The sequence below is a fragment of the Ranitomeya variabilis genome, chromosome 5, assembly GCF_051348905.1.
Source record: "Ranitomeya variabilis isolate aRanVar5 chromosome 5, aRanVar5.hap1, whole genome shotgun sequence".
Classification (NCBI taxonomy): Eukaryota; Metazoa; Chordata; class Amphibia; order Anura; family Dendrobatidae; genus Ranitomeya; species Ranitomeya variabilis.
The window spans coordinates 133,902,894-134,029,477 of NC_135236.1; the positions used below are offsets into that span (position 1 = coordinate 133,902,894).

The 126,584-nt window shown below is 45.7% G+C and overlaps 2 protein-coding genes across 5 annotated transcripts; one reads left to right on the forward strand and one right to left on the reverse strand.

The window, feature by feature from the left end:
* Positions 1-29,124: 29,124 nt before the first annotated feature.
* On the reverse strand, positions 29,125-86,541 carry LOC143775338 (uncharacterized). Of its 4 annotated transcripts, XM_077263349.1 has the most exons (10): positions 86,402-86,541; positions 63,018-63,150; positions 62,198-62,371; positions 61,734-61,815; positions 60,967-61,575; positions 47,432-47,514; positions 47,216-47,330; positions 45,061-45,591; positions 34,200-34,349; positions 29,125-29,307 (listed from the first exon to the last, which is right to left on the reverse strand). In XM_077263349.1, the coding sequence occupies exons 2-10, from the start codon at positions 63,093-63,095 to the stop codon at positions 29,288-29,290; spliced, it is 1,842 nt and encodes a 613-aa protein (XP_077119464.1). In that variant the 5' UTR covers positions 63,096-63,150; positions 86,402-86,541; the 3' UTR covers positions 29,125-29,287. The 4 variants fall into 4 exon arrangements, with proteins under 4 accessions (XP_077119464.1, XP_077119463.1, XP_077119461.1 ...); XM_077263348.1 differs by lacking the exon at positions 29,125-29,307 and having other exon boundaries at positions 29,955-34,346; XM_077263346.1 differs by lacking the exon at positions 29,125-29,307 and having other exon boundaries at positions 29,955-34,349.
* A 73-nt stretch (positions 86,542-86,614) lies between these two features.
* SELENOS (selenoprotein S) lies at positions 86,615-119,070 on the forward strand. The gene is made up of 6 exons (XM_077263350.1): positions 86,615-86,818; positions 90,366-90,491; positions 94,041-94,147; positions 104,401-104,490; positions 111,116-111,197; positions 118,419-119,070. Exons 1-6 carry the CDS (start codon positions 86,740-86,742, stop codon positions 118,496-118,498), a joined length of 564 nt encoding a protein of 187 aa, XP_077119465.1. The 5' UTR covers positions 86,615-86,739; the 3' UTR covers positions 118,499-119,070.
* Positions 119,071-126,584: the final 7,514 nt, after the last annotated feature.

Genomic DNA, 126,584 nt, shown 5'->3' on the forward strand with positions numbered 1-126,584 from the left:
AGGGACAGTCTCTTGGTTAAGGATCCACGTATTCCTACCCTATACTTACTGCCTAAGGTGCACAAAAACCAGAAAAATCCTCCAGGTAGACCCATTATCTCCGGGGTGGGGGGACTTACGGAGGGCATCGGGAGATATATAGACATGTTCCTCAAGCCATTGGTAGAAGCAATCCCTTCATTTACCCGGGATACTTCGGATTTTCTGAAGAAAATAGATTCGGTGTATATAGATGAGGATATGCTGTTGGTGACGTGCGACGTTGAGTCGCTATATACAAATATTCGTCACCAAGATGGCTTGAGGGCGGTTTCTGCTTTTCTTAACATGACCAATTTTTCAGGGGAGGAGATCTAGTTCTTGGTTTGCTTGTTACAGTTCCTTTTGACTCATAATTTTTTCATTTTTAATGGGTCCCTCTACCTGCAGCTCCAGGGCACTGCGATGGGGGCGGCTTGTACGCCCTCGTATGCAAATGTGTTCCTGGGGCTGTGGGAGAGGGATCTATTCACGTCAGATCAAGGTACGTCGATGGAGCGGGTCATATTTTGGACCCGCTACATCGATGACATATTTTTGATCTGGCGTGGCACACAGTCTGAGTTAGATTCTTTTTTCAGAATTTGAACAAGAATGAGTACAATATTCATTTAACATACAAGCATAGCTTTGAGCAGGTCGAATTCCTTGATGTTTTGGTCAAAAGGGACTTCAATGGTCTGTTGGTCTCCGATGCTTTCCGTAAGGATACTGCTGTGAATTCAGTCCTACATGCCAGCTCCTCTCATCCGTCTCATGTAATTAATGCAGTGCCATACGGCCAGTTTCTTTGGATTAGAAGAATTTGTTCTACTATGGAGGATTTCGAAAATCGTGCACTGGAAATGAAGGAAAGATTCCTGGAGAGGGGTTATAGTCGAAGAAGTATAAAAAGAGCATACAATCGTGCTAGAAATACGGAACGCGAACATCTTCTGTACTCCTCGGTTAAAAAAGCTGCAACCAATCAGGTAAGACTTGTGACAACTTATAACTCCTAATGGGACAAATTGTTTGAAAGTGTGGCCAAACATTGGTCTGTCTTGCTGGCGGATCCGGTGCTTAAACAATATCTGTCGCAGAAACCCTCACTCACTGCACGAAGATCTAAGAATTTGAGGGATATTTTGGTTAGGAGTCTGTATGTCCCAAAAGAACGCCCACTTTTTGGGTCACAAAGGCAACAGCTGAGGTCACCATGGGGTTGTAAACCCTGTGGGAAGTGTGTGGCGTGCCCTAATATGGATACAGCAACTGAATTTATGTCCTCTGATGGACGTAACTTCAAAATTACACACACAATAACGTGCACTACCACTGCGGTGGTGTACTATGCGTACTGTACATGTATGAAAATCTATGTGGGACTGACCACAAGGGCTTTAAAAATACGTATTAGAGAGCATGTGAGGGATATCCTTGCTGGGAAGGAAGAGAAAAATTTGGATGTTTTGAAAAGTATCCCTAGACACTTCAAACAATTTCATACTAGTGATCCTTCTTTCCTGCGGGTTAAGGGCATCGATTGTATCCCTCTTGATCCGCGGGGTGGGAATGTGAGTAAAATCTTGGCCCAAGGGGGGCGTGTCCAGCGGCTGGAGAAGAAGGTCGCATGGTGGAGAGCTCCTCCAGCAAAGAGGAGATAAAAGGTCTTCCCCCGGACCTAAATCAAGTGCGGACCACCAGATATTCTCTGGTAACTCTGATACCAGAGGGTCCCTCGATCTGTGACCCTCACAAGGTGAAGAGCCGACATACCGGTCCCTCGGGCACAGAGCGGCCGTGCAGTACAACTGCACAGGAAACAGACCGGCGCAGCGAGGATCTCTCAGGCTCCGCAGACGATACAGGGAAGTTCAGCAGGCGGCACGAAGCAGGGAGTACGGCGGTGACAAGAAGCCTGTGAATCCCCCACAGGGCCAGAGGGGTGGCAAAGGAGAGGTTCTCCTGCTCTTAGATCCCCCGCGGCTCTCATGGTGAGAGCATTGTGGGCACGTTCAGCCGGATCCCCTGCAGAGAAGACCCTGAAGTGAGCGCGGACCGCACTACACCGAGGAGGAGGGCGAGCAAGGTAACACAGGGGCTGGGGGGACAGGAGACTCCCCGGGACGTCCGTCATAGTGCCCCCAGCGCTGAGCGTTTTCCCGCTGGCGGGAAGGCAGACGCCATCTTGGGGACGGATCCCCTCATAGAGAAACCCCATCTTAAGGCGGGCATACATAAAATACCTGGCACTCCTGCTTGTTGTCCTGCCCATCATCCTCGCTACAGAAGCGGCGCAGCCATCCTGCTATCACCCTTTGTTGGGCTGATATTGTGCCTTATAATCAGCATTATTAGAAAACTCCAGCATATCACCTGACTGGTCTACCTTCCACAATTCTAGTCCTCTGGTGCCACCTAATGTTGAGATCGTTTATAGCACCTGGAGATTCCACTGTTCTGGCTTAAGACATAATTTATGCCCCACTGACTTTAAGATTATAACCATATGCACCTTGGAAGGGGCTTGCTGATGGAGGGCTGTGCTTCATGCAGTGACTGCTGCACCCCCCATGTCTCCCTGAACACTTTCATGGGCAACTAATAGCAGCAAACATATAGCAGCAAACATATATGGGTAAAACTAAGAAGACTTCTGGACAATCCGCAAGCTTACATAAAGAGCCTCCTACAGAGGATATGGAGCGGTTCTTAAACCAACCACCCCAAACAAGAAACACCAGATCCACAATGTCGCAAACCCCGCATAAAATTAATTCCTCATCAAAAGAACCACAGACCGCTCATATCTCTCCTAAAAAATCAACAGATTACGGTGGTGGAAGCGGGGACCTGCCTGAGGACATGAATATAGCTGAACTGAGTAGATACATTAAAGCTCTTCCAACTAAATCAGACCTAGAAAGTTTTGCGTGCAGGTTTGAGAACTCGTACAAATAGGAGATACATAAGAATTTACGTCACGTATAGAGGATGTGGAAAAATCACAAGAAGATATCTCTCAGGAACTTCAGGCGCATAGAGAAATCTTAATGGACCATACCATGAAACTGGAGGAAATGTCATCCGGCCTAGAAGATCTGGAAAACCGTAACAGGCGTAACAATATTCGTATCCGTGGTCTCCCAGAGTCTGTCAGTCCCCAGGATCTAGATCGCACGGTTCAGAGAATTTTCCTGGATATTCTCGGTGATAGTGAAGACAACACCATTGAGTTCGACAGAATTCATAGATCACTTGGTCCTAAACCCACGTCTGAAACGCGCCCTAGAGACGTCATTTGCAGGGTGCATTACTTCAGGATAAAGGAGGCCATCATGACGGCCTCTAGGAAAAAAGGATCCCTCCAATTTGAAGGTCACCCAATTCTCCTCCTATCAGATCTATCCAGGCGCACCCTATTCTTACGCAAGGCTTTGAAACCCTTATTGGCAGCTCTCAAGGAAAGAGATATCCCCTACAGGTGGGGGTTCCCATTTCAACTTACAGCTTTCAAAGGCGGCAAAAGCGCATACTTTCGCCGGATCGGAGACCTTGCCAACTTCCTGGGCACTTTTGAACTCCCGCTAATAGATCTCCCGGACTGGCCTCTGACTCCATCACTCCCAGATGCTCCTCCAAAGTGGCTCAAGATTCCTCGTTCTAAGAACCGTCACACCAATGAAGGCTCCTCTGATCCTCCTTGATTTTCTTCTTGGTTTTAATTAACTTCTACCAGTTGCTGCAACATATCCGGTTGCTCTGCCACAGTTGAGTGGCCCCATGGACACCTATAGTTAATTGGTCGGTCCTCTTGGCGGGACGGCCGGTCTCGCTGTGGGTTCGTCTTGGAGACCTGATACTAGTTTTTAAACACTCGAGCTTGTGGTGTCTTGCTTGCCATCGGTATTTTTGTTCTTTCTTTCCCCGTCCTTCCCCCCGCCTCCCCCCCCTCTTTTTTTTTTTTTTTCTTTCTCTCTCTCTCCTCCTCTCTACCCCTCTTTCCTTTTATTCTCTGATGGCGTGTGGGACATCTCGCTTGTATAAGGGCTATCGTTCTGTTTAACTAGACTTTATATGTTGACAGGTTCTTGTTCATGGGACCTACCAAGTTTTCGGGGAGGTGGGGGGACCAGTGTTTCCCTCGGCTTCCCTTTTTCACTCAAGGTGCACGGGCAGGGGGAGGGGAGGAAATTTTTCCTTCTTCATTCTTCTGCCCTAACCACATAGATGCTAAGTCAGACTTGGTGCGTAAAACCTAACGCACCTTCTTCTATGTTTTCCATGTTCTATTACCTTTGTATTACCCTATCTTTTTCCCTTCCCTCCTACTGGTTTTCCCACACTGCCCTTGGCTGTCGTGTGTTCTGGCGGGTGGGGCGTATGATGTCCCGGGATCGCGTAAATGTATTTGATAATGAATGAAATTAAATTTTGCTCCTTTAACGTAAAGGGGCTAAATATCCCAGAGAAAAGACGGCGGGTCCTATTTGATAGCCACAAGCAACGGGTCTCTGTGCTACTGCTACAAGAGACACATTTCAAAACTGGTGTGGTGCCACATTGTATCACGAAAAACTACCCCAAATGGTATCATAGCTCAAACCCATTCTCAAAGTCAAAAGGCGTCTCGATAGCTTTCCATAAATCCTTTGTGCCCGAGATCCTTGACTCACTAATTGACAAAAATGGTAGATTTATCTTCCTACTTATCTCATGGGCAGCTCATAAACTTGTAATAGCTAACATGTATTTCCCAAACCAAGGACAGCAGAAGTTTGGAGCCGACTGCAAAAGACGCCTCGAGGAGTTTGCTGGCTCTTCTCCTGTGATACTTGGGGGCGACTTTAACATCCCAATGAACCCTGCAGTGGATGTCTCTTCGGGTAAGTCTTCGTATTCTTCATCTTCTATTAACAATATAAAATCCCAGCTGCGCAGCTTGAGACTGATAGATGTCTGGAGGGTTCTTAACCCAACAACTAAGGACTATAGCTTCTTCTCAAAAATACATAATACTTACAGTAGAATAGACTATTTTTTCATTTCACATAAGCTGCTTGATATGCAGGTAAAGGCGGACGTGGGGTCGATATTGTGGTCAGATCACGCTCCTATTTACCTAACAATCTCACTTTGTTATGCCTCGAGACCAGGTTTCTCATGGCGTCTGAATGAAAATCTGCTCCAGGACCCATTATGTAAATCCAAGATTGAACAAACAATCACAGATTTCCTGGCTGACCACGAAGTAGACACCACGTCCCCCACTGTGAAATGGGAGGCTTTGAAGAGTGTAATAAGGGGAGTTCTCATCTCTCATGGCGCTAGGTTGAAAAAAGAAAGGGCGGTGGAAATTTTCAACCTAACAGAGCAAATCCACCAACTAGAAAACAAACACAAGCGTGACCTTGAGGCCAGCACATTTGCTCGGCTCTCATCGGCCAGGCAGAAACTGCTAACTATTATAGACCAAAAATCCAAATGCCTCAGAGAGAGACTCAAAAGCCGATTCTACCAACTCGGCAATAAAAGTGGCAGGCTCTTAGCTAGAGCTCTTAAACAACGCAATCCCAATACTTACATTCCTTTTATCAAAAACAATCAGGGGAAAAAAGTGTTTAACACCAGAGACATTCTTTCCAACTTTAGCAATTATTACAAATCTTTATACAACATAGCAGGGACACTACAGGTCCTTCTCAAAAAATTAGCATATAGTGTTAAATTTCATTATTTACCATAATGTAATGATTACAATTAAACTTTCATATATTATAGATTCATTATCCACCAACTGAAATTTGTCAGGTCTTTTATTGTTTTAATACTGATGATTTTGGCATACAACTCCTGAAAACCCAAAAAACCTGTCTCAATAAATTAGCATATTTCACCCGTCCAATCAAATAAAAGTGTTTTTTAATAACAAACAAAAAAACCATCAAATAATAATGTTCAGTTATGCACTCAATACTTGGTCGGGAATCCTTTGGCAGAAATGACTGCTTCAATGCGGCGTGGCATGGAGGCAATCAGCCTGTGACACTGCTGAGATGTTATGGAGGCCCAGGATGCTTCAAAAGCGGCCTTAAGCTCATCCAGAGTGTTGGGTCTTGCGTCTCTCAACTTTCTCTTCACAATATCCCACAGATTCTCTATGGGGTTCAGGTCAAGAGAGAGTTGGCAGGCCAATTGAGCACAGTAATACCATGGTCAGTAAACCATTTACCAGTGGTTTTGGCACTGTGAGCAGGTGCCAGGTCGTGCTGGAAAATGAAATCTTCATCTCCATAAAGCATTTCAGCCGATGGAAGCATGAAGTGCTCCAAAATCTCCTGATAGCTAGCTGCATTGACCCTGCCCTTGATGAAACACAGTGGACCAACACCAGCAGCTGACATGGCACCCCACACCATCACTGACTGTGGGTACTTGACACTGGACTTCAGGCATTTTGGCATTTCCTTCTCCCCAGTCTTCCTCCAGACTCTGGCACCTTGATTTCCGAATGACATGCAAAATTTGCTTTCATCAGAAAAAAGTACTTGGGACCACTTAGCAACAGTCCAGTGCTGCTTCTCTGTAGCCCAGGTCAGGCGCTTCTGCCGCTGTTTATGGTTCAAAAGTGGCTTTACCTGGGGAATGCGGCACCTGTAGCCCATTTCCTGCACACGCCTGTGCACGGTGGCTCTGGATGTTTCCACACCAGACTCAGTCCACAATCTTCCTCAGGGTCCGGTCACCTCTTCTCGTTGTACAGCGTTTTCTGCCACATTGTTTCCTTCCAACAGACTTACCATTGAGGTGCCTTGATACAGCACTCTGGGAACAGCCTATTTGTTGAGAAATTTCTTTCTGGGTCTTACCCTCTTGCTTGAGGGTGTCAATGATGGCCTTCTTGACATCTGTCAGGTCGCTAGTCTTACCCATGATGGGGGTTTTGAGTAATGAACCAGGCAGGGAGTTTTTAAAAGCCTCAGGTATCTTTTGCATGTGTTTAGAGTTAATTAGTTGATTCAGAAGATTAGGGTAATAGGTCGTTTAGAGAACCTTTTCTTGATATGCTAATTTATTGAGACAGGTTTTTTGGGTTTTCAGGAGTTGTATGCCAAAATCATCAGTATTAAAACAATAAAAGACCTGACAAATTTCAGTTGGTGGATAATGAATCTATAATATATGAAAGTTTAATTGTAATCATTACATTATGGTAAATAATGAAATTTAACACTATATGCTAATTTTTTGAGAAGGACCTGTATAAGGACACACTTGTTCCGTAATAAAATCAGATCATACCTGCAGGAACATAAATTACCCATATTACCGGAGGGGGATCTACTTGATTTTGAAAAGGATTTTTCAGTGGAGGAAGTCTCTGAAACCATTAGCGCCCTAAAACAGGGTAAGAGCCCGGGCCCTGACGGGTTTTCAGCGGGCTTCTACAAGTCGTTCAACACGCTGCTCAGTCCAATATTCCTGAAAGCTTGTAACTCTATCTCTCTCGGAGGTTCCTTTCCTACACAGGCACTCACCGCCCACATAACAGTTCTTCCCAAGCCAGGTACAGACCCTTCAACATGTGATAATTACCGCCCGATCTCTCTGATAAATCTAGATATCAAAATATATGCAAAAATGCTAGCAAATAGATTAAACCCTCTCTTACCAAAATTAACCCCTTCATGACCTTGCCGTTTTTTGCAATTCTGACCAGTGTCCCTTTATGAGGTAATAACTCAGGAACGCTTCAACGGATCCTAGCGATTCTGAGATTGTTTTTCGTGACATATTGGGCTTCATGTTAGTGGTAAATTTAGGTCGATAATTTCTGAGTTTATTTGTGAAAAAAACGGAAATTTGGCAAAAATTTTGAAAATTTCACAATTTTCACATTTTGAATTTTTATTCTGTTAAACCAGAGAGTTATGTGACACAAAATAGTTAATAAATAACATTTCCCACATGTCTACTTTACATCAGCACAATTTTGGAAACAAATTTTTTTTTTGCTAGGAAGTTATAAGGGTTAAAATTTGACCAGTGATTTCTCATTTTTACAACAAAATTTACAAAACCATTTTTTTAGGGACCACATTTGAAGTCAGTTTGAGGGTTCTATATGGCTGAAAATACCCAAAAGTGACACCATTCTAAAAACTGCACCCCTCAAGGTGCTCAAAACCACATTCAAGAAGTTTATTAACCCTTCAGGTGTTTCACAGCAGCAGAAGCAACATGGAAGGAAAAAATGAACATTTAACTTTTTAGTCACAAAAATGATATTTTAGCGAAAAATTTTTTATTTTCCCAAGGGTAAAAGGAGAAACTGGACCACGGACGTTGTTGTCCAATTTGTCCTGAGTACGCTGATACCTCATATGTGGGGGTAAACCACTGTTTGGGCGCACGGCAGGGCTCGGAAGGGAAGGAGCGCCATTTGACTTTTTCAATGAAAAATTGGCTCCAATCTTTAGCGGACACCATGTCGCGTTTGGAGAGCCCCCGTGTGCCTAAACATTGAAGCTCCCCCACAAGTGACCCCATTTTGGAAACTAGACCCCCCAAGGAACTTATCTAGATGCATAGTGAGCACTTTAAACCCCCAGGTGCTTCACAAATTGATCCGTAAAAATGAAAAAGTACTTTTTTTTCACAAAAAAATTATTTTAGCCTCAATTTTTTCATTTTCACATGGGCAACAGGATAAAATGGATCCTAAATTTTGTTGGGCAATTTCTCCTGAGTACACCAATACCTCACATGTGGGGGTAAACCACTGTTTGGGCACATGGTAAGGCTCGGAAGGGAAGGAGCGCCATTTGACTTTTTGAATGAAAAATTATCTCCATCGTTAGCGGACACCATGTCGCGTTTGGAGAGCCCCTGTGTGCCTAAACATTGGAGCTCCCCTACAAGTGACCCCATTTTGGAAACTAGACCCCCCAAGGAACTTATCTAGATGCATAGTGAGCACTTATAACCCCCAGGTGCTTCACAGAAGTTTATAACGCAGAGCCGTGAAAATAAAAAAATAATTTTTCTTTCCTCAAAAATGATTTTTAGCCCAGAATTTTTTATTTTCCCAAGGGTAATAGGAGAAATTGGACCCCAAATGTTGTTGTCCAGTTTGTCCTGAGTACGATGATACCCCATATGTGGGGGTAAACCACTGTTTGGGCGCACGGCAGGGCTCGGAAGGGAAGGCACGCCATTTGGCTTTTTGAATGGAAAATTAGCTCCAATCATTAGCGGACACCATGTCGCGTTTGGAGAGCCCCTGTGTGCCTAAACATTGGAGCTCCCGCACAAGTGACCCCATTTTGGAAACTAGACCTCCCAAGGAACTAATCTAGATGTGTGGTGAGCACTTTGAACCCCCAAGTGCTTCACAGAAGTTTATAAGGCAGAGCCGTGAAAATAAAAAATGTGTTTCCTTTCCTCAAAAATATTTTTTTAGCCCAGAATTTTTTTATTTTTGCAAGAGTAACAGGAGAAATTGGACCCCAAAAGTTGTTGTCCAGTTTCTCCTGAGTACGCTGATACCCCATATGTGGGGGTAAACCACTGTTTGGGTACATGCCGGGGCTCGGAAGGGAAGTAGTGACGTTTTGGAATGCAGACTTTGATGGAATGGTCTGCGGGCATCATGTTACGTTTGCAGAGCCCCTGATATGCCTAAACAGTAGAAACCCCCCACAAGTGACCCCATTTTGGAAACTAGACCCCCCAAGGAACTTATCTAGATGTGTGGTGAGCACGTTCAACCCCCAAGTGCTTCACAGAAGTTTACAACGCAGAGCCGTGAAAATAAAAAATCATTTTTCTTTCCTCAAAAAAGATGTTTTAGCAAGCAATTTTTTATTTTCACAAGGGTAACAGGAGAATTTGGACCCCAATATTTGTTGCCCAGTTTGTTGTGAGTACGCTGATACCCCATATGTGGGGGTAAACCACTGTTTGGGCACACGTCAGGGCTCGGAAGGGAAGTAGTGACATTTGAAATGCAGACTTTGATGGAATGGTCTGCGGGCGTCACATTGCATTTGCAGAGCCCCTGATGTGCCTAAACAGTAGAAACCCCCCACAAGTGACCCCATTTTGGAAACTAGACCCCCCAAGGAACTTATCTAGATGTGTGGTGAGCACTTTCAACCCCCAAGTGCTTCACAGAAGTTTATAACGCAGAGCCGTGAAAATAAAAAATAATTGTTCTTTCCTCAAAAATTATGTTTTAGCAAGTAATTTTTTATTTTTGCAAGGGTAACAGGAGAAATTGGACCCCAACAGTTGTTGCCCAGTTTGTCCTGAGTACGCTGGTACCCCAAATGTGGGGGTAAACCACTGTTTGGGCGCACGTCGGGGCTTGGAAGGGCGGGAGCACCATTTGACTTTTTGAACGCAAGATTGGCTGGAATCAATGGTGGCGCCATGTTGCGTTTGGAGACCCCTGATGTGCCTAAACAGTGGAAACCCCTCAATTCTAACTTCAACACTAACCCCAACACACCCCTAATCCTAATCCCAACTGTAGCCATAACCCTAATCACAACCCTAACCCCAACACACCCCTAACCACAACCCTAACCGCAACACAACCGTAACCCTAATTCCAACCCTAATCCTAACCCTAATCCCAACCGTAACCCTAATCCCAACCCTAACCACAACTGTAACCCCAACACACCCCTAACCCTATCCGTAACCCTAACCACAAGCCTATTCTTAACCCTATTTCCAACCCTAGCCCTAATTCCAACCCTAACCCTAAGGGTATGTGCCCACGTTGCGGATTCGTGTGAGATTGTTCCGCACGATTTTTGAAAAATCTGCAGGTAAAAGGCACTGCGTTTTGCCTGCGGATTTACAGCAGATTTCCAGTGTTTTTTTGTGCGGATTTCACCTGCGGATTCCTATTGAGGAACAGGTGTAAAACGCTGCGGAATCCGCACAAAGAATTGACATGCTGCGTAAAATACAATGCAGCGTTTCTGCACGGAATTTTCCGCACCATGGGCACAGCAGATTTTGTTTTCCTTAGGTGTACATGGTACTGTAAACCTGATGGAAAACTGCTTCGAATTCGCAGCGGCCAATCCGCTGCGGATCCGCGGCCAATCCGCTGCGGATCCGCGGCCAATCCGCTGCCAATCCGCTGCAGATCCGCGGCCGATCCGCAGCGGATCCGCGGCCGATCCGCTGCGGATCCGCGGCCGATCCGCTGCGGATCCGCGGCCGATCTGCTGCGGATCCGCGGCCGATCCGCTGCGGATCCGCGGCCGATCCGCTGCGGATCCGCTGCAGATCCGCGGCCGATCCGCTGCGGATCCGCGGCCGATCCGCTGCGGATCCGCTGCCGATCCGCGGCCGATCCGCTGCGGATCCGCTGCGGATCCGCGGCCGATCCGCGGCCGATCCGCTGCGGATCCGCGGCCGATCCGCTCTGTGTGCACATGCCATAACCCTAACCCTAACCCTACCCGTAACCCTAACCCTAACCCTACCCCTAGTTCTAACCCTAACCCTAGTGGAAAAAGAAAAAAAAATATTTTCTTTATTTTATTATTGTCCCTACCTATGGGGGTGATAAAGGGGGGGGTTTATTTATTATTTTTTTATTTTGATCGCTGTGGTAGAACCTACCACAGCGATCAAAATGTACCTGTAACGAATCTGCCAGCCTGCAGAGTCGGCGGGCGCACTGAGCATGCGCCCGCCATCTTGGAAGATGGCGGCGCCCAGGGAGAAGACGGACCGACTTCGGGAGGATCGGTAAGTATGAGGGGGTGGTGGGGGGGTGGATCGGAGCACAGGGGGGGGATCGGAGGACGGGGGGAGCGGACAGGAGCACGGGGGAGCGGACAGGAGCACGGGGGAGCGAACAGGGGGACGGAGGGGGGTACCTGACAGAACGGAGGACTGGGCAGGAGATCGGGGGCGGTGGGGGGGGCCAGTACATGATTTCCAGCCATGGCAGATGCTATTGCAGCATCGGCCATGGCTGGATTGCAATATTTCACCATTTTCATAGGTGAAATATTGCAAATTGCTCTGATTGGCTGTTGCACTTTCAACAGCCAATCAGAGCGATCGTAGCCACGTGGGGGCAAAGCCACCCCCCCTAGGCTGAAGTACAACTCCCCCTCTCCCTGCAGATCGGGTAAAATAGGAATTAACCCTTTCACCCGATCTGCAGGGATGCGATCATTCCATGACGCCGCATAGGCGTCATGGGTCGGGAAGGGGTTAATAAATCAGGACCAGGTGGGCTTTGTCCCAGGAAGAGAAGCGAGAGACAACACGATCCGAACTATCTCTCTAATTGACAGGGCGGAGAGGGAGGGGGATCCACTATGTATCATGTCAATCGATGCCGAAAAAGCTTTTGATCGGGTCCACTGGGAATTCATTTCACAGACTCTAGGGGAAATTGGTCTAAAAGAGAACATGCTGAACAGGATCTCCGCTTTGTATTCCTCTCCTAGTGCCCAGGTCAAGGTAAACGGCGCGTTATCGGACGTGTTCCCGATCAGGAATGGAACGAGGCAGGGGTGTCCACTCTCTCCCCTCTTGTACATCCTAACAATGGAGCACCTAGCCGTGGCCTTGAAAAATAACCCTTCAATTAATGGTATAAAATTACATCCTGAAGAACATAAGTTAGCACTTTTTGCAGATGACATTCTCCTATATATCACGTCTCCCTCCACGAGCTTACCAAACATTATTTCGGAACTACATAAATTTGGTCTCCTAAGCAATTTCAAAATAAACTCTCACAAATCAGAAATCCTAAACATTTCACTTCAACTCCCCTTAGTTGATCAATTAAAATCGGCCTTTCCATTCAAATGGCGCTTTGACTTTCTCACCTACTTGGGCATCAAAATTACAAACAAAACGTCTAAATTGTTCGGGACCAATTTTGCGCCAATCTTACAAAAAACAAATTCGGACTTAGAGAGGTGGCACAGGCTCCAATTGTCTTGGCTGGGTAGGATCAATGCAGTCAAGATGGACCTCTTGCCTCGTCTCTTATACTTTTTTCAAACAATTCCCCTATACCTACCAGCTTCCTTTTTTCCCGCCTCAAACAAATAATTACCCGTTTTATCTGGTCTCATAGTCGGGCACGTATTTCATATACGATATTAAGTAGATCTAAACTGACAGGTGGATTGGGCCTCCCGGATCTTGCGATCTATAGTTATGCATCAATAGGAACATGTGTCCTGGACCTTTATCATAGTAAAAATAGTAAAAAATGGGTGAACTTAGAAAACAATCTTAATGGATGTGACTCCCAGGTTGTTCTTTGGACGGGTGGTAAGGGGATAGGATCAGGCATCTACATACCCTTCCTTACACGAAATATATTGCTTCTTATCAAAAACAGAAACAAAGATCTTCAGATTACAACTATCCCGGGTACCTTGATCCCAATTTATGACAACCCTGCTTTTTCGGCAGGGCTACATAGAGAGGTGTATCTAAACAAGAGAAAAGATTCCAAACCCATCATTCATGATTATTTAAAGGATTCTGGGATGAAGTCCCTTCGGGAATTATTCCCAGAGGAAGAAACACATTCTGCTGATTGGTTCTTTTATGAACAACTAAAAAGCTATATCCACACAATTTCTAAACAAACCAATATTAGTAGGCCATTAACTCCCTTTGAGATGCTTTGCATATCAACAAACCCTCCATATCATACTGTCTCGCTGCTATATAAAATCTTCCAAGAAGGGAGGGCTCCACTGCAGGGTTGGCCAATGTTTTTCTCAAAATGGGAGGGTGATCTGGGAAAACCTTTGTCATCCGAGGATAAGGAAAAAATTCTTCTCTTCTCGTCCAGATCGTCATTATGCGCAGTGTCACAGGAGAGGAGCTATAAGATCCTGGCAAGATGGTACAGATGCCCCTCCATGGTGCATGCAGTGTTTCCCACGACTCCCGACACCTGTTGGAGATGCTTAAAGGAAATAGGCTCTTACATGCATATTTGGTGGGACTGCCCTCCCATAAGGGATCTGTGGTTGGCTGTCTTTGAACTTCATAATAGGATGTCTATCACACAGATCTAACCCTCAGCAAGTCTAGCATTGTTGTCTTTGTGCGATTTATCGATATCTAGGTTCAAGAAGGGCATCCTGAGACACTTCCTTACCGCAGTTAGGAATCTTATTCCACGTTTCTGGAAACAAGAAAAGTTTCCCTCCCGATCGGAATTTGTGGATGAACTTAACAGCATCTATAGAATGGAACAGCTGATAAGTCAGTCATCAGGCAATATAGAAAAAACTTATAACACATGGGCCCCCTGGATTGCTTTCAGGGAAACCCCTGAACTTGATCTTTGGATTTCCGGAACCTGATGTATCATGTAGCTCACTCTTGCGTAGTCTCGGGCCATTTTCTCGGACTGCGCCCTATCCGTTGGAGCGGAATGACAGCCTTACTCCCTCCCTGCATCCCCCATACCCCCACCCATTCCTCTCTTCCTCTCCCACCCCCTTTTCTTTCCCTTTTCTTTTTCCTCCTGTTTGTCTTTCTCATGTTTAGTTTGAATGTACATTGTACTTTTCAATGATTATAAAGAATTCAATATTGGTTATTGTCTATCCCTCCTGTTAACACTTTGTAATTTTTGGGATAAGTAACAACACTGTTAACAAGAAAGTCAAACTATAAAGCTAAAATGCTGTAACATTATTTTACTTGACTAACTTGTAACCCCTGTCTATTATTGCACAGATATACTAATTTGTATTATTTACCATTATTCTTTATTGCTGTGACCAATAAAATTGATTTATACAAAAATCTTGGCCCAAAAAGAATCCCGCTGGATTTGGGAACTTCGGACTTTGAAACCGGACGGTTTAAACGAAACGCTGAGCTTCGCACCCTTCCTATAAGATGTTTTGCTTTTTTAAATGTGTGTGGTTCATTGGTTTTTATTGATTGGTTTTAGTATTGATTTTAACTCGATCTTGTTATCTTTCAGCCCTCTTTATATACTGTCTCCCCGTTTATGAATATGAAGTAAATCGGACAAGTAGAAGACGAGTTCTCTATGTTATGCACTTTAAATAATATATTAGCACTTTATAATATTTATATACTGTTTCTCTTTTATGATTATGAAGGAAATCGGACAAGTAGAAGATGTGTTCTTCATGTTATGCACCTTAATATAATATTGTAGCACTTTCTATATTTATGTAATTATTTGTATATCCTCTATATATGGATATGTGTTTATCACATAATGTTTTATATGTATTTTTATTCAAATATCTTTCTTGCACTATGTGTAATTTATAGGAAATAATTCTTTTGTCATATTATGTATCTTTGGTTATTGTGCACTTCACAGTTTTGTTTTATAATTTTTGTATATTAACTACGATTTTGTATATTTATATGTATTTTATATTCCCTTTTTTTTGGTACTTTTGTCCGGTTTAGATTATTACATCCTTGGTAGAGTGTATATATACCTTTGAGTAAAGGGTTTATGAGGGCGGTATCCCCGTATGTGGTCTCCTCCTGTGCGCGTGCGCGTCCTACGTCACTGGGCTGTGCGTCGCTCATTGGCGTCTCCATCGGTTGCTGCGCTCACATGCTCACCCAGCTGGGCGTTCACGTGGGCGTCGCTATCTGATGACGCCTTGAGCGACTCGGGCCTTCTGGCGGCGGACGGTGTATGCGCCGCTTGTAGGCGGCGGCCATATGACGGGGTATTTTAAGCGTATGTGATAGGATGGCGGTACTTTATAAACAAGCCTGTGTTCTAATGTAGCCACTCCCCCGGAAGAAGGCCTATACGGTCGAAACGTGCGTAGGGGTTCCTAGCACCACTTGACCTGAGGTAATTGCTGTATGTGATCTATAACTGTCTTTGGTATATTGTTATGGACCTGGTGGTTAGGAGCACCTGGAATGACCTGATGAGTAAACTAACAATCGGAACAAGCTCTGGGAAAGTGGGAACTCTGCTGACCGCAAACACTACTCCTATCACACACACTAGAAATAGCCGTGGAGCGTACCTAACTCTCCCTAGACGCCTCTTCACAGCCTAAGAGCTAACTACCCCTAAAGATAGAAATAGAAGCCTAACCTTGCCTCAGAGAAATTCCCCAAAGGCAAAGGCAGCCCCCCACATATATTGACTGTGAGTTAAGAGGAAAGTCACAAACACAGGAATGAAACAGGTTTTAGCAAAGGAGGCCAGACTTCACTAATTTAGTCAGAGGATCGAAAAAGGGATCTATGCGGTCAGCACAAAAGACTACAAAAAGCCACGCAGAGTAAGCAAAAAGACTCCCCACACCGACTCACGTGTGGAGGTGCCACTCTGCACCCCAGAGCTTCCAGCTACCAAGGGAATATCATAATAGCAAGCTGGAGTAGAAATAGCAGTACTAAGAAATATATTCAGGAAGCAGTAACAAAAAATGAACTAGCAAAGACTTAGCTTCTGCTGGAGTAGACAGGTCCTCAGGGAAGTCCAAGAGAGATCTGAACCAATACTGAAACAACGACAGCTGGCATCAAGTAACGATCTGAGTGGAGTTAAATAAGGAAGCCAGCAAGCAATAAACGAGAGCAGCTGACAAAGCCAACCTCAGTGACCAGCAGTTCCACTCAAAGCCACCAGAGGGAGTCCAAGAGCAGAACTAACCAAAGTACCATTCATGACCACAGGAGGGAGTCCGAGAACGAAATTCACAACAGTACTCCCCCTTGAGGAGGGGTCACCGAACCCTCACCAGGGCCCCCAGGCCGATCAGGACAAGCCAAATGAAAGGCACAAACTAAATCGGCAGCGTGGACATCGGAGGCAACAACCCAGGAATTATCCTCCTGACCATAGCCCTTCCACTTAACCAGGTACTGAAGCTTACGTCTCGAAATACGAGAATCCAAAATTTTTTCCACCACATACTCCAACTCCCCCTCAACCAACACCGGAGCAGTAGGATTAACGGAGGGAACCATAGGCGCCACGTACCTCCGCAACAACGACCTATGGAACACATTATGGATGGCAAAAGAAGCTGGAAGGACCAAACGAAATGACACAGGGTTGAGAATTTCAGAAATCTTATAAGGACCAATGAAACGAGGCTTAAACTTAGGAGAAGAAACCTTCATAGGAACATAACGAGAAGACAACCAAACCAAATCCCCAACACGAAGTCGAGGACCAACACAACGACGGCGGTTAGCGAAACGTTGAGCCTTCTCCTGGGACAACGTCAGATTGTCCACCACGTGAGTCCAAATTTGCTGCAACCTGTCCACCACAGAATCCACACCAGGACAGTCAGAAGGCTCAACCTGCCCCGAAGAAAAACGAGGATGAAAACCAGAATTGCAGAAAAAAAGCGAAACCAAAGTAGCCGAACTAGCCCGATTATTAAGGGCGAACTCAGCCAATGGCAAAAAGGTCACCCAATCATCCTGATCAGCAGAAAAAAAGCATCTCAGATAGGTTTCCAAAGTCTGGTTGGTTCGTTCGGTTTGGCCATTTGTTTGAGGATGGAAAGCTGAAGAAAAAGACAAATCAATGCCCATCTTAGCACAAAAGGACCGCCAAAACCTAGAGACAAACTGGGAACCTCTGTCCGACACAATGTTCTCCGGGATGCCATGCAAACGAACCACATGTTGAAAAAACAATGGCACCAATTCAGAGGAGGAAGGTAATTTAGGCAAGGGTACCAAATGGACCATCTTAGAAAAGCGATCACAAACCACCCAGATGACAGACATCCTTTGAGAGACAGGAAGATCTGAAATAAAATCCATGGAAACATGCGTCCAAGGCCTCTTTGGGACTGGCAAGGGCAAAAGTAACCCACTGGCACGAGAACAGCAGGGCTTAGCCCGAGCACAAGTCCCACAGGACTGCACAAAAGAACGCACATCCCGTGACAAGGAACGCCACCAAAAGGACCTAGCCACCAAATCTCTGGTCCCTAAAATCCCAGGATGACCAGCCAACACTGAGCAATGAACCTCAGAAATAACTCTGCTAGTCCATCTATCAGGGACAAACAGTTTCTCCGCTGGACAACGGTCAGGTCTATCAGCCTGAAACTCCTGCAGCACCCGCCGCAAATCAGGGGAGATGGCAGACAGAATTACCCCTCTTTGAGGATACCAGCCGGCTCAGGGACTCCCGGAGAATCAGGCACAAAACTCCTAGAAAGGGCATCCGCCTTCACATTCTTAGAACCTGGAAGGTATGAGACCACAAAATCGAAACGGGAGAAAAACAGCGACCATCGAGCCTGTCTAGGATTCAACCGCTTGGCAGACTCGAGATAAGTTAGATTTTTGTGATCCGTCAAGACCACCACGCGGTGCTTGGCTCCCTCAAGCCAATGTCGCCACTCCTCGAATGCCCACTTCATAGCCAGCAGCTCCCGATTGCCAACATCATAATTACGCTCAGCAGGCGAAAACTTTCTAGAAAAGAAGGCACATGGCTTCATCACAGAGCCATCAGAACTTCTTTGAGACAAAACAGCCCCTGCTCCAATCTCAGAAGCATCAACCTCGACCTGAAAAGGGAGCGAAACAACTAGCTGACGCAACACAGGGGCCGAAGAAAAACGGCGTTTCAGCTCCTGAAAAGCCTCAACGGCCACAGAGGACCAATTCACCACATCAGCACCTTTCTTTGTCAAATCAGTCAAAGGTTTAACCACACTAGAAAAATTAGCGATGAAGCGACGGTAAAAATTAGCAAAGCCCAGGAATTTCTGGAGGCTCTTCACAGATGTAGGTTGAGTCCAATCATAAATGGCCTGAACTTTAACAGGGTCCATCTCGATAGTAGAAGGGGAAAAAATGAAGCCCAAAAAGGAAACCTTCTGAACTCCGAAGAGACATTTAGACCCCTTCACAAACAAGGAATTAGCACGAAGGACCTGGAATACCATTCTGACCTGTTTCACATGAGACTCCCAATCATCCGAAAAGACCAAAATATCATCCAAATATACAATCATGAATCTATCCAGATACTTTCGGAAGATGTCACGCATAAAGGACTGAAACACAGATGGAGCATTTGAAAGCCCGAATGGCATTACCAGGTACTCAAAATGGCCCTCGGGCGTATTAAATGCTGTTTTCCATTCATCGCCCTGTTTAATACGCACAAGGTTATACGCCCCTCGAAGATCTATCTTGGTGAACCAACTAGCCCCCTTAATCCGAGCAAACAAATCAGACAGCAGAGGCAAAGGGTACTGAAATTTGACCGTGATTTTATTGAGAAGGCGGTAATCTATACAAGGTCTCAGAGAACCATCCTTCTTGGCCACAAAAAAGAACCCTGCTCCCAACGGTGATGAAGACGGGCGAATATGCCCTTTCTCCAAGGACTCCATTATATAACTCCGCATAGCGGCGTGCTCTGGCACAGATAAATTGAAAAGTCGGCCCTTAGAAAACTTACTACCAGAAATCAAATTTATAGCACAATCACAATCCCTATGAGGGGGTAGGACACTGGATTTGGGCTCATCAAATACATCCTGGTAATCCGACAGAAACTCAGGGACTTCAGAAGGAGAGGAAGCAGAAATTGACACCAATGGAACATCGCCATGTACCCCTTGACAACCCCAACTAGACACAGACATTGATTTCCAATCCAATACTGGATTATGAACCTGTAGCCATGGCAAACCCAACACGACCACATCATGCAAATTATGCAACACCAAAAAGCGAATATCTTCCTGATGTGCAGGAGCCATGCACATGGTCAACTGAGTCCAGTACTGAGGTTTATTCTTGGCCAACGGCGTGGCATCAATTCCCCTTAATGGAATAGGATACTGCAAAGGCTCCAAGAAAAAACCACAGCGCCTGGCAAACTCCAAGTCCATCAAATTCAGGGCAGCGCCTGAATCCACAAATGCCATAACCGAGTAGGATGACAAAGAGCAAATCAGAGTAACAGACAAAAGAAATTTAGGCTGTACAGTACCAATGGTGACAGACCTAGCGAACCGCTTAGTGCGCTTAGGACAATCAGAGATAGCATGAGTGGGGTCACCACAGTAAAAACACAGCCTATTCTGACGTCTGTGTTCTTGCCGTTCAGTTCTGGTCAAAGTTCTATCACATTGCTTAAGCTCAGGCCTCTGCTCAGAGGACACCGCCAAATGGTGCACAATTTTGCGCTCACGCAAACGCCGATCAATTTGGATGGCCAAGGACATTGATTCATTCAGACCAGCAGGCGTGGGGAATCCCACCATAACATCCTTAAGGGCTTCAGAAAGACCCTTTCTAAAAATTGCTGCCAGGGCACACTCATTCCATTGAGTAAGCACAGACCATTTTCTAAACTTCTGACAATATATCTCCGGTTCATCCTGACCCTGACACAAAGCTAGCAAGATTTTCTCTGCCTGATCCACTGAATTCGGTTCGTCATAAAGCAATCCAAGCGCCAGAAAAAACGCATCTACATTAAGCAATGCAGGATCTCCTGGCGCAAGGGAGAATGCCCAGTGTTGAGGGTCGCCACGCAACAAAGAAATAATAATTTTTACTTGCTGAATGGGGTCACCAGAGGAGCGGGGTCTCAAAGCAAGAAACAGTTTACAATTATTTTTGAAATTCAGAAACTTAGATCTATCCCCAGAAAACAAATCAGGAATTGGAATTCTAGGTCTAACATCAGATTCTGAACTACATAATCTTGAATGCTTTGTACTCTTGCAGTGAGATGATCCACACAAGAGGACAGACCTTGAATATCCATATCTACACCTGAGTCCTGAACCACCCAGAGATTAAGGGGAAAAGAGACAAAACACACTGCAAAGAAAAAAAAAATGGGCTCAGAACTTCTCTTATCCCTCTTTTGAGATGCATTAACACTTTGAAGGCCAGCTGTACTGTTATGGACCTGGTGGTTAGGAGCACCTGGAATGACCTGATGAGTAAACTAACAATCGGAAAAAGCTCTGGGAAAGTGGGAACTCTGCTGACCGCAAACACTACTCCTATCACACACACTAGAAATAGCCGTGGAGCATACCTAACTCTCCCTAGATGCCTCTTTACAACCTAAGAGCTAACTATCCCTAAAGATAGAAATAGAATCCTAACCTTGCCTCAGAGAAAATCCCCAAAGGCAAAGGCAGCCCTCCACATATATTGACTGTGAGTTAAGAGGAAAGTCACAAACACAGGAATGAAACAGGCTTTAGCAAAGGAGGCCAGACTTCACTAATTTAGTCAGAGGATAGAAAAAGGGATCTATGCGGTCAGCACAAAAGACTACAAAAAGCCACGCAGAGTAAGCAAAAAGACTCCCCACACCGACTCACGGTGTGGAGGTGCCACTCTGCACCCCAGAGCTTCCAGCTAGCAAGGGAATATCATAATAGCAAGCTGGAGTAGAAATAGCAGTACTAAGAAATATATTCAGGAAGCAGTAACAAAAAATGAACTAGCAAAGACTTAGCTTCTGCTGGAGTAGACAGGTCCTCAGGGAAGTCCAAGAGAGATCTGAACCAATACTGAAACAACGACAGCTGGCATCAAGTAACGATCTGAGTGGAGTTAAATAAGGAAGCCAGCAAGCAATAAACGAGAGCAGCTGACAAAGCCAACCTCAGTGACCAGCAGTTCCGCTCAAAGCCACCAGAGGGAGTCCAAGAGCAGAACTAACCAAAGTACCATTCATGACCACAGGAGGGAGTCCGAGAACGGAATTCACAACAGTATATTTTGCCTAATTGCGGGTTAACATGGTCTCCCACTGTTTACTATCAGGCCACTGGGCGTAATAGTTTGTTGATGTATGGGAGGGTGTATCTATGAGGCATCAGTGACACTTACTATTGGCATGCCTCAGGCTTATGGTGCCTGACCATTGGTACTTACCATCATCATTGTTGTCCTTTTGCTGTTGTTTTAATTCAATAAAGTTTTGTATTAATTGTATTTTGAGGTTCGACTCGTGCAATTCATTATAGGTTAATAATATATATATTATACATAGTACACGCCTGCATAAGGCAAATTTGCCCTGTGCAGGCATGTACTACGGAGGACAGAGAATGAACTTCAATCCAATATTGCAGCCAGCATGCAGCCAGCGGGTAAGGAAAGGGTGAATCAAACACCCGAAAACCCATATGGCTGAAAATTGTTCCCTCCAAATTCAGGTGACAGAGTCCCTTTAAACTAGAACTATTGGTATAGTCATTTTGACTACTTTCATTTTTTATTTCTTTTTCTTTTACATTTTTCGGAATTCCGGCTTGAGACTCGGTGACTTTTCCTAAAATAGGATGTTAAAAAAGATTTTGTGACAATAAATAATTTTGGTGAAAAAATTACGCTTTTTTTTCAAAATTTACCTTAACTACTAAAGGTAGTCATTTTGACTACCTACTATATTTTGCTGTCCTTTTGTCACTAAATGTTGCTGTAAAGTTTTGTGCATAATTTTTTCGCTGTATCTTATTTACACTGATGTTCATATAGATATAGTTCAATTCAGATGGCAACTTTTCACATTTTCCTTCTGTTAGGGTACTTTCACACTAGCGTCGGTACGGGCCCGTCGCAGTGCGTGGGGCCGACGTACTGACGCATGATGTGAAATAAAATCACAACGCGGGCAGCGGATGCAGATTTTCAACGCATCCGCTGCCCCATTGTGAGTTGCGGGGAGGAGGGGGTGGAGTTTCGGCCGCGCATGCGAAAATGCATGCATTGCATTGCTTGCAATGCATGCATGCATGCATGGATGAAAATGGCGGACACGACGCACAAAATAAGTTACATGGAATGTTTTTTGGTGCCGACGGTCCGCCAAAACACGAGCGACGGATGCGATGTGTGGCAATCCGTCGCAATGCGCCGCTAATGAAAGTCTATGGAGAAAAAACGCATCCTGCGGGCAACTTTGCAGGATGCGTTTTTTCTCCAAAACGACGCATTGCGATGTGCGTCAAACGACGCATGTGTTAAAGTAGCCTTATCCAACGTCACCTACCATAGCACTGACCTCAGAGAGAAGTGTAGTGTAAAGGTACCGTCACATTAAGCGACGCTGCAGCGATATCGACAACGATGCCAATCGCTGCAGCGTTGCTGTGTGGTCGCTGGAGAGCTGTCACACAGACAGCTCTCCAGCGACCAACGATGCCGAAGTCCCTGGGTAACCAGGGTAAACATCGGGTTACTAAGCGCAGGGCCGCGCTTAGTAACCCGATGTTTACCCTGGTTACCAGTGTAAATGTAAAAAAACCCCCAAAAACACTACATACTTACATTGCCGTGTCTGTCGGGTCCCCCGGCGTCCGCTTCCCTGCACTGTGTAAGCGCCGGCCCTAAGCACAGCGGTGACGTCACCGCTGTGCTTTGCTTTACGGCCGGCACTGACACATTCAGTGCAGGAAGCTCTGAGCAGCAGCGCGGACGCCGGGGGACGTGACAGACATCAGAGGGTGAGTATGTAGTGTTTTTTTTTTTACTTTTACAATGGTAACCAGGGTAAATATCGGGTTACTAAGCGCGGACCTGCACTTAGTAACCCGATATTTACCCTGGTTACCATTGTAAAACATTGCTGGCATCATTGCTTTTGCTGTCAAACACGACGATACACAGCGATCTGACGACCAAATAAAGTTCTGGACTTCTAGCTCCGACCAGCGATATCACAGCAGGATCCAGATCGCTGCTGCGTGTCAAACACAACGATATCGCTATCCAGGACGCTGCAACGTCACGGATCGCTATCGTTATCGTTGCAAAGTCGTTTAGTGTGAAGGTACCTTAAAGCATGGGTTACATAATCCAATTTGGTTATAATCCAATCCCTGTCTCATGCATACTGAGTAATGCTGAACTGAAAAGAGTTTGTTTGAAATACTGTAGGCTCTTATCTTATGCTAAAGAAGGGTGTGGTTTTTCTCTGGTCCTAGCAGTAGACAGTAGTAGTCTGGATAGTTAGGGTACCGTCACACAGTGCAATTTTGATCGCTACGACGGCACGATCCGTGACGTCGCAGCGATCGTATGATTATCGCTCCAGCGTCGTAGACTGCGGTCACACGTTGCAATCACGGCACTGGAGCGATGCCGAAGTCCCCGGGTAACCAGGGTAAACATCGGGTTACTAAGCGCAGGGCCGCGCTTAGTAACCCGATGTTTACCGTGGTTACCAGCGTAAAAGTAAAAAAAAACAAACCGTACATGCTCACCATCTGATGTCCGTCCGGTCCCTTGCCGTCCGCTTCCTGCTCTGACAAATCCGGCCGTACAGTGAGAGCAGAGTGCAGCGGTGACGTCACCGCTGTGATCTGCTCTCACTTTCCGGCCGGCAGACAGTCAGAGCGGGAAGCGGACGGCAAGGGACCGGACGGACATCAGATGGTGAGCATGTACGGTTTTTTTTTTTTTACTTTTACGCTGGTAACCACGGTAAACATCGGGTTACTAAGCGCGGCCCTGTGCTTAGTTACCCGATGTTTACCCTGGTTACCAGCGAACACATCGCTGGATCGCTGTCACACACAACGATCCAGCGATGTCAGCGGGTGATCAAGCGACGAAAGAAAGTTCCAAACGATCTGCTACGACGTACGATTCTCAGCAGGATCCCTGATCGCTGCTGCGTGTCAGACACTGCGATATCGTAACGATATCGCTAGAACGTCACGAATCGTACCGTCGTAGCGATCAAAATTGCACTGTGTGACGGTACCCTAAGTTTACTTTCAGTTCAGCTGAAGAGACAAAGAGAACACATGCAGACATAAGAGCTCAAAAAACTCATACAAGTATATAGCAGATACAACATTTTATTGTCATATTATTCAATTATTTTGTACTGTATAGTGTGAAGCAGCAATTTTTTGGGGAGAAAACTATATTTGCATACAGCTTGATGTTATTAGTTATAGTTTCCAGCTAGAAAGAATATTTTTTTATCTGCAAATGGGCAATATGCATGAATATAGCAATAATGCAATGTAATGGTTTATGACGCGAAAACGATAAAAATTAAGTGGTTTTTTTTTTTTCATTTTTCTTTTGTTTATGATCAACCATGTTCACATACAGTATAATTATGTGAAAAAAATGTATAAATTAGCTAAAACATCAAGACTTTTACAGGTCCAGTCAAAAATGAACGAACATTATGTCTTTTATTATTGTTTTACTTAGTTTACTTTTGTTATTTCCTGTAGAAAAATATGAAAAATCAGAAAAAAACCATTCCAAAGTATTACTGTTGGATCTCACAATAATAATATATTAAAAATATTAATAAATAACCACAAATGAAACTCAAAAAATAAACGAAAACAAGTCAGTAGTCAAAATGACTACATTCAGTAGTTCTAGTGGGGGTCACGAGTTCAGTATTTCTAGTGTTAATGGTTGGTAGGGGATCAAATACGTCTCACTGCAAAATGCAAATTTTTATAACTTATACAATGTAATTTTCTAGATTTTATTTTTGATATTCTATCTCTCAATGTTAAAATTAACCTACCCTTAAAATTATAGACTGTTCATGTCTTTGTCAGTGGGCAAACTTACAAAATCAGCAAGGGATCAAATACTTATATACCCCCCTGTGGATGTCAGTGACACACACACACACACACACACACACACACACACACACACACACACACACACACACACACACACACACACACACACACGTTTTTATATTAGAGAAGATAGATAGAAAAAAAGCTGGCAATTCATCTGCCGTGTACTGTAAAATCACTGCAGTAGCCGACAGGATAGAAGAGATGGATTATACAGTAAATACATATAGAATAGGTAGATATACAGATGTATGTGATAAATACAGTTAGTACAGTGTGTGCAGCTTACTGTACATGTATTTATTTAATACAATTTTATTTTGGGGAAAAAAATGGCGTGGGCTCCCACACAATTTGTGTAACCAGCAGAGGGAAAGCTGATGGCTGGGGGCCGATGTTTATAGCCTGGGAAGAGTGTAATACCCATGGAGCTTCCCATGCTATTAATATCAGCTCACAACTGTATGCTTAGCCTTTACTGGCTATTAAAATGGGGGACCCTAAAAAAAAATGATGTAGGGTCCCCCTATAATTGATAACCAGCAAAGGCTATAAAGACAGCTGCGGGCTGATATTAATAGTCTAGGAAGGGGTCATGGATACTGCCCCCAGAAAAGGCGCATCTCTAAGATGCTCCAATTCTAAAACTTAGCCTGGCTCTTCCCACATGCCCTGTAGCGGTGGCAAGTGGGGTGACAGTTGGGGGGTTGATGTCACCTTTGTCAGGTGACATCAAGCCCCGAGGTTAGTACTGGAGAGGCGTCAATAAGACACCCCCATTACCAACCTATAGTCATGTTGTATAAAAACAGACACACAGAATAATGTCCTTTAATTGAAAGAATGGCACAGACTCCTTTAATAATCCTAACTAAACCATACTTATGACCTTGCCCATTCCCCCGACGCCCTTGTCATCTGCAAAAGAGGTAAAAAAAACAAACAACAATATTTCCCACCTGTCTGCAGAGATTCTGCTAATCCATTTGTCCCACGACGGGTCTAGCTTTGCTACATCTAGATGGCAGGTTGTATGGTTGCATGATGCTACCATTTTGAAACCGATGTGTAAATGACAGAGAATTGCTGAATGTAAAAGCTCATGTTAAAATCGTATTGCAGTCAGATAGCAGTCACACTGCACTCGGATGTAAATCGGATGCTAGGTGTGAAAAATCTGATTGTATTCGCACGACACTCGCATTACACTCGTGCGACTCTCGGCAGGGAGACTCGGACCAATTTTTGATATGTTTAGTGTGACTCCGACCTAAGAGTGCAAATCGCATATGTGCTTGGAGGGATAGGGTGGCACCAAACTGACTTCTTGCCCCTGGTGCTGGAAAACCTAGATACACCTCTGGGGTTTTCCTATACCAATTATTTTATGGTCAACTGTGCTGTTTTTTTTCATTACAGATATTTAGTGCTTATTTCCCCAATATAGGGTTTATTATCATAATTGTGTTCCATGTACTTGCTATCTCTGATATTCTTTTTTTATTATCCTGAGTATATTATTTATTATATTGAGGTGTTCTTGCAGGACTAGATTTTTGTTTATTGCTTGATACTTAATATATTGTTTGGAACTGGCATCTACAGATCCTTTAGTAAAATACTTTATTTCATTTTAAAGGGTACTTTGTTATGTGATACACTTTTGGGGATAGGTTGTTACCTTATTAAGGGTACATTGTACTGATAGCTACCTACTGGCTTTTAAGTGTTTTTATCTTTGTCCTTTTTGTACATTTATATAATAACTAGATGCTAGCCCGATTCCAACGCATCGGGTATTCTAGAATATGTATAGTAGTATATAGCACAGCCCACGCAGTATATAACACAGGCCACGTAGTATATAACACAGCCCTTGTAGTATATAGCACAGCCCACGCAGTATATAACATAGCCCACGTAGTATATAAGACAGGCCATATTGTATATAACACAGCCCACGCAGTATATAACACAGGCCACGTAGTGTATAACACAGGCCACGTAGTATATAACACAGCCCATGCAGTATATAGCACAGCCCACGTAGTATATAACACAGGCCACATTGTATATAACACAGGCCACATTGTATATAACACAGCCACGTAGTATATTGCCCAGCCACGTAGTATGTAGCACAGCCACGTAGTATATTGCATAGCCACGTATTATATAGCACAGCCACGTAGTATATAACTCATCCCATGTAGTATATAGCACAGCCCACGTAGTATATAGCAGAGACGTAGTATATAACACAGCCCATGCAGTATATAACACAGCCAAGTAGTATATTGCACAACCCACGTAGTATATAGCAGAGACGTAGTATATAACACGGGCCACGCAGTATATAACACAGCCCACGTAGTATATAACACAGCCCACGTAGTATATAACACAGCCCACGTAGTATATAGGAATGTGGGCACCATATCCCTGTTAATGAAAGAATTAAAATAAAAAATAGTTATATACTCACCTTCCGGCGGCCCCTGGATCCAGCCCAGGCGGTTAGCGATGCGCCGGTCCCAAGAATGCATTGCGGCAATAACACGTGATGATGTAGCGGTCTCACGAGACCGCTACGTCATGTCCGGTCATTGCCGCAATGCATTATTGGGACTGGAGAGTCGCGAGGAGCGGGAAAGGCGAGAATGTAATGATTTTTTTTCTTTAATTATTATTTTTAACATTAGATCTTTTTACTATTGATGCTGCCTAGGCAGCATCAATAGTAAAAAGTTGGTCACACAGGGTTAATAGCAGCGTTAACAGACTGCATTACACCGCGTTATGCCAGGGTGTAACACAGTCCGTTTAACGGACTGCTAAAACGCTATGGGGGCACTGACTGGAGGGGAGTGGGGAAGGGCAAATTTGCGTCCGGACTGTGCCCATCGCTAATTGGTCGCAGCCGGCCGGCAGCGACCAATCAGCGACGCAGGATTTCCGTTACAGACAAACAGACGGAAGTGACCCTCAGACAATTATATATATATAGAAATATATACAAAGAAAGAAGAAAATGTGTCACTCACCAGCTTGTGCTGTGATAAAAAAGTCCTTTATTGCGCCATAGCGTGGACGGAGGACATCATAATAACAGCTGCAGGTATATGCGAGGGTGCAAGGTGACCGAGGGCGACGACCGTTTCGCGCGGACTGCGCTTCGACGGGTCCAGGTGCGACACAAGCTGGTGAGTGCCACATTTTCTTCTTTCTTTGTATATGTTGCTCTTGGACTGCTAATCAATGTTGAGCACCACAAAGCCAGTGCAAGATACCACCTGATAGTGTACAGGGAACTTTTGTTGCTGCAGCCACAGAAAACTGCAGGTGTAACCTAGTGCCGTTCTACTTTTCTCTATGAAATATATATAGAAATGATTTGTACTTATGGAAATCCCTTTCACACTCACATACTTCTTTTTCTTTTGTCTTAAATGGCAATACAGATGAAATTAATACCTTTGGTGAAAAAATACGCTTTGTTGTTCTTGTTCAATCACCATTTGAAGTTTTCTGCTTTATTAGATTTCGGTGCACAGGGGCCGGACTATGAACTGGCTCTTCTCCTTCCTGTCAGATTCCCCAGCTTCTCCGTCCGTGTCCCGATGTATGACTTACAGTTACATGAGGTTTCGGGTTCCTGGAAAGATGATGGCTGTGTTACTCTGCCTTCATCTGCTTGTAGCAAGCGCAGGTTGAGCAAACATTTCCAAAATGGTGGAAAAAAAACAAAAACATTCACATCACCCCCCCCTTTTCCCTCATTTAAAAAATAAAGAAAGAAAAACACAAAAAACACTCTGGAATTGCTACATGCATAAAAGTCCAGTGTATCAAAACATAAAATAAATTAATCTGATCCATAAATGACATAAAGAGAAAGTAAATAGAAACAACAGAGGAATGGTTTTTGGGCCGCCGCAAGATTGCAATAAAATGCAACAAGAAGCAATCAAAATATCATATCTACCCCAATATGGTAGAAATAAAAAGTCCTCACCCAGCCCCATATCCTGAAAATTGAAGGCGTTTGGGGTCTTGGAAAATGATGACACAAGCAAAATTTAATTTTTACAAATTTTTGAAGAAAAAAAAAACCTAGACATATTTGGTATTTGCATAATTATACTGACCTGGCGAATGAGATTGCCATGAACATGTTAAATTAAAAACACAAACTATTGTGGAATTTAACTTTTTTCACAATTTCAGCACAGATGGAATTTTTTTCCCTTTTTTTTCCAGTGCATCACATAATAAAATGAATGGTGTCATTCAAATGTGCAATTCGTTCCGCCAAAAAATAAGCCCTCATATGGCTATAGGGATGGAAAAATAAAAAAAGTTATGGCTGTCAGAAGGAGAGGAAAAAACGAAAATGAAAAAAACAATATTTGGCAGAGGCAGGAAGGGGTTAAAGAAAAACAACAAAGCAGATTTTATTGCCAAAAATATCAATTAAATCTCTGTTGCAGCGCCATTAGCCATGTCTTTACTTAAGAAAATTCTGCTGACAGGTTCTCTTTAAAATTCATAAATAGAAAATGTGTTTTCTAAACCAGTCAAGGTCCGTAAGTAAAAAACAAAGCAAAACTTACAGACTGGGTCATATTTAAATAGTTTAGGGTCCTATTTGGCACATCAAGTTTGGTGGCATTTGAGGTGTTATTTTACTTTTTCCTATAGTGTAATAATATATTTTTCAGAAGTGGCAAGGCCACCATGTGCAAGATGATTCTTCAGGGTAGTAGGTGTACAAAGAAAAATAGATGACTTTTTTTTTTTTTAAAGAAATATTTCATTGCTGCCACCAACATGACATTAAAACTATTCTAGAATATGAAACACACATTTTATTTAAAAATTATATGGAAACATTTACATCTCCCATACACAAACACAACGCTATAGCACTAAATTTGCCATAATGACACCTTCATCAGCCTTGATTTAATTCATGCTGCTTCATTCAGTGCTGTGAGATTTGCTGCTTGTTAGAGCAGCGTTTCTGGTAGTAGCAGCCATACTGAAAGGTTTATCTATAGAGACTGAATGACTTAAAATACCGTGCTCACTTACTACTTAAATACACATACAATTCTAGGAAAATAGATAGCTAAAAATCCATAATCGGCAATCGAATCGAAATCTGGAAGGAAATACCATACCCAGAAAAGGAACCAATCTATAAGAAGGAAATCATTAAACTCAGGTTTAGTAAATACAGCGAAGCTGCTTTGGCACTGAAATAACTTATAAGACTATAAGAAATTATAGCCTCAATCAAAGATTAATTAAAAATGTTGTGGATGGTTGAGTTTAATTTAATGGAAGTGATAACTCTTGTTCTGAGTGTTTTTTTTTTTTTTAAATAAAGGGGAATCTGTTAGGGGGATTTCACCCCCAAACTGTGCACATGGCTCTAGGAAGGACAAGTTCATCCATACCTTCAGATACCCAGTCTATTCCTCTGTTACCAAGAAATCGCTGTTTGTATCAATATGCAAGTGAAGTGCTTTGGGCGTAACAAAGCACTTCCCAAGCATCTATCACTCCAGCTCTACTCCCCCGTCCAGCTCGGTCTTCAGGCACACAGAAAGGGAGCCATCAGTCATGCAGGAGAAAGTGGCACTGAGTAGGGAATAGAGCTAGAATGACAGAGGCTTGTGAAATGCTTTTTCACGCCCAAAGCACTCCAGTCACTTCCAGCAGTGATTTCTTGGTAATCGAGGAATGGACTGGCTAGGTAAGGAAAGGACAGACTTTTCTTGGCTAGCGCTACATGCACATATACAGTTTGGAGGATGAAATCAAGCCGACAGATTCCCTTTAAAGGGGTTTTCCGCTGGAATTGTATTTATATTATATACCATACTTAATATTTATTTAAATATTAATATCCTGTTGGACAATATTGGCCAGTGTCTTAACATAAGGATAGTCCCTTCCCTCAACCTCTGCACCGTTCTGACCATTGACCAGTTTCCCCACATGTTATGTGACTGCTGTTCTCCCTAATCTACTCAGTCTGCTGGAAGGGGTGGGTGTCACATTATTCACACCTTGTCAATCCTATAACCTCTCCTGAGCCCTGCAAAAACCATGCCCTCTGCTCCATCCTGGGAGATGAAACTGCTCCTTCCCAAAAAGGCACCTGGAACTCTTCTGCATAGCTGCCTAGGTCTTCACCTCCCAACTGTTCTTATTGAGCTATGGTCTGTTCTGGTGAGGTTCTGTGAGGACACTGCCATCCAGACCTAAAGAGGTGAGGTAGCACTGAACATTTCCGTACTAGAGGTGGAACTAGGTGGACAAAAATGACGGGTCCTTATTGAAAAGAGGCACAGACAGCTGATCTCTCCTAACCTTATGCTGTGATGTGCCCTCCACTGGAACCATGTCCATGGTCTGAAGGCACACATAGGACGATCCAGTGCTCACCCAGTCATGGAAATCTGGTGAGGACATGGCAGAATGGCATGGAGGCCAACAGGAGCGACCATCTATACATCTACACTGGCCAGTACTCACCAACAAGATTATAATTACTAGTAGAAAACCACTTTATCCTCCCTCCTAATAAAAGCACACAATTGGATAATCTGAAAAACCTACATTATACCCTGGATTATCCTGGACTATTAGCAGTTAAATGTTGTCCCAGGCAATGGCACTATTCTTCAGCTCAAGGAGTATAAAGACCCCACAGAAAGTAATGGGTGGCAGCTTGTTGGACTATCCCGCGGTTATCGGACTTAAGTGTACGGTATATAGTGGTCTTAGGGCTAGGGCTGCTCAGTGATGCTAGTTACACAATATGAAGATCGCAGCTTTGAATTGGAACGACGTATCTCCTGATGACATGTTGTGAATCATATTGTCACAAAAAATCCAATAATATTGGATGTGTTGGTTGCATACAAATTTTTCTCCACAGACACCAATACAGGCCACAATAAACTTAGAAACATCCCATCTGAGATTTGATCATTGGTTTGCAGCAAATTGAAGTTCTAAAATACTCCACCAACAGTATGTCGAAGGAAGGTTTGGGTCATGTGACTTGTTTCAAAAGGTCAGTTTCTTATCCAGAATCATATAACCCTAACCTTAAAGTGGTACTCACATCTCAGACATTTATGGCATGTTTGTAGGATATGCCATAAATGACTAATAGGTGTAGGTCCCAGAGATGAGACTCGCACTTTCTTCTAGAAGAGGGTCTCGTCTTGTGTTGTTGTGAATGAAGTGGTGACAATTCACTTCCATAAGAGTTCTGAAAAGGCATGAATCAAAGTACATTTATAAACAGCACCTGTGTCTACCTCGACTGCCTGTTTAGGCTTTTCATCTATACCAGTGCAAAACAAGAAGAAAACTAAAGCTGGAGTGGTTGCCACTTCTAACCAGTCAGATTTCTGTCTTGCTAATATAACACCACTTCGGCCTGCTGGTTCCTAATAGCAAGTCTATCCCAATGTATTACATTTCTAACTAATTCTATACATAGTATTTTTTCCTGTGCCACACAACAGTTAATACATGTGACTTGTGGTCCACGTTCTTCCCCGTAGTGAGTCTTCTGAAGCTTATTAAAGTGAACTTGTTAGAATGAATGTGCCTTGGAAACTTGAGGTTCTGCAGGATGAGCAGGGTAAAACATTTCCAAGGATACCTACTTTGTCATCATCCGACACTACTCTATAGCTCTGAAATTTGTATTTTATTGATATGCAAATTTGGTGAACAACTGCACTGGTGGGCATATGTGTTCACTTGCAGTACTCCGCTCCTCAATGCTTCTTGATTGACTGTTTCGAGGAGAAGTGATGTTGTGTAGCCATGTCTCTGTCTCCACGGTCACTCAATAAGTGGGGGAAATGCCGGTGGGGAGGAGACAAAGACTGCAAGTGCACAAATATGCCTAGCGGTGCACTTGCGGGCCTAATTTGCATATTAATACATAACTTTCTGCCAAACAGAGCGCCAGATGATGACATAACAAGTATCCTTAGAAATATGTTACCCTGCTCTATACTATAGTGCCTCAAGATAGAGGAGTATTCTTATCGACAGGTAGCCTTCAAGTGACGGACTATGTGTATAGCATGTTGCACATTCTGAATGTGTACAGGGTTTTGTCTCCATGTGAACATCTTTTATGTCTTAAAAGAGCTGAATTCTGGGTAAAGCATTTCCCGCACTCAAGACATTGAAAAGGCTTCTCTCCTGTGTGAATCCGCAGGTGTTTGATCAGATCAGCTTTTCGGATGAAGCCTCTTCCGCAGACTGAGCAAATAAAGCGTTTCTCATCCGAGTGGATTCTCTCATGCTGAATGAGGTTGGATTTTGCAGTAAAACTTTTCCCACAGTGAGAACACGAGAACGGTTTTCCACCTGTGTGACTTTGATGTGCCAAAGGCTCAGAGTCCTGAGTGAATTGATCGCACTCCAGCCAGGGGAAGACTTTCTCTCTTTCAGGAGCTGCACTACTTACGGCAGTATCACTCTGATCAGGAGAACGGTCCTTACCATAAGAAGGATCACTATTTGTATTAGAGTCTTGAAGGACTGGATGTATATTTGGAAAATTAGAACTTTCTCCGGGTTCATCTTGGATCTTACAGTCTAGAGATAAAATAGTTTGGTCTTCCGGATTATTCCTGATGTTGAATCCATCTGCTGGGAATAATATAGAAATCTGTGAATATCTGAATAGGAAAAATAGATAGAATAATATTCATGGATGCAGCTCATTTCTATTCAGGTGACAAGGATCACCTACATTTTTCTTTACCAAAACCGTAAGTGAAAAAAAGGCCTCAGAAAGACCTCGCTGTACAGCAACCTGTCACTTCTACAATATGCGGATATGACTTGCGCGAGTTTCGGTACGGCTATCGAAACTGACATTTACAGCCAACAAATGACAGAAAAAATTGTAGCTTTTTTCCAAGAATAGTGTGTGAAAACACCATATGGCTATGTTCACATGCAGCATTTTTGCTGCATTTAAAATGCTCGCTTTACAGTGTTTTTTGGGTGTGGATTACGTGTGACTTGTCTTACGGTACATGTTTAATAAAGGTAGTTTTATTCAACAAAACTGGAAAAAAACATTGTTTTTGCATCGTTTTTCTTATTCTCTTATAGATTTCTATGGGGGAAAAAAAACTATGTAAAAATGCTGCAGTTCTCAAATTCAGCCATGAAAAAAAAAAAAACAACCAAGCATGTGCATTAGATTTTTGAAATCTCATAGATGTTGCCGGTACAGTAAAAAGTACAGCTTTTAATTTGCATAAAAAAATGTTGCATGTGAACATAGCTTAAGGCCACATGCAAACGTTCACTATTTGGTCAGTATTTTACATCAATATTTATAAGCAAAAATCAGGAGTGGAGCAATCAAAGGAAAAGTATTATAGAAACACGTCACCACTTCTGTATTTATCATTCACTCCTCGCTTTGGCTTACAAAAATTCTGAGGCCAAATACTGAAAGCGTGAACACGGCCTTAAAGTGAGTCTGTGAGCCCAAACTGACAGTAAAAAACTGCGCACATAGCTGTGTGAGGGATATAGATCCTAGAAAAATAGAATCCTTAGGAAAGAGGCCGTATAATTAGGAGAAGGATCGCACCGCAGTGCTCAGCCTGGCCGTCATCTCTCCCGACCCGAGCGCGACAGCATGTATTTCTATGGAGCTGTCACATTCGGGTCAGGAGAGCCAATGGCCAGTCTGAGCTTTGACTTATGAACCTCGTCTGAGTTATACAGCCGTCTGACTCTTCTGTTAAGGCCCACTAACAGCACCTTATTTTCCGTTCGAGTGTGATCTGACAAAACATCGGATCGCACTCGTAGCAATGTTATTCTATGGGGCCATGCAGATGTCCAATTTTTTATCTCGGACAGAGCTGGCCCGAAGAAAACAATCACAGCATGCCAGAGTGTGATCTGATATTCAGATCGCATTCGGCCATGCAAGTCAATAAGTGCTCAGATGACATCTAGTGCAGTACGCTTTCTGTGCACTGACTCAATAGAGAAGATGGAGATTTTTTTTCTCCATCTACTCTTCATGTTAGTGAATCGGTTCACACTCTGATCAGTGTCATTTGCATAATTGACTCTATTATCTCGGATGAGAGAACTGGCGGTCATGTGTTGCCTGTGTTCTGTGGAAACTGAAATTGAATCAAATATGCCAATTAGGATGCTCTGTGCACCCTAGGTGTGGTCAACAGACTTGTTTCACCATTCCTCACACTGGTTTTGCATACTTCACCTCCCTCACTGACCAGTGACAGAACTGGCTGACCTGGAGTGAGAACTGTCAGCAGAGAAATCTCAGGTGAGACACAGCCGTCACTCACTAGTGATGGAGGCACTTTATGTACATGCTCAGTAGTGACCAGTGCTGTGGGGTCGTAGAAGAGATGAATCTGTGCTGCACTTTATGTACATGCTCAGTAGTGACCAGTGCTGTGGGGTCATAAAGGAGATGAATCTGTGCTGCACTTTATGTACATTCTCTGTAGCGACCAGTGCTGTGGGGGTCGTAGAAGAGATGAATCTGTGCTGCACTTTATGCACATGCTCAGTAGTGACCAGTGCTGTGGGGTTATAGATGAGATGAATCTGTGCTGCACTTTATGTACATGCTCAGTAGTGACCAGTGCTGTGGGGTCATAGATGAGATGAATCTGTGCTGCACTTTATGTACATGCTCAGTAGTGACCAGTGCTGTGGGGTCATAGATGAGATGAATCTGTGCTGCACTTTATGTACATGCTCAGTAGTGACCAGTGCTGTGGGGTCATAGATGAGATGAATCTGTGCTGCACTTTATGTACATGACAAAATGCTAAAAAAGACGCCCAGACACGCTTTTAGATTTCTCATTGACTAGTATTGTTGTGCAGTATGTGGCATCTTCCTAGCTGAAAATGCCCAAAGAATGTAAATGTTACCTTTGTAAAAGCTTGGCATCTATGAAAGCCTGAAGCATACAAAATATGCTCAAAAGCTGTCAAATATGAACAAGTCATATTGCCATTGAAAACAATAGGATTATTTTTTTGTTTGTTCTCTGTGCTTTTCCCCTGCATTTTCCACTCCAAAAAGGCAGGAAAAAAAAAAAAAAAAGACGCTGGTGCTCCATTTTATATAGCTATATCCCCTATAAGGCTGTGTGCTTAGTTTATACTGCCATTTTGTCCTGACAGACTAAATAAGTTATTTTATACTAATAATTGATAGTATAGGACTCCATGGTTTTGTAACAGGAGTATTTTCAGAGACACTATGAGTTCCCTGTGATGTATTTGGCATTGGCAGGACACAATAATATGTAACCTAATTATTTAATCGTTTTTTTTCTTTTTTTATGTAAAGTTGTTTGTTTTTTAAAGCTTTCTTTATAGGTGTTTTTTTTGCTGTCATATTTTAATTTAGAATGCCTGTGCAAGGGTGATGGAGAATGACTGTCGCGTTTCTACCTTCTGAAGACACCAATCGTGTTGTGTTTATTATGTCTTGTGTCTTTTGTATATATCATTATGTAGTGTGCCATGTAATATGTTTGCCTGTAAAGTGTTAGGAGTGTACAGTGTAGGGCAAGACATAGTTTAAGGCTAAGGCCATGGGGTAGGTAGTGTAAGATAGTGACTGTAGTTAAGTAGTGACATGAGGGTAAGATAGTGTTAATGTTTGGGACTAGCCCATAGTGGGAGCAGCTTAGTGTTAGGGAAAGAGACCACTTCCTGTAGATAGTGAGATAGGGCTAAGTTCAAGTATGAGTAGGAAGTGTTCTTTGAGTAGTGCTACTGTTTTGGTGACCTACAGTAAAAGGAGAATAAAGGGACAATGGAGTAGAGAGACCTTGAAATGACCAGTGAGACAAAGTGGAGTCCGGAGTGGAAGATCCAGGGCGCCAGTAGTGAAGGAAATAGGATGCAGAACCACTGAGCGATTAGAGTCTTGCTGACTAGGACTGTAGCGACAAGCTAGGTTGTGACGAAGTAGGGAGAAACAGTGTACTTCACCTGCCCTGGAGTAGACTGTAGTGGCAAGATACTGTGTGTATGCAAATGCTTTACACTGTAAAGGACACATCCATAAGACTTTGTACCCACTATCCCTTGTATAGAAGCCTTGCCAAGTTACAGTTCCGTAAAGACTGTAAGTTTCCTTTATTGAACTGTAGAACCTATGGTCCTGGCCAGCCAACACCACTGACTACTGGCAGCCTGCACGGGTGCAAGGCCCTCACAGCACGAAGGCCCAGCCAGGACCCACAGTTTCATGTAACGAGCCGGGGCGTGAAAGGAGGAGAAAAGTGCCTCGCACACAGCTACCGCCCCGTGCTACACATGGCTTAGTCTGCAGGATTGAGTCTTGCATCTGAGAGGACTGTACAGTGCAAAGAAGACTCCAGTGGAAGGTAAGATGGCAACCGTTGAACAGTCCAAGATGTGCCGAGCAAGGACTGCAAAATGACAGTGACTGGTGCGAAAAGGTAATATAGACTGGCCCATCATGGGCGCACCAGAGGCAGAGTGACGTGAAGCGGTATCCAGCCCTTCATCAGGTGCGAATACTGCAGGGGTGTTGCAACCAAAAGTGTCCACCCACAGCAGAGTGACCATCATCGCATAGTGAAGTGGAAGGAGAAGACCCACTCAGTAAGGTGTGATTTGAGGAAACGGCATTGACTTTCGAGAAATGAAATGGTGAATCAGGGCAGACTCCGTCCAGTGAAAGGCGAGGCCATGACAGGCCTCAGTAAGAGACATTTTAGGGGTTGTACATCAGAGAGGAAGCACCACAGAGCAAAGATGGTGGATTGGAGAGCATGGATAGAGTGCACCGGGCCCTGGTACGGCATACCTAAACTGGGGAGGGCCGAGGTGCAGAGAGTGCAGGAGGCTTATGGCTTTCATGGAGCGAGACGTAATGCCAGGTGGCTTGACTGAGGTTTTAGGCTCTGAAATGGAGGCTGAAGCCTATCTTCCCAGCTTAGCCTGTGGTCCGTGGATGGGCTAACCACCTCAAAGCCTTTTTGGTCCAGTGTCCTGCGAGTCTCCCACGTCTCCCCTCCAACCTCGAGGTGCCTTCCCCAGACTTGGAGGTAATGCTCAGCCCTGGGGATATACCTCTGTTATGGACTGGTGATTTAGGAGCGACATGCGACTAGCTCTGAGCAGGTGGTATCTATACAGACTGCAGTTCCTGATCTTAACACAACACTAGCAGTAGCCGTGGGATGTTCCTGTCACTCCCTGGACACCTCGTCACAGCCGGAGAACTAGCTACCCCTAAAGGTAGGAATAGGAAAGCTATCTTGCCTCAGAGAAGATCCCCAAAGGATAGGACAGCCCCCCACAAATATTGACTGTGAGAGGAGAAGGAAATGACATACGTAGTATGAAACAAGATTTAGCAAAGGAGGCCACTTCTAGCTAGATAGATAGTAAGGAAAGAACACTGTGCGGTCAGTAATAAAAACTAGAAAAAGTCCACCGCAGAGATATGCAAAAATCTCCACACCTGACTAAAGGTGTGGAGGGCAAAATCTGCAGCCCAGAGCTTCCAGCTTAGGTGAATAGATCCATACTGATAAGCTGGACAAATGAGCAAAACATAGAATGTGCTGAACAATAAAGTCCACAACAAGTGGACTGCAAAAGGACAAGCAAGGACTTATCTTTGCTGAACTGGACAGAGTGTCAGGGAAATCCAAAAGAGCAGTGGCTCCAAGCAGGAACAATTGACAACTGGCAATGATTGAGGGATAAGGCCAGACTAAAATAGCCGAGCCAGAAAGACGATTAGTGGAAGCAGCTGCTGATGCTAAATCCAAGAAGCAGCTATACCACTCAAAACCACAGGAGGGAGCCCAAGAGCAGAATTCACAAAAGTGCTACTTACAACCACCGGAGGGAGCCCAAGAGCGGAATTCACAACATACCTCTCATCTAATGGGAGGAATGGATTGCAAGGTGATCCAGGCTAAGAAGAAGAGGGAGCAGTGGGACCGGGCCTAGCTGTACAGTCCTGACAGAGGAGCTTGCCTGACAGATGACCCAGAGTGTCATTAGGCACTATGACTGCGAACAAGGCTTCAGCTTCGTCACTGAGAAAGAAACCAGGCATAAGTTCTATATCAACGCCAGTTCCCTCCGAAAAAGGCCAAGCCTCCAAGAAGATGGACCAAGGGGCAAGTTCGTGATCGCGGTCTCCAGAATCAGGTCGCAGACAAGAGAGATACCTGAAAAATGTTTGCCTAGACGGGACCCCATGGCACCTTGGGTCGCTCCGTCCTTGGGAACGAGAATACGGAACGACAGTGGGGAAAGTGTCTTGACTTCCTGTGGGCCCCAGAGAACATGAATGTGGCTGCTTGAGAGTCTGTAACTCAAGAAGAGAAATCGGACGGCAAGCGCGCCTAATTGTGTCAGCTGGCATATGTGCGTTGGCCCAGAGTGTGAGTAGGGCAGGAGACCCATAGTATCTGGGAATTCCTCGTGTTGATGACTGCGGATGGCCAGTACATTGTTGTTTTCTTTCCCCCTTCTCCGTTTCTGTTGGACATCTCCCTACTGGACTGCGGAGATGTTGTAACTGCTGGTGGGTCAAACGCCCTCAGCCTGGGATGGGGGGGATTAAAAAGACTGTGTTCTTGTCTTACAGACTGATGGGGGACTAAGGACTGTGACTCATGTGGACTCTGCCCCAAGAATTACTGTGTCCTTGTCACAAGGACCAATGTTTTGGGGAGGAGAGAAGGAAAACCCAACATCCAAACCAGGTTGAAGAATCGGGCTATGTTGACCCGGAAAGACAGTTACCAGGTCGAAGGCAGTTGGGTCTGTCCCTGGACTATTACGTTAACCTGCAAGCCTAAAGAAATTGGACTCTCGGTTCCAGGTTCTCAACCAAGTAAGACTGGGGTCATACTGTCCCACCAAGGAGAAGAACTTTGCTCGATCCGGAAGAGAGACTGTTTAAGTGTGTTTGTGTGCAATGGTGTCTTCTAGGTACCTGAATGGTCGAGGTACTGGCCAGCCAACACCATCGACTATAGGCATACTGCACGGGCACAAGACCGTCACAGCACGAACACCACCCAGATTTTCATGTAGCACACCCTGGTGTAAAAGGAGGGGCCCAGTGCCTCACCCACTCCGCCCTACATATGTGTTTTTCCTGCAGATTTCTTAAGTTCTATAGACAAGGCATTAGTAAAAATGCCTAACCCAGAAAATACTAGGATTTGAAAAACCACCGACCATAAACACACTACTAAAATGCTAGTAATAAGCCAGTAATAATCATACTATATTCTAGGGAAAAATGTATATATTTGATGCCAGTGTACACAGACTTGTGTGTTCTCTACAATGACAGGTTATCTGTCAGTAAGATCAACACTCCAAACCATATGTATGGGCATACAGGTCTTTGAAATGTAAATCCATCTGCACTCCAATTCATTTAATTCATGCAAATGTTGTGGTAAGTGCTCTGGACGGGACATAGCACTTAAGTATTTACTGCCTCACCAAGTTATTTCCGTGCCCAGCACCAGACTCTTTAGCTTGATTAATATCTCACTGGTGCCTGACGTTACACAGCCGGCAAGCTATCAATCAGGCTAGTTGCAAAGAAGCAACCTGGAGAGGCAGTGGCTCCTTAAGTGCTCAGTCACACCCAGAGCACCTAATGTCTTATTTGCATAAAATGAAGGAATGTAGCTACATATAAAAGATATAAAGGTGCGGATGGATTTGTATTTCAAAGACATGCACTAGCATATATGTGGTTTGGAGGGGGGTTGGTCTTACCGACAGATTCCCTTTAATGTAATTTGTTTTTATATGTAGAAAAGAGTCAAACCAAGATTATTAGTAGACATGCTAATACTTTAATAAATAAAGTAATATAAACACACAATTGTAAAAAAGTTTTATAAAAATTACAGATTTGAAACATTTCCTTGTAAAATTATTGCAATTGTTCAGAAATTAGAAAATTTTGTTTTATATATTTGTGCACATTAAATTTCTCGCCACTGTATATCGATCAGAAAAGCACTGAAAGTGATGTTTCATTAACAGCCGAACATCTGGGATTATGAAGAAGCCTCGCACATGTAAGTTCTCAATGTCATAGGTAAATGTGTAATTTAGCAAACATAAGGAACAAAAAAGTCAGACAATATGACTTATACATGAGAAATACTCCAATTTAAAAATACATTAATGATCTAATACTAAACAAGTGTAGGACAGATGACACTAACTCAACCATATTAGTGAATTGTTAAAAGGTTGGAAACCAGATTGTAAAATATCCAATATTCGAAGGAGGGAGGATAACTCCCATCATCAGAGGGTCCAACCGCTGCTACCTCCACTGATCCAGAGAAAAGTGAGAGTGAGAGAAAAGTGAGAGTAACAAGACGCCAATTTACTTGACATGTAGTTTGGGGATGGGAAAGATGTAATAACAATTGGCAATCTTTCACGTGCAATCTGAGGGTGATGTCAGGCCTGATGGAATCCATAGACGGTAACATACTCATCCAACCTGGGAGAGTGTCAGCTAAAGGTGGCAATGGATTTAATGAAGTTTTCCGATTTTTTTATTTATTTATTTTTAAAGGGAACACGTAACTTGATTCGTGCTGCATGAATCAGAACTTGTGTGCTCCACTCCACTATTCTAAAACACTCCGGTGGACTATACAGAGAGATGAGACTAGTCCGATGCCATCCCCAGCCAGCGTCTTGATGCCAGTCAGGTGATTCATAGGACTCTATGTTCCCACCTGGCAGAGAGACCTGTCAATCAACTAGAGTGGTGCGGGAACAAGTCGGCCGGTGGCAGCTCTGGACTAGCCTGCTCTCTGGCTTTGTTTCCTACCTGACTAATCAAACTAAGTTTTCTCTAAAATGCTGGAGCGTTTCCTGCTGCAATTGTGCAACCAGGCTCTGATTCATGCCGCTTGTGGTTTAGGTAGCGGAAATCAAGTAACAGGTTCCCTTAAATTCCATGGACTTGCTGTTCATAAAAAATATTATAATTAACTATAAATCACACACCCTTGCTACAGGAAGGCACTACACAGCTGATTTAGGGCTTTATGGACAGGCTGCAGCAGTGACATCCTGGCTACAGTGCATGTGACCTCTGCGGCCAACCACTGTGCTCAGCAGCTATGCCTGTGCAGATTACATCAGCTGGTGGGCTCAGTGATTGCCTGCAGTGGTCAAGTGAGCTGTAGTCCTGTCACAACTGCAGCATACCAACAAAGACCAGAGGACTGCATGTGACTGATCAAGACAGCTGATTCTGCTATATGCTTAGTGACCTCAAACTAACTACTGGACAACAGTCATTGCGAATGGACAAAATTGTTTTATTTCTGAACAAGTCTAATAATGATAATAAAAAATATATATTTATTTCTAAAGCGCCAACATGTTCTGCAGCACTTTACATTTCAGTCTACAAGCTCCTCCCTAGGTTCTCCCAGAACAATGACCTAATTGGGCACCAAAAAGATGATAGATTTAACAGACTACTCACAATAGAAAAGATCACTATAACACAAGACTAAAACAAAATGCCACTAATTGAAATGGTACATTGGCATAACAACTATCTCGGACAACTCTGATCATGTAGAATGTAGATTTTGGTCTTCCTAAGTATTACAAGAGTCAGATATTATTTCCACCCCCAGTATATTCTCCAACGTAAAGAAAATGGTCACAAGTGCAAACCGCAAGGGATAAAAGCAGATTCTTCTTTATTACCGAACTAGATGGAGGCCGGATGCTATCGCATCAGGAGGGCGGTAATGTCACGATGGGGGCAGGCTTTGCAGTGTTGAGAATCTCCCCCCCATGTGCTCACCCACCTATCCACTCTCTCTTTCCCAGTGTGCTGACTTCTCCCGTCTGTGCTCTCTTCTTTGACCTGTCTACCCCATGTGCTATCCCCCCATCTCTCTCCTTCCTGTGCCGTGTTCTCCCCTCACAGACATTACAGGAGATCACAGAGAATACATTTTGTGAGGTAAAATATTGTTTAAAAACAGTCAGTGAAATATTTTATCTCACAAAATGAATCCACTGTGATCTCCTGCTGTTATACCAGTATTGTCTTTTGCTTCCTCCTCTGCCCAGGAGATGTTGTATGCTCCGTACATGGTCAGACACAGACAATTTTTAAAATGAACTTTCGTTTGTGGGAAAACCCCTTTAATGTGACCTGCTTTCTCTGCCTGTAGACACGTCGCGCATCTGCCGCCGGGATCAGCTGAATGATAAACTGTACCGGTGCGTAATTCGCACAGGCACAGTAAATCAGACCGCCACCATCTTTGTGCAGACAGATAGCGGCGGTCACATTAAAACTGTGTATGCGCTCCTCCTGTACTAAGATGGCGGCGGCCAGTGAATCATTCGGCTGATCCCGGCGGCAGTGTGTTCGCGACGGTGTACCACTGGAGGTACCGCGCAAGAGGCTGCGTGCGGCGTATACAGTGTGCATGTGTGTGGTGCGTACGGCGTATAAAGTGTGTGTTTGTGTGTGTGTGTGTGTGTGTGTGTGTGTGTGTGGTGCCACGGTGTTCCGCTGGTGGTACAGCGCAAGAGGCTGGTACCACCAGCAGTTTCCATATTGAGACACCCACCACTTGGGTGTCCCAATATGGAGGTCGGAGAACTTCCGCCGTTTGGAATTCTGGGATCCGGACACATCTGGACGGAACAGGATATGAAGACATTACAAGGTAAGTATATATTAAGATAGATGTCAGAATGCCAAAAGACAAAACATCATAATTTTCAAGCAGAAAAAAATCCACTCTGAATCAAGGTACCGCTCTTAACAGTGATATCAGGATTAGGAGCAGTTTTTTGCGCGAAACACGTAGTCCTATTGTTCTCCTTTATTACTGAACAGTCAATATAAATTGCAGGCGCTTGGACATGTGACAATTTTCTTCATATTGGAAGGGCAAGCAGGAGCATAGTCTACACAATTTAAATGACCACACCTGGTGACCTGGTGTCCACATAGTTTCTATCCAATTGCCACCATCTTCTAGGATTGAATCAAGCAGCATCTATGGTGGGACTTACATAATTTTTCTACAAGCATATTTGGTGGTTTTAGAACAATACTTTACTAGATTCTTAAAAAAACAACACAAAAACAAACAAACACTTTGTCAGGTCCATGTAAACTTTTCAATAAGAAAAATCCAAATGTTCAAGCGGCAATTCCAGCAGCATATGAGTTTTCTGGTGTCTACAAAGATCTGCTCTATGTGCAAAGCATTTCCCACAATTGGGACACGGAAAGGGTTTCTCACCTGAGTGAAATCTCCGATGTCTTATGAGAGTCGATATCTGGGTAAAACATCTGCCGCACTCAGGACAGGGAAACGGCTTCTCTCCAGTGTGGATTCTCTGATGTTTTACGAGATCAGCTTTCCGCGTGAAGCTTTTACCGCAATCTGTGCAGAGGAACGGTTTCTCCCCTGAGTGGATTTTCAGGTGCTGAATAAGGTTCGATTTCTTTTTGAAGCACTTCCCGCAGTTAGAGCACTGATATGACTTCTCCTCCGCATGGGCCCTCTGGTGCATCAATAGAGCCTCGTGCTCGGTGAAACACTTACCACACTCCCAACAGGTGAAAATATTGTCACTCTGAACTGTACCGTATGGAGGGAAAGCAGATTTATCAGGACTCATTTCCCCATCGTAAGAATACTCATTATTCACATCCTGAAATTCGGAATGCTTGCTATCAAAACCACAGCTTTCTTCTGGGGAACCCTCCAAGTCATTTTTATCTTCCAATTCCAAATCTGGAGAGGAATTCCTGACATTGTTGTCATTGGCTGTGGATTAAAAAAACAAAATAGCAGATCTTATAAAAATAACATCAAAAGCTAAAAAATCATCAGAAAATATGCTCACATGGTACTCCAGCTGAGTCCTCGTCAAGTGAATGGGCCTGAGCTGAAGTACCAGACACATGTAGGTATGTAGGGGATGTAGCACTCTACCAGCTTCTTTATTCTGCTGATCGGCAAGAATCCCAGCATTCAGATAGAATATTAGGATATAGTCCATAATTTTCAAGGACCATTAAACCCACCTTTAAAGAGTAAATAAACCTTTGCTTTTTACATTTTGTTTGTCCTTTTAGTTTCAAGCAGATTGGTGGGAGTCTTTGTCCTGAGAACCCACTGATTGCTCAAAAAAAAAAAAAAACTCAGCTCAGGAGACAAGAAAACAACTAGAAAAAGATGGCACAACCACGGATTCAAAAGGGATCTACAGTTCAGATAATGCAAAAAAAGTGAAAGAATTAAATACAGAGAAAAGGGCACTATATAAAGACAGTGATCACCTGGTAAGTGAAAAAATACCTTTATTAACAACAAGCCAAACAGCAGAGTATAAAGGCAATAAATAAAAAAAACAGAGCAATATGCAGGAAGCCAAACCATAACAGTATAGTGTCATATGTCAAATCCTCAATCAGGTCACACAAAAATGTAAATGCAGCATGAGGAGATTAAGGGCAGCTAGGTAGGTGGAAATCACAGAAACCCACGTAGGAATGACCAAATTAATCTAAACACGTGCAAAGAAATGCCCATAGATAAAGCGCACGTGCTGTGAAGGACTAAAATTAAGAGAGAGTAAAGCGGGCTTCATTTTGTGCTTGCGACTCCATCTTGTTGTTTACGAGATAAATTCTGTTACTTAACTAGGCTAAAGTTCATAGCTGTTATAAAGTCAGATTGTTCTAGTCTGAATAAGATATGAGACTCGGGGGTGTATTGCTGTGTAAGACCTTGACGCACAAGATGTTATGTTTTTTCTCTATGCCACAAAGACACGGCCATATATGTAGTTTCTGGTTTTCCTGCATTTTTATAGGTTAAGTGCTGCAAGTGTGATTTTATACTATAGGTTGAAGTATAACTTGCTAAAACTACAAAAGAAGTGACATAATAAACGGTGTCAGAGATCTGCTCGATCCTCCCAAACAGAGACACGTCTCCGTCAGGTCATTCTCAGTTGCTGGCAACACCCTGTGGATTAATCTGGAAATCACTTGGTCAACCGTGAAGGGTCACTTCAGATCCTCCCCCAACAGTGCAAACACAAAATATACACTATCAAGGGTACCACATATGATGCATGTTAAAGTGTCCCAAATAGGACATTTTAGGTGACCAAGAAATATTATATAGATATGGATATATATATTTTCTTTTTTTTATAAAATGTTCGCCCAATTTTGGATTTGCGCAAATATGGACACTGCTTTATAAAAAAAAGTTAAACATTAAGGAGGTAGATGTCAATCTTCATTACACCTAATCCAATGTAAATGAACACATGGAGACAACTGTGCCCTCTGATTTGATGAAGTACTGTATTTAATTGGGAAATAAAAGCAGATATCACAACGGCAATCTATAACATCCTAGCTGGTTTAATACCCACCTGTAGTGATATCTATGGGGGTTTTCTCCTCCTTGCACTGCACACAACCGCTATTGTTCGCCTCATCTTTTTCCCACTGTATAACTTCAACTTTAATCTGAAATGTTTCTCCACCCTAGAAAACCGGGAATGATAAGGCAGATACTGTGAGATCAGGTACTGTGGAGATTCATGCCAATCTGACGTCGTCTGGAGACATTTTTCAGTTGTACGTACCTCCCCATCTTGTAGGTCGCTTTGCTCCTCCTCTGAATGGAGAAGACTGGATGACACCTGTTTCTCTCTTTCATCAGATCCATCTGTAGGGAACATACAGTTTATAAAGACATTGCTTCTATTTCATGGTCAGATGATGAGCTTTCCATTAGTGTATCTGGCATCTCAGGTAACTCGTGAGAACAAGCTGTTTGGGTGTGTGTATGTGAGAAATAAGACTATTTCAGGACACTTTATGACTTGTATTGAGCATTTTTCAATTTTCCGCCTATGCTGGCTTTTTTTTTTTTTTTTTTTACAATTTTCAGATTTCCTCGAGTCAGTAGATGGATGCAAGGCATTTTAGCTCTTTACCAAAACATATTCAAGATACAGTTATGTAATCAATATGGGCTTAAAGTGCAGACTCTCAGCTTTGAGTGTATTATTTCTATTTGGAGCTAGGGTTTAGGAATTACAGCTCTTTAATATGTAGCTGCCTCTTTTTCATGGGAGCAAAAGAAATGAAGCAGGTAATAGGTGTGGAGCTGATTCCAGATGTGGCATTTGCATTTTGAAGTTGTTGCTGTGAACCCACAACATGTGGTCAAAGGAGCTCTCAATGGAAGAGACACTGACCATTATTAGGTTGAAATAAAGAAGAAATCCATAAGACAGATAGCAGAAAAGTTAGGAGTGGCCAAATCAACAGTTTGGTACATTCTGCAAAAAATATTGCACTGGTGAGCTTGGGGACTCAAAAAGGCCTGGACATCAAAGGAAGCAAAAGTGGTGGATGATAGCAGTCCATTTACATGGGACAAAAATCCCTTCACAATGTACACCCAAGTGAAGAACACTATCCATGAAGTAGGCGGTTCAGTAGAGAAGACTTCATGGGAGCAAATACAGAGTGTTCAGCACAAGGTGCAAACCATTAAATAAGCCTTAAAGCTAGAAATGCCAGATTAGACTTTGCCCAAAAAAAATCTAAAGAAGACAACACAGTTCTGGAAAAGCATATTTTGTACAGATGAAATTAAGATCAACCTGTACCAAAATGATGGGAAGAAGAAAGTATGGAGAAGGCTTGGAACCAGGGCTGGAGTCAGAGTCGCATAGTCGGTATAAAATGGACTGACTCCGACTCCTAAAATATATTATAAATTGGGTTCAGTAGTTCAACGCAGGATGTGCTGTAAATGTTTTCAGAATAATTTGGGAATATTATGAAATGTCCTATAAATATTTGTTCTATTCCTGATCTAAGGATTTAGGGTTTTAGTTGAGATGAATCTGTACTGCACTTTATGTACATGCTCAGTAGTGACCAGTGCTGTGGAGTGGGTGCCGGAGTCAAGGAAATTGAGGAGTCGGAGGCTTGGCTTACAGACCCCACAGCTATGCTTGGAATGGTTCATGATCCAGAGCACACCACATCCTCGGTAAAACATGGTGGAGGCAGTGTGATGGCATGGGCATGCACGACTCCCAATAGCACTGGGTCACTAGTGTTTCTTGATGATGTGAGTGAAGACAGGGCCATCTGGATGAATTCTGAAGTGTACTGGGCGATACTTTCTGCTCAGATTCAACCAAATACAGCAAGGTTCATTGGAAGGTGCTTCAGTGTATAAAAGGACAATGATCCAAAACTTACTGCGAAAGCAACCCAGGAGAATATTTTAAGGCAAAGAAATGGAAATTCCAAAATGGCCGAGTCAATCACCAGATCTTAACCCCATTGAGCAGCATTTCACATGCATAAGACAAAACTTAAGGCAGAAAGACCCACACACACAAGCCACAACTGAAGTAAGCTGCAATAAAGGCCTGGCAAAGCATCACAAAGGAGGAAACCCAGCATTTAGTGACATCCATGACTTCCAGACTTTAGGCATTCATTGCCTGAAAAGGATTCTGTACAAAGTATTAAAAATTATAATTTTATTTATGGTAAAATTAATTTGACCAATTACTTTTGAGCCCCTGAAATGAGGAGGCTTTGTAGAAAAATGGTTGCAATTCCTAAACATTGCATAGGATATTTTTGTTCAACACCACTATTTAAACCTGACAGTCTACACTTCAATTGCATCTCAGTTGTTCCAGTTTAAAACCAAAATAGTGACATACAGCGCCCAAATAACAAAGATTCGGTCACTGTTCCAATAGTTCTGGAGTTTGAGAAGCCTTCAAATTTTTTCATATTTTTGCATACATCAAACACACGAAGCAAAAATATTAGACTTTATTTTTCAAATGAGGAAACTAATATCACGTGTGTGAATGGCAGAAGTATGTGAACCTTTGCATCCAGTATCCGGGCATGACGACCTTGTGCAGCAATAACTGCGTCTGAATGTTTCCAGTAATTGTTGATTATTTTTGTACAACTTGAATATTTTTTAGCTCATTCGTCTCTACAGTACTGCTTCAACTCCATTATGTTGCTCGGTTTTCTCCCATGAACTGCTTGCGTCAGGTCCTCCCGGAATATTTCTATATTGAGGATTAAGGTCAGGACCTTGACTTGGCCATTACAAAGCCTTAAGTTTTTTCTTCTCTAACCATTTCTTTCGCATAGCGACTTGTCTGCTTTGGGTTACTGTCTTGCTACATGACACATTTTCTCTGAAAACTCAGCTCATGGACAGATGTCCTGACATTTTCCTTTAAAATTTGCTGTTATAATTCAGAATTTATTGTTCCATTCATGATGACGAGCCATCCTGGCGCAGATGCAACAAAACAGGCCAAATCCATGATACTATCAGCACTGTGTTTCATCAGTGGTAAGCGGGATTAATGTTGTAATACAGTGTTTTTCTTTCCACAAACTAACACTGCTCATTTAAACCAAAAATATCTGTCCACAAAGCATAGTTTCAATGCTATCTGGCTTGTAAAGCTGATCTTTAGCAAACGGACAGCAATGTTCGATTTGGAGAGCAGCGATTCTGCTTGCTATCTGCCATGCACACCACTGTTGTTTAGGGTCATCCTGATAATGGACCCATGAACATTAACATTAGCTAATATGTGAGAAGCCTTTAGTTGATTACAAGTTACCTTGGGTTCCTTTGTGGACCTTTATAGGCCTTGCCACTGGAGTGACCTTTGTTGGCTCTTTGGGAGGGCAATAATAATCTCGAATTTCCTCATTTGTACGTAACCAATTTGCCTGTGGCTTGGTTAAGTCCAAACACTTTAAAAATGGTTGTATAACCTATTTCAGTCAGACTATACTTCAGAGTTTCTCGCTTTGCTATGATAGACTTCCACAAACATGTTATGAAGATTAGACTTTCATAGATTCCCATTCTTTAAATAAAAATGGTTGACCAACCACCCATACAATTGTCATCCTAATTTCACCTTAAACCTACCTGCTATTCTTGAAGGTTCACATACATTTGCCAGTCATAGTCATGAGATATTGGATTATTTTCCTCATTTAAAAAAAATGACAAAGTCTAATATCACAAGACCCTGGTGCAGCCATCACGTCTACAGTGACTGAAGTCCCAGAGCTCTGCGAACCTTCTCGTAGCTGCTGACATACTGGGCTCCTCTTTTGATTAGTCAGCCCAACAGCGGCATGATGCTGCCCCATGCTGACTTATCAGAAGAGGTGCCCAATATGTCAGCAGCTATGAGCATGCTCGCAGAGCTCACCAATCACAGGCGAGATGGCTACACCAAAGTTTGGGGTACGTTCCCATGATCAGTTTTTGTTCAGGCTTTCACGCAGCTGAACTTCTGTATGAATCTCCCACCTCATCTCTCTTGCGTTTTTCAGTGTTTTTTTTTTTTTTCATGTGTTTCTGACCCATGCGATTTTGTCTCATTAAAGCTGATTGAAACACAGGCAGCAGACCAAATAAGACGTTGCCCAAAGCAAAGAGTTCAGTGAGGTAAATATGTTGGTGCTATAGAAATAAAATTATTATTATGTCCATTCAAACACACGGGTATGTGTATCCATATAAACATACATATGTCCAACCACACACACTTACACATGCTTATATACACACACACATAATCATACTCTGGAAATGCAGACACATATTCATGTAATGTATATATTAATTGCAACAAGTTGTAAATGTGAACATAGAGATCAATAGAAAATGGCGTATTTACAGTTTATTTCTCATCTTGCTGTCAGTGTGGCTGCTGCACTGATCCGCAGGCCGCAGGGAAGATCAGGACAATCCAGAAATGTATTGAGGGGAGAATTGATGAGATGTGGAGGATGAAGCTGGGGAAAGAGTGATCTTTCTAAGAAACAAACAGGTGACATAGATCAAAGGAAAGTCAGGGTTGACTAGACAGACATCAAAAGTGTGCAGTAGTGCTAGAATTCACATGGATAGGAGAATTAGTATACTAAAAGGGTATAGGAGCGGTATTACACTGCATTGGAATAGGAGCAGTAATATACTACACAGGGATAGAAGCGGTACTATACTACATGGGTATAGGAGCAGTATTATGCTGCACAGGGATAGAAGTGGTACTATACTACACGGGTACAGGAGCAGTATTATACTGCACAGAGATAGAAGTGGTACTATAAAAAAACGGGTAAAGGCGGGGTATTATACTGCACAGGGATACAAGGGGTACTATACTATACATGGAAAGAGCAGTACCATAATACAAGGGGATAGGAGTGCTACTATGCTACAAAGGGATAGGAGGGGTACTATAACACAAGGGGACACAAGCGGTACTATATTACATGGGGATAGGAGCGGTACTATAACCCAAGGGGGGTTAGAAGCGATACTATATTACATGGCGATTGGAGTGGTAGTATACCACAAGGGGATAGGAGTGGTAGTTTACTACAAGGGGATAGGAGTGGTAGTTTACCACAAGGGGATAGGAGTGGTAGTTTACCACAAGGGGATAGGAGTGGTAGTTTACCACAAGGGGATAGGAGTGGTAGTTTACTACAAGGGGATAGGAGTGGTAGTTTACCACAAGGGGATAGGAGTGGTAGTTTACCACAAGGGGATAGGAGTGGTAGTTTACCACAAGGGGATAGGAGTGGTAGTTTGCCACAAGGGGATAAGAGTGGTAGTTTACCACAAGGGGATAGAAGCGGTAGTTTACCACAAGGGGATAGAAGCGGTAGGTAGTTTGCCACAAGGGGATAGGAGTGGTAGTTTACCACAAGGGGATAGAAGCGGTAGCTTGCCACAAGGGGATAGGAGTGGTAGTTTGCCACAAGGGGATAGGAGTGGTAGTTTACCACAAGGGGGATAGAAGCAGTAGTTTGCCACAAGAGGTTAGGAGTGATAGTTTGCCACAAGGGGATAGAAGCACAAAGATAGGAGAGGTACTATACTACAAAGTTATAAAATGTGTAAAATGTAAGGAAAACATGAATACAATAATTTGGAAATATCTTATGGCTATATTTTATTCACAGCAGAACACAGAATGCAGGTCAGAAGGTGAAAGACAATTTTCCTTTTCGCTTGAAAAAATTAACTCGGAAATGTAGAATTTACAAACTGATGGCAGGGACACATCTGAAGAGAACGGTCATAGGGTTAGCAAAGGTCTGGAAAAGTAAGTGATATTAATGACAGCTGGACGATCACAATCTGGAATAGCAGCGTTCTGGATGCAGCTCACCTACGCTGCATTCTAGGTTACAAGCACAGAGGATGGGATTTATAGAAATGCCATGCCTACTGTGCTTCTATTTGACGCTGCGCAAATTCACCCGCGGTGCAGGTTTACGAGCCGCAGCATGTCTCTGCAACAGTAATTTCCACATTACAATGTATTGGATGCAGTAAATCCACATTGTTCAGTGAACACATGCAGATGTACCTGTGTGATTAGAACACAGTGTCATAGACACAGCGGAAATACTCTGCGTCCAAAGCACTGCTATTTCCTATTCGTGGGCACGTACCCTTAGAGAGGTAGAGTCTAGTGATGAGTGAGCATGCTCGGATATAGCATTAATTGAGCATGCTCAGGTGTTAGCTGAATATTTCGGATGTGCTTGAGTAATATGTTTGAGTCGCCGTGGCTTCATAGATCGCAGCAGTTAGACACCCACAATACATGCGGGCATAGCCTTTTTGTTAGGCTGTCGAACAGTCGCGAGACATGTACGCGTGGGGACTTGAACATATTACTTGAGTCCCCACGATACTTGGCCAACACCAAAGCTCGCTCAACACTAGTAGAAGTTCTCAGAAGCAAAGATGGCCAGAGGTTCACCAGTCTTAACTGAGTATAAAAATTGTGGGACTATTTCTGAAAAATTTTCTTCAAATGTAAAAATGTGAATAGTTTAAATATCTCCATCTACAGCACATAATATCATCAAAAGGCTCAGTGATTCTAGAGAAATCCATGTGTGGAAGGAACAAGGCGTATAGTCAATATTTGATGTTTGTGATCTACAGGTCCTCAGGCGGCACTGCGTTGAAAAATAGAATTAGACTTACCGGTAATTCGGTTTCTAGGAACCTTCCACTACAGTCACCTTGGAGGATGTCTCCCCGCCCTAATGGGGAACAGGAACACAAAGAGGTTAAATAACCCTCCCCTTTTTCTATCTCCAGTGTTTTTTCTGGCTATAGTAGCGTGAATAGTTACCACTAAAGTGCAGGAATCATCCAGTGAAATATCAGATAGGGAGGGAAATTAGTGCTGTCGTGGAAGGTTCCTAGAAACCGAATTACCGGTAAGTCTAATTCTATTTTCTCTAGTCACCTTCCACGACAGTCACCTTGGAGATATACCAATATTAATTTCTTTAGGGAGGGACCACAGCCTGTAGAACATGTCTGCCGAAGGTCAGATCCCTGTCGAAATTTTGCCTGCAATGTCTGGTGAAGGTGTGAACAGAAGACCATGTGGCGGCTCTGCATATCTGTTCTGATGAGGTGTTTCCTCTTGCTGCCCATGACGTGGAAACCGACCGGGTAGAATGGGTCTTCAGAGAGATCGGCGGAGGGAGATCTTTTGTGGAATATGCAAGACAGATGGCTTGTTTTATCCAGCTTGCAATTGTGCTTTTAGCTGCTTTTTTCACTTTATTCTGTCCTGAGAACTGGATAAATAGATTCTGGTCGACCCTCCAAGTATTGGACTGCTCCAGGTAATGGAGAACTACCCTGCGGACATCCAGGGTATGGAAGTTTTCCTCCTTCTCGTTGGAAGGCTTTGAACAAAATGAGGGCAAAACCACATCCTGACCCCTATGAAAATCTGAAACGAGTTTGGGCATAAAGGCAGGGTCTAGTCGTAGGATTATGCTATCAGAGTTTATGGATAGGAAGGGTTCTTGAATTGACAAGGCTTGCAATTCTCCTACGTGCCTAGCTGTGGTACTTGCGACTAGGAACACCGTTTTAAGTGTTAGGATTTTAAGGGGTAGAGAAGACAAGGGCTCAAAGGGTGGTTGAGTTAATCTATTGAGTACTAAATTTAGGTCCCAGGGAGGGACCCGACTAGGGAGACTAGGACGTAGACTACTTGCTGAAGTTATGAATCTTTTGGTCCAGCGATGGCCAGCTAGATCCTGGTCAAAAAAGGAACTAAGGGCCGATACCTGAACTTTTAGAGTACTCGGGGAGAGCCCAAGATCTATCCCCTTCTGGTGGAAGTCTAAGATTTGAGAAATGTTGGGGATGAAAGGATCAGGGACACTGGGAAGAGAACTTCTTCCATACTTTGTTATAGATGGCATTAGTCACCAGTTTCCTACTCTTTTGGAGAGTTTGGATAACCCTATCAGAGAGACCTCTGGCTTTTAGAATGCTGGTCTCAGTAGCCAGGCAGCTAGATTCAACTTTTTGAGATCCGGATAAAGGAGGGGACCTCTGAAGAGGAGATCGGATCTTTGAGGAAGAAGAATGGGACCTTCCTCGGGCATTCCCCTCAAGGTGCTGTACCAGCTCCGCCCTGGCCACAAAGGGGCAATCGGGATTGTTGTGACTCTGACCGGATTTTCTGCAGCGTCTTTGACAACATTGGAATTGGTGGGAAGGCATAAGCCAAGTTGAAGGTCCATGGATGAATGAGAGCATCCATTCCCAGAGCCCCCTGCACGGGGCTGAGGGAGAAATATGTTTTTGACTTTGCGTTTTGGGCATTTGCAAACAAGTCGACCTCTGGGGTTCCCCATCTCGAGGTTAAGGTTAGGAAAACCTCCTGGTTCGGGCACCAATCTCCAGGATGTATGTCTTTCCTGCTGAGTAAGTCCGCTTTGGTGTTGTCTGAACCCTTCAGGTATACCGCGGAGATTGAAAGGAGGTGTTTCTCTGCCCAGAGAAATATCCGTGCTGCCACTAGCTTCAGACTGGTATACTTCGTGCCCCCTTGATGACGAAGATAAGCCACAGTCGTCACGTTGTCGGAGTAGACACGAATATGGTGGCCTTGGACTAGAGATGAGGCAGCTACCAGCGCTTCCTCTACTGCCTTTAGTTCCCTCAGGTTGGAGGATCTGGAACTTATGTCTGCCATAGACCCTGAAAATATGTTTGTTCAACCACGGCACCCCAACCTCTTCAGCTGGCATCTGTGTGAAGCACTTTCAGAGGGAGCTGATCCCAGCTTACCCCTTGCCGAAGGTTCCGGCCTTTTAGCCACCATGACAGGGCTGACTTCACAAGTCCGGGAGGAGGGATTCTCCTGGACAGGGTGTTCTGATACTTCCGGGAATGTAGGAGAACGTGAGTCTGGAGGGTCCGTGTGTGTGCCTGGGCCCAGGATACCGCCTGAATGCATGAAGTTAGGGATCCTAGAATGGACATGGATTCACTCAGGGTTGGGGATCTTTGTTGCTTGAATCTGGAGATTCTTTGTCAAAGGTCGTGCTGACGATCTTCGGGATGGAAGGACATTCTTTTCTCTGAGTCTAAGAGAATCCCCAGGAATTTCTTCCTCGTGGAAGGCTGTAGGTCCGACTTTAGGAGATTCGGGATCCAGCCCAGGGACTCGAGAATATCTAGAGTTTTTGATACATCTTGGTTCAGCTGAGATGTTGAAGGAGCCATGATAAGAAGATCGTCTAAGTAAGGGACCAGGCAGATTCCATGATGATGGAGGAAGATGACTGCTTCTCTCGGGGCCGAGGATACTCCGAAGGGAAGGACATTGAACTGGTAGTTAGTGATCTTGCGGTTGTGGGAGATTGCGAACCTGAGGAACTTCCTGTGATCCGGATGGATTGGAACGTGATAATAGGCGTCCCTTAGGTCTATCGTTGCCATCACCCAGTCTTGCCCAATAAGCGGGATTGCGGTCTTGACTGACTCCATCTTGAAGCTCCGATACTTGATAACCCGGTTCAAGGGTTTTAGATTTATGATCAGTCTGCATTTCCCGGAGGGGTTTCCTTATGAGGAAAGGCGAGCGTAATGACCTCTGCCTAAGTCCTGCTGAGGTACATGGGAGATCACTTTTTCTCGCAGACGTTCCTGGATTTGAAGGAGAAAGGAGTCGAGGAGGTCTGAGGGTTGTTCCGGGGTAATTCCCAGGCAATGGGGGGGGCTCTCGAATTCCAATTTTAGTCCGAATTGTAACGTGTGAAGGATCCACTGGTTCGTGGATATGGACTGCAATTGGGTGAGAAACAGTGAGAGCCGGCCCCCGACCGAACAGTCATTGTTTGTCCTGAGTCTGTTGCTGTTGAGGCACGAGGACATTCCTGCCTCTACCCCCTTTCGGGTAGCTCCAACGACCCGTTTTTACCTTTTCCCCTAAAGTCCTTCTGGGAGGACTAGCCACGAGGGGGTCAAAAAAACCGCTTTCTAGTAACCTTTTGTTCAAGAAGTGATTTCTTTCTATCAGAGGCCTTATCCAGGATATCATCCAGTATTGGCCCGAACACATGGTGACCCTGAAAGGGGATGGTGCAGAATTTGGTCTTGGAGGTAATGTCGCCTCCCCAAGATTTCAGCCAAAGAGCTCTCCTGGCTGAATTTGAGAGAACTAGGGACCGTGCAGCCACGAACGGACTCCCCTGAAGCATCGGCTAAGAATCCCAAAGCCTTCTGAAGAAGGGGAAGGGAGTCCAGGATTTCCTCTCTGGAAGTACCCTGGGAGAGATGTTCCTCTAATTTGCGAAGCCAGAGGACCAGGGCCCTGGCGACGCAAGTAGAAGCAATATTTGCTTTAAGAAGATTCGTAGAGGACTCCCAGGACTTCTTTAGGTGGCTCTCGATCTTTCGATCCATTGGATCGTTTAATTGAGAAGAGTCCTCAAATGGGAGAGACGTCTTTTTGGTGACTTTAGAGACCTGAACGTCCACTTTGGGAACCTCCCAAATAGAATTATCACCCTCTAAGGGAAACCGGTTTTTAAAGTCTGAAGGGACACTAAGGCCCTTCTCTAGGGAAGCCCACTCTTGGAAAATGAGATTTTGAACATTTTCATGTATAGGGAACCCTTTTTTAGGCTTGGGTCTCAGGCCCCCAAACATTACATCCTGTACGGAATGTTTTTCCTCCACTTCCTCAACCCCCATGGTGCTTCTTACTAAGGAGACTAACTCATCCATATCTTCAGAGGAAAAGTAATATTTTTTCCCATCCGCTTTAGGGGTGGATGTGGAGCCCTCATTCTCCCAATTATCGTCTGACTCAGATGAATGGACCTCACCAGAGTCAGAATCAGTATTAACTGGGGCCATCTTCCTCTTTTTAGGGGTGGAGGATACGACACTTGAGGTTGGGAGAAGGCCGCCATGGAGGATTGTACCTCCTGTTTAATCAAGCTTTTAATGCTGTCCAGGAGGGAGGGCTGTTCAGCAAGTAATATGTCATCCGTACAGAGTTGACACAGGGTCTTCTTATAGGCGGAGAGTAGCCGGGAGCCACAAACACCACACTTGCGGCTAGGTTTACTCTTTGGGGCAGAGACCTTTTCTCCCTAGAAGAGAGAGAGGTATACTAAGTAACCCATTTAAAACATGCCTGAACAGTAAAGGGACCAGCCCAGCTACTCACGGCAGGAGGGTGAACGCTAGGATCTGCAGATGAAGCAGAGGGTTTGTCGCCATCCATGGTCAAGCTGTATACAGTCACAGAGAGACAGGGAACAGTGTCTTACCTGGAGGCCCAGACCAGGATATGAAGGTATCGAGGTCCCCAGCGATATCGTGTGCTCCTACCCTTTCGGTCCATAGGGAGGCTTGAAACGACCCTATCCTGTCGGCGATTCCCCCCAGGTGGCCACCGACCTCATGGAACACCAGAGACAGCGTGCGTTCCAGCGTGCGTTCCAGCGCAGAGCCCCAGGCCGCGAACCGGAAGTGCGATGACGTCACATCCGGCGCGCAGAAACACGGAACTCCACACAGACACTGAAGAGGGAGGACGCCGGGGAGCTCAGCGAGGACCCAGGCAGCACGTCACCGCCCCGCTTTTGCCCCCGACAGAGGCGCGGGAGGGGCAGGAAAGAGGGCCCGAGTCCACCGCAAGGATGGAGACGGAGCGCAGCACATGGAGGAGAGGTTCACCGCCTGACTTCGGCTGCCCGGCGGTAAGAAAATCCAGGTGCTCGGTTCACCGGCCACGACAGCACCTGCAGGACCTCTTCATGCCCCACTGGGGGACAGGAACAACACTGGAGATAGCAGGAAGGGGAGGGTTATTTAACCTCTTTGTGTTCCTGTCCCCCATTAGGGCGGGGAGACATCCTCCAAGGTGACTGTCGTGGAAGGTGACTGTCGTGGAAGGTGACTAGAGAAACAGGCATGATTTGGTCATGCAGATCACTCCATGGGCTCAAGAATATGTCCAGAAATCATGGCCTGTGAACACGGCTCACCGTGCAATCCACAAATGCAAGTAAAAGCTCTATCATGCAAAAAACAAGCCATATAATCAACACAATCCAGAATCGCTGCCTTCTTTTCTGGCAAAAGCTCAGTTAAAATGGACTGAGGCAAAATGGAATCTGGTCACATGAATCAAAGTGTAAAATTCTTTATTGGAACTATGAGCACTGTGTCCTGCTGACTCGAGAGAGGGACCACCCAGCTTGTTATCAGCACACAGCTCCTGCATCTCTGATAGTATGGGGCTGCATTAGTGTCTATAGCATGGGCAGCTTACACATATTTAAAGCACTATCACTGCAGGGCATTATACAGAGGTGTTAGAACAACATATGTTCCCATCCAGACAACACCTATTTCAGGGAAAACCTTGTATATTGAGCAAGACAATGCTACACCACATACTGCATCTATCACAACAGCACGGCTTCACAGGAGAAAAGTTTTGTGATGAACCGGCCGCCTGCAGTCCGGACCTTTCACCAATACAAAAAATTTGCAGCATTATGTAACAAAAAATTGGACAAAGATCCTGGAGTGTGGAGCAGCCAAGATCCTAAATCAGACAAGAATGGGACATTTCTCTCCCAATACACCGGTAATTGGTCTCCTCACGTCCCAGACAGTTAATAATAATAATAATAATAATCTTTATTTTTATATAGTGCTAACATATTACGCAGCGCTTTACAGGTTGCACACATTATCATCGCTGTCCCCGATGGGGCTCACAATCTAAATTCCCTATCAGTATGTCTTTGGTTATAAAAAGAATGGATGCTACACAATGGTAGACACGGCCCTATCCCAACTTTTGTGAAATATGTTGCGGCCACCAATTTCTAACGGAGTTATTTTTTTCAAATGAAATGGAAAAATATGTAATGTTCACCTTCTCATCTGTGTCCTATGATCTGTTTTGAATAAAATATGGCTATAACAGATTTCCAAATCATTGCATTCTTTTCATTACATTTCATATAGCGCCCCAACTTTTTGGGAATTGGGCTTGTGTAATACATGGAGAGAGGAGCAGTACTATAATACAGTGGGATAAGAGCCAGCAGAGAGAGTAAAAAGAAAAATTGTGAAGATGGTTGGTGATGTAACAGATGTACAGGGGCTGGGCAGGCAGAGAGGGAGCCGGTCAGCCATTCTAATGAAGGGTAATATAGAGGAACATGTAACAAGTGTATTAGCTTTATGGAAGTAATGGGCGCAGAGCAGGTGATTTGTGCTGAAATGCATAGAGCCATGCGGAAGCATAGTCCTGGCCAGTGAAGGTGGAGTGGGTGGGCAGAGGAGTACAGGAGTACGGGCAGGGTGGCGCTTGCACAGGAAGCTATACAGCCAACATGGAGACATTGAACCAAAATCTGGAGGAAGGGAAGAAAACAGAATGAAAAAAAAATTGGGGGGACTTTTTTTATTACAATCCAGCACACCTTAGAGGAGTTTGGGGGTCAAAAAACCCTTTAAGGCACAACATCGGCCCCATTTCTCATTCTGCTTCTCCCTCCTCCTTGCTCTCTAGAGACTTCCGTGGGCAAATGTAATCTGATCCCTCAGTGAGGGGACTGATTGTTTTCTGTTGACCAAGAATGAGTGATGAGTTCGTAGGGCAGGAGAGAGGTGACTCAAAAGTGGAAAAAGTAGATTGCTGTGTTAATGTACATTATGAAGTTTCACATATTCACTTGTCCTATAGATTTATGCAAAGTTTACCTTGACATAAGAGCAGCTCACGATTTTCCATTTCATTGTCTTCTACGTCTTTGGGTTCTTCTAAGTGCTGTCCTGAGTGAAATCTCCGATGTCTTTTGAGAGTAGATATCTGGGTAAAACACCTGCCGCACACGGGACAGGGAAACGGCTTCTCTCCTGTGTGGATTCTCTGATGTTTTATGAGATCAGCTTTACGCGTGAAGCTTTTACCGCAATCTGGGCAGAGGAACGGTTTCTCCCCTGAGTGGATTTTCAGGTGCTGAATAAGGTTCGATTTCTTTTTGAAGCACTTCCCGCAGTTAGAGCACTGATATGACTTTTCCTCCGCATGGGCCCTCTGGTGCATCAATAGAGCCTCATGCTCGGTGAAGCACTTACCACACTCCCAACAGGTGAAAATATTGTCCCAGCGAGGTGTACCTTGTGGAGGAAACGCGGATTTATCAGTACTTCTTTCCCCATCATTAGAAATCTTGGTATTTATATCCACATCCTGAAGGCCTGAATGTCGGTTTTGGAAACTACAGCTTTCTTCTGGTGAATTCTCAGAGTCATTGTTATCTTCTACTTTCCAATCTGGAGAGGAATTCCTGATATTTTGAGCATTGACTGTGGATACACATAGAGCAAATCTCAAAAATGGTGATGAACTCCACTCAAAAGGAAACACAGTGATCGAACACATTGTCTGTCATAATCAGATCATGGATGACTAATTATTCCTAAACATTGCTTTCTCCTGTCCATAAAAAGAAGTCTCCTCTTACCTGGAGATGAGAGAGACTCGTGATTCTTTGTATCATCCTCCTGCAGGTCTTTAGGTTCTTCTAAATAATGTACAGCAGTAACCTGATAAATACCAAATGATACAGTCAACATCCAGACATCGGTGTTGGCCAAACACATTGCATAGCTGTCACCCAACAGCTCTCTCCTCCGATCCCCCCTACACTCGCAGTCCTTGCTTGGCCAAGTGTGCATGTGTCCTCGGTAGTATCAGGGAAGTAAGCAACTAACCGACAAGTCTGGGAGCAGCTTATCCACCTGAGAACAAAAGGGTCGGGAAGTCGAAACAATTGCCGATCCTCATCTTCTCCAAGATCTGCATTATGAGAGAATCAAGATGCTCCCATAAACATTAACTGGTCAGCTAGTGACGAAAAATCATCCGGTATACCTTACAACCAGCCATGCAACTACTATAATGTTTTGTATTCCAAGAAACGCTCACCTCTCCGGTCAGCAGCTCAATAATCCGATCAGTAAGTTCTAGGATCTTCTGCTCACTGTCCCTCGCAAGTATCACTGATCGAGGTGAAGGCATCCTAACGGGGCTCCGAGGTCGGGTCCATCTTACTGATGAATGGGGAAGGTCACCGGATGTCCTTTTTACTACGGTGTAATCCTGTAGATTTAGAAAAAATGTGTATGTTTATTTATCAGAGCCGAAATAGCCAAGGGTTACTGCTGGTAATCTGTTATTTGAAGTAGAGCTGGCCATACGCAAGAGGTAGCTAGCCGCCAGACGTTCATTCGGCATACAGTCATCTCTCCTGACTCCTCCGTAGAAATGAGAGCTTGGCCATGCATTCATACCTTTTCAATAGGGAGAGAAAAGAAATTTGCTGCTCCCATATACATCAAATACAGCTGGTCTGAAAAGCAGGGAGTTCAGCCAACTTTCATCTAATGTGTATGGGGGCCTTCGCAAGGAGACTGCTCCAACTAATCTCATTACCTGATTGCATATGTTCTCCAAAGAGAAACTCCAAAAAATATCTGTCACTTGCTCTAAAAAATTTAGTCAAATAACTTGTAAAAATCCTTGAGCTCCCCTGACTCTTCTGCTCTTTTCCATTTTGCGCTGTCGCCCCATTGCAGAGGCATTCACATTTGTTTCTTCTGGAGCGAAATATGTGAAATCTCTCCGGTGACAGATCCTCTAACAGTTCTCGGTAAAAAGAGAAGATGGGAGGCTTTCTTCTCTCCCAAGTCACATGTTTTATTAATACAGCCAAAATCTATAATCTCCCCAATTATATGCCCCTCACCTCTCCAGTCAGCAGGTAGATGATCTCCATGGTGATATTTAATAAATTCTCAACCATGAGATTCTTATCTTGATCCATTTTGAAGCGTGGATAAAACAAACTGACGTCCTAACTGGAAATCTTAAAGGTCCAACTACAAATAGAAGTAGAGAAAAGAATGAATATTCCCTCGATAACATATTTTATACCAACCAAATCATTGGTTGATCACAAATAAATACTTACAACAATATTATATAATGAATACTAAAGGATATAGATAACTTCAGTTTTTTTTTTTGTTACTTAAAGGGAATCTGTCAGCAGGTTTTACTATGTAATCTGAGAGCAGTATAATGTAGGGGAAGAGACCCCGATTCCAGTGATGTGTCACTTACTGGGCTGCTCGCTGTCGTTTTGATACTATCACCGTTTTCTCTGCTGCAGATCTAGCAGTTCTCTGAATGCTGAGCTCTGTATAGCCCTGCCCACACCACTGATTGGCAGCTTTCTGTGTACACTGTAATGCCAGAAAGCTGGTAATCAATGTTGGGGGTGGGGTTATTCAGAGCAGATGACTAGGAGGCACGAGACACCTAGTCATGTAGTGATCATCTCCTGCTGATAAAACACTGGATTTTATCGAATCAGCAATGCACAACCCAGTAAGTGACACATCGCTGGAACGAGTTTCTCAGCTCCTACATCATGCTGCTCTCATATTACATAGCAAAAACCTGCTGACAGATTCCCTTTTAAATGTATGTACTTTGGGGTAAGAATATTTTTGCTATTGGGTTTCATTGAAAATGTTGCACTCTTTGGTTTTAAATCCTCTTTGTATCCCTGCTTATTATTGGCTGCAGAATGAGAATAACCAAGAATCTGTCAGTGAGCTGGGTCTGTAAATGTGGGTTTGCACCAACCGACTTAAAGCATTAAACAAACGCCAATTGGCTAAATGTTTCCTGATTGGTGGTCATTTAATAGCCTGTGAACACAAGCAGACAACATATCCTATGAACAAAAAACAATCGGTAATAGATTATCCAGGGCGTATAGACGGCCATCATTCTCGCCAGTACAGGTCCTGTTTACACAGAACGATATGCTGCCGAGAGCAATGATGTCTCAAATTTAAACAAACCCAAAAATCATTCCACCCATTTCCACATTTTACTAATTTGGTTATCAGCAGCCTGTTTACACTGCACAACTATCGAGAAACGAGTATTCTAGGAAATGGTGCTCCCGATAACTGTGCAGTGTGAACACAGCCAAACGTCATGTCTTTTACTGAGCGTTTCCTCCTGCCAGCGATAATGCAACTCACAGGTCCATCAAAAGGTGCAAATGTGGGTTTGATCGCAATAGTCTCCATTATTAAAGGGGTTGTCCTGCTTAGAGAGGTGAGCGGCTTGGATGAGGTCATGTCAAGACCTACCTGCCAGGACGTGTGCACGATCGACGACAAGTATCATACACGTCCTAATAATGTCTAGGCTGGAGAAAAAATAAAAAGAGGCCAACTGGCTCAAAGTTTCACTCAGGCTATGGCACACATTGCTTTTTAGGTTGTTGTTTCTTCTGTAGCCAAAACGTCATCTCTTGGCAGTAAAGAATCTGTAGCCATGATGCAGTTTTTCAATCCTTTCGTAGAAAAAATGCGGCAGCACTCACCAATCCTAGAGTGATAAAAGTCCTTTATTCAAACATATGAAGAAGCATCTTCACAGCTCGGGGGTGTGCAGTGACAGCAGGAGTGTGCAGGGATCGACAACGGCCGTTTCGCGCTGTGTCTGGCGCTTCTACGGGTTTATGTAGAAGCGCCAGACACAGCGCGAAACGGCCGTCGTCGATCCCTGCACACTCCTGCGGTCACTGCACACCCCCGAGCCGTGAAGATGCTTCTTCACATGTTTGAATAAAGGACTTTTATCACTCCAGGATCGGTGAGTGCTGCCGCATTTTTTCTACGAAAGGATTGTTACATACTCTATGTTTCATGCGAGCACCCGTGATCAGCAGTGAGGACTTCAGCTGTTCAAGTACGTACTTCGTTCTCTTCCCCATATACCCAAGTTGTGCTGCTCTATATACATGTTCTTTCATCTTTTGGCTTTTATGATGCGGTTTTTGCTACTTTTCTTGCTGCGTTTTTAGGATCTCAAAAGTTTAGCTTTGCTTTCACATTGGAAACGTGAACATTACAAGGTGTTAGTCCATACTTTAAACACCAGAAAACCATTGACCTCTAAAAATTAACCTTTACTAGAAATAATTAAAAAAGGGAAATCAAACAATTGTTGTAGTTGTCACGGGAAGGTGCAGAAAATTGAAAAAAAGGGGGAAGTATAATAATTTAACTATGGCTGAGCTCTCCTATATTCACCCTTCCTACCAGTAGAAGTTGGCACCCTAATTTGTTGACGTAATGGCGCCCCGTTCAAAGTCAGTAGCTCTGAAGGCCCCAGTGCACCCTACAAGTCTTACACACTAAATTATACACAGAAAAAATACACACATACAAAAATATTGGACAGTGATACCCAATCAAAAATTATCTCGTAGTAGATTCCAGGAGAGATACTGGAAAAAAAATTATCGCAGAGTCACGCAAGTACTCTGTTTAAATATTAGGGCAGGAATCTGTAGTCACATTAGTAATACCGTATATACTCGTGTATAAGCAAAGATTTTCAGCACTTTTTTTGTGTGCTGAAAACGCCCCTCTCGGCTGATACACGAGTCATTGCCGGCGGGGGAGTGGTGGTGGGGAGCAGAAGACATCATACTCACCCTCCTGGTGCCATCGCTGCATATGAGCCCCTGCGTCTCTCTTCCTTCCTGTGCTGAGCGGTCACATGGTACCGCTCATTAAAGCAATGAATATGCACGCGTCTCCACTCCCATAGGCATGGAACGCATATTCATTACTTGAATGAGCGAGATCACTGACAGCTCAGCACAGGAAGGAAGACAGGATGAGAGATGACAGCGCCCAAGATGCAGGGACTGATATGCAGCGCCAGGAGGGCGAGTATGACGGGGGAGGGTGAGCCATGCGATATTCACCTGTCCCCGTTCCACCGACGGGCTGTGTCTTCCGCTTCCTCTGGCTGGGACGTTCAGGTCAGAGGGTGCGATGATGCGGTTAGTGCGCACCGCCCTCTGCCTAAACAGTCATTGCAGAGAGTTGGCGATGGTGAGGAGCAGCGGCGAGAGGTGAGTATGTCATTTTTTTTTTTTTTTAATTGCAGCAGCATTATATGGGGCATATTTTAATATGGAGCATCTTATGGGGCCATCATTAACCTTTGTGCAGCATTATATGGGGCATATTTTTCTATGGAGCATCTTATGGGGCCATCATTAACCTTTGTGCAGCATTATATGGGGCGTATTTCGTATAGCGCATCTTATGGGGCCCATCATGAACTTTATGGAGCATTATATGCGGCATATTTCGTATGGAGCATCTTATGGGGCCCATCATTAACCTTTATGCAGCATTATATGGGGCATATTTCGTATGGAGCATCTTATGGGGCCCATCATTAACCTTTATGCAGCATTATATGGGGCGTGCCGTATGGAGCATCTTATGGGGTTCATGATTCAATATGGATATTCAAAAACATTTAACCTAGTGATGTCTCAAATAATTTTAATTTTATTGGTATCTATTTTTATTTTTGAAATTTAACAGTAGCTGCTGCATTTTCCACCCTAGGCTTATACTCGAGTCAATAAGTTTTCCCAGTTTTTTGGACAAAATTAGAGGACTCGGCTTATACTCAGGTCGGCTCATACTCGAGTATATACAGCAAGTTTTTGGGCTACAATTCAGATAATATACTCAGATCAGTATCCCTATTTCACAATGCCCATAAAGTTTATATAATCCGGTGACAAGCACATCCATAGTCTAGTGACATATACACCAATAGTAAATGCAGGACAAAAAATAACAAATAGCAGGAATCAATATCTCTATTGCACAAAGCCCATAATGTTCATGTAATCTTATGCCATATACATCAAAAACAAATGCACGACCCAAAATGACAAACAACAGGGTACTGTCAAACTGAACATAGTTCAGAAATCCCACATATAAATAAGTGGTCTCATTTCTCTCCTGATTAGACAGACCAGCACATGGCAGACAATATGATCAGTGATAACAAAAATTCCCCATTAAGTGTCACCTGCTTAACCCAGCAGGAAGTACGGCGGCGTCTAAAAATCACTAAAATTGACAAATCTCCGGGCCCGGATGGGATACACCCCCGAGTACTGCAGGAATTAAGTACAGTCATTGATAGACCATTATTTTTAATCTTTAAAGACTCCATAATAACAATGTCTGTACCACAGGACTGGCGTATAGCAAATGTGGTGCCAATATTCAAAAAGGGGACAAAAACTGAACTCGGAAATTATAGGCCAGTAAGTTTAACCTCTACTGTGGGTAAAATCCTGGAGGGCATTCTAAGGGATGTTATACTGGAGTATCTGAAGAGGAATAACCTCATGACCCAGTATCAGCACGGGTTTACTAGGGACCGTTCATGTCAGACTAATTTGATCAGCTTCTATGAAGAGGTAAGTTCCGGACTGGACCAAGGGAACCCAGTAGATGTAGTATATATGGACTTTTCAAAAGCTTTTGATACGGTGCCACACAAAAGGTTGATACATAAAATGAGAATAATGGGGATAGGGGAAAATATGTGTAAGTGGGTTGAGAGCTGGCTCAGGGATAGGAAACCAAGGGTGGTTATTAATGGAGCACACTCGGACTGGGTCGTGGTTAGCAGTGGGGTACCACAGGGGTCAGTATTGGGCCCTCTTCTTTTTAACATATTTATTAATGACCTTGTAGGGGGCATTCAGAGTAGAATTTCAATATTTGCAGATGACACTAAACTCTGCAGGGTAATCAATACAGGGGAGGACAATTTTATATTACAGGATGATTTATGTAAACTAGAAGCTTGGGCTGATAAATGGCAAATGAGCTTTAATGGGGATAAATGTAAGGTCATGCACTTGGGTAGAAGTAATAAGATGTATAACTATGTGCTTAATTCTAAAACTCTGGGCAAAACCGTCAATGAAAAGGACCTGGGTGTATGGGTGGATGACAAACTCATATTCAGTGGCCAGTGTCAGGCAGCTGCTTCTAAGGCAAATAAAATAATGGGATGCATTAAAAGAGGCATAGATGCTCATGAGGAGAACATAATTGTACCTCTATACAAGTCACTAGTGCGACCACACTTAGAATACTGTGCACAGTTCTGGTCTCCGGTGTATAAGAAAGACATAGCTGAACTGGAGCGGGTGCAGAGAAGAGCGACCAAGGTTATTAGAGGACTGGGGGGTCTGCAATACCAGGATAGGTTATTACACTTGGGGCTATTTAGTTTGGAAAAACGAAGGCTAAGGGGTGATCTTATGTTAATGTATAAATATATGAGGGGACAGTACTAAGACCTTTCTGATGATCTTTTTAACCATAGACCTAAGACAGGGACAAGGGGGCATCCTCTACGTCTGGAGGAAAGAAGGTTTAAGCATAATAACAGACGCGCATTCTTTACTGTAAGAGCAGTGAGACTATGGAACTCTCTGCCGTATGATGTTGTAATGAGTGATTCATTACTTAAATTTAAGAGGGGACTGGATACCTTCCTGGAAAAGAATAATGTTACAGGGTATATACACTAGATTCCTTGATAGGGTGTTGATCCAGGGAACTAGTCTGATTGCCGTATGTGGAGTCGGGAAGGAATTTTTTTCCCCAATGTGGAGCTTACTCTTTGCCACATGGTTTTTTTTGCCTTCCCCTGGATTAACATGTTAGGGCATGTTAGGCTATGGGTTGAACTAGATGGACTTAAAGTCTTCCTTCAACCTTAATAACTATGTAACTATGTAACATCAATGGGTATACAGTCAAACAATTTCAAAAAAAGTTTCCACATAATCATGGTACTTGATAAGAGATACGGAGGGCACCACACACTGATTAATCAGCCAGAGAGTTCACCATGGACTTGGAAACAACATGAGAACACATAGAACTAGATGGGTATTTCCTGAAGGAACTACAGATAGTGCTTTGGAATGGTGCCCGGGCTGCCCCTGCAAGACTTTCACACTTGGGTGCCCCTCAGGCGCTGGTTTGGTAGTTGTAGCCCCTCAGGGTTGAGGCTTGGTGGCCCGGGTCACTCTGGGTCCGATTTGGTGGCCCGGGTCACTCTGGGTCCGATTTGGTGGCCCGGGTCACTCTGGGTCCGATTTGGTGGCCCGGGTCACTCTGGGTCCGATTTGGTGGCCCGGGTCACTCTGGGTCCGATTTGGTGGCCCGGGTCACTCTGGGTCCGATTTGGTGGCCCGGGTCACTCTGGGTCCGATTTGGCGGCCCGGGTCACTCTGGGTCCGATTTGGCGGCCCGGGTCACTCTGGGTCCGATTTGGCGGCCCGGGTCACTCTGGGTCCGATTTGGCGGCCCGGGTCACTCTGGGTCCGATTTGGCGGCCCGGGTCACTCTGGGTCCGATTTGGCGGCCCGGGTCACTCTGGGTCCGATTTGGCGGGCCGGGTCACCCTGGGTCCGATTTGGCGGGCCGGGTCACCCTGGGTCCGATTTGGCGGGCCGGGTCACTCTGGGTCCGATTTGGCGGGCCGGGTCACTCTGGGTCCGATTTGGCGGGCCGGGTCACTCTGGGTCCGATTTGGCGGGCCGGGTCACTCTGGGTCCGATTTGGCGGGCCGGGTCACTCTGGGTCCGATTTGGCGGGCCGGGTCACTCTGGGTCCGATTTGGCGGGCCGGGTCACTCTGGGTCCGATTTGGCGGGCCGGGTCACTCTGGGTCCGATTTGGCGGGCCGGGTCACTCTGGGTCCGATTTGGCGGGCCGGGTCACTCTGGGTCCGATTTGGCGGGCCGGGTCACTCTGGGTCCGATTTGGCGGGCCGGGTCACTCTGGGTCCGATTTGGCGGGCCGGGTCACTCTGGGTCCGATTTGGCGGGCCGGGTCACTCTGGGTCCGATTTGGCGGGCCGGGTCACTCTGGGTCCGATTTGGCGGGCCGGGTCACTCTGGGTCCGATTTGGCGGGCCGGGTCACTCTGGGTTCGATTTGGCGGCCCGGGTCACTCTGGGTCCGATTTGGCGGGCCGGGTCACTCTGGGTCCGATTTGGCGGGCCGGGTCACTCTGGGTCCGATTTGGCGGGCCGGGTCACTCTGGGTCCGATTTGGCGGGCCGGGTCACTCTGGGTCCGATTTGGCGGGCCGGGTCACTCTGGGTCCGATTTGGCGGGCCGGGTCACTCTGGGTCCGATTTGGCGGGCCGGGTCACTCTGGGTCCGATTTGGCGGGCCGGGTCACTCTGGGTCCGATTTGGCGGGCCGGGTCACTCTGGGTCCGATTTGGCGGGCCGGGTCACTCTGGGTCCGATTTGGCGGGCGGCGCCACTCTGGGTCCGATTTGGCGGCCCGGGTCACTCTGGGTCCGATTTGGCGGCCCGGGTCACTCTGGGTCCGATTTGGCGGCCCGGGTCACTCTGGGTCCGATTTGGCGGCCCGGGTCACTCTGGGTCCGATTTGGCGGCCCGGGTCACTCTGGGTCCGATTTGGTGGCCCGGGTCACTCTGGGTCCGATTTGGCGGGCGGCGCCACTCTGGGTCCGATTTGGCGGGCGGCGCCTCTCTGGGTCCGATTTGGCGGGCGGCGCCTCTCTGGGTCCGATTTGGCGGGCGGCGCCACTCTGGGTCCGATTTGGCGGGCGGCGCCACTCTGGGTCCGATTTGGCGGGCGGCGCCACTCTGGGTCCGATTTGGCGGGCGGCGCCACTCTGGGTCCGACTTGGCGGGCGGCGCCACTCTGGGTCCGACTTGGCGGGCGGCGCCACTCTGGGTCCGATTTGGCGGGCGGCGCCACTCTGGGTCCGATTTGGCGGCCCGGGTCACTCTGGGTCCGATTTGGCGGGCGGCACCACTCTGGGTCCGATTTGGCGGGCGGCGCCACTCTGGGTCCGATTTGGCGGGCGGCGCCACTCTGGGTCCGACTTGACGGGCGGCGCCACTCTGGGTCCGATTTGGCGGGCGGGGGCACTCTGGGTCCGATTTGGCAAGCGGGGGCACTCTGGGTCCGATTTGGCAAGCGGGGGCACTCTGGGTCCGATTTGGTGGGCTGGGTCCGATTTGGTGAGCGGGGCAATAATGATAAGACTACAGATAGTGCTTTGTAATTGTGCTGTACTGTCACTTTAAGAGCTGATATTATCTGACAAAACTTGTGACCTGGTGGGCTGGTAGAGTTTATAGGCGTTGGCATAGTAACTGGGTCTCACTGCGCATATCAATGAGGTAATCAGCCAGGTGGCAGTTATTTTTAGAAATTGCCTCAGAAATCAGGCCCATTATAAACGTATTGGAAAATTTCCCTATTGAAATGCATTGAGACACTTTTTTCAAACGCAAATTGCGCCAAAACTACAAATCCGATCGACACGAAAAATACTTAGCACACCTCTCAGGAACGCTGGCTTCGAAATGACACCTCACTGGAGTCTGTGAGTTTAGCGGTTCGGGCCGCATTACGTGCGGACTGAATAATAATAATAAGAACTAGATGGGTATTTCCTGAAGGAACTACAGATAGTGCTTTGGAATGGTGCCCGGGCTGCCCCTGCAAGACTTTGACACTTGGGTGCCCCTCAGGCGGTCCGATTTGGTGGGTTGGGTCAATCTGGGTCTGATTTTGTGGGCGGGGTAAATCTAGGTCCGATTCGGTGGGCGGGGTCACTTTTGGTCCGATTCTGTGGGCGCGGCCACTCTGGGTCCGATTCGGTGGGCGGAGCCACTCTGGGTCCGATTTGGTGGGCGGGGCACCTTAGGGACCAATTTGGTGGGTGGGGTCACTCGGTCCGATTTGGTGGGCTGGGCACCTCAGGGTCTGATTTGGTGGGCTGGGCACCTCAGGGTCCGATTTGGTGGGTGGGGTCACTCTGGGTCCGATTTGGTGGGCGGGGTCACTCTGGGCCTGATTTGGTGGAAGGGGTCACTCTGGGTCCGATTTGGTGGAAGGGGTCACTCTGGGTCTGATTTGGTGGAAGGGGTCACTCTGGGTCCGATTTGGTGGGCGGAGCCACTCTGGGTCCGATTTGGTGGGCGGGGTCACTCTGGGACTGATTTAGGGGGCGGGGTCACTCTGGGTCTGATTTGGTGAGCCGGGCCCCTCGGGGTCCGATTTGGTGAGCGGGGTAATCTACTATATAATTGTCTAAGGGCACTTCCGTCTTTCTGTCTCACAACACCGCTACATCATCATCTCGTGAGACCGCAATGCACTCTTGGGACCGGAGCGCGCAACAAGCATCGGGTACCGGCCACTCCAGGTGCAACAAGCATCGTGTACCGGCCGCTCTAGGAGGTGCAACAACCATCAGATACCGGCCGCTCCAGGAGGTGAGTATGTAACTTTTTTATTTTAATTCTTTTTTTTTTTTAACAGGGATATGCAGTATACTATGTGACTGGACAATATACTACGTGACTGGGCAGTATAACTACGTGGCTCTGTGCTGTATACTGCGTGGCTCTGCGCTGTATACTGCGTGGCTCTGCGCTGTATACTACGCGGCTCTGCGCTGTATACTACGCGGCTCTGCGCTGTATACTACGCGGCTCTGCGCTGTATACTGTGTGGCTCTGCGCTGTGTACTGCGCGGCTCTGCGCTGTGTACTGCACGGCTCTGCGCTGTGTACTGCGCGGCTCTGCACTGTGTACTGCGCGTTCTGCGCTGTATACTGCGCGGCTCTGCGCTGTATACTGCGCGGCTCTGCGCTTTGTACTGCGCGGCTCTGCACTGTATACTACGCGACTCTGCGCTGTATACTGCGCGGCTCTGCGCTGCATACTGCGTGGCTCTACGCTGTGTACTGCGCGGCTCTGCGCTGTATACTGCGCGGCTCTGCGCTGTATACTGGGTGGCTCTGTGCTGTGTACTGCGCGGCTCTGTGCTGTGTACTGCGCGGCTCTGCACTGTGTACTGCGCGGCTCTGCGCTGTGTACTGCGCGGCTCTGCGCTGTGTACTGCGCGGCTCTGCGCTTTATACTGCGCGGCTCTGCGCTCTGTACTGCGCGGCTCTGCGCTGTGTACTGTGCGGCTCTCCGCTGTGTACTGCGCGGCTCTGCGCTGTGTACTGCGCGGCTCTGCGCTGTGTACTGCGCGGCTCTGCGCTGTGTACTGCTCGGCTCTGCGCTGTGTACTGCGCGGCTCTCCGCTGTGTACTGCGCGGCTCTGCGCTGTGTACTGCGCGGCTCTGTGCTGTGTACTGCGCGGCTCTGCGCTGTGTACTGCTCGGCTCTGCGCTGTGTACTGCGTGGCTCTCCGCTTTATACTGCGCGGCTCTGCGCTGTGTACTGCGCGGCTCTGCGCGGCTCTGCGCTGTGTACTGCGCGGCTCTGCGCTGTGTACTGCGCGGCTCTGCGCTGTGTATTGCGCAGCTCTGCGCTGTGTACTGCTCGGCTCTGCACTGTGTACTGCGCGGCTCTCCGCTTTATACTGCGCGGCTCTGCGCTGTGTACTGCGCGGCTCTGCGCTGTGTACTGCGTGGCTCTGTGCTGTGTACTGCGCGGTTCTGCGCTGTGTACTGCTCGGCTCTGCGCTGTGTACTACGCGGCTCTGTGCTGTGTACTGCGCGGCTCTGCGCTGTGTACTGCTCGGCTCTGCGCTGTGTACTACGCGGCTCTGTGCTGTGTACTGCGCGGCTCTGCGCTGTGTACTGCGCGGCTCTGCGCTGTGTACTGCTCGGCTCTGCGCTGTGTACTGCGTGGCTCTGCGCTGTGTACTGCGCGGCTCTGTGCTGTGTACTGCGCGGCTCTGCGCTGTGTACTACGCGGCTCTCCGCTTTATACTGCGCGGCTCTGCGCTGTGTACTGCGCGGCTCTGCGCTGTGTACTGCGCGGCTCTGCGCTGTGTACTGCGCGGCTCTGCGCTTTATACTGCGCGGCTTTGCGCTGTGTACTGCATGGCTCTGCGCTGTGTACTGCGCGGCTCTGCGCTGTGTACTGCGCGGCTCTGCGCTGTGTACTGCGCGGCTCTGCGCTGTGTACTGCGCGGCTCTGCGCTTTATACTGCGCGGCTCTGCGCTTTATACTGCGCGGCTCTGCGCTTTATACTGCGCGGCTCTGCGCTGTGTACTGCATGGCTCTGCGCTTTATACTGCGCGGCTCTGCGCTGTGTACTGCGCGGCTCTGCGCTGTGTACTGCGCGGCTCTGCGCTGTGTACTGCGCGGCTCTGCGCTTTATACTGCGCGGCTTTGCGCTGTGTACTGCATGGCTCTGCGCTGTGTACTGCGCGGCTCTGCGCTGTGTACTGCGCGGCTCTGCGCTGTGTACTGCGCGGCTCTGCGCTGTGTACTGCGCGGCTCTGCGCTTTATACTGCGCGGCTCTGCGCTTTATACTGCGCGGCTCTGCGCTGTGTACTGCGCGGCTCTGCGCTTTATACTGCGCGGCTTTGCGCTGTGTACTGCATGGCTCTGCGCTGTGTACTGCGCGGCTCTGCGCTGTGTACTGCGCGGCTCTGCGCTGTGTACTGCGCGGCTCTGCGCTGTGTACTGCGCGGCTCTGCGCTTTATACTGCGCGGCTCTGCGCTTTATACTGCGCGGCTCTGCGCTGTGTACTGCGCGGCTCTGCGCTTTATACTGCGCGGCTCTGCGCTGTGTACTGCGCGGCTCTGCGCTGTGTACTGCGTGGCTCTGCGCTGTGTACTGCGTGGCTCTGCGCTTTGTACTGTGTGGCTGTGCAATATACTACGTGGACATACATATTCTAGAATACCCGATGAGTTAGAATCGGGCCACAGTCTAATAACTAGATGGGTATTTCCTGAAGGAACTACAGATAGTGCTTTGGAATGGTGCCCGGGCTGCCCCTGCAAGACTTTGACACTTGGGTGCCCCTCAGGCGGTCCGATTTGGTGGGTTGGGTCAATCTGGGTCTGATTTTGTGGGCGGGGTAAATCTAGGTCCGATTCGGTGGGCGGGGTCACTTTTGGTCCGATTCTGTGGGCGCGGCCACTCTGGGTCCGATTCGGTGGGCGGAGCCACTCTGGGTCCGATTTGGTGGGCGGGGCACCTTAGGGACCAATTTGGTGGGTGGGGTCACTCGGTCCGATTTGGTGGGCTGGGCACCTCAGGGTCTGATTTGGTGGGCTGGGCACCTCAGGGTCCGATTTGGTGGGTGGGGTCACTCTGGGTCCGATTTGGTGGGCGGGGTCACTCTGGGCCCGATTTGGTGGAAGGGGTCACTCTGGGCCCGATTTGGTGGAAGGGGTCACTCTGGGTCCGATTTGGTGGAAGGGGTCACTCTGGGTCCGATTTGGTGGGCGGAGCCACTCTGGGTCCGATTTGGTGGGCGGGGTCACTCTGGGTCTGATTTAGGGGGCGGGGTCACTCTGGGTCCGATTTGGTGGGCCGGGCCCCTCGGGGTCCGATTTGGTGGGCCGGGCCTCTCGGGTTCCGAATTGGTGAGCGGGGTAATCTACTATCTAATTATCTAAGGGCACTTCCGTCTTTCTGTCTCACAACACCGCTACGTCATCATCTCGTGAGACCGCAATGCACTCTTGGGACCGGAGCGCGCAACAAGCATCGGGTACCGGCCACTCCAGGTGCAACAAGCATCGTGTACCGGCCGCTCTAGGAGGTGCAACAACCATCAGATACCGGCCGCTCCAGGAGGTGAGTATGTAACTTTTTTATTTTAATTCTTTTTTTTTTTTAACAGGGATATGCAGTATACTATGTGACTGGACAATATACTACGTGACTGGGCAGTATAACTACGTGGCTCTGCGCTGTATACTGCGTGGCTCTGTGCTGTATACTGCGTGGCTCTGCGCTGTATACTACGCGGCTCTGCGCTGTATACTACGCGGCTCTGCGCTGTATACTGCGTGGCTCTGCGCTGTGTACTGCGCGGCTCTGCGCTGTGTACTGCACGGCTCTGCGCTGTGTACTGCGCGGCTCTGCACTGTGTACTGCGCGTTCTGCGCTGTATACTGCGCGGCTCTGCGCTGTATACTGCGCAGCTCTGCGCAGCTCTGCGCTTTGTACTGCGCGGCTCTGCGCTATATACTGCGTGGCTCTTCGCTGTATACTACGCGGCTCTGCGCTGTGTACTGCGCGGCTCTGCGCTGTGTACTGCGCGTGTCCGTGCTGTGTACTGCGCGTGTCTGCGCTGTATACTGCGGGGCTCTGCACTGTATACTGCGGGGCTCTGCGCTGTATACTACGCGGCTCAGCGCTGTATACTGCGCGGCTCTGCGCTGCATACTGCGTGGCTCTACGCTGCGTACTGCGCGGCTCTGCGCTGTATACTGGGTGGCTCTGCGCTGTGTACTGCGCGGCTCTGTGCTGTGTACTGTGCGGCTCTGCACTGTGTACTGCGCGGCTCTGCGCTGTGTACTGCGCGGCTCTGCGCTGTGTACTGCGCGGCTCTGCGCTTTATACTGTGCGGCTCTGCGCTCTGTACTGCGCGGCTCTGCGCTGTGTACTGCGCAGCTCTGCGCTGTATACTGCGCGGCTCTGCGCTGTGTACTGCGCGGCTCTGCGCTGTGTACTGCGCGGCTCTGCGCTGTGTACTGCTCGGCTCTGCGCTGTGTACTGCGCGGCTCTGCGCTGTGTACTGCGCGGCTCTGCGCTGTGTACTGCGCGGCTCTGCGCTGTGTACTGCGCGGCTCTGCGCTGTGTACTGCACGGCTCTGCGCGGTATACTGCGCGGCTCTGCGCTTTATACTGTGCGGCTCTGCGCTCTGTACTGCACGGCTCTGCGCTGTCTACTGCGCGGCTCTGCGCTGTGTACTGCTCGGCTCTGCGCTGTGTACTGTGCGGCTCTCCGCTTTATACTGCGCGGCTCTGCGCTTTATACTGCGCGGCTTTGCGCTGTGTACTGCATGGCTCTGCGCTGTGTACTGCGCGGCTCTGCGCTGTGTACTGCACGGCTCTGCGCTGTGTACTGCACGGCTCTGCGCTTTATACTGCGCGGCTCTGCGCTGTGTACTGCACGGCTCTGCGCTGTGTACTGCGCGGCTCTGCGCTGTGTACTGCACGGCTCTGCGCTTTATACTGCGCGGCTCTGCGCTGTGTACTGCACGGCTCTGCGCTGTGTACTGCGCGGCTCTGCGCTGTGTACTGCGCGGCTCTGCGCTTTATACTGCGCGGCTCTGCGCTGTGTACTGCGCGGCTCTGCGCTGTGTACTGCGCGGCTCTGCGCTGTGTACTGCACGGCTCTGCGCTTTATACTGCGCGGCTCTGCGCTGTGTACTGCACGGCTCTGCGCTGTGTACTGCGCGGCTCTGCGCTGTGTACTGCACGGCTCTGCGCTTTAAACTGCGCGGCTCTGCGCTGTGTACTGCACGGCTCTGCGCTGTGTACTGCGCGGCTCTGCGCTGTGTACTGCGCGGCTCTGCGCTTTATACTGCGCGGCTCTGCGCTGTGTACTGCGCGGCTCTGCGCTGTGTACTGCGCGGCTCTGCGCTGTGTACTGCACGGCTCTGCGCTTTATACTGCGCGGCTCTGCGCTGTGTACTGCACGGCTCTGCGCTGTGTACTGCGCGGCTCTGCGCTGTGTACTGCACGGCTCTGCGCTTTATACTGCGCGGCTCTGCGCTGTGTACTGCACGGCTCTGCGCTGTGTACTGCGCGGCTCTGCGCTGTGTACTGCGCGGCTCTGCGCTTTATACTGCGCGGCTCTGCGCTGTGTACTGCGCGGCTCTGCGCTGTGTACTGCGCGGCTCTGCGCTGTGTACTGCGCGGCTCTGCACTGTATACTGCGTGGCTGTGCAATATACTACGTGGACATGCATATTCTAGAATACCCGATGAGTTAGAATCGGGCCACAGTCTAATAATCATAAGACTACGGATAGTGGTTTGGAATTGTGCTGTAGTGTCACTTTAAGAGCTGATATTATCTGACAAAACTTGTGACCTGGTGAGCTGATGTAGATTTCATAGGAGTTGGCATAGTAACTGTGTCTGACTGCGCATATCAATGAGCTAATCAGCCAGGTGGCAGTTATTTTTAGAAATTGCCTCAGAAACCAGCCCATTATAAACGTATAGGAAAATTTCTCCATTGAAACGCATTGAAAGACTTTTTTCAAACACAAATTGCGCAAAAACTACAAATCCGATCGACACGAAAAATACTTAGCACACCTCTCAGGAACGCTGGCTTCGAAATGACACCTCACTGGAGTCTGTGAGTTTAGCGGTTCGGGCCGCATTACGTGCGGACTGAATAATAAGAATAAGAAGAAGTTTACCACGGTGGAATAACAGTATAGTGCTTTGTTCCAAAGCACTATAAAAAAGATCATGCCCATATATTGGGAACACCTCAGATTATATAAAAGTCAAAAACACTTTATTGGTAGGAAAACCTACCAATAAAGCTTTTTTGACTTTTATATAGTCTGAGGTGTTCCCAATATATGGGCATGATCTTTTTTTCTATGTGTTTTCATAATCATGGTACTTATCAGCCATTGTTAAGCTCCCTCTATTGCCCAAAGTGTTTCCCCCTTAAATATAAGGGTTTATCAGGGGATCTACGGTTTTAGGCTTCAATGTCCCCCTAGGGCCGTGGTCAGGGCCGTGGTCAGTGCTGTGCGTGGCCATTGCTTATTTTAACACATATCACTAATTTAATGAAAGGGTACTTGGAGTCAGGAAAAACAAATAGTTTGCTTTAAATAAGGTGCAAATTACATTAAAATAAAGAAAATACTAACAGCCGTGCTCGTGTGAGGAGACCAAGGCATTATGGTTTACACTTAGGGAACCACAAAAATAGATGGGTTTCATATCCTGATTTACCTGCAGGGTTTTTTGTTTTTTTTTCATCAAAAACTGATGCCAACGTTTTGGCTGCTTTTTTGTTCTTGCTCATTGCTTTCTATAAATGAAAAAAAGCTGCAAAAATGCTGAAAGAAGTGACATCCTGCAGTAAAAAAGAACAAGCGTATGCATGAGATATCTGAAATCCCACAGCTTTTGCTGATACTGTAAAAGTCAGATTTTAATTTGCATAAAAAATGCAGCAAAAACGCAACGTGTGAACATCGCCCTATTGGTTCTTATTTTAGTTTTATGTATCATTTATGTTGCTTTTGTAATACTGTACAAATAATAAATGTGAGTAGACACTTGGCCTCTGGTTACTACTACTATTACAGGTTATAATTAGCGCTGAGTGACAGTACTCAGATAAGAGGTTAACTGAGCATGCAGGGCTGTGGAGTCGGAGTCGTGGAGTCGGAGCCCGTTTTGGTGGAGTCAGTGTCATGGAAATTGAGGAGTCGGCGGTATGGCTTACCGACTCCACAGCCCTGTGAGTATGCTTGTGTGGAATTGATTGTCTTCGGCACGCTCTAATACTATGTTCGAATCCCCGCGGCTGCATGTCTCGCGTCTGTTCGACAGCCACAACACATGCAGGGATTTCCTGTTTATTAGGCAATCCTTGCCTATGTTGCAGCTGTCGAACCTCCGTGACTGGAACATAGTATTCTGTCTGTCGAACAGCCACGAGACATGCAGCCCCGAGGACTCGAACATTGACAGCCAGAATACTAACAGCCGCAACACATGCAGCTGCAAGGACTGGAACATACTATTCTGGCTGTCAAACAGCCGCAACACATGCAGCCGCGAGGACTAGAACATAGTATTCTGGCTGTCAAACAGCCGCGAGACATGCAGCTGCGGGGACTCGAACTTAGTATTTTGGCTGTCAAACAGCCGCGAGACATGCAGCCGCGAGGACTCAAATATAGTATTCTGGCTGTCAAACAGCCGCGAGACATGAAGCCGCAAGGACTCGAATATAGTATTCTGGCTGTCAAACAGCCACGAGACATGCAGCCGTGGGGACTCGAACATAGTATTAGGGTACTGTCACACAGTGCCATTTTGATCGCTATGACGGTACGATTCGTGACGTTCTAGCGATATCCATACGATATCGCAGTGTCTGACACGCAGCAGCGATCAGGGATCCTGCTGAGAATCGTACGTCATAGCAGATTGTTTGGAACTTTCTTTCGTCGCTTGATCAGAGAGAAGCTGAGACGCCGGGGGACAGACACCGGAATGTAAGTATGTACTGTTTGTTTTTTTTACGTTTACGCTGGTAACCAGGGTAAACATCGGGTTACTAAGCGCGGCCCTGCGCTTAGTAACCCAATGTTTACCCTGGTTACCCGGGGACTTCGGCATCGCTCCAGCGCCGTGATTGCAACGTGTGACCGCAGTCTACGACGCTGGAGCGATAATCATACGACGCTGCGACGTCACGGATCGTGCCATCATAGCGATCAAAATGGCACTGTGTGACGGTACCCTTAGAGCATGCCGAAGATTAGCACACAAGCATTCTCAGATAACATCCTATCCAAGCACGCTCACTCATCACTAGTTATGACACATTCCTATTATTTACTGCAAATAGTAAGTATTTCCTCCCTTTTACTAAAATACTATAAAATAGGAGTGTGGATATATGAAATGCAGATGTACACACAGGGACTGACATGGAAACGTACACACAGAGACAGGCAATCTTACAGACTCATCCGTTACAATATTCTGGAATGACAGTCAGATCAGTGATGTACCGTAGTTACCAGTCACGGAGGCTCCTCACACTCCGCTCTACCCACAGTCAGTGCTTCTTCCTCAGTAAATGCCCCAGCAGTGTTTGGGCCTTTTAACCCCTCTGGTAGGCACAGCTGGCCCCAGTCTCAGCTTTCTGATGGAATTAACTGATAATTTGATCAGGATTTCCCCCCTTTACAGCAGAGAAATGAAAAGGGACAGTGACTCTTATCAGCCAGTCTGAGTATTGGATGGGAGTCATTGACACATTGTCAGCTAGGAGGAGACCTGTTGTTCACACTCCTGTTTAACATCTGGAAGAGATACCTGTGGTGAGCAAACACTTTGCAGAATCCCAGTGTGGATAATGAGCAATAACTGATGAGATCAGCTACATCAGCCAGCTACATTCACTATACTGAAATGGGACATGCCAGGAGTACTATATCCATTCCAAATCAGATAAAAAGACCCCGCAATGTGAATAAATCAGAAGACACTGCGTGGCTGGGATTCACAGGCAGGGCGTCCGCACAGGCGCAGTCAACTGGACTGCATATGAGGACAGACGGGCAGCGCTCAGGCCATGGGCACACGTTCAGTATTTTTCGCGTTTTTTCGCTATAAAAACGTGATAATAACGCGAAAAAAACGTTTACATATGCCTCCCATTATTTTCAGTGTATTCCGCATTTCTTGTGCAAATGTTGCATTTTTTTCCGCGAAAAAATCGCATCGCGGAAAAAAAAGCAACATGTTCATTAAAAATGCGGAACACCTAGGAGTGCATTGATCTGCTTACTTCCCGCACGGGGCTGTGCACACCATGCGGGAAGTAAGCAGATTATGTGCAGCTGGTACCCAGGGTGGAGGAGAGGAGACTCTCCTCCACGGACTGGGCACCATATAATTGGTTAAAATAAAAAATTAAAATAAAAAATAGCGATATACTCACCCTCTGATGGCCCCCGAAGTGTTCCCGCCTCTCAGCGCTGCATGTTCTCTCTTCCGTTCCTATAGATGCTCTGTGTGAAGGACCTGCGATGACGTCGCGGTCTTGTGATTGGTCGCGAGACCGCTCATGTGACAGCTCACGTGACCGTGACGTCACCGAAGGTCCTGCACGCACCATCTATAGGAACGGACGCCGCTGAGGAGATCGGCTGTCTGCAGGTGAGTATAATCATTTTTTTTATTATTTTTAAACATTCTATCTTTTACTATAGATGCTGCATAGGCAGCATCTATAGTAAAAAGTTGGTCACACTTGTCAAACACTATGTTTGACAAGTGTGACCAACCTGTCAGTTTTCCAAGCGATGCTACAGATCGCTTGGAAAACTTTAGCATTCTGCAAGCTAATTTCGCTTGCAAAATGCTAAAAAAACGCGAAAAAAACGGGAAAAAAAACGCAAAAAAAAAAAAATGCGGATTTCTTGCAGAAAATTTCCGGTTTTCTTCAGGAAATTTCTGCAAGAAATCCTGACGTGTGCACATACCCTCACTGCGCCTGCCCAAGGCAGGAGAAAAGAGTGCAGGCGCCGGATCATTTCAAAACAGCGCTGAGGAGGCGGCGCCCGGCGCCAAGAAGATTCGAGTGACGGCTGTGTGGCGTCTGCAGCAGGGGGAAATGCCTCCCTCCTTGACTGAAGACAAGGTATTTTTGACAAATTACAAAACGGATTATTTCGGCAGTTACAGCACCCAGAAAAAAAGAGCCACCTTGTCAGAATGCAGCATTACTGCTGCACAAGGTGGCTCTTTTAGTGAAGCCGGCTTCAGGAAAATGGCCGCCGCGATCTCCATCTGCGCACGCGCGGCATCCCGCGGCCATTTTCCTGAAGCCCCGGATAGTCACTGCCAGATTGCTATGAGCGCCGCTCCGTGGTCAATACGGACGTTCATAATTGCTACCTCCAATAGGTGGAGCTAGAGTTCAAGTCCTCTCCTGTCTGAAGAGGCTTTTTGCCTACTTCAAACATTGACACTGCTGATGTTTTTTCCCAAGGGGAGAAATGTGGTACCAGACACCTCAGTAGGCTTTGGAAAAAAGGATAGGTCACAAACTATAAATTGCTCAGTCTCTATATACATGATGTCATCAGTCAAGGGAGAGTCAAAAATTCCCCGTAGACATCATGTAATTGCAGCGCCCCAGGGTCCTGGTCATTGCAGTAATATTCTCCTCTAGGGGGAAGTGATGTTACGTTTGGAGGCAATAAAGGGGGTCTCACCACCACATAACACCAACACACAACACATTTCATACTCCAGTCCACCAGGGGGAGCTATGCTCCTATTTATTAGGGCACTCTTCACAATTAGGTAAAACTGGTGGTCTGGATAGATCGTTAGGCAGATGCTAGCTGAGCTCCACTCAGGTAGTTGGTCCCTGACAGGGGTGGGATCCTGTCAGAGGCCTGGACAGCAAGACACGGAGCTGCGCCTGCCCCACGTGCGTCAGCTTCCAGAAAGAGACACGAATAGAGAACTGTGTTGTAGAGAGTGAGGAGAAGTCATAGCAAAGGAGAGGAAACCAGAAGGAGTTCTGCCCTGCACAGGCTGCCTCCTTCTGAGGCGCAGGATCCCGGTAGCTAGAACACCGAGTGAGCAACAGTCCTTTATGCCTTGCTCCAAAGATCGACAAGACAGCTAATTTCACGTTACTTGCCCGCCCTATACCCAGGAGGCAAGGTGGCACCGCTTAGAGGCTGGGGCATGATAGAGTTCCTGTAAAAAGCCTCACGCCACCGGTCATATGAGTTTGTCCTATCCATCTGGGGGACAGAGAGAGACACAGCATCTAGACCATCTACCACAGTTGTGAGGACCTTATGAGAGGCTCAGCAGTAAGGTACTACAACACCCAGGCGCTAGAGAAAGGCTACTGATTTCCACCTGGATAAGGGGACTCTGGATTTGCCTCCAAACCGGCCGGACTCTGCCTGCCCTGTGATCTGGTGCTCTGGACTGTGGATGCTGAAGTCTTCAGTAAAAAAGGTAAAGAGACTGCAACCTTGTGTCCTCGTTCTTCACTGCGCCTCTCACCATCCACCATCTACACACTGGGAAGCCCTGGGGACATACTTCACCTGTGGGAAGGTATACCATCTAGCTGCCATAACATCACCCCAGCGGACCCCTTAAAGCAGCGTCGGTCACCCTGACCGAATACCACAGGTGGCGTCACGAACATTTCCCCTTTAAAGACCTTTCCCTTTTACAACGGACTTCCCGAGGGCCACGGATCAGGTCAGCCATCGTGACATCCCCCCGAGAACCGAAGGACCCGGTACCGAGTTCCCCTAGCCCTTGGGGGCGCTCCATAATCAGCAGGTATGGACTGCCTTAAAGGGGTTGTCTCATCTAATTAATCCGGTAAAATTGCAGAGTGCTTTATAGAAACAAGAAACTTTGCAGTCTATCACTTACTAAAAATCCTCAGAAGAGAGATGTTATTTTAATGTTATAGGTCACAGTTTATTGCCCAGGTTACTGGCCAACTCCGCGGTGGCCGATGTCCTGAGAATAGAGTGCACTCCTGTAATCCATGCACGAGTGCACCCCCCAATACAATGAATCCCCTTTTACATTTGAAATTTGAGTTCATCTTCTATTAAATTATTAAATAGGATTCAAAAGTTTAGAAGAATTATCTGTCCTTTGCATACCAACATTTGTGACTCTGCCTCATCCTCTCTGGACCACCCATTTGTGGATACGGTTGTGTAAACCCCCTTTTTTAGGCCTGGAGCATCGAGAATTTGCTAGAATTGTTTAAAAAAAAATTGGAACCTTCAGGACAACTGGCAAATACTGTTTCTAGAAAAACTGTATATTTCTGCAAAATACATTGAAATATAATATAAAATAATTACAAGATCATAATAATAGGGTCAATTTGGGCAGACCACCTCTAGAGTTGCCAATGACCCTTAAAGGGTTATTCTCAAAATTACAAGTTATCCTCTACCTAGAGGAAAAGAGATAACTTGGTGATCACTGGGGGTCTGAATACTGGGACCCCTAATGGATACAGAGACCAGGGCTCTGCAGCTCTGCCTTGATTGGCGAGGAGGTGTGCACGCTGGACCTCCACGCATTTCATCAAGTATGGGACTGCCAGAGAAAGCCGAATTCAGTCTCTGCTATTTCTGGCAGTCCCACAGACAATGAATGAAGTGGAGGTCCAGCATGCACACCTCCTCGCCAATCAAGGCATCTGATCTCAGGATCGTGGGTGGTCCCAGTGGTCAGATCCCCCAGTAATCAGCGTCAAACATACCTGGCAGGGATCATACAGCCAGTGCCTGAGACATGCTGCCTATAGATCGAGCAGCATGCATCGGCTGTCAGTAATTCAGTAATAATGCCAGGAGGCCAGTGCTGCCATATAATTTACAGAGGAAAAATCAATTGCTGGTAACTCTTTACAGAAAAATGCTGGCACCATGGCTGAGGAAGGGGGTCCGCAGGGTATACCATAAATGTTTTATAGATGTGGGGCCACCTTTGGGTCCTGTTTCACATTGCCAAGGATGGGGTGGTGACTGCACACGTGCGGCTCTCTCCATTCACTTTCATAGGCGTTCTGGTACTCCCACAAAAGCGAATAAGGAGGCTTTATTTCCTATGGTGCAGATCCCAAACACAGTGCATGTGCCAGAAATGTCTGAGATGGGGAAACCTTAAAGCTTAACTAGGCTATATATATATATATATATATATATATATATTTGCATGAACAGCTATGGAGTTTTGCAAATCACTTTATTATTAGGTGATTTGTCTTCATTGCTGTACAAGAATGTGCACGTAGCTGGCTTCCCAATGCCGGCTTTATCGCATTTCTCGCTACCTGCCTCTTTCTGCACTGATATAAGAACGTTCTCATTTGGAGTACAGATGATGGCAGTGATGGGTCGGCTAATGTCTCCTCCTTTGAGCAATCTTCTTAGGGCGCAGTCAGACGGACGTATAAATCATTATGAGATTGGACCACGGTGCACGGACTGGCCGGCGGACCTCCCGACCCGAGCGTGACAGCTGCACAGATATACACGATGCTGTCAGGAGACCCGCTGCCAGTCCGTGCATTGCGGTCCGATTCCTGCCTGCCCTTATTACCAGAACAATCCCCTGCAGCAGCTTATCCCCAGAGTTAGCGAGGCCCCGATGCTGAGCTGACACTTCACTGCCATCATCTGTACTCCAAAGGAGTATGTTCTGATATCAATGCCTCTAAAAGGCGGAAAAACAGACAGGGAAAAGGTCAGGGGTTGGGAGACATCTACATACAATTTATTTACAGAAATGAAGACAAATTCCCTAATAAAGTGATTTATAAAATGTCAGAACTTTTGATGCTAAACAAAATGAAAGTTTATTCTTTAAAAGGGGCTCTCACCTATTGAAATTTTAAATAAAGTTTATTGAAAAGGGGCACAACTCCAGCATCCATGAGGTGACTACTCCCAGCATGCATTGCACACAGGTATCTCATCCATCTAAGCTGTGAAAACCACGCCCCCTCCGGCCACGCCCCCAGGTACCGTGTAAGCCTGGCTGCTGCTGTCGCCCCCTGACCTTAATCCCTGTGACTGTGACAGGGCAGCAGTGGACACACTGTACGGTGGTCTCGGTCATTCCGTATCCCCTCATCATGGAATCCGGTACTGCAGCGACATAATTACATGTATATTATCATACAGCAGAAGTGTTACCTCTCCCAGGACGCGGGTCAGGAATAAAGAGCCTAAACATCTGCCTCACAGGAAACACAGAGGATTAGTAGGGATTAGGGATGTGCCACTCATAGCCAGGGATTGTGGGGGCGACAACAACATGGCCGGCTCCCTGCTCACACACAGACATGTGTCCCCGCATAACCACATACTTGTCTCACCCCTCGCGTAAAGGGCGTGGCCAAATCACCGTGAACCGCAGGAGCGCAGCACACTTCCGGGTGTGACGTCAGGCAGGGACACGTCATCCTGAACGCTCATTGGCTGCAGCGCAGTAAACACAGAGAAGCCGGATCCGAGAATTCGGCACCGTCAGCATGGAGCTGGGGGACCGGGAGGTGCCCGCCGCAAAGCCGGACATAGAGGTGGAGTGGAGCGTGTTCTTCCAGGAGACAGGTCGGTGCGGCGCTGTGTCCGGTGTAACGAGCAGCCCTGAGGGCGCAGCCAGCACTTATGTCGCAGGAGGAGCTGGTGGCGCCATAGCACACTGCAGATAGGTTTCTAATGCTCCCATTCACGTGCTGAAACCTACAGTGAGCGGATAACAGAGCAGCGACCATGGAAGTGCAACTACTAATGGGGGCAGAGCAGTGACCGAGCCGAGGGGAACCGGCTCCCTGTAGATTGTCCCGGTGAGAGCCGTCGTGTGATGGGGAGAAGGGGGTGTCCTTAGGCTACTTTCACACATCAGGTTTTCAGTGTCAGGCTAAATCCGGCGAATGTTGTAAAAACTGGATCCGGCGCAGATTTTGAAAAACTGATGCGACGGATCCGGGTTTTTTTTTATGGATCCAGCTAGCCTAACTAGATATTATTGGATAAAAAAAAAATTTGAAGCATTCTCAGTTTAAAAAACCGGATCAGGCCGCCGGATCCGCCTTTTTCCGGATCCGGCTCCCATAGGCTTTCATTGTAGCAAACAGCCGGAAGCGCAGGATTCGGCGCTTCAGGCTTTTTCGCCAGAGACAAAAAAACGTTGCAATGGACGTTTTTTCAAGAAACCGGAAGCGGCAGATTTGCCGGATCCGGTGAAAACCAGACAAAACGCAATGTCATCCGATGCAGACCGGCACTAATACAAGTCTATGGGAAAAAAACCTGATCCGGCGGCAACATTCGCCTGATCCGGTTTTTTGAAAATTCGCAGAATTTAGCCTGACACTAAAAATCTGATGTGTGAAAGTAGCCTTAAGGTACCTTCACACTAAACGACTTTGCAACGAGAACGACAACGATCCGTGACGTTGCAGCGTCCTGGATAGCGATATCGTTGTGTTTGACACGCAGCAGCGATCTGGATCCCGCTGTGATATCGCTGGTCGTTGCTGAAAGTCCAGAACTTTATTCGGTCGTCAGATCGGCGTGTATCGTCGTGTTTGACAGCAAAAGCAACGATGCCAGCAATGTTTTACAATGGTAACCAGGGTAAATATCAGGTTACTAAGCGCAGGGCCGCGCTTAGTAACCCGATATTTACCCTGGTTACCATTGTAAAAGTAAAAAAACAGTACATACTCACCCTCTGATGTCTGTCACGTCCCCCGGCGTCCGCGCTGCTGCTCAGAGCTTCCTGCACTGAATGTGTTAGTGCCGGCCGTAAAGCAAAGCACAGCGGTGACGTCACCGCTCTGCTTTAGGGCCGGCGCTTACACAGTGCAGGGAAGCAGAACGCCGGGGGACGCGACAGACACGGCAATGTAAGTATGTAGTGTTTGGTTTTTTTTACATTTACACTGGTAACCAGGGTAAACATCGGGTTACTAAGCGCGGCCCTGCGCTTCGTAACCCGATGTTTACCCTGGTTACCCGGGGACTTCGGCATCGTTGGTCGCTGGAGAGCTGTCTGTGTGACAGCTCTCCAGCGACCACACAGCGACGCTGCAGTGATCGGCATCGTTGTCGATATCGCTGCAGCGTCGCTTAATGTACCTTTAGGCTACTTTCACACTAGCGTTGTGCACTGCACGTCGCCATGCGTCGTTTTGTAGAAAAAACGCATCCTGCAAAAGTGCTTGCAGGATGCGTTAGTTCTCCATAGACTTGCATTAGAAACGCATTGCCACACGTCGCAACCGTCGTGTTGCATCGGACCATCACCACCAAAAAACGTTGCATGTAACGTTTTTTGGTGCGTCATGTCCGCTTTCCGACCACGCATGCACTGCCGGAACTCCGCCCCCGCCTCCCCGCACCTCACAATGGGGCAGCGGATGCACACTTCCGTCTTTTTTTGAGAATGCAGGATCCTGCATTTTCTCATAGACTTGTATTAGCGACGGATTGTGATGGGTGGCCACACGTTTCAGCCGTCTTTCACTGGATCCTGCATAAAAAAATGGTCCGTCGGGCAGAGAAAACGTTAAGAGGAACGTTTTTTCTGCACGTCGGAAAATTGTTCAGCGACGCATCCTGCGCTGCCCGTCACTGGCTACAATGGAAGCCTATGGGCGCAGGATGCGTCGCTGACTGTGAAAAGCAGGAATCCAGCGACAGGTCCCGTCTTTTCAAACTGAGCATGCAAGGAAGAATTTCCCATTAGGGAAATTCTTGCTCGCTCTCTTTCTCTTTTTACTATTGATGCTGCGTATGCAGCATCAATAGTAACAATATATAATGTTAAAAAAAATAAAAAATCGCAATATTCTCACCTACCGACGTTACTGCGCAGCGTCACCGATGCTCCCGACAGCTTTACTTCCTAGTAATACATTTGCGAAATCTCGCGAGAAGTCGACTTCTTGTGAGGTTTCGCAATGTATTACTAGCAACGCTAGCTGCCGGGAGCATCGCTGCGTGGGAACCCCGGTAGGTGAGAATACTGCGATTTTTTTTTTTTTTTTATTTTATTTTTTTTTACCTGGTTTGTGTTGTGCATGCGTTTTTTCTGCTGTAAAGACGCATACACAACAGGTGCACATTGCCTTGACGGTCCGTCAGAAAGACGGGCCCAGTGCACACGTTTTCCACAATCTGCACAGGATCCGTCATTTCAACGTCTTGATGGATCCTGTGCAGATTTGGAAGACGGAAGTGTGAAAGAAGCTTTCATGTGATGGGGAGAGGGGGGTGTCCCGGGGAAAGCCCGTCACCTTTTAGAAAATTCAGGGGCGTTTTGCAATAAAATAACCCTCCCCTGGTCCAGCTCCCCTGGCTGCCCCTCTGACATCACTCTGACAGTGCTTCAGGTAATCATTGAGCTCTGCCCATGTAGACTGATTGGCTGTCAACATCGGTTCCGCTGCTAGTTCCGACCACTGACGGCAGCGAAGACTCAGCACTGGATCTGGAGACGGTGGGTAAAGTGCTGTTAGGGGCCAAGATTAACCCCTTTAAGTTAATAGCGGGATATTCATGTTCAGGATCCTCAACTTTTGCATTCACACATTGTGTTTACTTTTCTATATATGGATTATGATGCTTCCTGTGATACCGCTGCAGGGAAATTGTACACTCCATGCCAAATTTCCAGCAAGATGACCGCAGTTCATGGGACCTTCTATTTGTGCAGCCTTCGTAGGGTACGAGTGTGGTCCTTGTTGGCGGATATGCATTAGACTTACCGTATTTGTGTGCAGGAGGAGTTTACACTTTTCTGACAGTAGATGGCGATGTTGTTACTGTTATATGCTTAGTTGAATGTAATGCATATACTTGTGCTTTGGTTTCACTTTCTCTCTGGTAAAAGGTCCTTCAGACTTCCTGTTTTGCTGTATTAAGAAGCTGTTGCATGTACCTCATGTTCTGTGTAGATAAAAGTTGAATTACCCCATATAATCTACTCTCACAAGTTTTTTCCTGTGACCAAACTATGCAACAGTCCTTACGGGGTTCATGTCAGTATGAGATTAGATGTGTATTGGGGGCATTCTGCCACAATGAGAGGAGCAGGGGAGGGTGATACCAATGCAGCGGGTGTCCCTGATTATGTCTGTCCTTCCTGCAGTGGGCACAGTGCTGTCAACCTATGGATGGTTTATCCTGTTGAGCTGTGTGTTACTGTTTCTTCTGAAACAACGGTTCTCTGAGCACATCGACTCCTTGCTGACCTCCACACCAAGATCCACAGAAGGTATGTAGGTATATATTGCAGCTTTTATGATTTTTTTTTTTTGTTTCTGTTTCTTCCACATGACCTTTAACCTCTTCCCAATATTGCACCAAAATGTTCAGGTGACAATCAAGCTCCTGTTTAACAGCTACCAGCCGATGCCAGTGTAAACACAGGTACAGGGATGCAGTGACACAGACGCGCAGTGCAGGGGTTAAACAATTCACTTTATCTAAACAGAAATTACCGCCTAGCAGGGAGAAAACAAGGGACATACAGATAAAGGGCTGAGGGTTAAACAGGGTAACAGGCTGTGTGCACACGTAGCATATTTTTCGCGGTTTTTCGCTATAAAAACGCTATAAAACCGCGAAAAAACGCTTACATTAAGCATCCTATGTAATAGAATGCATTCCGCATTTTTTGTGCGCATGCTGCATTTTTTTGCTGAGCGGAATGGCATTCCAGAAAAAAACGCAGCATGTTCATTAAAATTGCGGAATCGCGGCGATTCTGCACACATAGGGAGTGCATTGATCTGCTTACTTCCCGCACGGGGCTGTGCCCACCATGCGGGAAGTAAGCAGATCATGTGCGGTTGGTACCCAGGGTGGAGGAGAGGAGACTCTCCTCCACGGACTGGGCGCCATATAATTGGTAAAAAATAAAGAATTAAAATAAAAAATAGTCCTATACTCACCCTCTGATGGCCCCCGAAGTGTTCCCGCCTCTCCGGTGCATGATCTCTCTTCCGTTCCTATAGATGATGTGGTTCAGGACCTGTGATGACGTCACTGTCTTGTGATTGGTCGCGTGACCGCTCATGTGACTCACGCGACCAATCACAAGACAGTGACGTCATCGCAGGCCCTTCACTGCACTCCAGCTATAGGAACGGACGCCGCTGAGGTCTGCAGGTGAGTATAACCATGTTTTTTATTTTTTTTATTATTTTTAAACATTCGATCTTTTACTATAGATGCTGCATAGGCTGCATCTATAGTAAAAAGTTGGTCACACTTGTCAAACACTATGTTTGACAAGTGTGACCAACCTGTCAGTCAGTTTTCCAAGCGATGCTACAGATCGCTTGGAAAACTCTAGCATTCTGCAAGCTAATTATGCTTGCAAAACGCTAGTTTTCTGCGGGTATATGCATGCTAATTCTGCATGCGATATACCCGCGGCAGGAGGCGCAGAATTGCCGCTGAAATTTCCGCGGCAATTCTGCAACGTGTGAACTTAGACTGCTACTCTGAGTTAGGCTATCAGTTTCACTTATTGTGACTCGGTCATCCTGTCCTCTCTGAGTCCGATGGCTGTTTGGCTGCTGGCTGAGGCCGGTGCTGAGTCTTAAGGCTTCCCCACCTGCGACAAATGGTCCTACTTCTGGCAGCAGCGGGCAGTCACAGGTTTTGCCCACTGAGTCCCTAGTCCATTAAACTGCAGAGCTGAAGTGTGAAGCTCTGCACACGTTTCTACTCGGCACGTCTCTGAGCAGCCGCCGTTATTTCAGCTCTGCCCAGCACGCATCTCCCTGTGTGCCTGTCGATAAGGGTATGTTTCCACGGGCCTGATTATATCCAGATTAGCTGCGGATTGAACGCTGCATATAGCCGGAGTGTTCAATCCGCAGCGTCCAGATGTGACAGCATAGTGGAGGGGATTTTATGAAATCCCATTTCCACTATGCGTGCGAACACGCATCCAGCAGCCCTGCGTTTATGGACATGCAGCGCGTCTTTTTAGAACAAACTCCCACTCGGCGTGCTCTGACCTACACGCTCGGCGATGCTCCCTGGGTCCTTACTGCACTCGTCCCTTATCACTGCCGCGCGGCGTCACGGGTCCTCACTCAGCCCTCCGGCAGGAAGCCCCTCTCTTTTCTCGGGCAAACCTTATAATTCCCTGACTCACCATGCCCCCTCTCTGCAGGTCATGGGTCTCTTCCATCCTCAATTTCCTCCCACCCTCATTTTTCACGACCCCCCCCCCCCCCCCCCCCCCCGCGTTGTGAAAGTGATGCCCGACATGGGCAGCGGAAGCAGTCTTACGACGCTTCGGCTGCCCCATTGTAATGTCCAGGGAAGAGGGGGCGGAGTTTCGGCCGCACATGCACGGTCGAAAATGGCGGACACGACGCCCCAAAAAACGTTACATGTAACTTTTTAACTTTTTTTGTGCCGACTGTCCGCCAAAACACGACGCAACCGTCGCATGACGGTTGCGACGTGTGGCGATACGTCACAATGCGTCGGTAATGTAAGTCTATGGGGAAAAAACGCATCCTGCAGACAACTTTGCAGGATGCGTTTTTTCTCCTGAACGACGCATTGCGACATATTGCAAACGATGCTGGTTGTTTAACCCTCTAAATGTCCCTGTAAGAGCAGTCCCCCGATGAGGGGGCAGTGAGCCATAACATAATGGAGTGGCAAAAGTCTCCCTTACAGATTTTACTTGATGTTACCACCATAAGATGTGTTTGTCCACTTTACAAAGTCCTTTTTCATACATCTTATTAGGTCAGTGAACGGGTGGTTACCTTTTAGAAAATATCAATCTCGAGGGTCCAATTGCTATGAAAAAAGCAACTATAAAACCCCATAAACTGTTCATCATTCACGCTCCCCAGGTCTAGAACTGTCTCCACTTCTCCCCGTTCCAGTCTTGGCTGTGCCACTGACGTCATGTTAACAGCACTGCAGCTAATCCAGGCAAATACCGGACATGGGTAGCAGCAGTACAGACTCAGTGCTGGACCCAAAGACAAAGGATAAAGCGCGGCTGTGGTCCAAGATTTTCTGAAAGGGAAAAGCTACTTTAAATTAATAGAGTGAGATCCCTGTTCAGCATCCTCATCTTTTATGCCGCAATCACACATGTGTTTACAGGTCTTAGGCCAGGTTCACATTGCGATAAAGCTGCCCGTTCAACGCATGGCGTACACTATAGCGTACACACCATCGCGTTATGCTATACCGCTAGCGCAGATGATTCATTATTATTATTATTATTTATTTATATAGCACCATTAATTCCATGGTGCTGTACATGAGAAGGGGTTACATACAGAGTTATAGATATCATTTACAGTAAACAGGTTTACAGTGACAGACTGGTACAGAGGGGAGAGGACCCTGTCCTTGCGGACTTACATTCATCTGTGCTAGCGGTGACGGAGCCTCACACACTGCAGCCCACGTCCGAGGCTCTGTCATTGAATGACAGCACATCGCTAGCGCATGCCAATTATGGCATGCATTGGCGATGCGCCCGATAATAGCAGTTAATGACAGCGTTAACGGACTGCCATAGCGCAATGTGAACCCAGCCTTAGTATGGACCAGGATGTTCAGGTGATTTTGTGCATAAAAAGCCCATGGCCGCACTCTCCATTGAGCGCTCAGTTTAACATGCTCTAACAGCCATGGGCTGAGGCTAGAACTGCCATTACTTGTTTGGAGTGCGTGTCTCCAGAAGCACAAGCTGGGAGCAATGTATTGGGCACTGCAGTGGGATAATGTGATGTCTGTAGTGTAAATCTTATTGTCTGACTTTTATTTGTAGACCCAGATGACGTGGTTAGAAGACAGGAAGCCGTGGCTGCAGCCAGGCTGAAGATGCAGGAGGAGCTCAATGCTCAGGCTGAGAAGTTTAAAGAGAAGCAGAGACAGGTGGGTAGTAGGGATCGTCTTATACCAGGGATGTCAAACTCAATTAGGCCTCCTTCACACGTCAGCGTTTCCGGTACGAGTGGTGACAGTTTTCACACGTACAGAAGACACTTGCACATGTAGACCCATGTCGGTGTGTTGCCACGAACCTAGTGTCCGTGGGCAAAACACACTGACATGTTTGTTTTTTTAACAGCAGCACAGACTGCAAAAGTCCCCCACGCTGATGACACACTGATGCTGCACACCAACACATGGACACGGATGGCTTCAGTACTTGTTTTTCCAGTACCGGAAATATCAGAACATGTGAAGGGGGCTTTAAACAAAAAGGCAAAACTGAAAAACCTGGTCAAAGTTGCGGGCTAACTTTGATATTTAATTTAAAAATGTCTACAATTCAGGAATTTTTTTCTTATCGCATATAACGATGAACCTTTTTATATGGAACAAATTTAACGGGGTTGTCCCATGAGCAAAGTAAATTTTTATTAATGTTAGAATAAAATAAACAAATCTCAAATGGGGCGTACTGGAATAAGATTATATGTAAAAAGCATATGGCCCAAATGGTCTCATTTAAATATGTAAAAACAAAGGATAAAAAACCTTGAATTAGTAAATAATACAGATGATAAAGTATGACGCCAACAAAATAACCACCCTAGAACAGTATGTTTCCTCCACAATGAATTCTTCCACATTACACTCCACAGTGTAATGGGCCCCACTTAGAACTCCGTACAGTGTAAATCTCACACATTAAAACATATAAAATACTCACCTCTTTTCCCAGCTGCTCTGGTTTTCTGCAGCTCCTCACTGCTCGGCATGCTGCGCTGAGATGTTAGACGCAGAGGGAAAATGGAGGCGAAGGGAGCGTCAACTGACGGCTGCCTCTTCCATCACTGTCTTCAACTGTATCGACATTGTATAGAAGAATACACGCGCGCTACCTCACAAAAAATAGATAAATCCCTCAGCTGCAGGAAACAGGACAGGTAGGTGCTGCCGCTGTCAATAGGAAAACCAATAATAGTAAAAGCAGCTGAATCCGCGCTAGAGGGATGAAAGAATGAAATTGATGTAGAGAACACTAGTGTGACGGCACAGCACAGCACACAAAACCCTAATCAAATCCCAACAATAAGGGTATTTGATGCAACCACAAAGGGTGAAAATACGTTCTGTGCTCACCTGCAAAACACATGGCAGGTCAACTGCAACTAATCCCAAGCCAGGCCTGAAACCAGGGATGATAACCACACTAGGAATGCCGGTGATATCGCACCGGGAGAAGACTCACCGAGACGGAGGTGTAGCGTGGTGGATGCAGTCCGGTCTATATAGGAGGATCCGGTGTGTGGAAGTGCAGGCAGGAGGACGGGCAGGCAGGAGTAATCAACCGCAGCGATGCAATGCGGAAGCTGCATAGAGCCAGGGAAAGCCCTGGCCGGTGGTGTCCCTGGATACGAGCGGGAGAAAACCAAGGGGAGGGAGTAGCTGGCACGAGGCTCAGCGTGTGACGTCACAGAAAATGTGGATAGTACGGGGCAGCACAGAGACCAGAAAAACCGACGCGTTTCGAAGGAGTGATGTCCTTCTTCCTCTATCTAACCTACAATCTGGCTTCCGCCCCACCATTCCACTGAGACTGCCCTGACCAAAATTACTAATGACTTACAGCCAAAGCTAACAGACAATTCTCTATAGTCCTCCTCCTAGACCTGTCCTCTGCCTTTGACACAGTTGACCACTGCCTCCTACTACAGATCCTCTCTTCCTTTGGGGTCAAAGACCTTGCCCTATCTTGGATCTCCTCATACCTTGCCAACTGCACATTTAGCGTTTCCTACTCCCATACTACCTCTTCATCTCGCCCCCTCTCTGTTGGAGTCCCCCAAGGCTCTGTCCTAGGACCCTTACTCTTCTCAATCTATACACTCGGCCTGGGACAACTCATAAGGTCCTATGGCTTCCAGTACCATCTATATGCCGATGACACTCCGATCTACCTCTCTGGCCCAGATGTCACCTCTCTGCTCTCCAGAATCCCAGAGTGTCTATCAGCCATATGCTCCTTCTTCTCCTCTCGCTTCCCCAAGCTCAATGTGGACAAATCTTAACTCATTATCTTTCCTCCATCACGCATATCTACCTGATCTATCTATCAAAATAAATGAAATCACACTTTCCCCTGTCCCCAAAATCCGCTGCCTCGGAGTAACCCTTGACTCTGCCCTGTCCTTCAAACCGCACATCCAAGCTCTCGCCACCTCCTGTCGCCTCCAGCTCAAAAATCTTTCCAGAATCCGTCCTTTCCTCAACCCACACTCTACCAAAATGCTCGTGCATGCCCTAATCATTTCCCTCCTCGACTACTGCAACATCCTCCTCTGTGGCCTACCTTCTAACACTCTCGCACCCAGGGCTGTATTTAGAGTTTCTGCTGCCCTAGGCACTTTTAGTGCTGCCTCCCCCTTTGGTGAGTATGACACTATCGGCAGTGACTTTGGCAAGAATCGCTGATGTGAAAGTCGCCTTTTGCAGCAGATCGGGCAGTTTTTCTGCATCTGCCGCATAACGGATCACTTACGGCAACACTGCGTTCGGCTTCATTCATTCCCTATGGGATTTGCGGCACTTGCTGTGATCTGGCAAATGTGGTACCATACCTCCCAACTTTTGAAGAAGGGAAAGAGGTAAAAAGTTTGCGGCGCCACGGCAAATTTTAGGCCAAGCCACTGACCACACCCATTTCACAACTAGTCACACCCATATCTACGTCCCAACCACAGCCATTTAGCACTGCTGATCACACTTTCATATACAATAATTATATCCCCCAAAAAATATGGCCACACTGTGCTCCATACTGTATAATGACCGCACATGATGCTCCATACTGTATAATGACCGCACATGATGCTCCATACTGTATAATGGCCGCACATGATGCTCCATACTGTATAACGGCCACACATGATGCTCCATACTGTATAAAGGCAGCAACACATGATGCTCCATACTGTATAATGGCCACATATGATGATCCACGCATACTGTATAATGGCCCACCCCCCCTCCCATCCTGTATGCATGGCTCTTCTCCCCCCCCCATGCATGGCTCATCTCTCTTCCCCTATGCATGGCTCATCTCCCCCTTCTCCCTGTATGCCTGGCTTATCTCTCCCTCCTCCCTGTATGCCTGGCTCATCTCCCCCTCCCTGTATGCATGGGTGGCTCTGGCTCATCTCCCATACCCCCCTGGCTCATCGCCGGCTCCCATCTTGCATGGCTCGTCATCTCTCCCCCTGGCCAGCCGCCCCCAGGCTCCATGCATGGCTCATCTTCATCGGCTCCCCGCTCCCATCTTGTATGGCTCGGCTACTCCCCGTCCATGATCCTCCTTCATCCTCCCCCCGCCGTCCTCCCACCCTGGCTGTCATCATACTCACCTTTGTCCTTTTCCATACCGCGTGCAACGGAATCCTCTCCACCTCCGTCCCGACGCAGCACCCTCGTCCTGTGTGAGCGGTCAGGTGGTACCGCTCATTAAGGTCATGAATATGCGCATATTCATGACCTTAATGAGCGGTACCACCTGACCGCTCACACAGGACGAGCTGCCGTCGGACGACGCTGAGACCAGACCAGGCATCGCTGGAGCTAGCTAGGTGAGTATGTATGATGACTAACTCATACTGTATGATGTGGGCAAGGACTCGCGGGCAGGCGGGTGAATTAAGGTGACCCCGCCGGACTTTATAAAAAAAAAACAAAAAAAAAACCTTGCTCTGGTGCCGCCCCCCGCATCGTCCCCGCCCTAGGCACGTGCCCTCGGGTGCCTAGTGGCAAACACGGCCCTGCTCGCACCCCTCCAGTCCATCTTTAACTCTGCTGCCCAACTAATCTCTCTCCTCGCTACACTCCTGCTTCCCCTCTTTGCAAATCCCTTCACTGGCTCCCAATTTCCCAGTGTATCCAGTTTAAATTACTAACACTGACCTACAAAGCCATCCATAATCTTTCTCCTCTGTATATTTCCACACTAATCTCTCAATATCTTCCCCCATCGTAATCTCCGGTCCTCCCAAGACCTCCTTCTCTCCTCCACGCTTATTCGCTCCTCACCCAATCGCCTCCAAGACTTCTCCCGAATATCACCCATCCCTTGGAATTCAGTGCCCCAACACATCCGGTTATCCACTACTTTTGGATCCTTCAAAAGAAACCTGAAAACCCATCTCTTCAAGGAAGCTTACAGCCTGTAAAGACCACACGGCCACCTCAACACCATTGGAGCTACTGCAACCCCCGACCTACTGTCTCCTTCCCCATAATCCTGTAGAATGTAAGCCCACAAGGGCAGGGTCCTCATCCCTCTGTACCAGTCTGTCATTGTTAGTTTTGTTTAATGTAAGTGATATTTGTATTTTGATGTAACCCCATCTCATGTGCAGCACCATGGAATTAATGGTGCTCTATAAATAAATAAATAAATAATAATAATAATAACCTTATGAATTCTGACAGTGGTCAGCCTCCAATAGACATAATGCTTCCCTGTGCTCGTCTGCAGACTGTTACACCCTGCCGTTCTCTTATTGCATGTCTGGGTTTCTCAGAAGGTGGCTTGTACTTTAGTAAATCAGCACCAATGAGGGGAGACGTCTTGGCAGGATTCCTCCACAACAGAACAATAGTCGTGTTGGCAGTAAAATCTGTTGGCTCACTTACCCAAAGCAAAAAGTGACAGCTAGGTCCTGCCAGCGTCCTCTCCTGCTCCTGGGAGCCGGGACTGTGGGAATGTGACCAGAGGAGATGCATCACATCTCTCCATGACTCCTGGGATGTCAGCACACATCCCATACTCCCAGGATGGCTCACCACACAGACTATGTACAGTTGGGTCCATATATATTTGGACAGAGACAACATTTTTCTAATTTTGCTTATACCCATTACCACAATGTCTGAAGACCACCGCAGTGAAGGCCTGGCAGAGCATCAAAAAGGAAGAAACACAGCGTCTGGTGATGTCCATGAGTTCAAGACTTCAGGCAGTCATTGCCAACAATAGGTTTTCAACCAAGTACTAAAAATGAACATTTTATTTAAAATTATTGAATCTGTCCAATTACTTTTGGTCCCTTTAAAAACAGGATGGTACATGTAAGGAGCTGAAACTCTTAAACCCTTCATCCGATTTTAATATACATTCCCTCTAATGAAAGCTGAAAGTCTGAACTTCAACTGCATCTGAATTGTTTTGTTTAAAATTCATTGTGGTAATGTCTATAACCAAAACTAGAAAAATGTTGTCTCTATCCAAATATATATGGACCTAACTGTATTACCCAAAAACTCTTAGGCTATGTCCACATGTTGCGGATTGGGGTGCAGAATTTTCTGCACAAAATCCGCATCTCCTGGCAGAAAACGCAGGTGCGGATTTGATGTGGTTTTTTTTGTGCGGATTTTCTGAGTTTTTTTTTACCCCTGCAGATTTCTATAAGGAAACAGTGCAGAAACGCTGCAGTTCCACACAAAAGAAGTAGCATGCTACTTCTTTTGATCCGCAGCGGTTTTCATGTGGATTTTTCCGCACCATTAGCACAGCTTTTTTTTTTTCCTATTGATTTACATTGTACTGTAAATCACTTTACGGAACTGCAGCGTTTCTGCGCGGAAAAATCCGCTGTGGATCCGCAGCAATTCCGCATCGTGTGCACACAGCCTCGCTGTAAAGGGGCAGTCCCCATACATTAGAGGGTCAATTTGTCCCATCCGTAATCTGCACATTTGGCTGACATTTCTCTACTCTCCTTACTGTGAAGGATGGATATGGTGATTTTCAATTTTTACTGCACCAGACTGAGAGAAGATGCTGAATGGAAGGAGCTGTCTCACTGCGGCTAGCCCATTCCATATCGCCTATTGGGGTATATGGATTAAAGTTTTGCTGCGTAATCTGAGAGCAGCATGATGTATGGGCTGAGACACACATTTCAGTACTCTAATACTTATTATCCTGTGTGCCGTTTCAATACAATGCGCGTTTTATCAGCAGGAGATTATCACTGCTGGAGTAGCTTCCCCTGTGCCTTCTGGTCCAATCATGCCCCCAGCAATGATGAACAGCTCGCTGTCAAACTTTCTGAGCTCTGCTACATAATGCATCTAAAACTCAGATTGAATCACAACTGCTGCACCCAGTATGCTAATTGACACATCATTGGAATTGGTGTCTCGTTTACTACAACTGCTAATCCAACTCCGCCCCCTCCTGTTATAAGTAGACACTGTACATGCAGAGCCTGGTGTGGGCGGGGTTAGCTATCTCAGCTCTGCTGCATTGCTACATCTAAGAACTCTGTGTCAGAACCACTGCCCCCACTAAACTGACTGACACATCTCTGGAAACAGGGTCTTTTTCTACATTATGCTGCTCTCAGATGAGGCAGAAAAATCCTGGTGACCGTTTCCCTTTTAATATGAACCACAGCAGAGACGCTAATGAAGGGTCCCCCATCAGACCGCTGACCGCTTTTGAGCCCTGTTATAAGTTACCCTAGTAAAAAGTGACTGTTGCCTATAGCCAATAATGGGTTTCCCAGAAACAGGTTAATAATGACATCTGTGATCCAATCGGTTGCTTTTGGCAATACGGAAGCGTGTTATTTGAGCCATTTTTATGCATAGGGTCTGTTTTCTGGGGTTTCACAGAAAGCAAAGGTTTTCAGCATTTTCTTCTGACGCAATTTATAGAGGATTTCCAAGCAACATATAAAAATTGACAAAAATTGTCATGTGATTGTGAATTTGTCGTTACACCAATAGTTTGATCAATCACACATTATTTTTCAACCCAAATTGTATTGTTTCATACTGTTAAAAAGGAATATTTTACATTTTAGTAGAAAAGTTTGTTTACTGGAGTTTGCTGATAAAACCACTGAACGCAGAGATTCCTCCCAGGTCCCAGAACTCTCTGGCAGCCATGGGCATCTTCTGGGTACAGGAGCCATGTGTGTCCCCTTGGTAGTCTTGTGTTAGTCATATCATCCAGGACAGATGCATGCCCTATAGCGGGTGAGACTGTAAGTAAAGCTGGCATGGTCAGGAGTGATGAGTGAAGGTGTTATCCAACCATGCTCGGGTGCTCACAGAGTATCTTCGGCATGCTCAGATAATAATATGTTTGAGTCCCCGTGGCTGCAGGTCTCGTGGCTCTTTGACAGCTACAGCACATGCAGGGATTCCCTGTTTGTTAGACAATCCCCGCCTGTGTTGCGACTGTTGAACAGCAGCGAGACATGCAGCCGCGGGGACTGAAACATATTTTTCAAGCACGCCGAAGTTACTCAGTTAGCTCACGAGCACGCTCAGATATAACACCTTATCCTAGCACGTTCGCTCATCATTAATGGTCAGCTGTCCCCATAGGGTGCTGCCTGCAGGGCATCAACCCGAGGCTAGAACCCCTGCTGTGCCGTTGGTGCCAGTATTTTATTCTTCTTTGAGAAAGGACAATATTAAGGTTGGCAGTATACATTAGATGGCCATCATCCATCTCAGCTGCCACTCTAAGGGTATGTGCACACGTCAGGATTTCTTGCAGAAATTTCCTGAAGAAAACCGGAAATTTTCTGCAAGAAATCCGCATTTTGTTTTTTTTTTCGCGTTTTTTTCGCGTTTTTTTTTTTTTAGCATTTTGCAAGCGTAATTAGCTTGCAGAATGCTAAAGTTTTCCAAGCGATCTGTAGCATCGCTTGGAAAACTGACTGACAGGTTGGTCACACTTGTCAAACATAGTGTTTGACAAGTGTGACCAACTTTTTACTATAGATGCTGCTTATGCCGCATCAATAGTAAAAAGATATCATGTTAAAAATAATAAAAAAAATGGCTATACTCACCTGCAGACAGCCGATCTCCTCAGCGGCGTCCGTTCCTATAGATGGTGTGTGCAGGACTTTCCATGACGTCGCGGTCACATGAGCGGCCACGCGACCAATCACAAGACCGCGTCGTCATCGCAGGTCCTTCACACACACCATCTATAGGAACGGAAGAGAGAGCATGCAGCTTTGAGAGGCGGGAACACTCCGGGGGCCATCGAAGGTGAGTATATGACTATTTTTTATTTTAATTCTTTTTTTTTTTTTTACCAATTATATGGTGCCCAGTCCGTGGAGGAGAGTCTCCTCTCCTCTACCCTGGGTACCAACCGCACATGATCTGCTTACTTCCCGCATGGTGTGCACAGCCCCGTGCGGAAAGTAAGCAAATCAATGCATTCCTAGTTGTGCGGAATCCCCGCAATTCCGCAAATTTAATGAACATGTTGCTTTTTTTTCTGCGATGCGATTTTTTTTCGCGGAAAAAAATGCAACATTTGCACAAAAAATGCGGAGTACCCTGAAAATAATGGGAGGCATATGTTAGCGTTTTTTTCGCGTTTTTATCACGTTTTTATAGCGAAAAAACGCGAAAAATACTGAACGTGTGCACATGGCCTAACACATGGAGCGCTGACTCTGACGAGTTCTCCTGTGTTCTATCTGAGGAAGCTGCTAATTGACACATCGGCCGGTAACTTAGCTCTGGGAGAACAATGCGATCAGCAGTCTGAAATCAGACCTGTGCGATTGACGTCTCTCCCGACCATCTGGCAATTGGCTCCCCCATACACGAGATCGTGTGTCCGGTGGAGAAGGAAGAGACAGAAGCAGGGTGTCACAAGAGGGCTCGCCGCATACCTGACAGCACAGCGCAGGCTGTGCTGACACTGAGGGCACCCGTATAGGACCTGTGGTGAGGTCATGAAGAGTGCGGCTGGAGCATCACATTGCAGCACAGATTCTTCCCTCTTCATGATGTCATCACAGGTCCTTCAGACACTGCACTAGAAACAATGCAGCTTCCTCTTACATGACCTGTGGTGAGGTAATAAGAGGGAGGGCTCTGTGCGGTCATGTGATGCTCCATCCCTTCATTACCTGTCACTACAGCGTGGCTGGCTGGCTGCAGGACCTACACTGCCTGTACAAGTAAGAATGAATTAAAAGGTTAGTAATTACAATACATAAAAAAACCACTCTGCCACTCCTTTGGTGAATTATAACTCCCAGCATGCCATAGGATCTGTAGGAATTGCTGGGAGTTATAGTTCTCCCATGGGATCTTAAGGCAGCACTCCAGTGTTATTTTTCAGTGCTGGAGTGGTGCTGTAAATATACGCCTTGTGCCCCATTCTTATACTCGCCCTCCAGCGTCTTCATATAGTACTTTACAGACACCACCCTGTTCCCGCAGCACCATCTTCTACCCGTAGCTTCCAACATAACATACTATTATATATAATAGTTTGTTATTAAATATTTTAACCATTTTTTGCTTCACATATTTTTTTCCCCTATTTTCCACCTCTAAAACCTGGGTGCGTCTTATAGTCCTATGCGTCTTATGGTCCGAAAAATACGGCAAGCCAGTGTTTATACTAACCTTGGCTGAACCTGTCGGTATTGGTGAGCTTGGTTGACCGTTTAATGTGTGTGGGTGCTTTCTGACTCACTCCTAGCAGATCATGTCTGGGGAAATAAGGATCCAGCATGTTCGATTTTGGACTATCTTTTTGTTCTTAGTTAGATAAGCCGTCAACAGGGGAGCCTGACAGCAGCGTTCTCTCAGAAAACGAGAGCGTTCAGCCAAGAGAGCGCTCCTGTGTATGGAGGAGTTGGCAGCTAGATATTGTGTATAGGGTCCTTTTTAGGCTCACAAATTACTTTTCCAGCATCTGTAGTCTGTACTTCCATCATACACAGGCTAAATGATACGATTTGAGCATTTCCAAGTTCTCATTATGAGGATTCGCCAGTGCAACTGATGTTCTCCCCATCGCTGTCGCTAGAGTCCACAGTGCCCTACTTCCCAGCTGGGATCATATTCCTCCCGTCTGCTATAAAGACCATCGGCCTGGAAATGCCCATCAGATCCTATTTTGCTGAAATGCTATCATACCGCATGTGAATAACCCTGGAAAATAGGAATGAGAGCTCATTTTTTGTTAATTGCCATAGCTGTCAGTCGAGCCAGGAGTGCGGGTCTGCTTTCGTCTGGCGGTGATCAGTAATATTCCTCGTTCTGTAAACATTTTAGTTTGTGGCATTAGGTGAGGTGTGACCAGGATTATGTAGCGGGTGTATATCCTGTGTGTCTCATCTCTTACTGTCCTTACTGCATTACAGCTGGAAGAAGAGAAAAGACGTCAGAAGATTGAGAGCTGGGAGAGTATGAAGGAAGGCAAGAGTTACAGGGTGGCCACTGCGGTCAGTCAGGTAAGGCTGGGTATCCTGGCTATGCTTCCGTCAGATTACAGCTTTCATGCAATGTCCTTGCAGTAAGTGTCAGCGGAGATCCATGATTTCAGCCGATTCATCCTATAGTCGATCCTGACCTAGTAATCGACAGACAATCCATTAACCCCTTAACGACCACCGATACGCCTTTTAACGGCGGCAGTTAAGGGTACTTAAATCACAGTTTACCACAATTAACGGCGCTGTGGTAAAAGTGAATAGCGCCCCCTGGAGTCGGATTTTCTCTGGGGTCTCGGTTACCGGGGGTAGCCGAGACCCCAGAGAACATGATTCGGGTTTTTTTTACCGACCCCCGGGTTGCGATTGCCGGTTATTAACCGTTTACCGGCGGTCGCAAAAAAAAACCCCGCGATTTCTCATTTAATTTCTCTGTCCTCCGATGTGATCGCACATCAGAGGACAGAGAAATGGGGTCCCCGATCACCCCCCGATACTCACCTGTCTCCCCCGATGGTCCTCGTGGCTCCCGATGGGCGCCGCCATCTTGTCCGGCCAAAAAATGGCGGGGGCATGCGCAGTGCGCCCGCCGGCCGGCACCCGGAAGATCTTTGGGGTCTCGGCTGCCGGGGGTAGCCGAGACCCCAAAGAACATGATCGGGGTCGGTTTTTACCGACCCCTGTTTTGCGATCGCCGGTAATTAACTGTTTATCCTCTGATGTGATCGCACATCAGAGGACAGAGAAATAGGGGGATTCGGGGACCCTGCTATACTTACTGGTGTCCCTGGGTCCTCCTGTGTCCCCCTCCTGGCCGCCGGCTTCTTCCTCCGGTAAGAAAATGACGGGCGCATGCGCAGTGCGCCCGCCATGATCTGCCGGCCGGCAGCTAGAGGAGTTGGGGCTAAAATTAGGGTTAGGGCTAAGGTTAGGGTTGGGGCTAAAGTTAGGGTTAGGGTTGGGGCTAAAGTTAGGGTTAGGGTTGGGGCTAAAGTTAGGGTTGGGGCTAAAGTTAGGGTTGGGGCTAAAGTTAGGGCTAGGGTTGGGGCTAAATTTAGGACTAGGGTTGCGGTTAAAGTTAGGGTTAGAGTTCAGATTAGGGTTAGGGTTTGGATTAGGGTTGGCATTAGGGTTACGTTTGGGATTAGGGTTAGGTTTGGGATTAGGGTTAGGGGTGTATTGGGATTAGGGTTAGGTTTGAGGTTAGGGTTGAGATTAGGATTAGGGGTGTGTTGGATTTAGGGTTCTGATTAGGGTTAGGGTTGTTTTGGGGTTAGGGTTGTGATTACCGTTAGGGTTGTGATTAGGATTATGGATCGGGTTGGGATTAGAGTTAGGGGTGTGTTGGCGTTAGGATTGGAGTTAGAATTGGGGGGTTTCCACTGTTTAGGTACATCAGGGGGTCTCTAAACGCCACAGCCAATTTTGCGCTCAAAAAGTCAAATGGTGCTCCCTCCCTTCTGAGCTCTGCCGTGCGACCAAACAGTGGTTTACCCCTACATATGGGGCATCAGCGTACTCGGGATAAATTGGACAACAACTTTTGGGGTCCAATTTCTCCTGTTACCCTTGTGAAAATAAAAACATGGGGGCTAAAAAATCTTTTTTGTGGGAAAAAATTTTTTGTTTTATTTTCACGACTGCATTATAAACTTCTGTGAAGCACTTGGGCATTCAAAGTTCTCACCACACATCTAGATAAGTTCCTTGGGGGGTCTAGTTTCCAAAATGGGGTCACTTGTGGGGGTTTCTACTGTTTAGGTACATCAGGAGCTCTGCAAATGCAACATGACGCCCGCAGACCATCCCATCAAAGTCTGCATTCCAAGCGGCGCTCCTTCCCTTCCGAGCCCTGATGGGTGCCCAAACAGTGCCCCCCCCCCTCCCCACATATGGGGTATCAGCGTACTCAGGACAAACTGGTCAACAGATTTTGGGGTCCAATGTCTCCTGTTACCCTTGAGAAAATAAAAAATTGCAGGCTAAAAAATCATTTTTGAGGGAAAAAAAAAGGATTTTTTATTTTCACGGCTCTACGTTACAAATTTCTGTGAAGCACTTGGGGTTTAAAGTGCTCACCACACATCTAGATAAGTTCCTTAAGGGGTCTAGTTTCCAAAATGGGGTCACTTGTGGGGGGTCTCCACTGTTTAGGCACATCAGGGGCTCTCCAAACGCGACATGGCGTCCAGTCTCAATTCCAGCCAATTCTACATTGTAAAAGTAAAACGGTGCTCCTTCTCTTCCAAGCTCTGCGGTGCGCCCAAACAGTGGTTTACCCCCACATATGGGGTATCGGCGTATTCAGGAGAAACTGCACAACAAAATTTATAGTTAAATTTCTGTTTTTACACTTGTGAAAATAAAAAAAATGGTTCTGAAGTAAAATGTTTGCAAAAAAAAGTTAAATGTTCATTTTTTCCTTCCACATTGTTTCAGTTCCTGTGAAGCACGTAAAGGGTTAATAAACTTCTTGAATGTGGTTTTCAGCACCTTGAGGGGTGCAGTTTTTAGAACGGTGTCACACTTGGTTATTTTCTATCATATAGACCCCTCAAAATAACTTCAACTAAAAAAAAAAAATGGTGTTGTAAAAATGAGAAATTTCTTTTAACTTTTAACCCTTATAACTCCCTAACAAAAAAAATTTTGTTTCCAAAATTCTGCTGATGTAAAGTAGACATGTGGGAAATGTTATTTATTAACTATTTTTTGTGACATATCTCTCTGATTTAAGGGAATAAAAATACAAAGTTTGAAAATTGCTAAATTTTAAAATTTTTTGCCATATTTCAGTTTTTTTCATAAATAATCGCAAGTAATATCGAAGAAATGTTACCACTAACATGAAGTACAATATGTCACGAAAAAACAAGCTCAGAATCAGCAGGATCCGTTAAAGCGTTCCAGAGTTATAACCTCATAAAGTGACAGTGGTCAGAATTGTAAAAATTGGCCCGGTCATTAAGTACCAAATTGGCTCTGTCACTAAGGGGTTAATATTGGACCCTACGTGTTGTAAACGTCTGACAATAATTTGCCATTTACAGCATGGACAGGCACGTGCTGTTATTATTTTAAAGAACTTTAGCACCTGGCTTGTACTTGGCAAAGCAAAAAACCTCAGGTGATGATGATTGTCACAGAAGTGCTCTATTAAAAAACCTTTATCCAGCGGACAACTATATTTCAATAGAGAAAAGCTGTGTCCAGACTTCTGACTCAACTTCTCTCAAAATCTGGCCCCTGGACAGATGAACGATTGTTGGCACGATGACTTCATTCACACAATGACTGTGGACTAGGGATGAGCGAACAGCTTCAGTCATCTGAATATATATAGCGCTTACCGAACCTGGATACCTGGAGCGCTCCCGATAATCAGGTGTCCGGCTCCGCAGCTGCATGTGTCGCACCTGTGTGACAGTCACAACCCATGCATGGAGAGCCTGTGTGTTGGCCTGTTGTGCTGCGGCACCGGACAGCTGATTATCGGGAGCGCTCCAGTTATCCTAGTTACCGATGCACCTATTCGGTAAGCGATATAGCTATTCGCTCATCCCTACTGTTGGCCATCCAAGTGACCCATACAACTTCCACTTGTGCTGATCATCTAACAACCACTTCCAAATGCCTGATCGGGGTTTAGAACACCTTTTGGTAGTAGAAATCGTCTGTTTGCAACAGCATTGCATTAATATGTATGGCCACGTTAACGAGGATGACTGGACAAGTTCTGCTTAATCAGATCAGGGCCTAATAGAAGATAAAAACAATGTATACCATGGCAGTGGTGATTCAGCTAAGTCTATACTGCTGTGCCTCGTGGTGATCATGTGACATCACCCACCAGGAACAGCAACGCCAACGTCACTGCGACCACGCCGCTGCGGGAGCAAAGTGTGCATTGTTTTATTATTTACAGTGGCATGTAAAAGTTTGGGCACCCCTTGTCAAAATAACTTTTATTGTGAACAATTTAACAAGTTGAAGATAAAATGATATCTAACAGGGCTAGAGGTAAATATGACACATTTCCTTTGTAGTTTAGGGGAAAATATATATATATATATATATATATATATATATATATATATATATATATATATATATATATAGTAATTTTTTTAACATTTTAAAAATTACAAAATGGAAAATGGGCCGATGCAGAAGTTTGGGCACCCTGCATGGTTAGTACCTAGACCAAGAACCAACCACCTAGAGCAAGGATACCAACCCCAGAAAAAAGGGGAACAAAGCAGGGTATACATATTAAAATATATAGTTCTTTATTAGTGGTAATGATACATAAAAATAACAGTGCATATGTTGGATAATATAATAGGGATAAAATCTCCAAAGAATAATAATAACCAATATAGGAATATGGTGCACCAATAAGAAAATAGGTGATGTTATATCATACCTATATGTATATGTCTCTAGTATAAAATAACAATGTGTAAAATCGTGAAACGTTAAAAGGATAATAAAGAAATAACCCGTAATATCCTTGGTATCCTTGCTCTAGGTGGTTGGTTCTTGGTCTTTATATATAGGAGTGGTTTCCACTCGCTTTTGTTGTTTTCACTGGGGATTTATATATATATATATATATATATATATATATATATATATTATACAATATTATATACAATTGGTTTCCCCCTTAAGTGTTTACAATTTCTCTAACATGGTTAGTACCTAGTAGCTCCCGCTTTTGAAAGTATCACAGCTTGTAAATTCTTCTTGTAGCCAGCCAAGAGTCTTTCAATTCTTGCTTGAGGGATTTTCATCCATTCTTCCTTGGAAAATTTTTCCAGTTCTGTGATATTCTTGGGTCATCTTACATGCACTGCTATTTTGAGGTCTAGCCACAAATTTTCAATGATGTTCAGGTCAGGGGACTGTGAGGGTTATTGTAAAACCTGCAAAATCCACAATAGACTACCTCAAATGGTGCAAGGTGAAGAAGTCATCCTCTTTTCAAGTTCAGCTTTTTTACAGATTGTGTTATGTTTGGATCAAGAAATTGTTGAAATCTCATTAATCCATTCTTCCCTCTACCAGTGAAATATTCTCCGTGCCATTGGCTACAGAACAACCCCAAAGCATGATTGAGCCACCCTCAAGCTTAATGGTTAGAGATACATTTTTTTTTTTCCTGAAATTCAGTGCTTTTTTTACTCCACACAAACCTTTAATCATTGTGGCCAAAGAGTACTATTTTAACCTCATCGGTCCACAGGATTTGTTTTCAAAATGCATCAGGTTTGTTTAGATGTTCTTTTGCATACTTCTGATGCTGAATTTTATAGTGAGGATGCAGGAGAGGTTTTCTTCTGAAGGTCATATTTGTACAGGTGTCTCTGAAAAGTAGAACAATGTACCACAACTCCAGAGTCTGGTAAATCTTTCTGAGGGTCTTTTGCAGTCAAGAAGGGGTTCTGGTTTGCCTCTCTAGCAATCCTACGAGCAGCTCTCACTGAAATTTTGCTTGCTTTTCCAGACCTTATCTGGACCTCCACTGTTCCTGATAACTGCCATTTCTTAATTTAATTTCAAACTGAGAAAAGAGCAACTTGAAAAAGCTTTACTATCATCTTATAGCCTTCTCCTGCTTTGTGGACCCACCACCATTTTCATTTTCAGAGTGCAAGGCAGCTGCTTAGAATAACCCATGACTGTTGTATTTTGGCACAAGGTTAGAGGTGACTAGGTTTTTATAAAGCTGGGAAATTTGCATCAACTGTCCTTTCCTAACAATGATAGTAAACAAGCCATAACTCTAACAGGCTAATTAAGGTCTGAAACCTTGGTCAAAATTATTTTAGCACAGAAATATCCAAGGGTGCCCAAACCTTTGCATAGGCCCATTTTCCTTTTTGTAATTTTTAAAATGTAAAAAATAACAATATATTTTATTTTTTTGCCTAAAATACAATGGAAATGTGTCATCTTTACCTTTAGGCCTTTTAGAGATCATTTTAATCTTCAACTTGCTTAACTGTTCACAATAACAGTAATTTTGACCATGGGTGCCCAAACTTTTACATGCCACTGTATGGGGTCCTAAGCTGATTAAGCAGGGGTTGTCGAGTAGGAAGGGAAAGATATGTTGTTCCTATAGCATGAAGCGTATTGACCTCCATTGACTAAGGCAGGACAGTATGCTGCCATTATGCACATGCCTCATTCCCAAGTCTGTGATTAAACACGTACCTGAAAATGTCACCTCTGCCATCAGTGTTTTGGGTCCGTGTATGGTATTTGGGTCTGTTTTTACTATCAATGTGTCATCAGTGTTTTTTCACAGATGAATAAATAAATTACAATATTCTCCTATACTTTGCAGTGTGAAACATGGACCGCACACTGATGCCACCCACGTGCTGGCCGTGTTTTTCACAGACCCATAGACTTGCACTTGCACTTTTCATCCGTGATACCAGGAAAAAACAAACCTGTCTCTGTGAGTTCCGGGATGCTTCATGTTGGTTAATGATCTACTTGCAGGATTTTAATAAATGCACCCACATATATACTGGTCACTTAGCGTAAAAAATTACCACCTATATTTGTTTCTTCTTTGGAGATTTTATTATTTTCTTGCACTATTAGTATCTGACCTTCCTTCCCATTACAGCCTCACGAGCCATCTCCCAGCTCATCAGCTTCATCGACTACTCCAAAGCCAAAGCCAGATCGGAGACCCCTCCGAGACAGAGGTCAGTATGTACTAAACGCTGGAGACCCCAGGGAGGTGTGGTAGAAAATGGCTCAAGGGTTTAATATAAACCAGTAGCCTTTCTGATTCGACATGGAGAAACAAGTGAACTATGACTCCGGAGTATGGCAGCTCTGCTACTATTAACCCCTTTGCCACCTTGCGATTTATCCATTTTTGTGCTTTTGTTTTTTGCTCTCCTTCTTCCCAGAACCATAACTTTTTTAATTTTTTTTATTTTTCCTTCAATATGGCCGTTTGAGGACTTGATTTTTGCAGGACAAGTTGAACTTTTGAATAACGCTATTGATTTTACCATATAACTTATGGGAAAGAATACAAAGTGCAATTCAACAACTTTTTTTATTTTATTTACCATATTCACTGAATGCTAAGTGACCTGACAATGATTCCCCAGGTCAGTACGAGTACGCAGATACCAAACAGCTTCTTTTTTATTTGTGATGGGGGGAAAAAAACCAAAACATTTGTAAGAAAAAAAAAAAAAATTGTTTTTCAGGATTTGGGGCTGGGTAAGGGCTTATTTTTTGTACCCTGAGCTGACTTTTTTATTGATACTGTTTTGGGGCAGGTGACGATGTTTTGATTGCCTGTTATTCCATTTCATTGCAACCTTGCGGCAGCCATAAAAAAGAAAACGTAATTCTATTCTGGCAGGTCAATTTATTTTATATTTGTTCCTCCTTACGCCATTTACAGATTAATTTACCTTTATATTTTGAAAGATCGGACATTTGTGAACTCAGCGATACCAAATATGTATTATTATTTTTTATTTATTTATTTTGAATGTGGCCAAGGGGGGATGATTTGAACTTGATGATTTGTTTTTTTGTTTTTTACTTTTAAGTGGCTTTAATCCCCTTAAGAGACTTGAAGCTGCAATCGTCTGATCGCTTGTGCTACACAAAGGAGAGCTTTAGCATGACCAGCACAGAGGTCTTCTTTTTTTACATTTTAAAAATTACAAAAAGGAAAATGGGCCAATGCAAAAGTTTGGGCACCCTTGGAGATTTGTGTGCTTGGATAACTTTGATCAAGGTGTAAGACCTTATTTAGCCTGTTAGGGTTATGGCACATTCGCTATCATCGTTAGGAAAAGCCAAGTGATGTAACTTTCACAGCTTTATAAAAACCCAGTCTCTTCTAACCTTGCGCCAAAAAAAAAACAACCGCCATGGGTTCTTCTATGCAACTGCCTAGCACTCAGAAAATGGTGGAGACCCACAAAACAGAAGAAGATAGCAAAGTGTTTTCAAGTTGCTCTTTCCTCAGTTCAAAATGTAATTAAGAAATGGCAGTTAACAGGAATAGTGGAGGTCAAGATAAGGTCTGGTAGACCAAGAAAATTCCGGTGAGTGCTGCCCATAGGTTTGCTAGAAAGGAAAATCAGAACCCCCGATTGACTGCAAAAGACCTTCAGAAAGATGTAGCAGACTCCTGGAGTTGTGGTACATTGTTCTACTATTCAGAGGCACTTGCACAAATATGGCCTTCATGGAAGAGTCATCAGAAGAAAACATCTCCTGCATCCCCACCATAAAATTCAGCTTCAGAAGTATGCAAAATTAATATCTAAACATGATGCATGTTGGAAACAAGTCCTGTGGATCAATGAGGTTAAAATAGAACTCTTTGGCAATAATGATCAAAGTATGTGTGGAGAATAAAGGGCACAGAATTGCAGGAAAAGAACATCTCGCCAACCATTAAGCATAGGGGTGAATCAATCATGCTTTGAGGTCGTGTTGCAGCCATTGGCACAGGGAATAGTTCACGGGTAGAAGGAAGAATGGATTCAATGAAATTTCAACAAATTCTTGATGCAAACATAACAGCATCTGTAAAAAAGCTGAAGTTGAAAAGAGGATGGCTCCTACAAATAGATAATGATCCTGATTCGTAAACACTCATCAAATCCACAATAGACTACATAAAAAGGTGCAAGGTGAAGGTTTTACAATGGCCCTCATAGTCCCCTGATCTGGACATCTTTGACAATTTGTGGATAGAACTCCAAATAGCAGTGCATACAAGATGACCCAGGAATCTCACAGAACTAGAAGAATGGATGAAATCCCTCAAACAAGAACTGAGACTTTTGGCCGTCTACAAAAAGTATTTACAAGCTATGATACTTACAAAAGGGGGTGCTATGAAGTACTAACCATACAAGGTGTTTGGTTTTTTTTGTGCTTAAAATACCAAGGAAATGTGTCATCTTTTTTTTTTTTTTAACCATAAAATTTTTATTTTATTAAACATGGTATAACAAAACAGGGTCGTACAAGTATTTAGTTTCTGTATAGTGTGCATGAATAATAAACGATATAAACGATGTAAGGCTATAAATGACCTTAATTTTACAAAGACGTAAATGACAAAGACAAGACAAGACAATAAGGAGTAGAAGGAGGGGAGGGGAAGAAAAAAAAAAAAAGGGAAAAACCTCAGTTAAATCGACTAATCAAATCCGAACTCAGCCGCACTACAGGTCGGATCCCGCTGCATAATAATCCCACGGGGACCATATTGCCTGGAAGCGCACCACCGAGTCATTTAGTAAGGCTGTAAGGTGTTCCATCCTTCTGACATCCATGATCCGTCTAATGAGGATCTGAAGCGAAGGGGGACTCGGCTGCCTCCAAAAACGCGCAATCAGGCATCTGGCCGCCGTAAGGATATGTTGCAATAATCTATTGGAAAGTTTGCCCATACCCGGCGCCCCGTGACCCAGGAGAAGCACCAGCGGGTTTAGTTCTATATCTGTATGCAATACCTTGTCAATGAGGGACTTAGCTTGACCCCAAAAAGGCACAATTTTTGGGCATGACCAGAATATGTGCATGAGGGACCCAGTGCTTCCTCCACATCTCCAACAGGAGGGAGGGACAGAGGGATTCAGTCCATGCAGAAACTCTGGAGTGTGATACCAGTGCATTAGTATCTTATAGATATTTTCTCTATAGAGAGTACACACTGACGATTTTGCGGCATTCCTCCAAATGACAGACCACTCTCGGGGAGAAATACGCCGCTCCAGGGCGGCCTCCCACTTGCACATGTATAGAAAAGATTCACCAGACCCATCCCGTGGATCCGATAAAAGGTTATAAATTTCTGAGATCAGACCCCTGGTGTTCACGCCCCTCCTGCAAATTTTCTCGAAATCCGTGGGGATCGAAGCTCCCGCTTTACCATATAGGGAGTTAGCAAAATCTCTGATTTGTAGGTATTGAAAGAATTCCCTGTTGGAAATCGAGAAATGTTGCTTAAGATAATCAAAGGAGTGAATCTCCATGGTCTCCCCATCTATAATATCCGCAAATCTAAATAGGCCCGCTTTAAGCCAAGGGTGAACCATAGGAGACTCTAAACTGCTTGGGAGCTGTGGATGATAGATGAAGGACACAAGGGGGGAGCAAGGTGACATGAGGGCGAATCTCCGTGTGCAGGTATTCCAAATGTCACGGGTGAACTGCATGGGGCCTAAAAGGGGCGGAAAGGACTTAAATTGTGCTGGCGACCATAAAAGAGAGTTAGGGTGTATTGGGGCAAGCCATAATTTCTCTATTTCATTCCACTTGCTGTAGGCCCATAGGGATGTCCAGCAGGGGATTCTCCTCAGGTGAGTAGCCCAGTAGTAATTAAGAATATTTGGCACAGAAAGCCCTCCCCTGGTCTTATGAGCTGTGAGAACCTCCTTAGCCACTCTATGGCGCTTTTGTTGCCATATGAACCTAATAATAGCCGCCTGAAGGGACTTCAATTCCGAGACCGGAACTCCAACTGGGAGGGTCTCAAAGGCGTAGATCAATCTGGGTAAAAAGCTCATTTTTACCGCCGCTATCCGACCCATCCACGAGAGAGGGAGTGATTGCCATTTAGTCAGGCGGGCTTTTGATTCTTTAAAGAGGGAGGGGAAATTTAGTTTGTAAAGGGTCTCATATGAGGACGTAATATTCACCCCCAGATATTTCACAGCATCCTGTTTCCACCTGAATTTAAAATTCAGGCGTAGGTGGTCCCATACCTCAGGGGGGATGTTAAGCGGCATAGCCTCCGTTTTGCTGGAATTGATTTTATATCCAGATAAGTCCCCATATCTCCTCAAAGCCCTCATGAGGTTCGGAAGAGACACGTAGAGATTAGTGAGCGTCAATAGGACATCATCAGCAAATAGTGCGATCTTAAAAGTTTACTCCCAACCATCACCCCAGAAATATTGGGGTCCCGTCGTATGGACGCTGCCAGGGGCTCTATGCAGAGGGCAAACAGGAGAGGTGACAAAGGGCACCCCTGGCTGGTGCCATTCGATAAAGTGAATGGTTTGGATGTACAGAGAGGGAGTTTTATGGCTGCTGTAGGGTGATTGTATAGGGATCTCAGCGCGGACAAAAATCCGCCCGAGATGCCAAAGACCCGCATCGTACTAAAAAGGAATGGCCAGGAGAGGCGATCGAAAGCCTTCTCGGCGTCAAGGCTCAGTACTAGTGTTTGCAATTTCTTTCGGTTCGAGATGTCCACCAAGTCCACAACCCTCCTGGTGTTATCACCCCCTTGACGGCATGGAATAAAGCCTACTTGGTCTTTATGAATAATCGAGGGTAGCCATTTATTAAGTCTGGAGGCCAGTAGCTTGGTGAACACCTTCAAATCCGTATTCAAAAGGGCTATTGGCCTGTAGTTTGCACAGTCCAAGGGATCCCTGGGCGGCTTTGGAAGGAGGATGAGGTGGGAATGTAGCATTGTGGACGGGATTGGGTCGCCTTGCAAGAAGGAGTTAAATAATGAGGCCAAGTGAGGAAGAAGTGTTTTGGCGAATGTCTTATAGTAAAAGTATGTCAGACCATCAGGGCCAGGTGATTTTCCCATGGGCAGGGACTCCAAAACCTCCTCTACCTCTTCAGAGGAAACTGCACTATTTAGAGATTCAATCGCTTCACTAGGTAGGGAGGGGAGGTCTAAGGTAGCAAGATAGTCTTCAATAGCCCCTGAACCCTGGGATCCATCAGCCGATGGGGGACCAAGATTGTACAATTTTTTGTAGAAATTATAAAAAATATCAGCTATGGCATCAGGGTGATAATGCGTCACCCCTGCAGCGTCCCGCAAGGCCTGAGGAGATGAAGCCGCGGAGCGTTCCTTCAGCTGGCGTGCCAGGAGGGTGTGTGCCTTATTGCCCCTTTCATAGAATTTCTGTCTAGAGAAAGTTAGCAGCTTCTCCGCCCCCGCCACCGCCAGATCTTTTAATTTTTCCCTTAGTCTGACCACCTCTTTCAAAGCGGCCAGAGAGGGAGATTCAGCGAGTGTCCTCTCATGAAGCTTTAGTTGAGAAGTCAAATGTGCCCTCTGGACCCCCGCGGATCTCTTGGCCCTGGCGCCCTCCCTAATAAAATGGCCCCTCATCACCGCCTTATGTGCCTCCCACAGAATTCCCAGGGAGGAGACTGAGCCTGTATTGAGCTGGAAGAATTCCTCCAGTTGCTTATGCAGTGAGGCCCTGACTTCGGGGTCCTTGAGTAAAGATTCATTTAAGCGCCAGTGGCCAAATCTAGGTTGAGAATGGGCTCCCTCAAGTTCCATGATCACAGGAGCATGATCTGACCAGGTAATGGAGCCCAGTTCCACCCCCCCCCCCCCCCCCCAGCCTCTTAAGAATAGCAGAGTTTACAAAGAAGTAATCGATCCTGGTATGGGTCTGGTGTGGGTGTGAAAAGAAGGTAAAGGCCCTCTCTCCAGGGTGTGCCACCCTCCATGCGTCAAAGAGAACCTCAGATCTTATAAGCCTCCGGAAGCCCAAAGACAGCTTCTTTACAGAGTCAGAGGGCGGGAACCCCCCGAGAGAAAGCCTGTCAGATGTTTCAGAGAATGGAAGATTGAAATCTCCACCTACTATAGTCGCCGCATGGGGAAGCCCCCCTACGAGTGAAAATACCCCCCTCAGAAAGCGAATCTGTCCCTCGTTCGGGGCATAAATGTTAGCGAGAATATGAGGTGAGCCCCCCACCTGTGCCTCCAGGATCATGTAATGTCCCTTAGGGTCAGAGTGATTTCCAGTGACTTGTATAGGGCAATTTTTTGCAATCAGGATTGCAACCCCCCCTGAAATGTGTCATCTTTAACTTTAGGTCTTATAGAGATCAGTTCATCCTCAGCTTGCTGAACTGTTCACAATGACAGTAATTTGGATCCGGGGGTGCCCATGCTTTTACGTGCCACTGTATATGAAGAAGGCTGAACTTTATAAGCCGGCACACAGAGATATTGCAGAATAACGGCTTTATGCAAATTGTCTCTTCAAAGAGGTAGAGGACTAGAACTCCAGTAGTAGCAGTCCTAAAAGACAATGTTGACCCTATAACGAGCCTTGTCACATGATTAGAATAAAAAACAGAATCTCACTTTGCAGGCTGTGTTTTGGGGTGCTGCCCTTGTCCGTGCGAAGTGTGAGATCTGGCTTAAGGTACCGTCACACTCAGCAACTTTGCAACGAGAACGACAACGATCCGTGACGTTGCAGCATCCTGGATAGCGATCTCGTTGTGTTTGACACGCAGCAGCGATCTGGATCCCGCTGTTATATCCCTGGTCGGAGCTAGAAGTCCAGAACTTTATTTGGTCGTCAGATCGGCGTGTATCGTCGTGTTTGACAGCAAAAGCAACGATGCCTGCAATGTTAAACATGGAGCTAACGACCTGTGAGAACGATAAGTGAGTCGCCGTTACGTCACTGGATCGCTCCTGCATCGTTCTGGAGCTGCTGTGTTTGACGTCTCTACAGCGACCTAACAGCGACGCTGCAGCGATCTAGTTTAGGTTGGCTCGTTGTCTATATCGCTGCAGCGTCGCTGAGTGTGACGGTACCTTTATCTGGAGGAGTCCTCTTCCTCTCTGAAGAGACAATTTGCATATTTCCCAGAGGAGCATTGTGGCTTACGTCTCTTCACCTCCACATGCTTGACACGTCATTTTCCGCAAGGAGAAACGTTACCTCTCCGTTGGATCCAGGGCCTTATTTGGAAATGAGAAGTACAAGGGTAATAGTGTAATACTCTTGCTGTCCTGCAGAGGGCACACAAACTGTTCTCTTAAAATTACAGAACAGAGACCCTTTTTTAAAAAAAATACATAAAATGACACTGTGAGGACTTGAAAATAAGAGCCTTGCTGATATACTTTTTTTTTTTTTTCTCTTTAGGTTACAACCCATTAACAGGTGATGGTGGAGGTACATGTGCCTGGAGACCTGGAAGAAGAGGCCCCTCTGCAGGGGGATGAGGTTAATGCTCCTTGCTGGTGTTACTTCTTAATACCAGTAAGGGTAATGGACTGCACCGCCCGTAAACGAAGCGTCTCCTTCTGTCCATAGGGTATCTCGTTAATATCCCTCATCTGGAGATTACATGGAACATTCAGTGAATTAATAGACAGTTTTTGTAGAAGAGGACTATATGCAATGTGACACCTGCGTTTCGAGGGACATGTTGCATTTCTGGAAAGTCCGGTGTCCTGTCAGTGTAACAGATGATGGGGTAGATTGGATTTGGTTCCCTGCTTTGTGACGCTCTTAATGACGTTTTCCTTAGAAATGGCGAGAAGCCAATAAGGTTGACTGATGTGACGTGGCGGTCGGCCCATATATTGTCTTTTCATTGTCCTATTTTCAGTCGGTGAATAAATAGATATTTTGCACCTTCGCCATGATGTTGATATATGGATGAAATTGGAGATTATGTACATTTTTAAAGCAGTCGTGTACAGAGTTGTGATCTGATTTTCCAAGAATCGTTTCTGTATTTGACAAACGCTGTATAAATGTATAATTAAAGTGTACTTTTACGCAACATAAATTCTTTCTTTAGCACATGGTGGATATCTTGGAAAAGTTTTTACATTGGACGTAACATTCAAGAGTGTTTGCCTTTGGGTGTGGGTCAGAAATAATAGGCAAAAGTAGTTTATCCAACCTTATTTTATTTTTACCTTTTTGCTTCTGTATAAAATGTACTACAGCTGTATGAATTGGACCTTTTCTCTGAAAAGGCATAACATATCAAATATCCTCTATTTTATTTATATATTTTTATCCTAACTTGGGTGTCAGGAAAAACCAATATAGAAAAGGCTGGTTCTCTTCATTCTTCAATGTAGAAATTGGAACACCAAGGAGGAAAAATCCTAGATGTAACTATTGATCCTATGATTTTTGTGTTAATGATATACAAATGATGGAAAGCATGGTGATCAAAATATTGTGATCTATTCAGCAAGGAGTATAAGCACCACGAGTAGAAATGCTGGAGGAATGTTCTGCCACGCTGAATCATCAAGATCCAAGTAAATCAAACTTCTGTGAAATCAAACTGTCCACTTAGGAAGCAATACTGATTGACAATCAATTTCACATGCTGTTGTGCAAATGGAATAGACAACAGATGGAAATTCTTGGCAATTATCAAGACACACTCAAAGGAGTGGTTATGCAGGTGAGGACCACAGACCACATCTCGGTACCAATGCTTTCTGGCTAATGATTTGGTCACTTTAGAATGTTGGTTGTGCTTTCACACATGTGGTAGCATGAGACGGACTCTACAACCCACAAAAGTGGCTCAGGTAGTGCAGCTCATCCAGGATTGCACATCAATGCGTGCTGTGGCATGGTTTGCTGTGTCTGTCAGGTTAGTGTCTAGAGGCTGGATGCACTACCAGGAGACAGTCCAGTACACCAGGAGATGGGGAGGGGTCGGTAGGAGGGCAGCAACCCAGCAGCAGGACCGCTACCTCCGCCTTTGTGCAAGAAGGAAAAGGAGGAGCACTGCCAGAGCCCTGCAAAATGACCTCCAGCAGGCCACAAATGTGCATGTGTCTGCACAAACGGTTAGAAACCGACTCCATGAGGATGGCCTGAGGGCCTGACGTCCACAGATGGGGGTTGTGCTCACAGCCCAACACCGTGCAGGACGCTTGGCATTTGCCACAGAACACCCGGATTTGCAAATTCGCCACTGGCACCCTGTGCTCTTCACAGATGGAAGCAGGCTCACCCTGTGCACATGTAACCGACGTGACAGAGTCTTGAGACGCCGTGGAGAGTGATCTTCTGCCTGCAACGTCCTTCAGCATGACCGCTTTGGCAGTGGGTCAGTAATGGTGTGGGGTGGCATTTCTTTGGAGGGCTGCACAGCCCTCCATGTGCTCGCCAGAGGTAGCTTGACTGCCATTAGGTACCGAGATGAGATCCTCAGACCCCTTGTGAGACCATATGCTGGTGCTGTTGTCCCTGGCATGTTAGAAAGGGGTTATTTGTTGAATCTGCCGTTGTAACTTAACTGATTTTTTTTTGCATCCATAAATATCGCCTTCAACCTCAACGATTTCTCTAATATTAAGAATCTGAAAGGTCATGACAATTAAAGATGTGCACTAATAAAAGCAACATCATTAGCTCAAAGCACACACAATGGAGTTTAAGGAAATACATAAGTGTGACCACTCTTAATATTTTCCTCTCTTTTCTTAGTCCTTGCCAGTTAGCTACGTGTGGGCAGTTTTCCTTGACCAAGCCTGTCACTGGTTATTCTGACATGACCACTTGTACTCAATAGTTGCGGTGATTCCAGCAAACTGTAAACTTTTGTACTTATGACGTGGGGAACAATGAAGAATTTAAAATGTGAAGGCATTCTCGGCAACGTTCTCTCAACATTAAGAGTAGTGGTCTTATTTTCTCAAGAAAGAAGAACAATCACAGTTACTCAATTTTATAATTACCCCAAAGGTTAATTTCACAAAGTAGTATCCCGATAAGAGAAGACGACCGAACTGGAGTTCTGCATGCAATAACCCAGACACTTTAATCTTTTAAACCATTTAAAGTGGTTGTTCCCTTCCAGAAAACATCTTGTGATAAGTATAATTCATTGTAGAAAAAAAGAAAAAGAAACCTGTGCTTTAGTTACGAGAGGTCCAGTACTGTGTCTCTCCATCTGCCCCTGTAGACTTCTCAAACCGCTCAAAGCCACTGACTTCACTAATTGCAGCGATGTCGATGTAACATCACAGCTGCAGCCAAGTAACGAAGATCAGGTCAGCGGCAGAGACACCAAACCGTACCTCAGGAGAGTGGGTAAAGTACATTGTCAGGAGAAATTTCCTAAAAGGTAACAACTTTATAGGGTTTAACCACGAGAGCCATACAGACCAGTCATACGCATTGGTTATGATGAGCTTTCCTAAATTCCTCATTCATTCAGTTCAAGTTGTCTTACATCTGGGAGGACCTACAATATTGCCTTCAGATCTTTGCAGGGACAACAGGCCCGTTCGACCACTTGACAACATTCAGCCCTGGGCTGCCATGAGATGATCGAGTACCATTGTGTATTTGGGTGTCCTAACACCTACTGTAGCTGCCCTGTTATATTCTCTGTCCACCAGGACTCTTCTTTGCCTACTGTTGTATTCTCAGAGGTTCAGATGAGTTTGAGCACTACTAATTTTTATACTACCTAAAGGGGCATTAACCCCTTTACCCCCAAGGGTGGTTTGCACCGGGCCAATTTTTACAATTCTGACCACTGTCCCTTTATGAGGTTATAACTCTGGAACGCTTCAACGGATCCCGGTGATTCTGACAGTTTTCTCGTGACATATTGTACTTCATTATAGTGGTAAAATTTCTTCGATATAACTTGCGTTTATTTGTGAAAAAGACGGAAATTTGGCGAAAATTTTGAATATTTCACAATTTTCCAACTTTGAATTTTTATGCCCTTAAATCACAGAGATATGTCACACAAAATACTTAATAAGTAACATTTCCCACATGTCTACTTTACATCAGCACAATTTAGGAACTAAAAAATTTTTTTGTTAGGGAGTTATAAGGGTTAAAAGTTGACCAGCAATTTCTCATTTTTACAACACCATATTTTTTTTTTTAGGGACCACATCTCATTTGAAGTCATTTTGAGGGGTCTATATGATAGAAAATAACCAAGTGTGGCACCATTCTAAAAACTGAACCCCTCAAGGTGCTCAAAACCACATTCAAGAAGTTTATTAACCCTTCAGGTGTTTCACAAGAATTTTTGGAATGTTTAAATAAAAATTAACATTTAACTCTTTTTTACACAAAATTTATTTCAGCTCCAATTTGTTTTATTTTACCAAGGGTTACAGGAGAAATGGACCCCAAAAGTTGTTGTACAATTTGTGCTGAGTACGCTGATACCCCATATCCCCATGTGGGGGTAAACCACTGTTTGGGCGCATGGCAGAGCTCGGAAGGGAAGGAGCGCCATTTGACTTTTCAATGCAAAATTGACTGGAATTGAGATGGAACGCAATGTTGCGGTTGGAGAGCCCCTGATGTGCCTAAACATTGAAACACCCCACAAGTGACACAATTTTGGAAAGTAGACCCCCTAAGGAACTTATCTAGATGTGTTGTGAGAACTTTGAACCCCCAAGTGTTTCACTACAGTTTATAACGCAGAGCCGTAAAAATAAAAAATATTTTTTCCCACAAAAATGATTTTTTAGCCCCCAGTTTTGTATTTTCCCAAGGGTAACAGGAGAAATTGGACCCCAAAAGTTGTTGTCCAATTTGTCCTGAGTATGCTGATACTCCATATGTGGGAGGGAACCACTGTTTGGGCACATGGCAGAGCTCGGAACGGAAGGAGCGCCATTTGGAATGCAGACTTGGATGGATTGGTCTGCAGGCGTCACGTTGCATTTGCAGAGCCCCTGATGTACCCAAACAGTAGAAACCCCCAAAAGTGACCCCATATTGGAAACTAGACCTCCCAAGGAACTTATCTAGATGTGTTGTGAGAACTTTGAACCCCCAAGTGTTTCACTACAGTTTGCAACGCAGAGCCGTGAAAATAAAAACTCTTTTTTTTCCCACAAAAATGATTTTTAGCCCCCCAAATTTATATTTTCCCAAGGGTAACGAGAACTTGGACCCCAAAAGTTGTTGTCCAATTTGTCCCAAGTACGCTGATGCCCCATATGTTGGGGTAAACCCCTGTTTGGGCGCACAGGAAAGCTCGGAAGGGAAGGAGCACTGTTTTACTTTTTCAATGCAGAATTGGCTGGAATTGAGATCGTACGCCATGTCGCGTTTGGAGAGCACCTGATGTGCCTAAACAGTGGAAACTCCCCAATTCTAACTGAAACCCTAATCCAAACACACCCCTAACCCTGACACACCCCTAACTCTAATCCCAACCCTAATCCCAACCGTAAATGTAGCCCTAACCCTAACCCTAGCCCTAACACTAATGGGAAAATGGAAATGAATACATTTATTTAATTTTACTATTTTTCCCTAACTAAGGGGGTGATGAAGGGGGGTTTGATTTACTTTTATAGCATTTTTTATATCGGATTTTTATGATTGGCAGCCGTCACACACTAAAAGACGCTTTTTATAGCAAAAATGTTTTTGCGTCTCCACATTTTGAGACCTATAATTTTTCCATATTTTGGTCCACAGAGTCATGTGAGGTCTTGTTTTTTGCGGGACGAGTTGACGTTTTTATTGGTAACATTTTCAGACACATGACAGTTTTTGATCGCTTTTTATTCCGATTTTTGTGAGGCAGAATGACAAAAAAACAGCTATTCATGAATTTCTTTTGGGGGAGGCGTTTATACCGTTCCACGTTTGGTAAAATTGATAAAGCAGTTTTATTCTTCGGGTCAGTACGATTACAGCGATACCTCATTTATATAGTTTTTTTATGTTTTGGCGCTTTTATACGATAAAAACTATTTTATAGAATAAATAATTATTTTGGCATCGCTTTATTCTGAGGACTATAACTTTTTTATGTTTTCTTTGACGCTGTATGGCGGCTCGTTTTTTGCGGGACAAGATGACGTTTTCAGCGGTACCATGGTTATTTATATCCGTCTTTTTGATCACGTGTTATTCCACTTTTTGTTCGGCGGTATGATAATAAAGCGTTTTTTGCTTCGTTTTTTTTTTTCCTACGGTGTTCACTGAAGTGGTTAACTAGTGGGACAGTTTTATAGGTTGGGTCGTTACGGACGCGGCGATACTAAATATGTGTACTTTTATTGTTTTGTTTTTTTTTTTATTTAGATAAACAAATGTATTTATGGGAATTTTTTTTTTCTTTATTTAGGATTTTTTTTTTTATTTATTTTTTTTTACACGTGGAATTTTTTTTTTTTTTTTACTTTGTCCCAGGGGGGGACATCACAGATCGCTGATCTGACAGTTTGCACAGCACTCTGTCAGATCGGCGATCTGACTTACAGTGCTGCAGGCTTACCAAGCGCTTGCTCTGAGCAGGCACTCGGTAAGCCACCTCCCTCCCTGCAGGACCTGGATGCCGCGGCCATTTTGGATCCGGGGACTGCAGGGAGAGGAGGTAAGAGACCCTCGGAGCAACGCGATCACATCACGTTGCTCCGGGGGTCTCAGGGAAGCACACAGGGAGCCCCCTCCCTGAACGATGCTTCCCTGTACCGCCGGCACACCGCGATCATGTTTGATCGCAGTGTGCCGGGTGTTAATGTGCCGGGGGCGGTCCGTGATGCGATAGTCAGCTGACACCCGGCCGCGCTCCCCCCGTGAGCGCGGCCGATCGCGCTGGACGTACTATCCCGTCGGTGGTCATACGGGCCCACCCCACCTCGACGGGATAGTACGATCAATGTCAGAAAGGGGTTAATACTGCAATATAATCGTGAATGAGTGCTGCTAAAAGTGCTTGTTTCATAATTATCTTTCCTTGTAAACAGCCTGCTCATCCATCTGGTGAAATGATCTTTTGTGCAGCACGAAAGATCCTTGTTCTCAGCAGTGCACATCGTCACTAATCTGATATCGAGAACCTATTTGTAAAGATAGGTCATCAATATCAAAGAAGTGGCAATCCCTACTAGGACAACCACTTCTTAAATGTTAGTCCCTGATAAAATGATAAAGCCTATACTCCCCTCATCTGCCGACACCGTTCCAGCTTTGTCAGCACTCGCTCTCCCCAGGTGCTGTGTTGTGACACGTGATGCCCGATGCCCAATCAGCGTTGAATTTCTGCACCTTCGGGCAAACTGAACATGAAGCGTAAGCCAAGGATTAGCTGATCCCGGATTTCATCTTCATGCTCAGTTTGTCCGAAGGCAGAGACCGTGACACCAGCACTGACAGGGCGTCACGTGTCATTCTACCGCATCACAGCCCAGGTACTGCAAGTGCCGATACCACTGGAATGGTGCCGGCATGGGAGGAGAGTATAGGCTTTATTTTATCAGGGCATAACAGTTAGTTTAAGAATGGATTGTCCTAGTAGTGGACAACCCCTTTAAGCTAAGCCACACTGTTGGCAATGGCCAGCTAAGAACATTTGCCTAAATGTGGATATGTGGCTTATGTCCCCTTCTGGGAAAATTGTTTAAAATTAGCTTTTTTTTAGATTTTTCAGATTGCAATACTAATACCTGGGCTATACCATAGGGTCTCCTCAGCTGGGGTTCAGAAGACCTCTTTCTCAGTCTCCAATGACAGCACCACAGAGAGAGGATCCACCCTTCAGGGACAGGAAACCTACAGGATACCTCTCCCCTGCATCAGTTTGGTTTCGTATCCCTGACGGGGAACCTGCTAGGTCGGTACCTGAAACTGTTCCGAAGCTTAAACTGAGGATCCGGAGCCAGCCAGTCCAAGTTCTGGCAGTGGGGATGCCCCTGCCACGGCTGGTGCAGTGTCCGAAGCCGCCACTGCTGGGACCGAGGTGTCTGGAGCATAAGCGGGGGAAGCGCAGCCGCCACTCCGGATAGGAGATAGGGGCTCTTGAGACCGGGCGCGCATGAGGAGTTCCAAGATAGATGCCGACACCGGAAATGGTAACAAACTTCCGGTTCGGGGCGGGCGCGTGCATGAGGTGCACCAAGATGGCTGCCGCCCCGGATCTATACATAGCATTTCCGGGTCCCTGGCAGTGACGCAGCCACAGGGGGAGGGGCTAATAGGCACAAAATTTACAGGTCAAAGAGGCCCGGCGCCTGCGCACTGCAGTACTTTGCCCACAACAGGGCAGACAAAGTACGCCTGCGCCACAACCGCGGCGTGAAGACCAGAAGGGGACGTCATGGAGTGAAGATGGGAGGCTCCGGACTGGACCTGAGACACCCATTGGGACTGGACCTGAGACACTAATCGGACCCGGACCGCAGCGGGACCGCCCCTGGGTGAGTATAATCTATCCTCTTTTTCTCCTCTTTTAGGTAACATCGGGGGCTTATCTACAGCATTACAGAATGCTGTAGATAAGCCCCTGATGACGGTGAGCTTACCTCACCATCGATTTTGGGGGTGACA

Coding starts and splice junctions, on each gene's coding strand:
- LOC143775338 (XM_077263346.1), bottom strand. CDS start 63,095: ATGGATCAAGATAAGAATCTCATGGTTGAGAATTTATTAAATATCACC. Junction 61,576..61,733: donor CGAGTCTCTCTCATCTCCAG/GTAAGAGGAGAC, acceptor GTGTATCCACAG/TCAATGCTCAAAATATCAGG. Junction 45,592..47,215: donor CCCCATAGATATCACTACAG/GTGGGTATTAAA, acceptor TTTAATCCACAG/CCAATGACAACAATGTCAGG.
- SELENOS (XM_077263350.1), top strand. CDS start 86,740: ATGGAGCTGGGGGACCGGGAGGTGCCCGCCGCAAAGCCGGACATAGAG. Junction 86,819..90,365: donor CGTGTTCTTCCAGGAGACAG/GTCGGTGCGGCG, acceptor TCCTTCCTGCAG/TGGGCACAGTGCTGTCAACC. Junction 104,491..111,115: donor TGGCCACTGCGGTCAGTCAG/GTAAGGCTGGGT, acceptor TTCCCATTACAG/CCTCACGAGCCATCTCCCAG.